Source organism: Hibiscus syriacus, unplaced genomic scaffold (assembly GCF_006381635.1).
Source record: "Hibiscus syriacus cultivar Baekdansim isolate YM2019G1 unplaced genomic scaffold, ASM638163v2 tig00110893_pilon, whole genome shotgun sequence".
Lineage (NCBI taxonomy): Eukaryota > Viridiplantae > Streptophyta > Magnoliopsida > Malvales > Malvaceae > Hibiscus > Hibiscus syriacus.
Genome location: NW_024062901.1, coordinates 385,336 through 529,514, shown reverse-complemented (window position 1 = coordinate 529,514; position 144,179 = coordinate 385,336). Strand labels below are relative to the sequence as shown.

The 144,179-nt window shown below is 33.2% G+C and overlaps 4 protein-coding genes and 2 pseudogenes across 4 annotated transcripts; 2 read left to right on the top strand and 4 right to left on the bottom strand.

Moving 5' to 3' along the window:
• Positions 1-64,577: 64,577 nt before the first annotated feature.
• LOC120145234 lies at positions 64,578-65,305 on the bottom strand. The gene is made up of 2 exons (XM_039159126.1): positions 64,985-65,305; positions 64,578-64,905 (listed from the first exon to the last, which is right to left on the bottom strand). Exons 1-2 carry the CDS (start codon positions 65,250-65,252, stop codon positions 64,646-64,648), a joined length of 528 nt encoding a protein of 175 aa, XP_039015057.1. The 5' UTR covers positions 65,253-65,305; the 3' UTR covers positions 64,578-64,645.
• A 28,301-nt stretch (positions 65,306-93,606) lies between these two features.
• Positions 93,607-94,301, top strand: LOC120145339. The gene is made up of 2 exons (XM_039159205.1): positions 93,607-93,865; positions 93,960-94,301. The coding sequence occupies exons 1-2, from the start codon at positions 93,607-93,609 to the stop codon at positions 94,217-94,219; spliced, it is 519 nt and encodes a 172-aa protein (XP_039015136.1). The 3' UTR covers positions 94,220-94,301.
• Positions 94,302-101,140: 6,839 nt separating this feature from the next.
• LOC120145740 lies at positions 101,141-103,586 on the top strand (annotated as a pseudogene).
• A 1,868-nt stretch (positions 103,587-105,454) lies between these two features.
• On the bottom strand, positions 105,455-106,018 carry LOC120145251. Its single transcript, XM_039159138.1, has one exon. It carries the CDS (start codon positions 105,923-105,925, stop codon positions 105,470-105,472), a length of 456 nt encoding a protein of 151 aa, XP_039015069.1. The 5' UTR covers positions 105,926-106,018; the 3' UTR covers positions 105,455-105,469.
• Positions 106,019-110,418: 4,400 nt separating this feature from the next.
• Positions 110,419-114,055, bottom strand: LOC120145725 (annotated as a pseudogene).
• A 930-nt stretch (positions 114,056-114,985) lies between these two features.
• On the bottom strand, positions 114,986-118,462 carry LOC120145246. The gene is made up of 6 exons (XM_039159136.1): positions 118,359-118,462; positions 117,600-117,835; positions 117,262-117,520; positions 115,743-115,922; positions 115,519-115,674; positions 114,986-115,419 (listed from the first exon to the last, which is right to left on the bottom strand). The coding sequence occupies exons 1-6, from the start codon at positions 118,386-118,388 to the stop codon at positions 115,246-115,248; spliced, it is 1,035 nt and encodes a 344-aa protein (XP_039015067.1). The 5' UTR covers positions 118,389-118,462; the 3' UTR covers positions 114,986-115,245.
• Between the last annotated feature and the right edge of the window lie 25,717 nt (positions 118,463-144,179).

Genomic DNA, 144,179 nt, shown 5'->3' with positions numbered 1-144,179 from the left:
TACTGTATTATAAAATCAACATAGGGATTAGACTTTCACAAGTCTTATTCCATTATAATATACATATAGTATGCACTCACCTTAGCTTTGCTTTGATTCGATTCTAATCCTTTGATTGTTCTGGAATAAGCTTACTTTTAGTATCTACATAATCACACATGGATTTATATCAGTATTATAACTAATATACTCTAATGGTTCATTCTTTAGACTAAGAGAAAAGTCAATTTCATCTTTTAATGAAGGTATGCATCGATGCACTACTGATGCATCGGTGCATAAAAGGTATTCGATGTATTATTATTGCTGGGATGCTTCGATGCACTCCTTATGCATCGATGCACCAATTGCATTCGATGTTTCATTATTAATGGGATGCATCGATGCACTACTTATGCATCGATGCATGAATTGCATTCGATGTTTTTATTTTAAAAGAGTGCATCGATGCACTACCAATGCATCGATACACCTTCAAACAATTTCTGGGTTTTAACCTTGATGCATCGATGCACTATGAATGTGCATCGATGCACTCTGCCCAGAATTCTCTTTTTGAACCCAAAAATTCATTCATTTTGGATTAAATCCTTCATGTTTAATCCTCTTTTTCATTCTTAACTATAGTACACATCCTTAAACCAATTTATACTCATATATTTCATCTTAAAACTTTAAATCCTATCCTTCATATGTAATTCAAGAATTACATTAATAAATCAACATGTTTGAATTCCACTTTTAACACTTCATATATCTTAACTAGATTGATGACAAGTCAAATATAACTTTCAATTCTAGTTATGAACTTTACTCCAAGATTTCATTCAAGAACCTCTAATCTTTAATCTTCTCTATCTCCTTTATATTTTGATCTTAAGATAACTTAAGCTTTCCTTAAGCTTAGTTATCATCTAATGATCAAAACCCAATCTTAAACTTAACAAATAATTAACTAAGTAGAAGACTCACCTTTGAGCTTGGAGATACGGGGGGAGAGGAAGAAGAAGGAGAAGAAGTTCTGGAGAAATATCTCCCTACATACTTATCTCTTAATAAAGAGATAAGATAATTATCTTTTAGATAAAATGACCATTTTGCCCTTTAATTCTTTTAATAATTACTAACAACTTTTAGGATTTATTTCCAGATAAATCATTGAACTAATCCATTCTTCTACTTTAATCACTAAATTCTGAAACTTTACAATTAAGTCACTAACCCATAGTTTGGGATGTTACAGGAGGGGTTTTGCTTAATCACTGGTCTACGTTTCGGATGACACGATGAAGTAGGTCGGTACACTAGTCATATCGCCCGCCCATCATGATTATTTCGGGTTTTTCCTCAGCTGGCAAAGGCGAAGCCCAGTTTACACGTCGACGATTTGAAAAGATTACTTCTTAAAGATGGTTTTACTCGGATGGATGACCTTGATGTTGTCCGAGTATGCCTTTTATTACTTTTGAATGTCGTCTTTTTAGGCAAAGAGGGCAGACAACCTATTTCTGAGGATTTAATATTATTGGTAGAGGACCTAAATGCATGGAATGTGTTTCCGTGGGGTTCATATCTATGGAAAGCTACCTGGAAAAAGTTGTCGTCTGCCTTTGAGGACCGTCGTAGTTTGAGTGGCCATGGTTCCAAATACACTTTGGTAGGCTTTATTTGGGCCTTTAAGGTAAGAATTTCTATATAATATTTCCAAAAATTATAATTAATTATTTAACAATTACTAAAATTAATGTTTGTGTATTATATTGTTTGTAGATTTGGATATTTGAGGCTTTTCCCAGCATGCGGACATATTCCATCAAAAATTCAAATGATATTCCTAGGGCTATTACCTGGAGGAGGATCCGCCTGTTGGATTGGGAAGAGTTACTACCATATACGACGATGAATGATGTAAGTTAACACAAATACTACCATATATAAACAAGTTATTATTAGTAGACATTTAACTTTGTTTGATCTTTTATATTGTTAGGAGGCAAACTATCCATTACAGAGGCTGACACCCACAGAGGCTGAGCTTGCCACTGATTGGTGGAAAGCTAGTAGGCTTTTTTTATGGGACGGATGATGAGCACCTCCCACTTCGAGAGCCATCACCTGATCGAGCCGATTCTACAGCTCGACACCGAGAGCCATCACCTGATCGAGCTGATTATACACCTCCACACCGAGAGCCATCACCTATTCCATCACATCATCGAGTCTCTTTTCCATCATCACCTCATGATATAGACGACCGACAAAGATGCCATGACATTTATCTCCCTATTCTCCACCTTCACTGGATGAGTTAAGGGAGTTACGTGATGAGGTCAATGCTTTGCGTGATGAGGTCAGTGCTTTGCGTGATGAGGTTAGTACTTTCCGTGACGAAAATGGTGCATGACGTGATGAGGTACGGTCTTTACGTGATGAGGTAGATGTTTTACGCGATGACAATGGTGCTTTACGTGGTGAGGTATCTACTTTACGTGATGAGGTAGCCGCTCTACGTGAGATTGTTTCATCGTTGCAAAATGATGTTCATACTCTACGCAATGAGGTAAGTTTGTTTAATATTATACTAAAAATGCAAATAACCTTTTTTTCGGCATTATTTATTTATTTACTGATTTATGTATTAATTTATTTTAAGTGGCCCGATAAGGTAGATGCTTTACGTCGGGTTTTTTTTTTGCACGACGGGGTTCACGCATCAAACATCGTGCACGTGCCATTACGTCTCTTTTCACCCCAATAGTTCCAAGACTCCGAAAGAAGAAGCCTGATTCACTTGTCATCGTTCAAGAGGCCCCTCCTATCGTTCAAGAAGTCCCTCCCACCGTTCAAGATCCCGATTCACATGGCATACTATGTTGATATATTGATAAACCCCCTCTCGTGCCCGGTATGATGGATCAGAGTTGGATTTCGTATCAGTTATCGGCCAGTACCATTCCTGAGCAAGAGAGGAGAACACTACCACACACAATTATGGATAATACCCTTTGGGCTAAGACCGCAGTTGATTTTTATCTACATGAGCGGAGCCATGGGTGCTACGCTGACATATGCAAAATCGATGATAATATGCATTTGTTTCTTGAGCGGTCTTGGTGGGGTGTTTTATTAGTGGTTGAAGAGAATGGCTATTTCGAATGGGGGGTAAGTCTTATATTCTTCTTATATTGCATTTTGATTATTTTTTTTAAAATTTATTAAATTCACTAATATATGTATTTTTTTATAAAACAGCATATTGATGCATGGGTGTCACGTCTTCTGATTATAAGGAAATTGAAGAAAATAAAAAAGACGATATGGACTATTATGCCTTCGTCTTTTCACGTAGCTCACTAAAAAGATCAGAGAGATGTTTCATATGTGTTGGGTAATGGAAAAGATATCCTTTATCCTGCGTGGTGGGAGGTCGATAAGGTTAGTATTTATTTTTACATATTTAAAGGTGTTCATAAATAAAATTTGATGTGCGCAATTGAATTATTATTTATGATTGCAGGTGTTTATCCCTGTTATGGAACGTCGTCATTGGCTTCTCGTCGAGCTTCAGCTCCTATCCCTGAAGACGATAGTATATAACAGCATGTTGAATTATATACCATTTTCTGATTTGAAAGATATTATTTGTAAGGGATGGAGCACTCATTTGGCTAAATACCCTGGATGCGATTGATTATTGGACTAATTCAGGAAACAAGAAGCCAAATAAGTTAAAAGTTACAATGATGTGAGACTAGACAGCACCACAATAAACGGCAGGAGCCAGAGGGGATTGTGGTCCTCTTGTATACATGTGCTTGGAACGTATGACGACAGGAGGTAAACATTTTCTACCTCCCACCGATAGAGATAGAGGTGCAGTAGGGTTGTGGTTTCGGCATTTTATGGCTAGAGAGATATATGCGAGACGTTGCCTACCAGCATCCGCGTGCTGAAAGTGTGCATAAACAACCATTTTGTATTGGTAAGTTTGAGCAAGTGTTGTTAACATATATACTTGTGGTTTGAAAATATTTAACATATATACTTGTTGGTTTGAAAATGTTTGGTTAAGTACCTAGAATTCAATAATTTGATATTTGTTGGTTTTAGATGTGTAGAAAAAAATCTCATGGCTATAATGTTTCTGCAGGTTAATCCTGAAGTGAGCTGCGTGAAATTGATGTATTTGGATGTAAGCTCCCTATTGTTAGGAGTATTTGGATGTACTGTATGGGGTTAATTGTATCAATGTGATGTCAAGTGTAAATAAGAATTATTATTTTTTGTTTAATTGATTTGTTGTTTAATTTCAATCTGCATTATGTTGAAGGCAAAAAAAACTGTTGAAGTACACTTTCGCAACAATCGCAACGTGAATTTGATTTCAACTTGAGTTTGAACAATCTGATAAGTGATAACAACTGAACAGATCATAGCAATGTTCAAACTCAAGTTAGTAATGCATGTCTAACTGAAAATGTATGCATTCACACATAAAATACACATAATACAACGTTTGCATTTAAAAATCACCTAAGTTAACAAGTCCCAAAAGGTGAAGCCGATAGTGATTGGGACTTTGATTTTGATTGCGATTTTGATTTCCTTTTGCTTGGCACCATATGAGCCTTGGATTTTGATGAGGATCCATATTTTGGTAGAGGAAAAGATGATTTTGATGGCACTGGTGATCCACAGGTCAACCATGTATGACCACTTTCCTTGCACCGACTACATGTTGATATCCTCTTCTCTTCACCCTTAGACGGTATACGATCGTGATTTTTTGGTCGGCCAGGTAGCCTGTTGTCCATGACTGGTGGCAAAACTGTTTGTAAGTCATCTAGTATGTCCCACTAAGGAGCATGTGGAATAGGGTAGACAATCTCAACATAAGTCTGTCGATATACTTCTGTAGTGTAGCAATCCATAGCGTATGAGCTTGAATCATCTTGGTTTAGATGAAGAGCAACTTTTATAACATGGCCACATGGATAACCAGATGTTTGCCATTTCATACAACTACACATCTTTGCATTTAGATCGACAAGCCCATTTAAGATATTATCCAATACTTCAAACAAAGTGTTTGAACATGGTTCAACTCTCCATGACGTTGACTTCACAACACATTTCGTTATCTTTTTTTCAGTCCATGGTGTAACACGATGTTCCAATGTTCCTGTAAATTTAAATAAATAATACTTAGTAAAATATATTAAATTAAATATGATAAGTTACGAATTTAAAGAAATAATACCTGCATGGTTTCTTTTCTTGTAGTACCACTGTTGAATAGAGGCTCGAAAAAACTCCATTAACATAGTAATGGGTAATTTTCGGGAATGACGACTTAGAGAGTTGATTGATTCTGCACTATTAGACGTCATGAAACTATATCTTGCTCCAAGTTGATGTACTCTTGATCATCTTTCAAACCTGACATATTCTAGTGTTTGAGCACATTGAGGCAAAACACGTCTTAAACAATTTATATGCTTATTAAAATCCACTTCCCGATAAGCTTTGACAGCCTTCCAATATGTCCATTTGTGATTTTTTATACCAGCAGGCCTTGATTTTAGATTTCTGTACAAATAAACACCACAATGTCCATGAAAAGCATCTGGGAAACACCTTCTAACAGCACTGTCAATTGAGTTTTCCCTATCGAATATGATTGTCAGATTGCTAATAGAACCTATGTAATCCCTAAGATGCCCCATAAACCATGTCCATGAATCAGAGGTTTTAGATTTGCCAACCCCGTAAGCTATTGGCAGTATCCCATTGTTAGCATCCATGGCTACAGCTAATAAATTTACTCCAAGGTATCGACCTTTCAAATGTGTTCCGTCAACTATAATAATTGGGCACATGCAAGTAATAAACGAACGAATCTAAAAAATAATATACACAAGAAATATAATCATTTAAATGTGAAATGCATGTAACTAACAAAAATGAGTCAACAAAATTATATTGATTTACTAACCGCAGTACCAATGGCGATAAACAGCAACTCAAAGCATCCATCTCTATCTGTTTTGATATGAGTTACCGACCCGGGATTTTTCAGCTTTAAATTTAAATTATGACAATAAGCCGACAATTGGGCAAACGATGCTTCTGGCGACCCCTCAACAATTCTAAGGCATAACATTTGGCTCTCCAAGCTTGAGAATATGAGATACTAATCTTGATCCGAGCATTCATGCCAGTCATAATTTCATGTCCCCGATATACCCTGCCATTCAAAAACATTAACTCAGCCAGAAAACCACCCAACACCTTTTTGTTTGCCTGTCTATGGTGATGAAAAAACTTTGGTTCTTGAACATGTATGTTTATCAATAAAAGTCCTAACTTGAAACATTTCACAATCTTATATCCTCTTTGCAATCATACACCACGTACAGTTTTTGTCAATCATACACTTTGTTTCGAAACGATCTTTGCTTGATTTGTTAACTTTTAGTTGATAGCCATCTTCCACACATTTCATATACAAAGCTATCTTCAAGTCTTCCTTTTTATCAAAACAATTATCTTTCTTGATACGAATAACTTTTGTGTAACAATCAACTACTATCTTTACCAACTCTTCTTCCGGTATCTGAAGTAATTCTGGTATATTTCAGTTATACTCCCGTGGCATTTTCTTCTTTTTCTTTTCTCCGAGGACTTCTTCTTCTTCTTTTTCTTCTTCAGGGTTATATGAATTACATAATGGATGTTCAACATGTTCATTCACAGTCGTAACTTCCTCCTCATTATCATCAACAACATCTTCCTCGGCAGCGGCTGTTTCATCATCAAAATTTGGGTATTTACCAATATCAAAATCATTACACGCAGGGTCTGTTTCTTCTTCTGAAACATCATCAAAATCCGAGTATTGACCAAGATCAAAGTCCGGGTATTGACCAAGATCAAATTTTGAATACTGGCTAGTACTCACAATTTTTTCTGTTAGCTCATCATCGTCTAACTGGTCAATACGAAAATAGGAATTTGGTGTTGAAAGTTGATTGGGATTTGAATTAGGGAAAGGTTGTGGGTTTTGAGATTGTTTTTGATATTGTGTTTGGTATTGGAAATGTGGTGAAACAAAATTTTCTTGGTGATGAAATTGTGGTGGAACTATTAAATTTTGAGGTTGATAACAACGTTGTACATTGTGAGCACCATAAACTGGGGTTGAAGAACTTAGTTGATTACTACCCGCTAGTGACCCTACTTCACTACTTCTAGGTTCAACAACATATAATGTAACATCATCTTGCGAAACACTAATGTAAACAATGAATCGTTCAACATCTTCATTGTCGGTTAACAAATAAACTTTACCTTTTCTCTGATAAGATAGCCTAAATCCACTTAGAGGCTCTAAATTCAATTTCTTTGTAACACATAACATTAGAGTTTCATAAGTTAACTTTTTTAATGACAGTTTTAGTTGAAAATTCATGGGTAAAGGCATATATTGTAAAACACCATGAACATTCTCCCATGACCCTCCAAAACACAAATATATCCAAACATGATCAACATTAGATGATTTCATTCTACAAATTGTAAATTAATTTACTAAACAAACGAGCTATAAACTAGATATCATCACTAACTTAGATAAAAACATACCTTTATTAAGTTGATAGTTGATAATTTGGGAGAGAAATCATTGAAAAATTATATAGAAATAAAATTATGTAAACAAATTAGAGATGGGGAAGGATTTTGTTGGATATAGGAACGGATGTCACCTGAGAGAGTGATAGATGGAGATAGAATGAGTTGCGATTTAGGGATTTAGGTTATAAGTTGCTGCTGCTGCGTAGTTTATATACCCAAAACATTTGTGTTGCGAAAATAAAAGCTGTTGCGAAATTAAAATTCATGTTGCGAATTCGAAAATCGAGTTACAAAAACAAAATTTGTGTTGCGATTTATAAAATCTTGTTGCGAAAAGGAAACTTGTGTTATGAAAAATAAATTCGCGTTGCGAATTTGAAATTCCGTGTTGCAAATTTGACTTCTGCGTTGCGATTTACAAACTCGCGTTGTGATTTACAAATTCGCGTTGCAAATTTGGAACCTGTGTTGCGTAATTGGAGTTCGAATTGCGAATTTGTTGGTCATTTTCACAAATCCAAAAAAAGTTGGTTAAAATCGTATATTATAAGGCATTTTCGGTCACTGAAGTTATTTTCTCTTTTTTTATCATGATCTTAAGACTTTTGGGTCATCAATAAGAGGTGGCAAGCGGTCATTCAGACCTGGTCAATTTGGTTTGAGTCATTTCAGGTTTAGATTATTTCAATTTGGATTCGGTTCGAATTAGGTATCGGGTCAAGTCAAAATCGGATCGGTTGATTTCGGGTCGGGTTAATATTGGATTAGTTGGCTTCAGGTCGGGTCAATATTGGATTGGTTGGCTTCGGTTCGAGTAAACCATTAGATTTTCTAGTCAATTTGGATTGGTTTCAATTCGAGTCAGTCTTTAGATTTTCGGGTTAGCCTTTAGATTTTCGGGTTAGCCTTTAGATTTTTAGGTCAATCGTTGTCACTCTATGTCATCATAACGTTTGATGCTTATCTTTATTACTTATAATTTAAGAATTGTATATGAGTATATATTGTATCATCTCAAATACAAAGTTAGAAGTTTTAGTTTTAATCAATTGACAATATACCTTTAAAATAAATTTTTTTTATGTAGATATATATTGCCACGGTTCAAATTCAGAGTTAGAAGTTATTTCATTAGATATAGAGATGATCTTTTAAATGAGAAAATATTATGTTGAACCATTAAACTATTACTAGAAGGGGTGATTAACTAGTAGTATAATAAAAAAATGAGAATAAAACACATATCATTTTACTATTTACCAATTCTAAAATTAGATAATAATACAAAAATAAATAAATAAATTATCCATTAATTTAGACTAAATTATCGAGTTAAAATCGGGTGGAAGTTCGATTCGTATAGGGTATGGGTAAACTAAATTCGGGTTGCTTTAGATTCGGGTTAATTTTGATTTGGGTTTTTCAGTTCGAGTTACTTTTGGTTCGGATTATTTTCGGTTCAAGTTGCTTTCGGTTCGGGTTATTTTTTATTTGGGTTTTTCAGTTCGAGTTACTTTCGATTCGGATTATTTTCGGTTCAGGTTGCTTTTGGTTCGGGTTGCTTTCGGTCCAACTGAAATTCGGGTCAGTTTCGGTTCGCTTTGGGTTATTTTGGGTTTTAGATCAATTTTAGGTCATCCTATTCGGGTCTATATTGGATAACCGAAATAAGGGTCAAATTTGCCAGGTCTATCAATAAGTCTTCTAAGGGTCAGTTTGATATTGTTTTTGAAAAATAACATTTAAAAGTGCTAGTTTGATATTAGTTTTAAAAAGTGAATTTTAAAGGTGTTGTAAAAAAAATTAAAAGTAAATTTTAAAGGTGTTGTAGAAAAAAAATTAAAAGTGACTTTCAAAAGTGTAATTTAAAATTAATTGTTTGTGATTACTATTAAAAAAGTGATTTTGAAAATATAAAATGTACATTTTATATATTATGTTTTAAAGTTAAAAATATAATATTTACAATTATTAATACTATGATATATAAAATATCAACTTAAACTATAATAAAAATAAAAAATATTTTAAGATAATTCATTAATAATATTTTGGTAAATTATGCAAATAGTCTCATTTGTTTTTAACTTTTAAAAATTAAGTGTGTTTGGTCTCTTACGTTATTGATCCGATCAGTTTAAGTCCTTAACCATTAACTCAAATTAATTATTTGACGAAAATATTACGTGACAATTAAAAAATTAAAATAAAATTCACATGCTTTCTTCTCCTCCTGATTGGGCACTTGAAGCTATACAATACATAATGCCAGAAAATTTCTTAACAAGAAACAAATTAAATTTATGCTGAAAATTCCAGTTTCAAGTTTAACGCAGTTACAACCCATCAAATTATCCCAACTGACCAACTCCAGTCCTGTTGTCACGTCTTGACCTTACTCACAGCCATCTTCATCAAATGATGAACATTACAACATAATCTCATTACACAATCTCCACCCCAATCTTCTTTGCCTAGAGTACCCTGAAATACTCGCCATCATATCAATCTTAGGCGCTGTCGATGACCTCTGAAAGCCACCATTTTTCCATTGGCTTCCTTACACGGACCTTCTCGATTGGTCGGCTCTATTCTTCAAATTTTCAAGATAACAACGTGGAGAACCAAAGGACATTGTTCTCCACTTGCCCAACGCCCAAATGTGTCATTTTTATCCGACCGACAACGTTGGAACCTTTCAAAACATAGTCATCCGAGAGTTCCGATGTTAGTTCTTCGAGAATTACACTAAATGATGTTGTTACCTCTGCCAGGCATCTATTGTGTTTCAGACAGCTTCAACTTTGGTTCTGATAGTACTCGAAGATAATTGCTTTACATTGGACTTTATTTATTGATATGGGGAGAATCGACAAATTTGAGGTTCATGCCTGAATGTATCTGTTACATTTTTCTTCACATGGCCATGGAACTGAACAAAATCCTAGATGATTACGATCATGAGAATACTGAACACCCATGGATTCCATCGTTATCAGGCCAAGATACATTTTGAAACTGTGTTGTGAAGCCATATAACATCGAGGTGAGGAGAAGCAAAAATGAAACTACCTCTCATGATAAATAGAGGAACTACGATGATTTCAACGTGTACTTTTGGAGCAAGAAGTATTTTCAGAATCTCAAACGCCCTCTCAATTTCTATAGTGGTTTTACAAGTGGAAGGAAAAAAGGGTTTGTCGAACATAGAACATTTTGGAATGTTTTTAGAAGCTTTGACCGATTGTGGTTGATGATGTTTCTTCTCCTCTAGGTCTGGACTCTGGATTATCTTGGCCTGGGAGGAGAAAAACCTTTGTTGCACACATTAAGCATATGACAGCTGGAGCTTAGCTGGCTTACGTTGGTTAGGCTGTTAGGGTAGTCTGTTAGTTGCTTATCAAAACAGACTATCTACTCTTCTGTATAACGTGGTATTCTACCCTTTGTTAGTATGAAAATATTCGTCAAGAAAATCCATTTCGTAGCTTTCTGCATTTCCTAACAAGCTTTGGAGTGTGGGGCTTAGAGTTTTAACATTGTTTATCGCATGGAGTGGAATGAATGAAGTTTCTCCATGTTTTACTCGAAGCAGTCATGGAGTTCAGTCGTGTTTATGTAATTTTGGCCGTAATTTTGATGATCTAGAAGAGAAAGGGTCTGTGTTTTCTTAGCTTGCGTTAAGCTAGGGACCGTTGTGTTACGGACTTAACCTAGTTGGTTCGGTTGCTAATCGTGTGGCACTCAAAAGGGACGCTTCTCAACCAAGTCAGCATTTATCTCGTATATCCGATCAAACAGAAATAAACATCACGTTTGATCTTTGTAGCCACATGGTCCTTTGACCAATAATCCGAGCCTATGGGGCATAACGGATACACACCTCAACCCCCGGACTCACTCCCCTATCTTTTCCCTTTCAGATATAATGGATATGCACCCCATATCCGACACTTAGAGGATCGATACAATCCGTATAGTATATTTTATTATGATGTTTTAAATCTTCCAAATTGACTATCTTTTGGAGACATGTGCCAAAATTTTGATAATTGATTTTATGACGTATTTGTTTTATATTACCTCTGATGTACGGTTTATTTTAACACTGGTTATTGGTATTTTGATTAACCTATTATATTTCATGTTTTATATTGACACTAGTCATGGGTCATTATAACTATGTTTTTAAAGAGGTTTTGATTTTTAAAGTGTTGAAATTATTTTTGAGAATTGTTATTGTAATCTACTAGATCTAGTCATATCGTACATACTTGGTCTAGGGGGCTACAATTCCCCCTTTGAACTATGAAAAAATGAGAATCTTAAGTTCCAACAATGGTAATGGTAAACAACGGTAAAACTGAGCAAATAATTCAAACGAATTAATTATTTGGTTTAATAGACCAATCCAAATATTATTTTGAGAAATACAATATTTATGATAGTGTAAAGTAAATTCGTCACGCATACTTAGCAAGTTTGCCCATGTATTATTTTTCAAAGGCCCCAAGTCTATGGGTCTCGTGGGCCTAATAGTTTATATTTTTATTGAAACTCTTCATGCCCACCTGGCAAGTTTCATTAAAAAATATTTTTTGTAATTTAAAGTGATATAAAATAATTATAATTATTTTTAAAAAAGTCACGGGACTCGTCATGCACACATGGCATGTTCCAATTGGATTTAAAAATGTAGTCGTTAGGTGAAGGTTAAACAAAGGGCATATTCCAATAGTCATAAACTACTAGTTCGTGAAACTCGCCATGTGGGCATGACGAGTTCCATGGCCTAGTCGTGTATGGGTGTTTGAATTAGAAGTATAAATAGGGGTTTAGGGGTTAAGAATTTAGGGGTTTTATTGTGATTTATTGAGAATAAAAATAGTTTATTGAGAAAAAATTGTGCTTTCTTTATAATTTTTCGACAAAATGTTTACCCGAGAAAAAATGCTACGTCTTGAACTAATTGCTGTAAGATTTATTTTTATAATTTTTAAAATTCCTCGATAAAATAACAAACTGCCATATAAGCAAACTGTTATTTATCTCCAACAATTAATATTGTATTTTGTCACATTTCTTCGTGATTTTTGGGTAGTGTCTGCACTGATTTCGGCTTTGATTGAACATTGGAGGACTGAAACTCATAGGTTTCACTTTTCTAGTGATGAAATGATGATTACATTGGAAGATGTGGCTTACCAACTCATTGTTTCAATAAATGATACGACGTTTATGAAACATAATAACTACAACCCAAGACATAATTTGTGAGGAATTATTTAGAAAGGTGCCACCGCCAGATTTCATATATGGATTTCAGATACGGATTGGAGAGATCATGTATGCACCCGAGCATATCTTCTCGAAGAGGTCATGTATACACCTGAGCATATCTTCTCGAACTGATCAGAGAGATATTATTATCGGATAAATATGAGAATTTCGTGCACACTTAATATCTTCTGCTAATGAAAAATTTTAGCGAGTGTTGTCAATATAGTTGGGGTTCTACGATTTTTGACATTTTTATGCCGTGAACTTTGCAAGGCTACAATCATAGAAAAGGGTCAAAGAGTGGATGTAGCGAGGTCATGTATACACCTGAGCATATCTTCTCGAACTGATCAGAGAGATTTATTATATATCGAGAATTTCGTGCACACTTAATATCTCTGCTAATGAAAAATTTTAGCGAGTGTTGTCAATATAGTTGGGGTTCTACGATTTTTGACATTTTTATGCCGTGAACTTTGCAAGGCTACAATCATAGAAAAGGGTCAAAGAGTGGATGTAGCGGGTTGTCTAGTCTTTTACAATCGTGAGCATGGTACCGCTTTCCCTTTTTTATGCAAATTACAGCAGGTCCAATTGAGTTTTCTTTCGTTGCAAGGTAATTTCTTAAATTTATATTTGAGTAAATTTATATTATTAATTAATATGTTAAGAAATTTTGAATAAATGTTGTATTATATTGTTTAGATGGCAGCATAAGATTATAAATACAAAGTTGGCGGATGCAATGAAAATTAATGTACTAATGAGGATTGATATCGTTGATAGGCATACGGTAAATATTCTAAATTTTAATATTTACTTTTTAAATTAAGAGATTTTATTTTTATTTATACTAATGTAATATATTTTTAGTTCAATTAGATTCTTGTTATGAGTTGGATATCGAACGGTGTCTACCACAATTCTTTTATGAAGGAGCGGAGACATGGTGTATCGTAACGTCTTTGCTTCATTTCACCATTGTTGAGATCCATGTCACAGATAGAGTGTTGTGAAAGTTTGGGTCCCATCAGCCCATTCCAACACAAATATTTGACATGGAATAATTACACATAATTGATATGTGTGGGAAACATAAAGAAAATTGGCCGAGGAAGTATCGTAACGATCCTTCGGGTGGTTCTGGGTCACACGCTGATGATCGTTTGACCGGTGACCTTTCGGTTCCTCTTGGTGCATTTGTGACCCTTGGATCGAAGGGTCATATCCTACAATTATTAAATTTCTCAAATTTTAATATTTATTTTTAATTTTTACTTAAGTAATTTTTTAAAGGGTAAAGTATAGTAATGGTCACTGAATATTTCTGAAGCTTGCATTTAGGTCTCCCAACTTTTAAAACTTGCAATACAATATTTATTCCGTTTGCAATATGGTCCCCAACTTAAATCACGGTTAGAAACTTAAATCACTGTTAGAAAATTAGGGTAAATTATATAAACGGTCATTGAATTTTTCAGGCACTTGAATTTAGGTCCCCAACTTTTAAAACTTGCAAAACAGTCCCTCAATAATTTTTTTCTTATTAAATTAGATGTATAAAATATAAATAATTCAATTTATATTTAAATGTATGAATCATTTATTTTTTGATATATTTTATTTTTCTGTATAACTAATATTTAAAATATGTTTATATTAATCAAAATATTCAATACGAATAAAAATATTTTATAAATGTATATTATATTTAGATGTATAAATAAAAAATATATTCATATATTAATTTATGAATCATTTATATTTTTTGAATATTTTATTTTTAATACGAAATTAAAATTATTAATTATATTAGAAATACTCAACTTAAGATTATATATATAATCGTGAATTATAAATATGAAAAATATAATTATTAAATTTAGTTTAAAAATATATAAATCTTAAATTTATTCTTTTAAAATATTGTATCAACTAATATTAAAAAATATATTAATCTATCAAACAATTTATCAATATAATATTTTTATTGTAAAAAAATATAATATTTTCCCATCATTTATTGCTTTCAAATTTTTTGCCAAAGTTCAAATCTCATTATTTTCATTTTCCATTATATTCTTTTTTTTCTTGCATTGGCCATACTATTAGTATATGTATTATTGTATATCTCTTAACATAAACGATGGTGTTAGCTTAGTGGCTCCACCTTGTATCTTTCATTTGCGTGACTCAGGTTTGAGTTTGCCCAAGACCCAAATTTACTTCTTTGTAAACTTAATTTCTTCTAATTAGGTGGTGACATGTGTCACCAATAACATATATCATGATCTGTGTTAATTCAGTCAGATCCTAGTTAAATGATTAATTTATTAAATTTTATTTAATTTAGGACCAATTGATAGCATATATAATAATAGGTGACATGTGTCACCAATGACACGTGTCTGATCATGTGCTAACACATGTCAGATCCTAATTAAATGATTAATTTATTAAATTATATTTAATTTAAGACCAAATTGATTATATAAATAATAAAGACTGAATGTATAATAATGTCAATTCCTTTTAACCGCCACTTCATCATTTGTATCAATTGATAACGACTAGTGGCTTAGTTGAAACAGTTAAATAATTATGTTGTATGATTGATAAATTTAAAAGATCGATGACAAAAGTAAAAAGGGTAAATTTGTTATATCCACATGATGAGTTTACCCATATATTATTTTTAATAGATCCAAATTTATAAAACCTAATTGTTTCATTTTTCATTTCTTTGATGATTTTTTATTTGCTACACTTTTCTTGGTAAGGGAAAGGTTTCCACAAAAGCAAATTACATAATACTAAAAAGTTTCCTTGGTGGCTTAACAATAGAAAAAAATTATCTATGGGTCTAATTATATTATGAGGATCCTACTTCTATACCCTTTTATTTAGGTTCTAAAATTTCTTGAGCTATTCAATTTAATATTTATTTAGATTTAGAGCATTACATGAATAGACGATAAAGTTGATCGATAATGACGTGTCCTTAGAATCTCCCTTGATGATCGAGTGTTAATATCAAATGCACTCTTTTTCCACAAAACTTTTATCAAAGATCAATTTATTTCTTATATTTTATAAATTTAACATTAAATAATAGCATGGACCAAACAACCTTAGTTGTTAAAGGAATTATTATTATTCTTTGAGGTTTCGGGTTCGAACACTAACAACTGAAGGATATTTAAGCGTTTATTGTCAAATGATTAAGAGTCTTTAAACTAAATACTTCTACTTATAATCACCACAGATTAATAAAAAATTAAAAAAATATTAAACTTCAATATTTTCATGGATCACAAGTATCTTGAGCAACTCAAGTTCATCACCACCCACTCCTTTACTTCCACTGACACAAATTTATGAAGCTTGTCCAGTTTAACCAATGTCATCTATAACGATAATGTCTAATTACACGATCTTATAACTTGTTTTACATTTTTCTTTGAGATATTGAGTTCAAATAGCTACTTATAGGATGTATACATTGTCAATTATTAAAATATATTCAAATTTTTAAGAAAATATATAAATATCATTTATGATATATATCTTGAGAATATTCTAGAATAATATAAAAGTATATGTCTAAAAATATCTATAAAATAATTTATATATTTGTAATATTTAATACTATGTATAAAATTATTTATAGAAGAATCTAGATATTTGTAAGGTTAAATGGCTAAGATATGGATATATTCAACAATCCAATGACAACTAAAACCTATAAATAAGAGTGAAATTTACCATTATAACTAGAGTGAAAAGAGAGAAAAGAGCGTCAAAAGTGAGTTAAAGAAAGAGAGGTTAGAGGTAGAGAAGAGAAAGAAGTGAGATTAATGCGTAATATTGTAATTTTATTTTATATTAAAAAAAGTGTTTTATTCTCTTAAGTTTCCTATTATGAGTTGGTGGAGTGTTAGTGATATATCCTAGATACTCTATAGTGGGTGTGTTGGACTCGTTAAAGTTTCCAACGATAAAGATTATGAGCATATACTAAACTATTCAAAAAGAAACTTACATATTCTCCACCTCTCTTGCACAACTAGCATAAGTAAACATTAGCTATATGTGGTCGAACGCTTTCAAACATTCGTTAGGAGTTGTTTATAAACCAATAGCTATAAAAATTAGCATAAAATTTATATTTATATTTAATTTTAATATTATAAAAATTATTTTTAAAATGATTTTAATTAATGTTGATTCATAAATCACTTCTAATAAATATTTCAAAAATACAAAATTTTTATAAAAAAAATAAAATTAATCTATTAAACTGAATTTTCTTTATATTTTTGTTTATTTTATATTTAAAAAAACAAAATCATCTATTTGAGAGAGTTGGGTAATATATAAGGGTGAGTGAACTTGAAAAATTGACGACAAAACGAGTCAGATTGAATATGTGACGACCCGTAATTGACTTTTTATAACACCATTTTGTCAAAACTTGTATATAAAATCATAGGTTTCTTCATTGATGTTGATAAAAACACTAAATCTTTTTGTGCTTGGTTGGAGACAAAAATATTTTCTTAATAGGCCATAGTTTCACTACTCTTCTGACTATGTTATGGAAATTATGGCATCGACAAAACACCTTCTACCATGGCTCACAATTGCTTCCAGTTTGGTAGTTAATTGTGTCAAGCAAAGCATTTGAAAGATTATACCCGAGATTCACATGCAACGTGTAACACCCAACCCATTCTGAATCAACGTGCCACATTACAAGGATTCCAACATAAATCGACCCTTGTACTATTATGCAAGTTCCCTTTACGAAGAAATTTAACTACTATAAGGCAAGATAGGAAATGATAATTGTATAATTAGTAAGATTTCAAATTTTCAAAACATAGCTCCATTCATCATAATATTTTACAAAGAGAAAGTGTCATCACTTATTTTATCCGAGTGGTGACATTATATAATAAATCATTTTTAATATAAGTTTTGATGTATATATTATAAAAACATTTTTAATAAATAGTTTAATGTACATATTATATGGTGGGCTTTAATATTAGTTTTTAATATTTTAGTATATGATATGATATTTTAGAATGGGATATATTATTAATTTTTAATGTTGTAGTATATGATATTAGATATTAGTATTAAAATGTTAGTTTGGTGTTACAATAAATAAATAAGTTCATAAACAATAGTCCATTTTTTAGTCCATGTTACAAAATGGATATAGTCCAATAAATAATAAAACCTATTACAAAATAAATTTGAGTCCATTACAAGTTAGATGATCATTATTTTTTAAAGTCTACTTTGTGTTAAAAATAATGAAAACCATAATCCTAAAATGCTTGTGGTCGAAACTAATGTTGGAATGGGAGGAATTTTTTTATTTTTTAAATTTTGAATGGAAACAATGATTAAATGGTGGGCCCATGCATTTATGGCATTACAAGTTTCTAGAATTTACCAAGTCGGCAATCTTTACCAATAAACATAAATTTGTGTGGACAGTTGATCAAACGTTGATCAAACTTGGATCCAAGGGTGAAGAGGGCACCACATCATTACCAAAGTATCGTCGTCGTCATTGGAGTGCCATCGACGCGTAGTCGATGCATGCTTGGCACGTGCTTGACGCGTCATTAGGATGACATCAGGCCGGATTTGGACTGGATCTAGTTAGACCCATATCCAGACCCAATTTTACATCTTGGATCTAAATCTGCTCTGGATCCACGGGGCTAGAAAATTGGAACTCAAATCCATATCCAACAGATCTCATGGATCCGAGTCCAAAACGAGTCTATTAAAAAATGACTATTTGACCTATTTTTTAACGTAATAAAATTGTCATTGACTAATTTCACATCACATTTCTAATGAAGGAAAGATTAATTTGAATACAACTAGTAGTAAAATAAAAAACGATAAAATAATATCTAAAAAAACTTCAACACAAAAAATATCTTTTGAATAACATAAACATTAAAAAATATAGATAATAAAACATTCTATTGTCTTAAGCCAAGTACCACACTTCTACCTCCTCAAAGTGTTAGTTTTCATCACTACTTAAATCATCAACATCCTAAAACATACAACCAATCAAAGAGAATTTTGTTTAATGAAAATAATATTTACGAAATTTAACTATTAATATTAAGGTTGTGTGTATGTGTGTGTATTTTAAATATTAATATTAAGGTTATGTAATATTAATATTTGTGAAATTTAAATATTAATTTAAAACTAAATGTGGGTTTTCTATGAACGAGTTCAGACCCGATATCTTAGTGTTAGGTCTAAATTCGGATCCGTATTTTAATCAGAGGATCCAGATTCGATCCGAATCTATCGGGTCCAAAATTTTAGTATCTAAACACTATAAAACAAATCTGAATCTACGAATTCAGGTAGGATCCAGGATCTATTGCCATCCATACACGTCATCATGCTTGAATGTATCTGTTATATTTTTCTTCACGTGGCCATAGAACTGAACAAAATTCTAGATGATTACAATGATGATAATATTATACACCCATGGATTCCATCGTTATCAGGCGAAGATACATTTTGAAACTGTGTTGTGTAAGGTTTTAAAATCAAGTAATCGAACAGGTTTCAGTCGAATTTTGGCAGGTCGGTAAAATCAGGTATATGATAACTCAGGTTGATTTGACATCAGATCCAGATCGGATTCAAGTCAGGTCAAATCAGTTCGAGATATTTTCAGGTTGATTTGATACTAGATCGGATTCAGGTCATGTCATTTTTAGTTCGGATTGATGTCAGTTCAGGTCAAAACAGTTTAGGTCCGAAGCAGATAAAGACCAGGTTAATTCAGGTTCGGGTGGACTTCAGTCGAATCTCGTTCAGATCGGGTCACAACATTGACAGATAAAATTCAGGTCGGATGTTTATCGGATACGTATTGAGTTCATGTCGGGTCGTTTTTATTTTTTGATTAATTATTTTGTCATTTTTCGTGATTATTGAATTGCAAATTGTAATTGTATATGTTTTCGAGTAAATTAAGAGAAAAATAAATATCCATGGATCAATTTTGTAAAAATTATAAATTTAAGGACAAAATTGAAGAAATGTAAAATTACAAATAAAATTTTAAAATATAAATTAAACAACACACATAGTTAAGTGACTAAATTGAAATAATTTAAAATGTGAGGTTTAAATAATATAAAAAGGACTAATTAACACATTAAAAAGTTATGAGCCAGATACAAAAATAAATAACACTAACAATGGGCCAAATGAAGATGCAAATATAAATTTAAGGACTAAATTGAATACATATAAAGTGAAAGACTTAAAATTGATATAATTAAAAAAAATTAAATCGAAATAAATGCAAAATATGAAGAATAATGAAAAATATAGTAAATTGTATTCATTTAAAAAATTGAAAAAATATAATATATATATATATATATAAGTTTATATAAACTATATATAAACTATATTATATTATAAACTATATAATTATTATAACTTTTATATATATATATATATATATATATATATATTATGTTTATATGAACTATATATATAAACTATATATGTAAACTATATATGTATAAACTATAAAAGTATATAGTTTATAAACTATAATTTATATTAATATATTGTATATATATATATATATATTATTTAAAGTGAGTGGTGGGAGAAAACTTTTTAAAATAAAGATTTTTTTTGTGTGAATTTTTTTTTTGGGAATTTAGATGGAAATTGGGAAATTTCGAGAATATAGAGAAATTGAGAATTTAGAGGAAAATTGAGAAATTTAGAGGGAATAGAAAAATTTGGAGGGAAATTGAGAATTGAGATTTTATTTGGAAAGATATTTTGGGTTAATTAGGCTCATGCTCCTTCAACAATCATCATTTTTTCACTTGTATTCGATTTTTGATTTCTTTCATTTTAGTCATGGTTTAATTGTATATTATATATGTATAATATAAGTATATATATAAACTTTATATAGTATATATATGTATGTATAACTAATATAAGTAATCTATGATTATATATATATTATAGAAACACTGTGCATAAAATAAATAAAGTAATAAAGTATATAGTTTATAAAAACCTTAAACCTTAAATTCTAAATCATAAACCCTAAACCTTTAATCCTTAACCTTAACCCCTAACCCCTATACTATATATATAACTTATAGTACATGTATGTATAAACCATGTATAGTATATATAAACTATATAAAGTAATAAAGTATATAGTTTTATAGAAACCCTAAACCCTAAGTCATAACCCCTAAATTGTAAACTTTAAACCCTAAACCATAAACCATAATATAAATGGACTAGCACTAGTGCATATATATTTGTAATAAAAGAGATGACTTATGTATTGGGCCTATGTAAACTAATGTAAATGGACTAGTACTATTGCAAATGGACTTATTTTTAGGTTTTATTATTACTTACTCATAACAACAAAATAAATGGGCTATTAATGTGAATTAACCTAACATGCAACTAAAATACTAATTATGCAAATGAAATTAATATGACATGTACTACTATTTATGAACCATATAATATGCAATGTGACATACTAATTATTTAACACATAATTAATCATGTTCTATATAATTTATATTTAAATAATTTTATTAAATAATTTCATATAATATGTATGTATAAACCATGTATAGTATATATAACCTATATATATATATATATAAAAACTATATAAAGTAAATTACTTATATAGTTTATAGAACACTATGCATAAACTATATAAAGTAATAAAGTATATAGTTTATAGAAACCCTAAACCATACACTCTAAACCCTAAAATTTAAACTATAAACACTAAACCCTAAACTATAAACCCTAATATATATATTACACGCATATATGCATATATGCATAATGTGTGTGTTAATGTATGTGTATCATAAATAAAAATACATCAATAAATAATGAAGTTATAATTTGATTTTATGATATGCATGCATGTATGTATGTATGATGCATGCATTACATAGACTATCGTGTAAATAAGATTAAAATTTTAATATTTTAATAGATATTTTAATTTAAAAATATTATAAAAATATATTGATGGGTGTATGATACATATGTTATATGCATATATTATATATGTATATATGTATGTATGATGCATGTATTAAAATTTTAAGCTTTTTAATTTAAATAAATTTTAAAATTTTATAAATGTGGTACATGTCAATGAACATTTTTTTAATAATCGTGACGGATCAAAATTTTTAAAAAAATAATATTCGAAATATTAGACACATTACTTTAAATAAAATATTCATTAATAAATAATATAATTATTTTTTTTTTGCATTAAGCCTCTTCAAAATTTGAAAGTAAAACCAATATTAGTTTGCTCCGAATCACCCGCCTCTAAACTCCTTCTACAACTTTGATAAACCGAATCTAGGTAGTAGTTGGCGCCAAATCACCAGCCTCTAAACTCTTCAAATCACCATCCAATATTATTTTGCGCCAATATTAGTTGCCTCCCTGGATTCAATAATGGATTGCCCGTTGGTATAAAAAAGGTAATATTGCAAATATATTTAAAGTATATATTTTATTATAAATATACCTAAGGTTATTGCTACTATTTATTGAATTAATTTTGTATAATTATATAAATTAGGTCACTAATTTTTAGTTTAATTAACCAAACTGTCATAATGTATACAATTATGCAAAATTGATTCAGTAAATAACAATAATAATCTTATGGATTATTATAAGTTCATTATTTTTAATTAATATATATATTTTTAAATTTGGCTTAATACACATTTTGTTCTTGTAGTCAACTAGAATTAACAATATTATTTTTTATTTTTAGTTTTATCAATTTATCATTCGTACCCATTAGTGTTATCTTTGATCTATGAAACATGTCATTGATTATTACTGTATCGACGTAATAATTAACTGTGATGACATGATAGTCTATGGTGTTGATGTGTTAAATGACTTTAATTGAATTTTTAAAAAAGTTTAAAGGATTTATTATGTTTAAATATTTATTTAATTTTTAAACAACAAAATAAGAAATTCTTAAAATTCTTAAATGTAACGAATACAATAAGATGAGACACATTTAAAATTTTTATTTTAAAATAAAAATTCTTATTAATATATTCACATAAAATAATAAAAAATAATAACTAAATGATCATTTAAAAACTCAAATCGGTATCATCTTAGTATAAAGTATATAATATAAAGTAATAAAGTGTTGTTTAATATAAAGTATAAAGTATATAAAGTGTTGTTTAATTTATTCAATTTTTATTTCCAATTTCATGTTTGTTTAATTTGGTAATTTATATAAGTATAAAATATATAATATAAAGTAATAAAGTGTTTGAATATAAGTATTAAAGTATATAAATATGAGTATTAAATATAAGAGAAAATAACCTCAGTGACCAAAAATGCCTTATAATATATGATTTTAACCAACTTTTTTTGGATTTGCCAAAATGACCAACTAAATCGCAATGCGATCGATAATTCGCAACGCGATCTCCGGTATCGCAAATCAGTTTCCAGATTCGCAACGCGATTCTGACTATCGCATTGCGATTACGTAAATCGCAATGCGAATTAGAAAAATCGCAATGCGAATACGTAATCGCAATGTGATTTTCCTAATTCGCATTGCGATTTACGTAATCGCATTGCGATTTTCCTAATTCGCATTGTGATTTACGTAATCGCATTGCGATTTTCCTAATTCGCATTGCGATTTACGTAACCGCATTGCGATTTACATAATCGCATTGCGATTTTACTAATTCGCATTGCGATTTACGTAATCGCATTGCGATTTTCCTAATTTGCACTTCGATTTACGTAATCGCATTGCGATTTAGTAAATCGCAACGAGATTCTGACTATCGCAATACTAAATTTCAAATTCGCAACTCGATTTCTGAATTCGCAACAGGTTTTAATTTCGCAACACAAATGTTTTGGGTATATAAATACGCAGCAGCAACAACTCAAAACCTAAATCCCTAAATCGCAACTCATTCCATCTCCATCTATCACTCTCTCCGACGACATCCGTTCCTATATCCAACGACATCCTTCCCCATCCGGCAACAGGTTTTAGTTTCGCAACTCGTTTGTTTAGTAAATTAATTTACAATAATGAAATCATCTAATGTTGATCGTGTTTGGATAGATTTGTGTTTTGGAGGGTCATGGGAGAATGTTCATGGTGTTTTACAATATATGCCTTTACCCATGAATCTTCAACTAAAACTGTCATTAAAAAAGTTAACTTATGAAACTCTAATGTTACGTGTTGCAAATAAATTGAATTTAGAGCCCCTAAGTGGATTTAGGATATCTTATCAGAAAAATGGTAAAGTTTTTGTTAACCGACAATGAAGATTGAAAGATTCATTGCTTACATTAGTGTTTCAAGTGATGATGTTACATTGTATGTTGTTGAACCTAGAAAGTGAAGTTGGGTCATAGCGGGTAGTAATCAACTAAGTTTTTCAACCCCAGTTTATATGCTCAAAATTTAATGGTTCCACCACAATTTCATCACCAAGCAAATATGTTTCACCACATTTCCAATACCAACACAATCTCAAAACCCACACCTTTCCTAATCCAAATCCCAATCAACTTTCAGCACCAAATTTCGGTTTTTGTATTGACCAGTTAGACGATGATGAGCCAACAAAAAAAATTGTGAGTACTAGTCAGTATTCGAAATTTGATCTTGGTCAATACCCGGACTTTGATCTTGGTCAATACTCGGATTTTGATGATTTTTCAGAAGAAGAAACAGACCCTGCGTATAATGATTTTGATATTGGTCAATACCCGAATTTTGATGATGAAACAGCCGTTGCCGAGGAAGATGTTGTTGATGATAATGAGGAGGAAGTTACGACTGTAAATGAACATGTTGAACATCCATTCTGTAATTCATATAACACTGAAGAAAAAAGAAGAAGAAGAAATCCCCAAAGAAAGTCCCCGAAGAAAATGCCACGGGAGTATAACTGGAATATGCCAGAATTACTTCAGATACCGGAAGAAGAGTTGGTAAAGATAGCAGTTGATTGTCATACAAAAATTATTCGTATCAAGAAAGATGATTGTTTTGATACAAAGGAAAACTTGAAGATAGCTTTGTATACGAAATGTGTGGAAGATGGCTATCAACTAAAAGTTAACAAATCAAGCAAAGATCGTTTCGAAACAAGGTGATTGATTGACAAAAACTGTATGTGGCGTATGATTGCAAAGAGGATAAAAGATTGCGAAATGTTTCAAGTTAGGACTTTTATTGATAAACATACATGTTCAAGAACCCAAGTTTTTCCTCACCATAGACAGGCAAACAAAAAGGTGTTGGGTGGTTTTCTGGCTGAGTTAATGTTTTTGAATGGTAGGGTATATCGGGGACATGAAATTATGACTGACATGAATGCTCGGTTCAAGATTAGTATCATATTCTCAAGCTTGGAGAGCCAAATGTTATGCCTTGGAATTGAGGGGGTCGCCAGAAGCATCGTTGCCCAACTGTCGGCTTATTGTCACAATTTAAAGCTGAAAAATCCTGGGTCGGTAACTCATATCAAAACAGATAGAGATGGACGCTTTGAGTTGCTGTTTATCGCCATTGGTGCTGTGGTTAGTAAATCAATATAATTTTGTTGACTCATTTTTGTTAGTTACATGCATTTCACATTTAAATGATTATATTTCTTGTGTATATGATTTTGTAGATTCGTTCGTTTATTAATTGTATGCGCCAGTTATTATAGTTGACGGAGCACATTTAAAAGGTCGATACCTTGGAGTAAACTTATTAGCAGTAGCCATGGATGCTAACAATGGGATACTACCAATAGCTTACGGGGTTGGAAAATTTGAAACATCTGATTTATGGACATGGTTTATGGGGCATCTTAGGGATTGCATAGGTCCTATTAGCAATCTGACAATCATATCCGATAGGGCAAACTCAATTGACAACACTGTTAGAAGGTGTTTCCCAGATGCTTTTCATGGACTTTGTGGTGTTTATTTGTATAGAAATCTAAAATCAAGGTCTGCTGGTATAAAAAATCACAAATGGACATACTGGAAGGCTGTAAAAGCTTATCGGGAAGTGGATTTTAATAAGCATATAAACTGTTTAAGACGTGTTTTACCTCAGTGTGCTCAAACACTAGAAGATTTCGGGTTTGAAAGATGGTCAAGAGTACATCAACTTGGAGCAAGATATGGTTTCATGACGTCTAATAGTGCAGAATAAATCAACGCTCTAAGTCGTCATTCCCAGAAATTACCCATTACTATGTTAATGGAGTTTTTTCGAGCCTCTATTCAACAGTGGTACTACAAGAAAAGAAACCATGAAAGTATTATTTCTTTAAATTCGTAACTTATCATATATTTTACTAAGTATTATTTATTTAAATTTACAGGAACATTGGAACATCGTGTTACACCATGGACAGAAAAAAAGATAACGAAACGTGTTGTGAAGTCAACGTCATAGAGAGTTGAACCATGTTCAAACACTTTGTTTGAAGTACTGGATAATAACTTAAATGGGCTTGTCGATCTAAATGCAAAGACGTATAGTTGTATGAAATGACAAACATCTGGTTATCCGTGTGGCCATGTTATAAAAGTTTCTCTTCATCTAAATCAAGATGATTCAAGCGCATACGCTATGGATTGCTACACTACAGAAGTATATCGACAGACTTATGGCGAGATTGTCTACCCTATTCCACATCCTTTTGAGTGGGACATACCAGATGACTTACAAACAGTTTTGCCACCAGCCATAGACAGAAGGCTACCTGGCCGACCAAAAAGTCACGATCGTATACCGTCTAAGGGTGAAGAGAAGAAGAGATCGACATGTAGTCGGTGCAAGGAAAGTGGTCATACAAGGTTGACATGTGGATCACCAGTGCCATCACAATCATCTTTTCCTCTACCAAAATATGGATTCTCATCAAAATCCAAAGCTTATATGGTGTCAAGCAAAAGGCAATCAAAATCGCAATCATCTTTAAAATCCCAATCACAATCGGCTTCACCTTTTGGGACTGTTAACTTAGGTGATTTTTAAATGCAAACGTTGTATTATGTGGATTTATGTGTGAACTTTTAACATTTTCAGTTAGGCATGTATTAGTAACTTGAGTTTGAAAATTGCTATGATCTGTTCAGTTGTTATCACTTATGAGGCATTCATTTGACTATCGCAACACGGAAATGACGTTCGCAATCATCTTAATGTCTATCGCAATGCGAAAATGACTATCGCAATGCGAAATGAAAATCGCAACGAGAGAATCGCAATGCGAAATGAAAATTGCAACGAGAGAATCACAATGCGAAATGAAAATCGCAATGAGGGAATCACAAAGCGAAATGAAAATCGCAACGCGAATTTAGTTTCGCGTTGCGATTTTCATTTCGCATTGCGATTCTCTCGTTGCGATTTTCATTTCGCATTGCGATAGTCATTTTTGCCTTCAACATAATGCAGATTGAAATCAAAAAAATCAACTATTACATTTCAATCAATTAAACAATCACAAATAAGAATTATGTTCACATCAATTAAACAAATCAACTTTTACAAATCATCATTTACAAATCAATTAAACAATCAAAAAATAAGCAATAATTCTTATTTCCTCATCTACTATTGAATCAACTTTTGCAGCCATACATCATTTTCACGCAGCTCACTTCTGAGATTAACCTGCAGAAACCAAACATTTGCTCAAACAACACTTTCTACACATCTAAAACCTACAAACAACAAATTATTGAATTCTAGGTACTTAACCAAACATTTTCAAACCACAAGCCTATAAACTTACCAATTATTTATGGACATTTTTATAACGCGGATGCAGGTAGGCAGCGTCTCGTATATATCGATCTAGCTATATAATGCCGAAACCACAAGCCTACTGCAGCTCTATCTCTATCGGTGGGAGGTAGATACTTTATACTTCCTGTGATCAAACGCTCCAACGCTAAGCATACGAGAGGACCACAATCCCCTCTGGGTCCTTTCGTTTATTGTGGTGCGGTGTCGTCTCTGCTAACTGTAATATTGAGCTTCTTTGGCTTCTTGTTTCCAGAACGAGTCCAATAATTTATCGCATCCAAGAATTTAGCCAAATGAGAGCTCCATCCCTTAATAATATCTCTTAAATAAGCCAATGCTATGTAATTTATCATGCTGTCATATACTATTGCCTTAAGGGATGGGAGCTGAAGCTCGACGAGAAGCCAATGTTTACGTTCCAAAACATGGATAAACACCTGCAATCATAAGTAATAATTCATTCATTTGCGCACTTATTTATGAATACCTTTAAACTCAATCTAAAATAAATACTAACCTTATCGACCTCCCACCATGCAGGATAAAGTTTAGCTTGTCCATTGCCCAACGCAAATGATTCATCTCGTTGATTCTTCAAGTGAACGGCGTTAAAAGACGTCAGCATAATTGTATATCGTGTATTTCTTTTATTTTCCTTAAATTTCCTAATTATTAGAAGACGTGACACCCACGCATCGATATGCTGTTTTACAAAAAAGACATATTAGTACTTACATAAATTTTAAAAAAATAATCAAATTGAAATATAAGAAAAATATAAGACTTACCCCTCCATCGAAATAGCCATTGTCTTCGACCCCTAATAATACGCCCCACCAAGACCGATCAAGCAACAAATAGATATCATCGTTAAGCTTGCATATGTCAGTGAAATAACCCTGGCTCCGCTCATGTAGATAAAAATCAACTGCGGTCTTAGCCCAAAGGGTGTTATCCAGAATTGTGTCCGGTAGTTGTCTCCTCTCCACTTCAGATACCGGTATGGTACTGGCCGGTAACTCATACGAGAGCCACTTGAATCCATCATGTCCGGCACGTCAGAGGGTTTCTCAAGAATCCTACATATGACGCCATGTGAATCGGGCTCTTGAATAGTGGGAGGGACCTCTTCAACGATGACAGTGGCCTCTTGAATGGTGGGAGGGGACTCTCGAGGAATGATAGGGGCCTCTTCAACGATAGGAGTGGACTCTTGAGGGATGACAGGCGAGTCGGGCTTCTTCTTGCGGTGTCTTCGCACTATTGGGGTGTACGGAGACTTAATAGCACGTACACGCCGTCTGATGCGTGAACTCTGTCGTGCAAGAAAAACCCGACGTAAAGCATCCACCTTATCGGGCCGCTAAATAATTAAATACAAATATCAGTAAATAAACAGACATGATATTTAAACAGTGAAAACAAAGACAAATATGTTTCAAACTTGCATTGAATTCACCCAAGTCATTATTATATCATAGTTCACAAAATGCATCAGATAACAAACGCAAATATGTTTCAAACTTGCAACACTGTCAACTTAGTATTTGTCTTTGTCTATTGGTTGAAGTAATGCAATTCATTCAAGTTTCAATTTGCAGAAGAAGAATGGAACTTAAAATCGCAACGTGAAAAAATACTATCGCAACGCGAAATGAAAATCGCAATGAGAGAATCGCAACGCGAAATGAAAAACGCAACGACAAAATCGCAACACGAAACCAAAAATCGCAACGCGATTATAGTTTCGCATTGCGATTTTGTCGTTACGATTTTCATTTTGCGTTGCGATTTTCGTTTCGCGTTGCGATTTTCATTCTCTCGTTGCGATTTTCATTTCAACTAAAAGACAAAACAGTGTTACTAAATTAGTTTCAAGAATAAACTATTTCTTCTTCTTCTGCAAATTGAAACTTGAATGGATTGCATTACTTCAACCAAAAGATAAAACAAAGACAAATACTAACTTCAGAGTATTAAAGAATACACAGTTTAGCAGAATTGGCAGCAAACGAACAAATTTACTTTCAACCAAAAGACAAAACAAAGACAAATACTAACTTCACAGTGTTAAAGAATACACAGTTTAGCAGAATTGGCAGCAACCGAACAAATTTACTTTCAACCAAAAGACAAAACAAAGACAAATACTAACTTCACAGTGTTAAAGAATACACAGTTTAGCAGAATTGGCAGCAACCGAATAAATTTACTTCAACCAAAAGACAAATACTAACTTCACAGTGTTAATAAAAAGTTTAACAGTATTGGCAGCAACCGAATAAATTTACTAAGCAATCTAAGTGAAATGGTTAATCTAAGTGAAATTACGAGTAAATTTATCATCAAGTTAAATATGGAAAATCTTAAACTTACCTCGTTGCGTAGAGTATGAACCACATTCTACAACGATACTACCATCTCACGTAGAGCGGCAACCTCACTACGTAAAGTAGGCACCTCCACACACCATGTACTATCGTTATCGCGTAGAGTACCGATCTCCTCACGCAAGACATTGACCTCATCACGTAACTCCCTTGACTCATCCCGTGGAGGTGGAGAACAGGGAGATAGAAGTTGTGGCATCTTTGCCGGTCGCCTATCATGAGGTGATGGTGGAGAAGAGGCTCGATGATGTGACGGGATAGGTGATGGCTCTCGTTGTAGAGGTGTATAGTCGGGTCGATCAGGTGATGGCTCTGGGTGAGGTGATGGCTCTCGAAGTGGAGGAAGTGGAGGCTGCTCATTATTCGTGCCATCAAGAAAACGCTGACTAACTTGCCACCAATCAGTGGCAAGCTCAGCCTCCGTGGGTGTCAGTCTCATTAATGGAGTGTTGGCCTCCTAAAATATAAAACTCAAACAAGTTAAACGTCTACTATTAATAACTTGTTTATATATGATAGTATTTGTGTTAACTTACATTATTTATTATCGCATATGGTATTAAGTCTTCCCAATCCAACAGACATTTCCTCTTCTAGGAAATAGTCCTAGGAATATCATTTGAGGTTTTTAATGTATATGTCCGCATGCTGGGGAAAGCCTCGAATATCCAAATCTACAAACAATATAATAACAAACATTAGTAATTGTTAAATAATTAATTATAATTTTGAAAACATTATATAGAAATTCTTACCTTAAAGGCCCAAACAAAGCCTGACAAAGTGTATTTCGACCCATCGCCCAGCAAACTTTTGCGGTCATCAAAGGCAGATGACAACTTAGTCCAGGTAGCTTTCCATATATACGAACCCCACAGAAACAGATTCCATGCATTTATGTCCTCTACCAATAATATTAGCTCCTGAGGAATAGGTTGTCTGACCTCTCTGCCTAAAAAGCCGGCATACAAAAGTAGTAGAAGGCATACTCGGACAACATCGACGTCATTCATCCGAGTAAAACCATCTTTCTTATTAAACAATTTCTTCAGGTCGTCGACGTGTAAGTTCGGCTTCTCTATTGACTCATCAGGAAAAACCCTGGATAACCATGATGGGCGGGTGATATGACGAGTGTACCGGCCTACATCATCGTGTCCGAAGCGTAGACCGGTGATTAAGCAAAACTCCTCCCGCCCAAAACACGTATACGCCGGTGGAAAATCAAACCATATCTCTTCATCACGACGTTGTATAGTCTCTGGTAGATCTCTAGTCATGGTTTGAAGAAACAGGTGTGTCAACATCGCATCTCCACCGGGATGTTGTACTTTCAGCCATGGCCCGAAGCATGTATCCTCAAACATTTTTCTTTGTGCAGGTGAAAGCTTCGACGCAATTGTTTTGGCTAGGCTGACTTTATTTCTCAAGGTCAATTGAGCCGAATAAAAGTTCTACAAAAACAATAAACATACTAAATTAGATATACCAAAAACTACACTGTGAAGATATACCAAAAACAATAATAAACATAAATAGTAGTAGTTTATTCTTCAAACTTAAATATGCAACACTGTGAATTTCGTATTTGTCTTTGTTTTTTGGTTGAAGTAATGCAATTCATTCAAGTTTCAATTTGTAGAAGAAGAATAGTTTCTGAAAATGAAAATCGCAACACGAAAATGACTATCGCAACGAGAGAATCGCAACGCGAAAATAAAATCGCGTTGCGATTTGCATTTCGCGTTGCGATTCTTGGTTGATTTAATAAGCAATCTAAGTGAAATGGTTAATATATTATTGAAATTACCAGTAAACTTATCATCAATTTCAATATGAAAAACCTAATAATAATGCAAAAATTTCAAAAAGAAAATAATTAAAAAAACTAACCCTCGTTGGTTGATTTGGTTGATTTTCCATTTCTGATTGTGAGGGTGGCTCTGAGAGATTTAGATAGACGGATTTCGCCGGAGATGGGGACGGATTTCGTCGGAGATGGGTGAGAGAGTAAGAGATGGAGATGGGACTGAGTTGTGATTTTAGGTTTTAGGTTATGAGTTGCGATTACGGGATATACTGTGGACAGTTCAGTGTTCCAATATATTAATATTCATGTTTGGAATTTAAAAATAAAATACTTGGCCAGGATACTAATGGCGCTTTGAAAATCGCATTGCGATTATGTATTATCGCGTTGCGAAAGTCAGTATCGCGTTGCGAAAGTAAGTATCTCGTTGCAATTTTTTATTATCGCATTGCGATAGTAAGTATCGTATTGCGATTTTCCCAATTCGCGTTGCGATTTACTTATTCGCATTGCGATTTTCCCAATTCGCGTTGCGATTTACTTATTCGCATTGCGATTTTCCCAATTCGCGTTGCGATTTACTTATTCGCATTGCGAATTGGGAAAATCGCAACGATACTGTAGACCATCGCAACGCGATTTTCAACTATCGCATTGCGAAAATGCAACGCGAATTTGCGATAATGGTGATCGCGTTGCGAATTAGCGATCGCATTGCGATTTTGTTGGTCATTTTGGCAAATCCGGAAAAAGTTGGTTAAAATCGTATATTATATGGGATTTTTGGTCACTGAGGTTATTTTCTCTATAAGGTATATAAGTATTAAAGTATATAATATAAAGTATTAAACTATATAATATAAGTATTAAATATAAAGTATTAAAGTATATAAATATAAGTATTAATTATAAAGTATATTAATTATCATAATTAATATATTAAATATATTTATTAATTTAATTATCATAATTAATATTTTATTATAACATTTAAAAACTAATCATATTAATTAGTATGATTTATTATAAACTCAAAATCTCACAAATTTATTAAAATCTTATATTTCATCAATGGTGATATATAAGTCAGGTAAATGTCAAGTCAGGTAAATATCATATCAGATCAATAAAAGGTCGGATCATTTACAGGTAAGGTTCATAACAGGTCAGGTTGAAAACAGGTCGGGTAATACCAGTTATTTACCAGGTCAATCTCGGGTTCGGGTTCATATCAGTCAGATGTAGGTTGGGTTCGGGTATCATATTTTCGGTTCAATTCGGGTTCAGGTCGTTATCAGTTTGGGTTCAGATCTACAATTTCCAAGTCCAACTCGGGTTCAGGTCGTTATCAGGTTGGGTTCAGATCTACAATTTCCAAGTCCAACTCGGGTTCAGGTCAACACCAGTTTTGACTTGAGTCAGTTTTGGATCGCTACAGCACAAGTCAAAAACAGTTTTGACTCGAGTCAGTTTCAGTTAGTTTTACAGGTCAGATTAGCTTTTTACACCCCTAGTGTTGTGAAGCCATATAACATCAAGGTGAGGAGAAGCCAAAATGAAACTACCTCTCATGATAAATAGAGGAACTATGATGATTTCAACAAGTACATTTGGAGCAAGAAGTATTTTCAGAATCTCAAATGCCCTCTCAATTTCAATAGTGGTTTTACAATTGAAAGGAAAAATGGGTTTATCGAACATAGAACATTTTGGAATTTTTTAGAAGCTTTTGACCGATTGTGGTTGATGATTTTTTTCTCTTCTAGGTCTGGACTCTGGATTATCTTGGTCTGGGAGGAGAAAAAACTTTGTTGCACATATGAAGCATATGACAGTTGGAGCTTAGATGGATAATGTTGGTTAGACTATTAGGGTAGTATGTTAGTTAGTTTCTTATCAAAACAGACTATCTACTCTTGTATATAAAGTGATATTTTAGTACCAAGCAAATAAGATCTAAAATTTTCTAAAGCAAAAATTATAGCAAAAAGTTTTTTTCCGTAGTTGAATATTTTTTCTGAGCCGAGTCCAAAGTTCGGGATGTATAGGTTATGACATGTGGCCCTTTCCCTATTTTTGGCCGAGAACAACTTCAATGCTAGTATTCGTTGCGTCACACATAAGTTCAAAGGGGGTAATTCCAATATGGTGGCTGAACTACTGGGGTTGTAATAAGCCTTTCCTTTAATGAATTGAAAGATGCCTTGCATTTTGAATCAAAATCAAAGTCTTGATCTTTTTTGGAGAAGATTGCATAAATGTTGTGCGGTAAAATCATGCATGACCAAGAGAATTTCCCTCATAGTCGTGGGATAAGGAAGTGAGCGTATAATATATGTTTTAGCTTTATCAACCGCAATCCTTTTTGAGGAAACAATATGACCTAAAATTAACCCTTTATTAACCATAAACTGGCATTTTTCATAGTTTAAAACAATGTTATATTCTAAGCATCTTTTAAGCACATTAATTAAATGATCAATACATTCACTAAAAGAATTACCATAAACCATGAAGTCATCTATAAATATTTCGATACCATTCTCAATATAGTCGAAAAATATACTCAGCGTGCATCTTTGGAAGGTGGCTGATGCGTTACAAAGGCCAAAAGGCATTTATCTATATACAAATTTATTGAAGGGACAAGTAAAAGTCTTTTTTTCTTGATCTTCTAGCGCTACTGGTATTTGGAAAAAACATGAAAAACCATCAAGGCAATAGTAATGAGGTTTCTCAACTAATCTTTTAATCATTTGGTCTATAAAGGGAAGAGGAAAATGATTTTTTCGAGTAAGAGAGTTCAACTTCCTGCAATCAATGCAGACTCGTCATCCATTTTGAACTCTTGTTTGCACTAATTCTCCTTCTTGATTTTAGACCACTCTGACTCCCGTTTTCTTGGGAACCACATGAATCAGACTTACCCAATTACTATCCAATATCGGATAGATTACGCCAGCATTTAAAAGTTTCTAAATTTACTTCTTTACTACTTCCATCATTGATGGATTTAATCGGTGTTTTCCTTCTCGTGATGTCTTTTCTCCTTCTTCAATTTTGATCTTGTGCATGCAAGTCGAGGAACTTAATCCTTTAATGTCGACAATGGTCCATCCTATAGCTTCTTTGTGCGAACGCAACACCGTTACCAAAGCTTCCTCATCTCCTTCGGATAATTTATTTGAGATGATCACTGCTAAGGTTCCATTTTTGCCTAAAAAGGCATACTTCAAGTGTTCCGGTAACTACTTTAATTCTACCTCAGGTACCTGCAAAACAGAAAACAAAATTTTAGTTTTAGAGGAAGGTAAAAATAAATCAGAATTGATTGAATAAATATTTTCAAACTTCCTTTTTTCCTCTTTGTGGCAGTTCAAGATCCTTGGAAGAAAAATTAGATTCAATATATTCATCAATTAAAGGATCTAGAATATCAACATAATTAATTCTTTTAACTCGATCCGAGTATTTCATTACTTTGTAAACATCAAATTGAACAATCTTACCATCAAATTCCATTGTCAGTATATTACTTCTAACATCGATCTTTGTATGTGCCGTGCTTAGGAAGGGTCAGCCTAAGAGTATTTTCGAATAAGTATCCGACCTATTATGTTCCATGTCAATGACATAACATTAATTGAAGCTCATAAGACATTTTTGCGTTTGTTGTTGAGGATGAGGTATTGATTGATAAGTTAACCTTTGATTCGACAAATAGTTGAAATTTGGTTGGTCTCGCCATCCCAAATTATAAGTATTGTTATCTGGGTTGTATGGTCTTTATGGAGGACCTGAAAAGTTTCTTACGGCATTGATTTCTGCATTGCCTCATTCATGTATCATCGGGCAGCAATCCGTCGGATGGTCCAACTTCGTGCATATCTTATATGCTCTTGTTACCCCATATTTTCCTGTAACAAGTGAATTAACTACTTCAGTTAATTTATATAATTTATTTTCAATGGAAAAGATATTTATCTCATGAACCCATCGGCTGGGTTCAATTGAAAACTATTGAGAGTTGGCAACCATGGTTGAAATCAACTATCTCACTGTTGTTGGGGTCGTGTTGACTAATTCGCCTTCGCTAGCGGCATCTACCATTTTCATTTCTATAGGTAAAAGACCTTCATAAAAGTATTGAAGTAACGTTAACTCACTTAATACATGTTGCGGACAGCTTGCGCAAAGCTTTTTAAATCGTTCCCAATAGTCATAAAAACTTTCTTCAGTCTTTTTCTTAATGGAGAGAATGTCTATTCGTAACTCGCTTGCTTTAGCCATTGGGAAGAACCTGTCAATAAAATTTTGACTCATGTCAACCCATGAATTAACTGAATTTGGACGTAAATAAAATAACCAATCTTTAGCCAAGCCAGCTAAAGAGAAAAATAAAGGTCTCAATTTAATTTGATCTTCGGTAACTCCCTATGGTTTCATGCTAGTGCAAACCATGTGGAATTTCAATAAGTTTTTGTGCGGATTTCATTGGGAATGTCATGGAAAGTGGGAAGAAGATGAATAAGTCTCGACTTTAATTGAAATGGAGTCCCACCATTAGGAAAAGTGATGCATAATGGCGTCTGAGTGATAGGAGTTGTGGCTAGCTCTCGGATTGTTTGTTCTTCTTTTGATTCGGGTTTTGATCTTCGTTATATGCATCTATTTCAGAGTTTATCTTTGGATTTGACTCCGTCTCTGAACTATGCTCTTCTTGTCTTTTTTTTTCTCGAAGCATTTGTGCGTAAATTCTTCGTGCTCGTGCTTCAATCTTTGGGTCAAGATCTACTGATTCTCTTAGGTTTCTTCTGTTCATAAATAAGAAACAAAGAAAAATAAATCAGTAGTTTTCGTTAGTCCCTAGCAACGATGCTAATTTGACACACGTCGTTTTTGCGTCAAAATAATTCCTTAATCCTAAAAGAAATATAAAAAAATATAGCAAGTGGAAAGTAAGGGTTGATCCCACAAAGACTATACAGTTTTTGATTTAATTGTCTTTTTGTTTTTTTAACAGTAGAGTTTGGATAGAGATGAAATTCAATAGTAAAAAAATAAAATAAAATAAAGATGAGGTAAGAATAAGATAAATAGGGGGATTTTGAAAGATTGTTTGAAAGTAAGATAAAGACAAATAATAAAATAATAATAATAAATAGAATAAAATAATAATTTGAGTTTAAAAAGAAGACTTATTGTAAAAAGTAGCCTCATGCTTTCAACTTTGACTCAGTTTTCTCGGATCATCGAAATAGATCTTTACTTCAGGATTTACGCCGATTACTTGTTTACAAGGACAAATCCTTGTGACTATGCTTTGCATACTGAATACCCAGGTGCAATCTTTAATATCGATTTATGAATTGATCTAAGCAACAACAATGTTGTAGATCTAAAAACGTTGAGTTTCAAAAAGCTGCCGACTCAGATTATGTTATTTCAACAATAATTGGTTCCGATCTCAGTTTCCTCTTAGCAAACAATTTTGCTAAGTGTGTTCCAAGGAAGTCGAATATGCTTCAATAAGTCGATCCTTCCTCCCACGTTAACCATAACAACATCCAGACCGACATCCACTTTTTGGTTTTGAAAATTGTTTTGATTTGAAAATAAGCCCAAAAAACAGAGAGAGATATCTGAAGCGATTTAAGTGCCTTACAATTCTCACGTTTGGAATTAAGCCCAAAAAACGTGTGGCTGATCCATTCGTTCTTCTAGAAGCGCTGACTGGACTTCTAGAAGGTTCTGACATTTATCACCATGTCAAATGTGTCATTTTAGTGTAATTTTCATAATCTAGTGTCATGCACAGAAAATGAATCAAATCAAACAAATAAGCCATAAAAACCAATAATTAATGAACAATTTAAAAGAAAATATTAATCAAATAAAACACTTTCACCATAATCAAAAAGAAAATTATTGAAGAGAGAGCACACCCAAGACCCTCTACGATAACCTCCCTCTTGTTCGCTAGAGTTAGCAATATCGTTAAAATCCCCACCAAGAACCCAGGGAATGTTTGAATCCATGTCCAACGCTCTAATTTGATTCCAAGGGATTGTCTCAGGAAAGGCGGGTTAATATACGGCTAATATACGGCAGTACCGGATACATTAAAATGTATTTAATAAATTCGGTTTAGCGGTACCTATTATGTTGACAACTAATAATGTTTTAGGTAGAAAATATGAAAAACTATTAAAAAATTTGGTAACCGGTAAACTTTGGTTATCGGTAAGTATCTATCCTTTTTATAAAAGTGTCCATTCTTTTAACATATCAAGTAAATTTGACCGGTTTTGTCATAATGAATCTGGTTTTGTCATATTTTTACCTGTTATATTGTAAAGTATCTATCCTTTTTATAAAAGTGTCCATACTTATTTCACTGTGAAAATATATTTATTATTATCTTTGGTTAATATTGTTAAATTTAAATTCTAAATAATATTTTATAAAATATCAAATAATCAAATAATTTTGTGTGTAAATGAAATTATTAAATTAATATTGTAGGTGGAAAACATGAAACACTATTAAAAAATTGAAACATAAATTACATAACTTTAAAAAAAGTATATATCATTTTTATAAAAGTGTCCATACTTATTTCACTGTGGAAAACATATTTATTATTATCTTTGGTTAATATTGTTAAATTTAAATTCTAAATAATATTTTATAAAATATCAATAATCAAATAATTTTTTGTGTAAATGAAATTATTAAATTAATATTGTAGGTGGAAAACATGAAACACTATTAAAAAAATTGAAACATAAATTACATAACTTTAAAAAGTATATATCATTTTATAAAAGTGTCCATACTTATTTCACTGTGGAAAACATATTTATTATTATCTTTGGTTAATATTGTTAAATTTAAATTCTAAATAATATTTTATAAAATATCAAATAATCAAATAATTTTTTGTGTAAATGAAATTATTAAATTAATATTGTAGGTGGAAAACATGAAACACTATTAAAAAAAATTGAAACATAAATTACATAACTTTAAAAAAAGTATATATCATTTTTATAAAAGTGTCCATACGTATAAAAGTAGGTCTAAGTCATGAAGAAATATTAAAACGATATACCAGGTAAAAATATGATAAAACCGGTAACAAAATGATAAAACCGGTAAAACGTTACCGGATATATTGAAAGTGTCGATACTTTATATAAGGATCGACACTTTGTGAATTTAAAAGAGAAACAATTTTAGCGCTTATAATGTGTCGATACTTTAAAAAAATATATCGATCCACAACGATATAACAGGTAAAAATATGATAAAACCGGTATCAAAATGATAAAACCGGTAAAATGATACCGGATATATTGAAAGTGTCGATACTTTCGTAAGTACGTGTAATAAATTATCGACACTTTCAAAGAAATAGGTAATTATCCTTTCGAAAGTATCGACACCTGACATAAAAGTATCGACACTTTTGTATTTGTATCGATTAAATATAAATAACATATCCGATCAAAATATAAGCTAAATCTCCTCTAAAAATAGATAGAACGGACGAGTTTTTGAAAGCGAAGCGTAATTGTTGCTGCATTTCAGAAGGCGTTTCTAAAGCGAAGTTTGTTTGTTTGTTGTTGCAGTCTAATCGAAAAGTATGTTGTCGAAACCCTAATTTTTTATTATTACAGTAATCGCGATAGGGTTTTTATGTGTTGTTTGGGGTTTTGGAGTAAAGAAGCATTTGGGAACGATTGCAGGTAGAAAGTGATATTCAAGGAAAAATATAAATGTCGATACTTTTATTAAATATTATAGGTAGAAAATGATATTATAGGTTGTATAAATGTGCCGACACATTTTGGTGTGGCCATTCAAATTCTTTTGAAGAAAACCGTTTTACCACAAGAGTAGTTGTCTATATTTGTATATTGAATAAAGTGTATGTAACAAAATAATTTGATTTGCGTAAACTGATATACGAAGGAAAAATGGAGTCAATGGGTTGGAAAATTGTTGGTGGAGCAGATGACTTTGAAATTGAGGCCGAGACTCGAAAGCAACCCAAGGGTGGATATATGTACTTCTAGTAAGTATCAATGTCTTTTTGTTATTATTGTTGAAATGGTAATTGGATTAAAGTATCGATAAACTTTAAATTGATTACAAATTTTAAATGTTGACAGTATGGCCGAATGCAAAAGGATGAAGGAAGATGGCACACAGAGCGGTTCGGTATGTAAAATGAAATTGACATTGAGTAGTATTTAGTGTTAATGTATTGATTAAGAAACGTTTATGTTTTATATTAGGTGACAAAAGACGTGAGGTCCAAATGGAATTCAATGAGTGATGCTGAAAAGGAACCTTACATCACACAGTCAAGGAATGATAGTAAAGAATACAAAGAACGGAGGAAAGCACATGAAAATAAGGTATTCATTAAACTTGTAAATACGTTGATACAAAATATATAAGAACTATAAAATTATATATTTTTAAAAAATGTAGGAAGTGTCGACAAGATGAAGCATTAAAAGGGTGAATTTATTAATTAAACACCTTAAGGAGAAGGGTCAGTTGAATGTGCTGGGAGAAATAGGTTTTGGATCGTTGGTAGGAGTAAGGGATCGACCTATTCGGAGGGAATTGTGTCGATCCTTGATGGCGTAATTTGATGTCAGGCAATGTGTTGCTAAATATGGTGATTTTTCATTTCCTCTCGGGATCCCATGTGCTGCAGCCGTATTGGGGGTAGAAAATGAAGGCAAAAGTGTTGTAGAAGTCTGTCAGAGTAAGGACTGGAAAGCACTTGCCTCCAAATATGGTTTGAAGCATAAGGTGACATATGCTGAAATTGAAGAGGAAATAAAAAGTGGATCTTACGTTGGGGATGAGCTGAAGGCCAGAGTTCTATTATACCTTGTCGGTATATTTCTTTGTCCAACGGGTAATACGTCAACGAACAAAGAACATATGAAGCTCATTTGTGATGAAGGCTTGAAGGGTGAATTCAATTGGGCTGAATATATCCATTCGAGATTGATTGAATCAATAATCAACTTTAAAAAGGGCAGCCAGAGATACCTCAAAGGGTGCATAGCAATCTTAGAGGTAAATGAGTTGAAGAACTTTTTTTGTGTTTTTATATAAAAATATAAATTTTATTATAAATGCAGGTTGCACTGTTCGATTTTTTGGTCGGGCTGTGAGGCAGTGCCGGCTTATGAAAGAACCGGAGTGGCACGCATCCGTGCATGGGGGAAGGAAGAGGTGGTTAGAGTGATGGTGAAGTTGAAGTTGGATAGAGCGAAGAAGCAAGAAAGGGTAATAAATGTAATTAAATAATATTAAGAATATAATCAATGTATTAATATTGTAATTTAATTTTGAAGGTTATTGGCAAGGATGTAGAGGAGGCAGTGGAGGAAGAGGAGAATAAATGAGGGATGGTTGTATTGGGGGATGACGGTGGTGGGACGACGGTGAGGGAAAACGTAGTAACTTCGACATTTTGATGTCTGAATTGGCTTATATCAAAAAAATCCAATTTGAAATCATGCAAAGACAATCAAGAGTCAAAGAGAAACTTGAGAGAGTCGAAGATACACTTGAAAGGCATAAGGGGGTAGTGGAAGGAAAAATAGATGGAGTGGTGAAAGAAGTAGAGGTGTTGAGGGGTGAAGTGGTGAAAGAAGTTGGGGTGTTAAGGGGTGATATTAAGATGGTGATGGGTGAAAAATTTGAGGGAGTGGTTAAGGAGGTTGTGGAATTGAGGAGTGAACTTACGGGGGTGAAGGGGGTGGTTGATAAATACTTGGATGAAGGAGATCAATTGAAGGGTGAAATAAACGAGATGAAGAGCTATGTAGAAAAAAATACGATGAACTGAAAAAATATGAAGAAGAAAAGAGGGAGGAGGAAGAAGAAGAGATGGAAGAAGTGAGGAGGAAGGAAGTCAATGTTATTTATACACCGGAGAGTGTTATAGCAGCAGATTTGGATTCGGAATGTCCTGTACCCCAGAAGAAGAAGCAGAAGGTAAGTTGAATAAAAGAAAACTTAATTTGATTTTTATTATGTTGTTGTGACAAAAATTTGTATGCAAAATTGTAGGTTGAAAAAGCGGATATTCCAAGCGGAATTGATGACATCGAAGCTGCAATTTGTGATTATTTATGGAATAGCGAGTTAGAATCGGAGTAAGTGAAATATATTGTTTTGTGAGTGATATTTAAATATTTCATGACAACATATTAATCCTAATGATTCATACAGATATTCTGTAATCTCAATGGGAAATCAATTCGCTACTGTATACGACGTTGCAACGTTGAAGCCTACGGAATGGGTTGGCGGTGTGGTAAGTAGAAAGTAGAAAATGTTAAAACTTATTGAATATGTTCTGATTGTGTAATTAATTTTGTTAGGTTATCGATTTGCTCGCCTGGACCATATGCTACGATTCTCAAAAGTCACTCCGGAGGATTGGCTACCTTCCATACCTCTTAGCGGTGAGTTAAATTAATAAATATTGAAAAGTAGTGTTATAGACGGTAAATTAATAATGTTTTTGCGTAATTACAGCAACAGCCGTTGGATGCCAACAACAAAGAAAGTGTTGAGAGTATTTCTACCTTATGGGGTGTCATATTGGATAACTATGTGAAATTCACCGACTGTGAGAAGGTAAGACACCATACCAATTGCAAATGATGTTTTCGGATATAGAATGTTGAATTTTGTCAAATTGGGTGTGAAATTTGTTGCAGATCATGATCACAATAAACTACCATAATTCACATTGGTATCTGTTGGTGTTGGATATGGTAGATCGTGTTGTAACAATATATGATAGTATGTTTACAACTGAAGCAGCTAAACAGAGAGTGAAGGATGCTAAGAGATTGGTATGTATGTATGTATGAAAGGACATTATGTAAATTATAATGCATAATTTTTTTGGTGCATAACTTCTTCTATTTTAATGCAGATTAAAATATTAGATTCTTATAATAAGAAACGCATTTGGGTTGAATCCTGTGGATCTCTAGGAAAGTATCCCTTGAAAAATTTCAAATTTGTGGAGCATAAGAAGAATAAGCAATTGAATGGGTATGAGATGTTATCACAAATAGAAAGCTTAATTTATGCAGTATTCATCATAATTGACATGTGTGGTTTTCAAATTTTGTAACAGACATGATTGCGGCATGTATGTGATGATGTGGATGGAATCGATCGGTTCTACAGGGGCAACTAGTGATTTTGTAAGTGGATAGAAAAATTCGTTTGTGGTAAAATTGTTAAAAGTCGTAGATTGAATGCTGTAGTTGACAATACTTAACATTCTGACAATTTTAATATAGGTTGTTGGAGACTGGGATCGATCGCGAATATTAAATGATCTCGTAAGCCACAATCAAAATGAACGAAGACAGGAGATAACAAAAGCTGCAATATTACATAAGAATAACAAAAGGATGCAATGATGTAAATGTAGGGTTAATTTTGTATAAGATTTATAATTTTGTATACGATTTATATTTTTGTATGTGAATATAATTATGAATGAGATGAGAAAAGTTAGCAGTATGTTATTATACATGTTTCTTATACACATTAAGGGTCATGTTGATACTTTGAAGTAAAAGGCAAATTTACAATATGGCCAACAGGGTGCAACCATAAAGTGTCGATCCATATATAAAAAGTGTCAATCCCAAAAACATCGAAAACCAAAAGTATAATGTAATATGTAATTTTTCAATCTAGCCGGTACAAGTTTACCGGTTTTATGAGAGAATATGTCTAAATAATGTATCGACACTAATTTAGTTTGTGTCGATATTTTTGTTCCAGAATGAATGGAAAACAGGGTGCACCCATAAAGTGTCGATCCATATATAAAAAGTGTCGATCCCAAAATCATCGAACCCAAAAGTATAATGTAATATGTAATTTTTCAATCTAACCAGTACAAGTTTACCGGTTTTATGAGAGAATATGTCTAAATAATGTGTCGACACTAATTTAGTTTGTGTCGATATTTTTGTTCCAGAATGAATGGAAAACAGGGTGCACCCATAAAGTGTCGATCCATATATAAAAAGTGTCGATCCCAAAAACATCGAAAACCAAAAGTATAATGTAATATGTAATTTTTCAATCTAACCGGTACAAGTTTACCGGTTTTATGAGAGAATATATCTAAATAATGTGTCGACACTAATTTAGTTTGTGTCGATATTTTGTTCCAGAATGAATGGAAAACAGGGTGCAACCATAAAGTGTCGATCCATATATAAAAAGTGTCGATCCCAAAATCATCGAACCCAAAAGTATAATGTAATATGTAATTTTTCAATCTAACCGGTACAAGTTTACCGGTTTATGGGAGAATATGTCTAAATAATGTGTCGACACTAATTTAGTTTGTGTCGATATTTTTGTTCCAGAATGAATGGAAAACAGGGTGCAACCATAAAGTGTCGATCCATATATAAAAAGTGTCGATCCCAAAATCATCGAACCCAAAAGTATAATGTAATATGTAATTTTTCAATCTAACCGGTACAAGTTTACCGGTTTTATGAGAGAATATGTCTAAATAATGTGTCGACACTAATTTAGTTTGTGTCGATATTTTTGTTCCAGAATGAATGGAAAACAGGGTGCAACCATAAAGTGTCGATCCATATATAAAAAGTGTCGATCCCAAAATCATCGAACCCAAAAGTATAATGTAATATGTAATTTTTCAATCTAACCGGTACAAGTTTACCGGTTTTATGAGAGAATATGTCTAAATAATGTGTCGACACTAATTTAGTTTGTGTCGATATTTTTGCTCCAGAATGAATGGAAAACAGGGTGCAACCATAAAGTGTCGATTCATATATAAAAAGTGTCGATCCCAAAATCATCGAACCCAAAAGTATAATGTAATATGTAATTTTTCAATCTAACTGGTACAAGTATACCGGTTTTATGAGAGAATATGTCTAAATAATGTGTTGACACGTTTTAGTTTGTGTCGATACTAATTTAAATATCAAGTGTTTTTCCACCGTTTACTATATATAGTACTCTTAATCGAGAAACCCTAAACATAAAGGTAAGCAGGCAGAAGATAACTCTTCCTCTTTCTTCTACCGTTATCATAAGTGACGATCAGATATTCAGGTAAATTTATCGATATTTTATGGGTTTGATTGATTTCTATATTGGAGTTTTTTTCCTGAATGTGTTTGTGTTCCATTGTAATAGCATCCAACCAAAATGGCTCCAAAACGTCAACGTCAGAAGCGAGGTCTTTCTCAAAGCTCTTCTCAACCCAGTTCTTCTCAACCACCTCCTTCTGTAACAAACGATTCTTCTGAGGAAATCAGGTCCTTCGAAACTCTGAACTTTAGATCCGACATGGAGAAACAAAGATGGCAGACGAGTTTTAAAGTAAGGAAGATTCGTCCCGAACGTGTCATTGACCTGGGTTTCTTGTTTGATGATAAATATGCATTTAGTTTTAAATCCACATTTACATCTTGGGGTTGGCTTGAATTCCTTGGTGTAGAACCAAGATATTATCCCAACCTAGTTAGAGTCTTCTACAACAATGCTTCCTTACAGCACGAGCCTAATAAGACTAATATAATAGGAATTAATACACATGTCATGGGGAAGGATATATATATCTCCAGAAACTATTGCGGAGGGTTTAGGTGTAGCGAATACAGGGGATTCAGATGAAAATGGTGTAGATTGGTCTACAATTAAACGGGTTACTAGAAATAGCCCAATTCACCTCGATGTAGAGTCGAGAGTGTTTCACAAAATGCTCACATGGTATATCCGGCCTAGTGGGGGAAAACATTCAACGCTTCGAGACAGCGATTATTGGTGGATAGCAAAGTATAAATCCAAAACGGCTCCAAACATTGCAAAACTCATATTTAATACAATTGTATATATGGTCACAAAGGGAGCAACAATTTCAACTACACTACCATATGGATGTGTCATCACCCATCTGTTGAAGAAGAAGGAAGTTGATTTTTCGCATGACGCCCCTGTTCGATTAACCCGCAAGATTGACATGGTATTTATTAAAAAAGCGGGATATGATTTTGTTGAAAAACTCGGTTGGAAGCGTGTCAATGAGGTCGGATTAGATCAAGAGAGGGAGGAAATGGACCCCGTTGGCCATGAAGAAGAGCAACCAAGTGGAGACGCAATGATGGAAGAAGCTCCAGTTGCAGAGGATGTCACAATTAAGACCGTGATGGAATACATGGTCAATTTTCAGGAGCATATTGATTCCCTTGTGACTGGAATGCGATCCGATATTTCATCATTGCAACGTGAAGTCTCCATGTTGCGTAACGAATTACGTCAACGACATCAAACGAGTTAGGTAATTCATTATCTATGTTTCTTAACATTTACACGTTCTGAACTTTATTTTATTTTCTTTTAACAGATGTGGACAACCAAGCGGTCGCAGAAGATGAAGCTGACGATTAAGATGACGATGAAGATGACGATGATGATGACGATGAAGCCGGCGATGAAGATGATGACGATGATGATCATGATGATGAAGATGATGATCCAAACAAGTATATCGTGTCTGCAACGCCGCCTTCAAGAAAACTTTTAATTTTTGATCTCAATGATGTCCTTGCCTACATCCCAAGACTGCCGGCAGGTTTTAATTCTATTCTTTTGTATCCATTATTTTAACATATAAGCGTAGAACTTTAATCTCATTTTCTTCATGTTGTAGATGTTGTCCTCAGAAGAGGATTATTTGAATTTATGCAATTTTGTGTCGACAATTTTGTTGTTGCCCTTTGGTCTTCAAAGATGAGGTTAGAACATGTTTGAAGCAATTGAATTACTGCAGTCAAAATCGTTAATATACATTTGAATGTTAACATTCAAACTTGATTACAATCTCAGGCATAACGTCGACCGTGTACTTGAGAAACTACCTGTATTTTCCGAGCATTTTCTATTCATGTGGGTAAGATGAATGTCATTACAGTTTGCTGACTTTTCGTTGTCTATGATTCTTACATATTTATGTTCGACTGTTTGTGAATAGGATCAAAAAAAATACAAAACATACTATTCTGTTACCTACTGTAAAGATCTCAATGATGTTTGGAACGCGTGTCCAGATTTTAACGAGCTAAATACACTTTTGGTCGATGATTCAGCGGAAAAAATGATTTATAATCCGGTAAGTTGCATTTATGCAATATGTTTTTCCAGTTGAACAGGTGTTCAGACATTGATTATTTTAACAACTTATGTGTTTATATAGAAATACAATTACATATGTCCACATACCTTTGACGCTGCTTCCCATTCGAACGACAAAGCTCTAGGTATGACACAAATTTATTCATGCTTATGCGAATTTAATTTATTGTTAGTAAAATTGCACCTCATTAGTTTGATAATTGAAATTATTTATGTATGTCCTCAGAAAAAGGCGGAAACATACGAGAGTATTTGGAAAATTTGTTGAAGGCCTCTAATGTTCCGGACTTCGTTAGAAACAACCCTTTTTCATCGGATTAATTTTGTTTGTCGGTACATTATTTGAACATTCTTGTGTATTTATATTTTGGTGTGATTATATTGTGTGTATATTTTCATTAATTATTCCATATTTGCTTCTATGTGTACATATACATTTGAGTGTCTATACTTTTTTAATATATTGTAAAGTATCTATCCTTTTTATAAAAGTGTCTATACTTTTTCCACTGTGGAAAACATTAATTTAAGGTTATCTTTTGAGTGAGTTTTAATATATTAATTTAGTAATTATAGGCGTCTAATGATTTATTTTTTATGTTACGATATATATTATTATTAAATTAAAAATTCTTAATATTATTTTATAAATATCAAAACAATCAACTAATTTTTTGTGCAAATGAAATTAAATTAATATTGTAGGTGGAAAACATGAAACATACTTAAAAAAAATTGAAACATAAATTACATATCTTTAAAAAAAGTATCGATCCTTTTTATAAAAAGTATGGACACTTTCAACATGTTATAATAAAATAGGTAAATTTGCAATGCTATCGGTATAAATATACCGATTTTATGCGCGAATAGGTCTACAACCTATATCGACACTTTTTAATCTTGTGTCGGTAATTTATGTCCATATTGGAAGAAAAATGTGTCGATACGATTTAAAAAAGTATCGACATTTACACATCGGAACCCAGATTTATAATGTAATAGATAATTTTGTAATATAACCGGTATAAATATACCGGTTTTATGAGCGAATAGGTCTACAACCTATATCGACACTTTATAATATTGTGTCGGTACTTTATGTCCAGATTGGAAGAAAAATGTGTCGATACCATTTAAAAAAGTGTCGGTAATTTTAAGTAACGCGGTTTTTGTTCCTTCATTCAAAATATTATATGTACATACAATAGGAGTCATGTTGATACTTACGATATTATATGGAGATCGTTGTCATTCCATTCCATCTTCGAAAAATCAGTTGATGTAGGCTGTGTGCTTGTACTCAAACTGAGCTTGACTTGAGGACATGTTAGTTTGTTATGCCCCTCACCGTTGCAGTACCCACATCGCCTAATTTTCTTCTCGACCTTGTTCTTCGGCACTTCTTTTCGCTTGCGTTGTTTTCGTTGAGGGTCAAGAACATTGTTTACTACAATGCTCTGGTTGACTGATTCAAACCAAACGAGTTTTCTAATTCTTCTATTAGTTTTTTCATCTCATCTCTTGCGGTTTTGAAAGACTCGTCTGTCTTTGATGCATTGTAGCATAACCTACTTGACGTTGAACGTAGAGCAACGAACCTTGCCATTTGCATCACTTCTGGAGACACATTCAAATCAACATAGCTGGGTGCAGAAGCCTTCGCATCATTAGTCCACCTACTTTGAATCAAAGTCCCGGGCAAATATGTGTAGTCCAATTGCTTCAAAATGTGAAGTTGATGGCGACACGGAAGTCCAACGGTCTCGAATTTTTTGCAGGAGCAAATTAGAGTTTTCGTACGAGAATCAAAACTAATTTCCTATTTTTTTCTGCGTACTTTGACAAAATATAATGTTGACATTCATCTGATAAGGACTTAATCTCTGCCTCAATCCGGTACAATGTCTCCCGTATAAGTTCATCTTGGAACACACGAAAAGATTCGCGGGTAAAAATCGCAGCGGCATGGCTTTCAAGGTCGACCAGTTTTGTGATCTGGAAGGGCTTCGTATGGGAACTTAAGTAATCCGCTTTCAACTCGTTCATACGCATTCTACTAATTCCATCTTCAATTGCACGAACAACATCTAAATATGTCTTCTTGTGTTTCAGTGCAATAGCTAGTGAAGCATTCATAGACTCGCACCTTTGTATTGAGCGAATATTGGCAAAGAAATGACCGGTTAGATATGCTTGTGCCCATAAGTGTCGTGTATTTCCCTTCTCAATCACCCATGGATGCTTTTGGACGTTGAATTCTGAAACAATCGAACGCCATTGAATATCAAATTCCTTGGTTGTCCACCAGGAAGCCATGCATTTTGAGAATGCTGCTGTAAACTTTGGGTCACCAATGTTAGCTTGTGCATTGCGAGAAAGATGCCAAGAACATAATCTGTGCTTAGCATAAGGGATAACAGATTTGATAGCCCTCTGCATTGCCCTATCCCCATCGGTTACAACGGAAATAGGTGATTTATTCATCATGGCTTCTAAAAAATTCTGTAGCACCCACTCGAAAGATTGAGACGTCTCGTCAGCGATTATGGCAGTGGCAAACACAATTGTGTTATGGTGATGATTGACACCAACAATAGGCATAATTGGTCGACCATACAAATTATCTTTGTACGTTGTGTCGAATGCAATTACATCACCGAAGAATGTGTAATCCGATCTCGATGTAGAATCCGACCAAATAAGATTATACAATGCCCCCGATTCGTCTACCAAGTATGTCATAAAAAACACGGGATCATCATGTTTCTTATAATCAAAGTAGGCAATAAGCGCATTCACATCCCCATCGACGATTTCCTTTGCTTTACCTCTTTGAAGTGCATTGTAGAGGTCTTTATGTGTAAATCCAACATTATGATAGCCCCCTGCCTGCTGCGTTAAATAGTTCATTACTTGTGACGTGCCAACACCGACCTCTTTCAATGTTGTTGCCTCATCGATATCAGCCTTACTTACAGCTCTATTAGAACGCATAAATGGTGTCATAGCAGATGTACACAATGCATGATTATGTTTCTGATCAGACTTACTTATAACCCACTGATCGTTTGTATTTGTTGCTGTAACTACGACTCTAGCCTTACATCATGTTCTTGTGACTGGCGTATGAGCACGTTGACGATCAACAGTATTGACTTTTGATACTCGAAACCCTTCTTTGGAACAACAAAATTCTTGTGTCTTCACATTCCCTTCCACGTCAAGCCGTGTTGTTCCCTTACGTGCACTAAACCCATGTTCCCGTGCGAATCCCTTGTAAAAGTGCCAAGCTTGATCACGTGAACAGAAGAGCTGACCAACCAATCTGTCAGATTCATCAACATTATGTACTTCATGGCATTCCTCGGTTGGCTTAACATTGTCTACATCAGTATTATCCATGGCAAAAATTTTGTTGTGCAAGTTCAGTGCTCCAGGAGTTGATGGAGATGTAAGCAAAGGTTCATTTTGAACATGTTTCAGTCGTGTTGCTTTCAATAGGATGTGGCATTGGTAGTGGTAGTTAAAGGGTGGGTACAACATTAAATTCGCAGTACATATTTAGGTATGTACAATAACTTCAAGTATATATTATCATTAAATTTAGGTATGTACAATAACTACATATTTAGGTATGTTTGTTAACTACATATTTAGGTATATACATCTTTTGAGTGAGTTTTAAGATATTAATTTAGTAATTATAGGCGTCTAATGATTTATTTTTTATGTTACGGTATATATTATTATTAAATTAAAACAATAAACATATATATTACATATTTATTATTATCTTTGGTTAATGTTGTTAAATTTAAATTATAAATATTATTTTATAAAATATCAAAACAATCAAATAAATTTTTGTGTAAATGAAATTATTAAATTAATATTGTAGGTGGAAAACATGAAACACTGTTAAAAAAATTGAAACATAAATTACATAACTTTTAAAAAAAGTATCGATCCTTTTTATAAAAAGTATGGACACTTTCAATATAATAGGTAAACATATGATGTAATAGGTAGCGCTTATATAATGTAATAGGTATCGTTTATATAATGTAATAGGTAGTGGTTATATTGTAAAGTATCTATCCTTTTTATAAAAGTGTCCATACTTTTTTCACTGTGGAAAAAATTAATTTAAGGTTATCTTTTGAGTGAGTTTTAAGATATTAATTTAGTAATTATAGGCATCTAATGATTTATTTTTTACGTTACGATATATATTATTATTAAATTACAAATTCTAAATATTATTTTATAAAATATCAAAACAATCAAATAATTTTTTGTGCAAATAAAATTATTAAATCAAATTACTTTATTCCAACCATGTGACAAGTGTGACAACTCCATCAACTCACAACTCAGCTTTGAACTCAATCAATATTGTCTTTTAGCTTGATGGTTCATAAAGCATGTTACTTGAACAGTATGAATCAATTATGCAATTTTCATGTTCAATTTAACACTGCATTTCAAATTCATTTCATATGTAATTGGAGTTTGAATTTCAATATATATTTCGGCTCCACTATAAATATTAGCCCAAGCCAATATGCATGTTATCATTGATTATTCCTAATTTCCATTGTTTTTTTTCCAATGTTTAAACGCGAGGGAAATCCCGACCATTGTATTTTTTGGTCAACTTTAAAGCGTCAGAAACGTTTCGGGCGTATGATCTGGGTGGTAAACAAATAGCAACTAAAATCATAAGTCCGAAATGCTTCTGAGTACCACCCAAATCATAAGTCCGAAATACTTCCGATGCTCATCAAAATCCAAAGCTCATATGGTGCCAAGCAAAAGGAAATCAAAATTCAAATCTCATATGATGCCAAGCAAAAGGAAATCAAAATCTACAACTTGAGTTTGAACATTGATATGATATGTTCAGTTGTTATCATGTTGGGATTTTCTCGTTTTTGATTGCTTGGATAGTTGTTCTCTTGCTTCTTCAAGTGTCCTTAGCTTGTAATTTATAGCTTGGAATGTGTTTGATGTTGTATATATTATTATTAAATTAAAAACAATAAACATATATATTACATATTTATTATTATCTTTGGTTAATGTTGTTAAATTAAAAATTCTAAATAATATTTTATAAAATATCAAATAATCAAATAATTTTTTGTGCAAATGAAATTATTAAATTAATATTGTAGGTGGAAAACATGAAACACTATTAAAAAAAATTGAAACATAAATTACATAACTTTAAAGAAGTATCGATCCTTTTTATAAAAAGTATGGACACTTTCAATATAATAGGTAAAAAATGATGTAATAGGTAGCGCTTATAATGTAATAGGTATCGTTTATATAATGTAATAGGTAGTGGTTTATTGTAAAGTGTCTATCCTTTTTATAAAAGTGTCCATACTTTTTCACTGTGGAAAACATTAATTTAAGGTTATCTTTTGAGTGAGTTTTAAGATATTAATTTAGTAATTATAGGCGTCTAATGATTTATTTTTTACGTTACGATATATTATTATTAAATTAAAAATTCTAAATAATATTTTATAAAATATCAAATAATCAAATAATTTTTTGTGCAAATGAAATTATTAAATTAATATTGTAGGTGGAAAACATGAAACACTATTAAAAAAAATTGAAACATAAATTACATAACTTTAAAAGAAGTATCGATCCTTTTTATAAAAAGTATGGACACTTTCAATATAATAGGTAAAGAAATGATGTAATAGGTAGCGCTTATATAATGTAATAGGTATCGTTTATATAATGTAATAGGTAGTGGTTATATTGTAAAGTGTCTATCCTTTTTATAAAAGTGTCCATACTTTTTTCACTGTGGAAAACATTAATTTAAGGTTATCTTTTGAGTGAGTTTTAAGATATTAATTTAGTAATTATAGGCGTCTAATGATTTATTTTTTACGTTACGATATATATTATTATTAAATTAAAAATTCTAAATAATATTTTATAAAATATCAAATAATCAAATAATTTTTTGTGCAAATGAAATTATTAAATTAATATTGTAGGTGAAAAACATGAAACACTATTAAAAAAATTGAAACATAAATTACATAACTTTAAAAGAAGTATCGATCCTTTTTATAAAAAGTATGGACACTTTCAATATAATAGGTAAAAATATGATGTAATAGGTAGCGCTTATATAATGTAATAGGTATCGTTTATATAATGTAATAGGTAGTGGTTATATTGTAAAGTGTCTATCCTTTTTATAAAAATGTCCATACTTTTTTCACTGTGGAAAATATTAATTTAAGGTTATCTTTTGAGTGAGTTTTAAGATATTAATTTAGTAATTATAGGCGTCTAATGATTTATTTTTTACGTTACGATATATATTATTATTAAATTAAAAATTCTAAATAATATTTTAGAAAATATCAAATAATCAAATAATTTTTTGTGCAAATGAAATTATTAAATTAATATTGTAGGTGGAAAACATGAAACACTATTAAAAAAATTGAAACATAAATTACATAACTTTAAAAGAAGTATCGATCATTTTTATAAAAAGTATGGACACTTTCAATATAATAGGTAAAAATATGATGTAATAGGTAGCGCTTATATAATGTAATAGGTATCGTTTATATAATGTAATAGGTAGTGGTTATATTGTAAAGTGTCTATCCTTTTTATAAAAGTGTCCATACTTTTTTCACTGTGGAAAACATTAATTTAAGGTTATCTTTTGAGTGAGTTTTAAGATATTAATTTAGTAATTATAGGCGTCTAATGATTTATTTTTTACGTTATGATATATATTATTATTAAATTAAAAATTCTAAATAATATTTTATAAAATATCAAAAAATCAAATAATATTTTGTGCAAATTAAATTATTAAATTAATATTGTAGGTGGAAAACATGAAACACTATTAAAAAAATTGAAACATAAATTACATAACTTTAAAAGAAGTATCGATCCTTTTTATAAAAAGTATGGACACTTTCAATATAATAGGTAAAATATGATGTAATAGGTAGCGCTTATATAATGTAATAGGTATCGTTTATATAATGTAATAGGTAGTGGTTATATTGTAAAGTGTCTATCCTTTTTATAAAAGTGTCCATACTTTTTTCACTGTGGAAAACATTAATTTAAGGTTATCTTTTGAGTGAGTTTTAAGATATTAATTTAGTAATTATAGACGTCTAATGATTTATTTTTTACGTTACGATATATTATTATTAAATTAAAAATTCTAAATATATTTTATAAATATCAATAATCAAATAATTTTTTGTGCAAATGAATTATTAAATTAATATTGTAGGTGGAAAACATGAAACACTATTAAAAAAATTGAAACATAAATTACATAACTTTAAAAGAAGTATCGATCCTTTTTATAAAAAGTATGGACACTTTCAATATAATAGGTAAAAATATGATGTAATAGGTAGCGCTTATATAATGTAATAGGTAGCATAACCTACTTGACGTTGAACGTAGAGCAACGAACCTTGCCATTTGCATCACTTCTGGAGACACATTCAAATCAACATAGCTGGGTGCAGAAGCCTTCGCATCATTAGTCCACCTACTTTGAATCAAAGTCCCGGGCAAATATGTGTAGTCCAATTGCTTCAAAATGTGAAGTTGATGGCGACACGGAAGTCCAACGGTCTCGAATTTTTTGCAGGAGCAAATTAGAGTTTTCGTACGAGAATCAAAACTAATTTCCTATTTTTTTCTGCGTACTTTGACAAAATATAATGTTGACATTCATCTGATAAGGACTTAATCTCTGCCTCAATCCGGTACAATGTCTCCCGTATAAGTTCATCTTGGAACACACGAAAAGATTCGCGGGTAAAAATCGCAGCGGCATGGCTTTCAAGGTCGACCAGTTTTGTGATCTGGAAGGGCTTCGTATGGGAACTTAAGTAATCCGCTTTCAACTCGTTCATACGCATTCTACTAATTCCATCTTCAATTGCACGAACAACATCTAAATATGTCTTCTTGTGTTTCAGTGCAATAGCTAGTGAAGCATTCATAGACTCGCACCTTTGTATTGAGCGAATATTGGCAAAGAAATGACCGGTTAGATATGCTTGTGCCCATAAGTGTCGTGTATTTCCCTTCTCAATCACCCATGGATGCTTTTGGACGTTGAATTCTGAAACAATCGAACGCCATTGAATATCAAATTCCTTGGTTGTCCACCAGGAAGCCATGCATTTTGAGAATGCTGCTGTAAACTTTGGGTCACCAATGTTAGCTTGTGCATTGCGAGAAAGATGCCAAGAACATAATCTGTGCTTAGCATAAGGGATAACAGATTTGATAGCCCTCTGCATTGCCCTATCCCCATCGGTTACAACGGAAATAGGTGATTTATTCATCATGGCTTCTAAAAAATTCTGTAGCACCCACTCGAAAGATTGAGACGTCTCGTCAGCGATTATGGCAGTGGCAAACACAATTGTGTTATGGTGATGATTGACACCAACAATAGGCATAATTGGTCGACCATACAAATTATCTTTGTACGTTGTGTCGAATGCAATTACATCACCGAAGAATGTGTAATCCGATCTCGATGTAGAATCCGACCAAATAAGATTATACAATGCCCCCGATTCGTCTACCAAGTATGTCATAAAAAACACGGGATCATCATGTTTCTTATAATCAAAGTAGGCAATAAGCGCATTCACATCCCCATCGACGATTTCCTTTGCTTTACCTCTTTGAAGTGCATTGTAGAGGTCTTTATGTGTAAATCCAACATTATGATAGCCCCCTGCCTGCTGCGTTAAATAGTTCATTACTTGTGACGTGCCAACACCGACCTCTTTCAATGTTGTTGCCTCATCGATATCAGCCTTACTTACAGCTCTATTAGAACGCATAAATGGTGTCATAGCAGATGTACACAATGCATGATTATGTTTCTGATCAGACTTACTTATAACCCACTGATCGTTTGTATTTGTTGCTGTAACTACGACTCTAGCCTTACATCATGTTCTTGTGACTGGCGTATGAGCACGTTGACGATCAACAGTATTGACTTTTGATACTCGAAACCCTTCTTTGGAACAACAAAATTCTTGTGTCTTCACATTCCCTTCCACGTCAAGCCGTGTTGTTCCCTTACGTGCACTAAACCCATGTTCCCGTGCGAATCCCTTGTAAAAGTGCCAAGCTTGATCACGTGAACAGAAGAGCTGACCAACCAATCTGTCAGATTCATCAACATTATGTACTTCATGGCATTCCTCGGTTGGCTTAACATTGTCTACATCAGTATTATCCATGGCAAAAATTTTGTTGTGCAAGTTCAGTGCTCCAGGAGTTGATGGAGATGTAAGCAAAGGTTCATTTTGAACATGTTTCAGTCGTGTTGCTTTCAATAGGATGTGGCATTGGTAGTGGTAGTTAAAGGGTGGGTACAACATTAAATTCGCAGTACATATTTAGGTATGTACAATAACTTCAAGTATATATTATCATTAAATTTAGGTATGTACAATAACTACATATTTAGGTATGTTTGTTAACTACATATTTAGGTATATACATCTTTTGAGTGAGTTTTAAGATATTAATTTAGTAATTATAGGCGTCTAATGATTTATTTTTTATGTTACGGTATATATTATTATTAAATTAAAAACAATAAACATATATATTACATATTTTTATTATCTTTGGTTAATGTTGTTAAATTTAAATTATAAATATTATTTTATAAAATATCAAAACAATCAAATAAATTTTTGTGTAAATGAAATTATTAAATTAATATTGTAGGTGGAAAACATGAAACACTGTTAAAAAAATTGAAACATAAATTACATAACTTTTAAAAAAAGTATCGATCCTTTTTATAAAAAGTATGGACACTTTCAATATAATAGGTAAACATATGATGTAATAGGTAGCGCTTATATAATGTAATAGGTATCGTTTATATGTAATAGGTAGTGGTTATATTGTAAAGTATCTCCTTTTTATAAAAGTGTCCATACTTTTTTCACTGTGGAAAAAATTAATTTAAGGTTATCTTTTGAGTGAGTTTTAAGATATTAATTTAGTAATTATAGGCATCTAATGATTTTTTTTTACGTTACGATATATTTATTAAATTACAAATTCTAAATATTATTTTATAAAATATCAAAACAATCAAATAATTTTTGTGCAAATAAAATTATTAAATCAAATTACTTTATTCCAACCATGTGACAAGTGTGACACTCCATCAACTCACAACTCAGCTTTGAACTCAATCAATATTGTCTTTTAGCTTGATGGTTCATAAAGCATGTTACTTGAACAGTATGAATCAATTATGCAATTTTCATGTTCAATTTAACACTGCATTTCAAATTCATTTCATATGTAATTGGAGTTTGAATTTCAATATATATTTCGGCTCCACTATAAATATTAGCCCAAGCCAATATGCATGTTATCATTGATTATTCCTAATTTCCATTGTTTTTTTTTCCAATGTTTAAACGCGAGGGAAATCCCGACCATTGTATTTTTTGGTCAACTTTAAAGCGTCAGAAACGTTTCGGGCGTATGATCTGGGTGGTAAACAAATAGCAACTAAAATCATAAGTCCGAAATGCTTCTGAGTACCACCCAAATCATAAGTCCGAAATACTTCCGATGCTCATCAAAATCCAAAGCTCATATGGTGCCAAGCAAAAGGAAATCAAAATTCAAATCTCATATGATGCCAAGCAAAAGGAAATCAAAATCTACAACTTGAGTTTGAACATTGATATGATATGTTCAGTTGTTATCATGTTGGGATTTTCTCGTTTTGATTGCTTGGATAGTTGTTCTCTTGCTTCTTCAAGTGTCCTTAGCTTGTAATTTATAGCTTGGAATGTGTTTGATGTTGTATATATTATTATTAAATTAAAAACAATAAACATATATATTACATATTTATTATTATCTTTGGTTAATGTTGTTAAATTAAAAATTCTAAATAATATTTTATAAAATATCAAATAATCAAATAATTTTTTGTGCAAATGAAATTATTAAATTAATATTGTAGGTGGAAAACATGAAACACTATTAAAAAAAATTGAAACATAAATTACATAACTTTAAAAGAAGTATCGATCCTTTTTATAAAAAGTATGGACACTTTCAATAATAGGTAAAAAAATGATGTAATAGGTAGCGCTTATATAATGTAATAGGTATCGTTTATATAATGTAATAGGTAGTGGTATATTGTAAAGTGTCTATCCTTTTTATAAAAGTGTCCATACTTTTTCACTGTGGAAAACATTAATTTAAGGTTATCTTTTGAGTGAGTTTTAAGATATTAATTTAGTAATTATAGGCGTCTAATGATTTATTTTTACGTTACGATATATATTATTATTAAATTAAAAATTCTAAATAATATTTTATAAAATATCAAATAATCAAATAATTTTTTGTGCAAATGAAATTATTAAATTAATATTGTAGGTGGAAAACATGAAACACTATTAAAAAAAATTGAAACATAATTACATAACTTTAAAAGAGTATCGATCCTTTTATAAAAAGTATGGACACTTTCAATATAATAGGTAAGAAATGATGTAATAGGTAGCGCTTATATAATGTAATAGGTATCGTTTATATAATGTAATAGGTAGTGGTATATTGTAAAGTGTCTATCCTTTTTATAAAAGTGTCCATACTTTTTCACTGTGGAAAACATTAATTTAAGGTTATCTTTTGAGTGAGTTTTAAGATATTAATTTAGTAATTATAGACGTCTAATGATTTATTTTTTACGTTACGATATATATTATTATTAAATTAAAAATTCTAAAATATTTTATAAAATATCAAATAATCAAATAATTTTTTGTGCAAATGAAATTATTAAATTAATATTGTAGGTGGAAAACATGAAACACTATTAAAAAAAATTGAAACATAAATTACATAACTTTAAAAGAAGTATCGATCATTTTTATAAAAAGTATGGACACTTTCAATATAATAGGTAAAAATATGATGTAATAGGTAGCGCTTATATAATGTAATAGGTATCGTTTATATAATGTAATAGGTAGTGGTTATATTGTAAAGTGTCTATCCTTTTTATAAAAGTGTCCATACTTTTTTCACTGTGGAAAACATTAATTTAAGGTTATCTTTTGAGTGAGTTTTAAGATATTAATTTAGTAATTATAGGCGTCTAATGATTTATTTTTTACGTTATGATATATATTATTATTAAATTAAAAATTCTAAATAATATTTTATAAAATATCAAAAAATCAAATAATATTTTGTGCAAATTAAATTATTAAATTAATATTGTAGGTGGAAAACATGAAACACTATTAAAAAAAATTGAAACATAAATTACATAACTTTAAAAGAAGTATCGATCCTTTTTATAAAAAGTATGGACACTTTCAATATAATAGGTAAAAATATGATGTAATAGGTAGCGCTTATATAATGTAATAGGTATCGTTTATATAATGTAATAGGTAGTGGTTATATTGTAAAGTGTCTATCCTTTTTATAAAAGTGTCCATACTTTTTTCACTGTGGAAAACATTAATTTAAGGTTATCTTTTGAGTGAGTTTTAAGATATTAATTTAGTAATTATAGGCGTCTAATGATTTTTTTTTACGTTACGATATATATATTATTAAATTAAAAATTCTAAATAATATTTTATAAATATCAAAAAAATAATTTTTGTGCAAATGAAATTATTAATTAATATTGTAGGTGGAAAACATGAAACACTATTAAAAAAATTGAAACATAAATTACATACTTTAAAAGAATATCGATCCTTTTTATAAAAGTATGGACACTTTCAATATAATAGGTAAAAATATGATGTAATAGGTAGCGCTTATATAATGTAATTGGTATCGTTTATATAATGTAATAGGTAGTGGTTATATTGTAAAGTGTCTATCCTTTTTATAAAAGTGTCAATACTTTTTCACTGTGGAAAACATTAATTTAAGGTTATCTTTTGAGTGAGTTTTAAGATATTAATTTAATAATTATAGGCGTCTAATGATTTATTTTTACGTTACGATATTATTATTAATTAAAATTCTAAATAATATTTTATAAAATATCAATAATAAAATAATTTTTGTGCAAATGAATTATTAAATTAATATTGTAGGTGAAAAACATGAAACACTATTAAAAAAAATTGAAACATAAATTACATAACTTTAAAAGAAGTATCGATCCTTTTTATAAAAAGTATGGACACTTTCAATATAATATAATGTAATAGGTAAATTTGCAATATTATCGGTATAAATATACCGGTTTACTTATAAAATAGGTAAATATAAGCGCTACCTATTACATTATATAGCGCTACCTAGTATGTTATTGTACTTTATAATATTTCCGGTTAAATAATATAACATAACCGGTATAAATTTTAACCGGTCAATTATTTAACTGGTCACGCCGTATATTAGCCGTTTTTTAGGCGCCGCATCGCAGAACTACCCTGATTCCAAACACGACTTGTTTATAACAATTAGGATTGGCATGCGCAAATGTTATAAAGAATCCAGCATTATTCACTTTATCAACACAGTATCCATGGATGAATTGATTCGACGCTACAATGATATCCATACAAACCATCTCATTCCATAGCATCCAAATGCCACCCGAAAATCCATTCACCTACACTCTAATTGAGGAGTTAAAGCCTGCTTTTCGAATGAAACTATCGGCTTGATCCTCACTCACCCTTGGTTCTATAATAGCAACTATATATGGTTTTTGATTCTTCAAAACCAATTTGAAATATCGATTAAAAAACAAGGCCCAACACACCCTGTGTATTCCAAAATATTATTCTAAACCATATAAATAAATGAGAAAAAAAAAGAAAAATAAAAAGCAAACCAAAATCAGCATCCACAATCTGCCTCCTGCTCACTTTCGAAATATGAATTCTCTCCAATGCACCTTATCTTCTGCTGTTTGTTGAGCACTATCCTCTCTTCTGCTGGCGCTTGAACCTACTTTGGTCAGCTTATTAGACAACTTATTCACCCAATCTGCAAGTAAAGGTTTAATTGGCTGTAATCCTTCTCGCAAAGTGCTCTTACCCCTTTTTTTAACGCCCCTTTTAACTTCTTAACAGTACGTTGATTATTTCTGCTTGTCCCCAACAGATTTTGGCCATTTGTATCTCTAATAATATTTTATTATTTCTCATATGCAATTACTACTGTCGTATGCTTCCCCCCATTCCTAATTGGTCGGACTTGGATTGCGTCTTCATTTGTTTCCACCACTGCCACCTCCATATTCTCATTGTTTCGGACGTGCCGCTCTTATTGAGTTACTCTCTACTTATCCTTGGTTCGTTTGACCCACACTAACCAATTCCACAACTTCCTTTTGTTTTTTCCTTACTATAATCGGGCTTATGCACCTTTTCGCTATGTTAATCCCCATTTTCCTTCATTCCTTTTGTTGTTCCTCTATACCCCCTTGTTCTGAGAAATATTTTGTTGGGAAATATTCTCCTATTCTACACTAGCTAGCGTCTCAAACCGATAACCTCTACCAACGCCTTGATCCTCAATAGTCTCTACTTATCCTTGGTTCGTTTGACCCACACTAACCAATTCCACAACTTCCTTTTGTTTTTTCCTTACTATAATCGGGTTGGGAACCTTATTTTCTTTGCTTCCATCACCAGCTATGGCTTATTGCAACCTTTTCGCTATGTTAATCCCCATTTTCCTTCATTCCTTTTGTTGTTCCTCTATACCCCCTTGTTCTGAGAAATATTTTGTTGGGAAATATTCTCCTATTCTACACTAGCTAGCGTCTCAAACCGATAACCTCTACCAACGCCTTGATCCTCAATAGTGCTTGAAACAGTATAGTTCTTTCCAGCAATAGTTTGATACTTCCGTCTTGCCACTTGCATCCATGGTCCATAAGGCTCCTCCGAGGTGATGGACTCATTAGCAATTTTTGTGAAAGTAGTACTAGCCAGATCACTTCCATCATTGCAAAACTCTTTCGTATGACCATACTTACCATATTGATAACATATAGTCGATAGTCCTTCGTACTCCACAACTTGATACCTTCCATCAATCCTAATTCCAGGAATTAAAGGCCTTTCCAGGTTGACAACAATACCAAGTCTCGCAAAGCGACCATGATTCCCTTCCGTGGTATTTCACAATCTTTCCCAGAGCGCCTGCTATCGCCCTAAATAGAGTCTTCGTGTAATACCTGTAGGGCAATACATGTAACCTAACCCATACCAAAATCGAGTTCAAATGATCATCAAACGTATCAAAGTTCCTCGGCCACAGTTGAACAGTGAGATAGCTACCGTAAACTATCCAGGAATCTCCAGACAACACATTGAGATAGTCATTTTCTACAGCAAATCGAACGATGAAATACTTATTATCCAGATCCAGTAATTGCATCTCATCCGCGGGTCTTTATAGAATTTTGCTACGGTTCATTAATGTGTTATAACCAATCTTCTTCCCCAGCAAGCGTACTATGACCAACTTGGATAGTATTTCATCAATTGAATAGTGAACCCTCTCCGAAAAACATAAACCCGGTATGGTTCCTTCCATTCCAATTTTAACATCTCCCTCACATAAATCAACATCCAAATCGGCACTGAAGTTATCTCTTTGTCGATTTTCTATGCTCCCAACCACCATATCCCGAAAGGATGGCTTAACAACGCTTTCAACATTATTTACTACATCCCTCGACTCATGATTTTCCTTTGTCTGCAACACTATTTGTTGCCCATTTATCTCCATTCCATTCTCGACCTGATCCGAGACACGAAATGCGCTTGCATCATTCCTGGGTTTTTTCCCTACTGGTAAATCAACAACTGGGATCCCATGTCCCGACCTTTCCATACTCGCGATCGACACATCCTGAACCAATTTATCTGGCGGCCAGCCAGTTGGGTCAACTGCGGAGATGGCGGAAGGGTTTCCAATATTTTCGTGGTTCGTTACTTCTTCCCTGACATTTTGTTTTCTTATCTTTAGATTTTAATTAAAATAAAATATTTATTTTATTATTTTCCATAATCTCTTTTGGATAAATTATAACAATGATCACCTAACTATTGCTCATTTTTATTTTGACCATTATTTTTAAAATTTTGAAAATCAGGTCACTAAACTATATAAATGCATTAAATCAAGCCGCTTACCGTTAACAATTAAAGGAAGTGTTGACGTGACAGTTAATAAAATTTATATAATTACATATTTAGTCCTTATTACTTACACAATCTATCAAATTGGTCATAATTTTAAATTAACTCAATAAAAAGAATGTAGTCATATTTTGTATAATCTAACCAAAAAAGATTATGGAAAATAATATAATAAATATTTTATTTTAATTAATTTATAATTATACATTGACTTTAGAATTTTAAATTTTTATAAATTAAATTAATGGTTCTCATCGTTACTTGTTGAACGTTGTAGAATATATATATATATATATATATAATTGATCCTCTCAAAACTTAATACGAAGATTAACTGATGAACAACTAAAGGTACCTAATTTTAGTTTTTAGCTCATTCACGTGAAGCTTAATTCTTAAGTAGTTTTACAGTGATTTTGCATTTTTATTGTCTTAGGTTGTATTTTAGTGTTTTTATGTTTTTTATATATTTTTATTTTTCTTGGCTTAATGAGCTTTTTTAAGGATATTTTCAAGTGTAGGATCGAGCTAGCAGCTAATTCGAGAGGTCCAAGATGGAAGAAAGCATGTTGGTGCAGTACGTTGCGATGGTTATGAAACCATTTTTGCTGCTAGATTGTTCGAGGACTAATTTGATCAACAATTTTAATTTTAGGGGTAATTTGATTATTGATTAAAAAAGTTTATTAGCCAATTAGAACAAGCTTATTAAGTTTAGAGTTCATTTTGATTAAAAAAATAAGGGGCAGTTTAACCCAACTTAAAAAGTTCATGTACCATTTTATATTTTAAACCTTTACAAATGAAATGAGCAAAGCAATATTATTTGTTTTCTCTGAACAAACTAAAAAGGTTAATTTATTCATGAATATAGTTTTAAACTGGACGTGAATGCAACTGCAACATGTCTTTCATCTTATTTTCTTTCATTACAACACAAAATAAACCAATTCCAGTAGTTCGTCAAATCATATTAAGAAACAGTCACACATTAATGTCGTCAGCAAGAGTGAAATAAAACAATAGTATCTGTTACATCGGATGTCCATCTTCATCTGTGATAATCTCCAAGAGTTTAGTAATGCCAACGGAAGAGTGGCACCACCATGAACTTCATGCCGCCGGCCTTACAATGGATGCCGTTATGTTCACCGCAAGCAAAGTAAAAGCTGCTCCACTTGTCGAGCACGAACTCGAAGCCGTCGCCGTCGCCTTGGGTTGCGTTCGCGATCATCTTTGCTCTCTTCAAGTTGCAATTCAAGTAGCTCCACCGGTCGGGGAATAAGTAAACGCTGTGAGGGAACGTGTTGTTGCTCGGTGGATCGTACTTGAACACTGCAAAAAACCAAATTCCAAGTGTCATTTCACTGATTTCAACAAATATAAATAACTGAGCTTCCCATTTTTAACTGACCTAGAGTGTCATTGAAGTAGAAGGGTGCATTTTGGAACGCCCAGTGGGAGTAGTTGAAGCCGAAGTGCCAGTTCTGTGGTCCACCAACGATGATCTTTTGGGGACCTTGAGTTTCATTCAAGGGATGCTGGGTGGTGGAGTTCCAGCGCCAGCCCCAGCCGGTGTAGTTTGATTTAGGGGAGCCCCAGTCCTTATTGGCATGGCTCACTCCCAACATGCAAGCAGCTGCCAGGAGTAGCATGAGTCGATATGTAAATGTGAAACCCATTTTTCAGTCAAATTTTGAAGACTTGGTATAGGGCTCAACTAGGAAGATTGTAGGTGAAGTTGATGGTTGTTGGCATTGGCATGTTATGGGGTTTATATAGTGGGGATAATAAGGTAGAAAAATGGTGGGAATCTGCCAAATTGAGCCTTTTTTCCGCTTTTGGTAGGCGAGGAAATTGGAAGGAAGAATGATAAAACATATGTTTTCGTTTTGTCCGAGTCGTTGACGCTTCTTCAATTGGTCATCTCCAACTCCACATACATACAAAATATATTATTTTTATATGATTGGGTCTTTTGGCACTAGACGTTGATATTACTAAATAAGTCCTTCTCTACTTTTAATATATTCAAAATAAACTCTTAATGTTTAAGTTATTGAGCCATTGTAGTTGATTAGTACACATATTGTTAGAATATTAGAATGTTAATAAAATTAGTTAGTATTTGTTATTTTGCTATTAGATAGATACACTTTGGTTAGTTTGTTAACGAGGCTTAATGGGCTATATAAGCCTCTTATTACAATGGCCAAGGTGCATATATTGTAATTCATTTTTTACACTTAATAAAAAAATCTAATATCATTTATTTGTCATCACCGTGAGCTTGTGTTTCTCTTCTCCATTCACTGTTTCCGTTCAGCGGTGCTCGGTCACTGTACCAGAGCATCAACATTTTAACACAACTGACCGACATTTTATGATGTTGTTTGATGATTTCATTCAGTACTCAGGAATTGGAGCGTGTATTGTTGGATTAAAACCCATAATTATGAGTATATATTTATAATCTATATTATTATCATAAAATATGAATAAATTAAATGATTAATTATGTTATAAAGTCATAAGTATTAGAAGTATCATGGAAATAAACTTGTAGATATTATTAAAGTTGTAGTTATAATTAGAGGAGAGGTAATGTTATAAATACATAAAATAATTGATTCAATCATTTATATAAAAGGATTATGGTCCCTAAAAAATAGATATCTCGTGTTTTCTCTTATCTCATCAGAGAGTTTATACTCAAATGAATTTTATATTCTTAGAATATCACAATTAGGTACGCTTCCACAAATAATTGATGCGTGGATTTAATCCACATTAAACAATTGAATTTCCCTAGTAATAGTAACCTATGGTTTTGTTGGTTGATTTTATGTGATTGAAGTGTTATTTTTTATTCGTCAATTTAGACATTCAGTCAGCATATGAAAGTTATATTATTATTATTTCTTAACCCACCATTGAGTTTAGGTGTTCATACGCATGTTTTAGATTGTGATATTTTTCAATAATCGCACATATATATTGATTAAAGTATATTTTATATTTAATTCAGTTTGATTAAAATTTTAATCATTGGTTATTAAGAAAATTATTTAGGAATAAATAAATTCATATTTTGACTATGTCTGACATTTTAATGAATTCGTTGAAACAAAATGTTGCCAAAGTGATATCTTTTGCGTAGATTAATTTATTTGAAATATCAAAAGTATTATGTGTTATTGTAATTCATATGTTTATTAATTGATTTAAAGAAAAGTTAATATTTGATCGGATTTCAAGCGCCATATGTGGTAATAAATATGTGAAAATTATAAGGAATTTTTATGTGAGCACTGTGGAGATCCATTGATCGGAGATAGAAGGGGCAGTGATTAAACCTAATTAATGAAATAGAAACAGAAAAAAGGCGAACGAGTGTGAACGAGAGAAAAAGGGTTATCTGATATTATTAATTCACACACTTTACAAGAAATCCTACAAGGCATTTATAATGAGCGTGAATAACAAACTCTAACCCAACAACTCTAAACAGTTATAATAGAAATACAACAACCCACATATCCTATTATTCTTCTGGTCACTTTCCATGAAGAATTTCTTCCCAGGAGAAAACTCCAAGCCTTTTCCTCATAACTGGAAACGAAGCAGGGGTAACAGGTTTGGTAAGCATATCAGCTACATGTTCTGAAGAGGGCATAAAATTCACAAATAATTTACCTGCAAGCACCTTATCTCTAACAAACTGAAAATCTATTTCAACATGCTTTATAAGATTGCACGCATCAATTTGTTTGAAAAACAAACCATGATCCAAGGTCCCGCTCAAGTAACGAAGAATTCTCTTAACAGTCTTTCAGTGACTCTCATAGGGATCATTCATATACTGACTTACTTTATTTATAGTATAAGCAATGTAAAGCCTGGTAAGACGCATATGCTGTAAGCCTCCAATGATGCTTCTATACAGGTGAATATCAGTAAACCTCTGATCATCCTTAGACTTTACTTTCATTGTCATTGTCATGGGTGTAGGAGTGGGTCTTGTGGATTGCATGTCCACCTTACTAAGAAGTTATGTAACATACTTTTTCTGCTTAAGATGCAGCCATTGAGAACACTGTTACACCTCCATACCAAGGAACATATCATGCTCACCTAAATCCTTAAAGGAGAATTCAAAATTTATCGGTTGCACAAATCGATCAATTTCAACATATTCACTCATAGTGATGATTATATCATCCACATAAACCATGATAAGTAGCTTTGTGTTTACAGTATTCTTTATAAACAAAGAAAACTCACACGTAAAGCAACAATGTCTAATTTAGCCACCAAAAAACCTTTCAAGGTATCAAACCAAGCTCGAGGAGCCTGCTTAAGACCATATAAGGCCTTCTTAATCTTACACACCATTCATTCTCCAGAAGACTCAATCTGCTTAAAACCTGGGGACTAACTCATGAAATCTCTTCAGTTAATTCCCCATTTAAAAAGGCATTGTTGATGTCGATCTGTCGAATGACCCATTTATGTATGACAGCAGCTGCAAGAATATTCTAATTGTGGCAACTCTAACCACTCGACTAAACGTCTCTTTGAAATACGTACCCACCTTTTGAGAATACCCTTTATCAACCAACCATGCCTTCAATCTATCAACAGTCCCATCAGGCCTTTTATTTTGCTTTAAAAAGCCACTTGCACCCTATTGGCTTCTGGTCATTAGGGAGAGGTTGTAAGGCCCAAGTGCCATTTTGAAGAAGAGCATTATACTCCTCATACACAACAGTCTTCCAAGAGGGGTACTGTAAAGCCTCAAAGACATTTACAGGTTCATCATATTTAAATTCAGTGTTATACACCTTAGGATTAAAAAATACCAGATTTGCCTCTGGTAACCATATGATAAGCATTAGAAACCACATGAGAATGTGAAATGGAGGTGGGTGCTAGTAGAGATGAAGATGGAAGACATGGAGATGATGAAGTATATTGTAATGGAACGGGGGTGGGTGCTGATAGAGATAGAGATGAAAGACGTAGAGATGATGAAGTATGTTGTAATGGAATAGAGGTGGGTGCGTGCTGGTAGATATAGAGATGGAAGACTTGAAGATGATGGAGTATGTTGTAATGGAACGGAGGTGGTTGCTGGTAGAGATGGAGATTGAAGACGTAGAGATTATAAAGTATGTTGTAATGGAACGAATGTGGGTATTGGCAGAGATGGAGATGGAAAACATGGAGATGATGAAGTATGTTGTAATGGAACACTGGTGGGTGCGGATAGAGATGGAGATGGAGATGGAAATTGTGAAGATGATAAAGATGAAACAGGGGATGGAATAGAATGTTCACCTCGTATAGAAGAAGAACAGATGTAGGCAAGGATTAAGATGAATATTACAATTCTGTAAAGTTTGAAGTAAAACAGTTTGACTAGGATGTCCCATCCATTTATACCACAAGTCTGAAGAACCATGCTTAACAAAGTATGCAAAAGAGAAGTAGGAACAATAGAACAATTAACAACACCACTAGAATTATTAGAACTAAAGCCTTGGGAAGATTGAAAACGAACAGATTTATTCTGAGGTAGAACAAGCTTGTATAAGCCACCAACCTAACGACCTTCAAGTAGAACTTTTCTCGACTCAAGGTCCTTCACTTGACAATAGAAAGGAAAAATCTCAAAAGAAATATTATTGTCCTGAGTAAATTTGGAAACAGACAATAAGTTCTTGGTAATTTGAGGAACATAAGCTTATGTTTAAGCTGAAAATATTAGAATTAAGAAATAAATTTACTTGACCATTACATCTTATAAGAAACATTTTACCATTTCCAGCCTGTACATTTCCGCAGACAGGTGTTGTAGAATCAGTCTACAGATTGTTAAACTCATTAGTAATGTGATGGGTGGCACTTGAATCTGGATAGCAGGCATTTTCATCTAACACAACAAGTGTTTCTACAAAAGCTTGAGGAGAGGGTTGAGCATTCCCAGAAGTAAGAGAGGTGTATTGTGGTTGAGAACACATAGGCATAAAAGACACACTAGAAGGAGAACCAGCAGAAGAACTAGACAAAAAGGGTTAAAAGATGGAGCAACCATATGAGGATTAGAAACCAACTGAGTAAAGCCTGAGGAAGTTGGCAGAACAGAAGAATAATAAAAATGGGTGGGTTGTGGCAGAGAAGGAGAATTGTAGTTGCTGACATTAGCCTGTGAAGAATCTTGACTTTTGCTAGTAGTACCCTGATTAGTTCTAGAAAATTCATTTTTGTACCTTGTATCAAATATATAGTAATACCTCTCAACGAGATGAACCAATATACCACTTAATTGACATTGAGGTCTTGAAGTGTTATTCATACTATTCATCTACCTCTATTGTTACTACCATAATCTCTATTTATGAAGTTATTATCAACAGTAACAGGAGTAAACTCAACATTAAACATAATATTATTGTTTGGACTTACAGATTGTTTAACAGAAAGATGAGCTGAAGCAGTAACATGATTATTGAACTCGGACTGTCTAGCCTCAGCATGAAGAAGAACAATCCTAATGGTTCTCATATCAGTAGGAGTAGTACCAGCAGTAATAATAGTTACAAAAACCTCATATTCAGGAGGAAGACCATTCATAATTGCAGTGATGTGTTCATGTTCAAAAATAAGCTCACCACAGCTAGCTAAATTATCACAGACAGTCTTAATAGATATTAAGTAATCTTTCATAGACAACTCACCTTTCCTATGTGTCGAAACGATTTTTTTCTTAAAGGTGAAAAAGTGAGATTTTGAAAACCACATTAATTCTTAATTATCATCTTTTTAATTTAAAAACAAATACGATTTAAAAGACCTCTCGTTTCGAAAAATTTTGGATTTCCTTTATGATCGAAAAAATACGGTTCGAAGTGTCGCCACCAATATTTGATTAGGATGTGATTGGGCACCCAAAAACATTTTTGTTATTTTAAATAAAAATTAATTTTAATTAAAACAACAAGTTAAAGTCTGCGTTACCAAAATCGAGTTCGGGAGTCGGTTACGTATGGGGAAGGATTAGCACCCCCACAACGCCCTAAATCGGTACCTAGTCGATTAATTAACGTCTTTGCAATGAACCTTAGAAATTCGAACTTAATTTGACTTTTGATCCCATAAAACAAAGATGTAAATTTAATAATATTCAAAAGCGCCCAAATAAATTAAATTAAAATTACCAAGTCATTTTAGAAAGATAAAGAATGTTCGACGATTATTTACAAATATCGAGACCAGATCTTAAAAGCTATAACAACCTTTTCTCGATAAATTTAAATAGCCAAATATTTCTTTTTCTTCCATTCCCAAATTTTAAAGTGATGGATCAATTTTTAGGCGTCACTAATGGGATACACTTTTATTTTAAAATCATTAAAAACGGACCTCAAATGCGTTATGACAACCCACTTAAAATAATTTTAAATTAAAAGTGTATTACCCTTAATCCAATTATGTAATATGTCGAGTTATGCAAATGAGATTACCATGTGAATCATGCAAAAAATAGTGTATTGTGATTTAATACGCATTAGAATAGTAAATATAATTTAAAGACAAGAACACATTATATATGAACTACCCTTAAAATAAATTAAAAAAAATTATATAAAGCGTACATATATATATAATATTATGCACATCTCATGAGTTAGAAGACATGGAATTTAAATCATGCATTACATATATGGTTATTTCCATAATAAAGGCCATAATACCAATATATATATATATATGTATTAAACACATATTAAACATTAGATCACCAAATACACCAATTATAGCATATTCCACCCATAACTTAAGGAAACCAATAAATGTATCACACCGGCATGTATTATATAGGGGAAAAGAAGGGGAAAAAATGAGAAATAGCATGTCTAAAATGAAATAACAGTAAAATACAGTAGATCAATTCAAAATCAATAAGTGACGAAATTGAAATAAAATAAAGATAGCATGTTAAATTCAAATAATATAAAAAGAATTGAGCTAGTGATCGAAATGCAGGCGCATGAAAATTAAGAAACATATTAAAAATATATAAGACTCGATTCGAGGACTAAAACGTAACATTACTAAAACTGACGGATCTCACACACTATTACGGCACTCACAAAACATGGCTTGACTAAGCCACCAATACACTGCCGTTTTAATACATAAACATATACAATATTCTGGGTATCAAATTTGAACCCTAGCCCCATTTCCTTTAGCTTTCCTCCTCGCAGTCGCTCACCATTTCACTCTCATGCGGCGCTGCTCACTCCAAAAGGTTTCATGGCCGACGCTTGGCCACCAATCTCCGATGGCCTATTCACTCCAAATCGATACCTACGTCTGATATTATTAAACCGAGACCTTCGAGACCCCCTCGCACCATCTTCCCTTTAAAACTCACACGACGTTACCTACTCTCTACTCTGACAAAAACCGACGATAATTCTTCCGACGAATAAGGTAACCCGATTATAACTCTCTCTATTTTACTTTCATTTTCTGGTTCGTTATTTAATTTTAGACTTATTTGTTTTCATAAAACTAACATCAGTCTCTATCTCCATCAATTGGACCCCGAACGAATAGGATGGAGCCACCAAGACTAAAGGGTAAACAATCTTTCTCTACTCTTTCATTTTGTTTGGTTCGAGCATGCTGATAATAATAATGTAAAATTGGCACTAAAATAAGGGAATGGTTGAATACCTCTTGAAGAATAGTCACTTATGTCCTGTATATCGAAGTAGAAGCCCCTGTTTACTTTCCAAGATCACTTCTATTGCTTTTCGGAAAAAACGTCGAATCCCTTTGTTACATCGTTCGATTTTTGACTAGGGAAAAAGAAAATCTTTACACTCACTGTTTTCGTTTTTGCTCTTATTGTGTAAAAAAATGAAAATGGTCCCTGTTCCTCTTAATGGTTGATGGTTGATATCTCTCTCCTCGTTTTTTCATGTTTTTTTTTCTATTTCTTCTCTGTTCTCTCCAATTGTTCTCTTGTGGTCCCCCTCCCCCAGTATATCTTTACAAACTGCTAAAAACCAATGTTAACTTCTCTCTTTTTTCTATGCATGCAACTGCTATCCATTGGGCTTGAGACGAGTCTTCAGCTGGTTTAGACTCATTTGGGCTCGATTTGGGCTTGTTGTAAAGCCTGCAAGAAATAAAAACATAAGCAATATTAATAATAATACTAATAATAATTATAATTTTAATTGTTATAATAATAACAATAATAGTTATAATATAATATTAATAATTATAATATAATATTTATAACCCGGACAAAAACAGGTGTCTACAGCTGCCCCTCTTTGCCTATACTTGTGTTAACAAGAATAAGGCAAAGATAAAAAAAAACAGTGCGTTTTTGTCCAGTTCCATCTTTGTGCTTTAAAACCTGATGAGGGATATGCTCCCTCTTCTTTGAATAATCTTCGACCAGTGGGTTCGCTCCCTCTTGCTTCAGGGAGTAGAACTCGAACAATCTTCTGGCTACGGGTTTCCTCCCTCTTACTTCAGGGAGAAAAACTCGAATAATCTTCTGCCTACGGGTTCGCTTCACTATTCTTCCATGAAGGCTCAACTTCAAAGGTCAAACAACAACTAGATATGATAATCTTTTTTGACTCGGCTGCCATTTGAACCTCTCTCTTCCTGGGACTTTGAATTGGTTAATGACTCCTCGTGCGCATTTCCTTTTAATCAATTGATCCGCTTCTTTGTACTTGAGAACCTTCACTTTCCTCCCACTTCTAATGATATGATGTTTGCTCTAACACTCTTCCGAGAAGGCTTAAAATGGCCCGAATGACTTATCATCTTGCTCGAAAGACTTACAAAGGACCCGAAGGATTTCATCATCATGCTCGAAAGATTTACTGATGGATTTGCTTCACTACTCTTCGGTGAAGGCTTATAAATTACTCGAAGGATTTAATCATCATGCTCGAAAGACTTACTGATGGCCCAAAAAGGACTTCATCATCATGCTCGAAAGACTTACTGATGGCCCGAAGGACTTCATCATCATGCTCGAAAGACTTATTGATGGCCTGAAGGACTTCATCATCATGCTCGAAAGACTTACTGATGACACTTACTGATGGGTTTGCTTCACTACTCTTCCGTGAAGGCTTACAAATTATCCTAAGGATTTAATCATCATGCTCGAAAGACTTACTGATGGCTCTAAAGATTTAAGCATCATGCTCAAAAGACTTATTGATGTCCCGAATGACTTACTGAGTGTGAAATTTTGGAAAAAAATCCTTTTTAGTTTTCAAAGGTTTCATTTTCTTAAAACATCACTTTCTTATTTTTCAAACTCATGTGAAAACATCCTACCCGAAGGTCTTATGGATGGCCCGAAGGACTTATCATCTTGCTCTAAAGGCTTACAAATGACCCGAAGGATTTTTTAATCATCATGCTCGAAAGATTTACTGATGGCCCGTAGGACTTAAATTGTTTACTGGGTAAGAAACCTTACTTATTTTTCAAAATCTCAAATTTCATATTTTATTGAGAAATCCTTCTCATTTCACTTCATAAAAATGACTTAATGGTCGGTCCACGTGCCCCGCTTCAAAGCAATGCTTCCTCTGTGGATTGACCCCTGCGTTCTCCAGGTTCTACCTAACTAAACATGATTCCCTGTATTTGATGTTTAACTTCTACATTTCAATTGTCGGGATTTTAACATCCTGCATCTTCTCTTTTCGTTGGAAGATCTGTCAAAATCATGTGTTTATGCATGAAACATGAATGCAATTAAATGTATCAATGTAATGCATTTTTTTATGCAAATGATGTTCTTATTAAAGAATAAATGTCGATTAATCTTCATTTGATTTCAAAGTGGCGAACTTAGTCTTCTTCTACTTGATCATTCCTCTCTGGGGTTTGCTTTAGATATCCGTATAACAACTCATAATTTCCAACTTGCATTTTTGAAGAGCCTTTTGATCTTCTTCTATCTTCTTGTTGTCTTTGTTTTCTATATTCATTTCGGAGAAATTGCTTTCTCTCTCAACTTCTTGCTATGATCAGAAATACCACTGTGTTGCCCCATTTCCGTCATTGGCTCAATTACGCTTTCTAAGTTGTTCTTTTTGGACTCTTCCATTGATTAATGCTCGGTTGGTTTGCTTTAGAAGGTAAGCTCTGCTCAAATTCACGGTCTTCCCCTGACACTTCAAGTTGTGAGACTCATTCTCAATATCTTTTTGGTCTGAATCTTGTCATCCCAACATGATCTGGGTTTCTGGTCATGCCCCAAAGTGGGTACTCATGGATTTCTTCGTGCCCAACATATCCTAACTTGAATGTTCTCATTCTCGTGTCATTACACAGTGGTGTTGTCAAGTAGTTTGAAGGCGTCTCTTCACATTGTCATAAACACTTAAGAAGTGGCCAATTTTCCTGACAAAATGTCTTGCATTTTATACAAACTGTAATATGTGCCCCTTCTGAATAATGAGATCATCTTCTTCTTGATGGGTAATTGACAACGTCACAAGGAAACGTTATAAGTTTTATTCTTCATTCATTATGTTCTCTTGGACCATTTACTTCAAGATTGTGGAATGCTTCATGTTCTGACATTGCTTATTCATTTTCTCCAATAGAGGCATAACGAGTCTCACAAGCTTCTAGGACCTTTCAAACTTGAAAATGTTATGTTTGAAAATGTTTTTCCCTTTTCTCTTATTATAGGGATCAAAGAATGAAAGAATTTTTATAAAATATTACCCCTTAATTCAGGCTCACAATCGAATCAAATTATAACCATGAGTTCATAGAATATCAAAAGAATCAATAGCTCTTTAATGTTTTCAGGGTTATAACTCTTTGACAAGTGTCGCAATTGATAGGTTGGCTTCAGGTTGGCTTCCTATTTTTTAAGGTTTCGGCCAACAAACTTACATTTCTTTCTCAGTCCTTGTGAACATCACAACATGCCCCTCCTTCTGGCTTGGTATTTTAATCGGATACAGACAAAATGATGCAACTAGCATAATCAATTACTAGACTTTCTAGAACACTTCTATTTCAGTTCTCTGAAATCTTCTATTTGTTTAAGCTTCGTAGGTTCCTCTAACAAAGGCAGTGCAGAAATATCGGTCTAAAAATGAAATTCCTGAGTGCTCGTGTGAAATTGACTATAACAGGTGTTCCTTAACTCCCTTAGTCAATCTTTACCAAAACTCCTTATTCATAAAATTGATTTAATTTGCCATTATCTGGCTAGCTGAAATCAGCTTTATTGTAATTTACCTTTATTGGGCTAGCTGAAGAGTTCATCTGATCACAAAATCTTTGACTTGACAATCACAGTGGAGCATAAACCAAATTACCAAGTACCCGATCAGGGTCATGGTTTGAATATAATCTATTCATAAAGCAAGGGCTTTCGAGTTTCCTCTATAACCAATTGCTTTAGCGAAATAGCTCAGCTTTATTGTATACATATAATATAATCACTTTTATCAAGCTAGTTGAATTCTATCCATAAAGTCGGGGCGTTTAACCAATTGCTCTAGAGGGACAAATCAAGCTTTATTATATACATATAATATTATAATCTGGGTATACGGATCCAATTTCTTAAGCTTGTCAAAAAAAACCTGTCATAGTCTAGGTATTATTGAAAGTCAGAAAATATCATCGTTAGAGTTCAATTTCCAAGCAACTGACCTAAACTAGATTCACTTACTCGACTATTCCATCTGTAAAGATCATAATCATCAATGAACGTCATCAACAAAAGTGTGATCTAGTCAGTTTTGTAACATCATACATAAAATATTCCCCATGTTGTCCGCTCCTATACATACCTGAATACCAAGCCTCTTGTTCATTCCCTTATAATAGGAGAAGGCTATATCGATCCTTGCAATAGAAGGGTGTGGTGTTCGATTGTATCTTCTGGTTTTAATTTAGTTGATATTAAAAAAATTTCAAGTTACAAATTCGATTCAATGCTTACCATCCTTAAAGTAAAATGAATTTATTTAAACATCATTACAAAAAACTGATGAGAAAGTAAAAAAAAACATGTTCAAACAAGATGTTGCAAATGAAATAAAGCTCCATGATGAATGAAATAATCTCTTCCTAATTAGGATACCCATTACCCATCTAATGTCGTGGTACTTAACTCAAACGGATGTTACATATTGTTCTTTGATTCCCCACTCAAGCTCGTCATCCACTATTCCACCAATTCCTCTGTTAATGTCCCATTTGCCACAAGCATCTATATCTCCTTTAACAACGGCAAACAGTTTCCCGTAGAATGTCCCAATGCCCCCAAGTGGAAATCACAGTCACTATCTTGATCATAACTATGAGCAAAAGGGTCTGGTTGCACTTTCACTGGCCTCGGTGTGAGTATTGACCTTCAATCAAATGGGGATACAGATCTGTGATAGGAGTTGGAACACTTTCAAAGCATTTTTGACTTGGACTTCTTTGGACGTCTCGAGTAACCCGCTGCCCCTTTTCTTTTACGGTTGTGAGAGCTTTGGATGTAACATTCATTCACCTCATCAACTTGTTCCTTTTGATCGGTTGGGGTTTTAGAAGTGCCTTTCAAGTTTTCTTTGCTGATTGCATCCTCAATTAACTCCCCAGCTGTCATAAGATCTTTGAAGTTATTCATCGACTTTCCAGCATTAACTCAAAGAAAGGAGCTTGAAGAGAATCGTGAAACATATATGATATTTCTTCTTCTAGCAAAGGAGGCTGAACTTGTGCTGCCACTTCTCTCTATCTTAGGGCATATTCTTTAAAGCTCTTAGTAGCTTTCATTCTTATCCTTTGTAGGTCATGACGTTTTGGGGCTAAGCCTTTAACATATTGATATTGTCCCAAAAAAGCATCAGCTAGGTTGACCCATGTCTTGATCTGTTCTTTGTTCAAACGATTATACCATACTATAGCTGGCCTAACAAGACTATCATGGAAGTAATGAATCAACAGATTGTCATTATTTAGGTACCCTTCCATCTTTCTACAAAACATCTTTAGATGAATTAGGTGACAACTAGTGCCATCATATTTTTCAAAATTAGGCACCCTCAATTCATGTGGGATGACCAAATCAGGGACCAAACTGAGTTCTCTAGCTTCTAACTCCTTGTGAGGGGCATTAACAACCTTTATATCTTTAATGGCTTCATTCAACCACCTGAATTTGTCTTCAAATTACTCAAAATTGACGAGGCTCATCCCTAAGTCTGAGTTAGATGCTTTAGGGCAAATTATCACTCTTGATGTACCAGTCTGATGAGATTGATTTCCTTTATCCTCCATTTTCTCTTTACCAGCAGCCTGTGGTACCAGTACCTTGATCATTTGATTCGATATGCCTTACAAAGAACCCGATGCTTGATTCCTCATATCTTGTTGTGACTCGACTAACTGTTCTTGTAGCTGATCTTATAATTTCTCATTAGATTGTTCCATTACTTCTATTTGTTTGTTCATGACGATGAGGAATAATATGAATGGATGATCTTGTGATTACTGTCACATAACCTTCTATAAATTATTTCTGTGTTTTTATAATTAATGCATGTAAAATGCTTAAATAAATACATGTAATGCAAATGCCAAATGCAAATACAAAATGTGTCATTACAGAGTGACCATCTTAAAACAACTTTCATTGAACACAAAGGTCTCGATACATCAAACAAAATTTATATATAACGAACAGCTTTCAATCCAAATTTTTCTATCTCCTTCAAAAACCAATTTAATTTCCACTCATGCTCGGGGGTCGAGTTGTCAATCTGCTTCAATTCTCTTGCAAATCCAGCTAAATCAACCCATTTCTGAGCAATATTGCTTGCTTGGGTCATAGTTTCTTTCATGACGTTGTCTCTTTTCTCTATCTTGAGGGTTGATTCTCGTAGTTGTAAACACTGCTGTTGAATCTTCCTTGTAAGAAAGTCATTGTGGTTATGAAGCTCTTGTATAAGATCACTACAATCATCCACAATCTTCATCAACTTCTTATTCTTAGCTCTAACGGCTTCTAGCTCAGCGTCATTCTCTTGCTTGTGGCATTGATATGACATTTCCATATTGGCAATGGACCTATTCAACATCTGATTTTCGGCCTGATATCTTCCCAAATTATCAACAGCTATATTGCGTCTTTTTTATGCAATTTGTAAATCATGAGAAAACTTCTCGGCTTGTCCTTCTTGCACCTTACAATTCTTTCTCAATTGTTCAATGTCATTTTTAAGTTTAGTGACCCCTATTATCCACTCTTCTGGGACATTTCCTATACCAGCAAATTTAAAAGCTTTGACTGATCCATCTCTCTACTCAATTTAGCATTTTCACTCCTTAAATGGTGAATCAGAGTTTCATATTTTGACAAACAATTTTCTTCCTGGATGTCCTCACTGATACCCTTACCTTTGATCACTTTTGGCTCAAACTCAATAGGATAATCCATTTTCAAACTGTGTTGTCCTTTCAATTCAAACTCCAATACTCCATGATCTAGAAGAAGTTGGACTCGACGTTTGAAGGTAGAACAATTCTCAATAGAATGTCCTTGAATTCCAGCATGATATTCACAACGAATGTTGCAGTCATACCAACTTGGATATGGAGGTCGCAAAGGTTTCACATAATGCGGTGCCACTTCTTGGGCTTCTAACAGTTCATTATACAACTCCTTATATGATATTGGGATGTAATCACAACGAAAGCCACCTCTCAACTTGGGTTGAACTAGAGTTTCCAGTTTTATTTCCCCTGTTGTTTGGAGTAAACTATCAAACACCAACGAGTTCTGACTGCATGTCTTCTTTTCATCCTTCTCAACTTCTACAGTTGTCAGTATTTCCTTGGCATTTCCAAACAACTTGTTGATACGGACAATGATTGTGCGTGATTTCTCATTTTGGCTAGAATCAGCAGGTTCTAAAGTAGTCCCTTGCGTATTTGACACCTCAAGATTGTTTTCATTGAGCTCTTTCTTTTCTTTGGTAAAAGTCTATTTTCCTTTGGACAAAATATCTATTCTATACATCATCTTGGACATTTGCTCTTTTATCTCTCTTATCTCCTTGTGCTCTTCGTCAGACATATGATCTTTATGTGCGTAACTCTCCACTATTTTCAAAGCTTTATCAGGATGCCATTTATTGACTGTGTTATAGTCTATTTGATCACGAAACCCCTTGTTCGTCATGAAAACCTTTTACTATGATGACCACTCACAAATCAACACCTTTTGATTATGTCATGATCATGCAATGCGGACAAAGAGAAAAAACAACATAGAAACAAGTTAGTACAAATGAGATGACAAAATGACAAAAAGCAACAATAACAAAATAAATAAATTAATGCTAATAAGAATGCAGATGCAAATGCACAAGGTGTTAATTCCAAAAGTGACCACCATAGAACAACCTTCATTTAGACAACAAGAATTCAATACACCATGTAGTCAAAATATATAAATGTGATTCTTCATTCCTTCATTTCCTTGAGTCGTACTCTTCATGGAATCTAATATTGCACCCAAAGTTGTCGGCGTACTTTATCACCTTTGATGACGCCAGATGTCCTTAAATTGAATCTTGAGGTCTCCATTTTTACTTTCAATATGAAGTGATCTTCATGTCTTTGTGAAGGGTCTTCTTGTCCTTGGTATAACTGTATTTATCTTTTGAGGGAATATCTTGGCCTTCACTCCTTTAAAGGAAGTCTTCAATCAACTTCAGATTTCTTCATTCATCGGCTATCCTTCTTAATGGATCATTTGAACATCTTTGAATCTCCTGATTTTGACTACATGGTTAAGAATTTCTTGTCTCATTATGACCAACCTTCTTATTAGTCAATCACTTGCGAATTAACACCTTTGGATGACATGAAGATGCGAATGCAATAAAATCAAAATAAAATACATCTTGAATCTCCTGTTTGACATGGTAAGAATTCTTGTCTCATTATGACCAACCTTCTATAGTCAATCACTGCGAATTAACACTTGGATGACATGAAGATGCGAATGCAATAAAAAAAAAATAGACATAGACAAAAATGGGTTAGTACACATAATCAGCAACAAAATAATAAATATCATAATCATTAAATAAAACCTACCCTTACATGCTGGCTACCCAATCATGCTTAGTAGATCCTACCCAATATGATATCTACCCCATGCTTATTCACAAAAATCCTAACCGCATGATCTAATTCGCATGCTTGTTCGAGAAAAAAACCTAACCGTGATTTCTAGTTCACATGCATTTATTCGAAAAGTGAAAATAAATGACTCAAAAAGCTTTTCCTTGTGTACCCTCCTCACGGGACTCTTAAGGTTCGGGTTAGGCTCAACCTAAATTCAGGCTCTATGTTCATTATATGCTGGGTTTGGTTCTAAAGTAATAGGTTCTCGAATTGTCCTTGTAGTTGCCCCTTTGGGTTGCCAAACCCTTAATCCTGGCCCATCACAGGCTTTAAGGGATCGAGTCCAATTTCGAGGGAACACACCTCCTTATGTCCATGCGGAGGTGATTACCATCACGAGGACCATAAGGCGTGAGCTCCAGGAGCGATCCACTATCCCATGCGGAGGTGAAATCCACACGAGGGCATAGTCTCTCACTCCTACTTAATTAGGACGGAGCGGGGTTTTAGCTCATGTCATGAAAATGCAACTGTGCAGTGTGTGAGGAAAAGCGAAAAGAAAAAAAACACATAATAAAGACACTCAAAATTCCCTAAATTCACACAATTAATCTGAAACCATTAGTAAACAAATCAGTATAACTATTTATTAGTAAATTAAATTAAACATCAAAATGCAACCAAAAATTCATTTAAAACCAAACAAGGGATCATAAACCAAATTAGAACGAATTTATAACATTCAATTGCAAATACACTTAATTAATCGACTATCGGCCTGACTCTCTAAAAAAAAGTCCACAGCAGAGTCACCAAGCTCTCGAAACGATTTTTTTCTTAAAGGTGAAAAAGTAAGATTTTGAAAACCACATTAATTCTTAATTATCCTCTTTTTAATTTAAAAATAAATACGATTCAAAAGACCTCTCGTTTCAAAAAAATTTAGATTTCCTTTACGATCGAAAAAATACGGTTCGAAGAGTCGCCACCAATTTTTGATTAGGGTGTGATTGGGCACCCAAAAACATTTTTGTTATTTTAAATAAAAATTAATTTTAATTAAAACAACAAGTTAAAGACTGCGTTACCAAAATCGAGTTTGGGAGTCGGTTACGTATGGGGAAGGATTAGCACCCCCACAATGCCCTAAATCGGTACCTAGTCGATTAATTAACGTCTTTGCAATGAACCTTAGAAATTCAAACTTAATTTGACTTTTGATCCCATAAAACAAATATGTGAATTTAATAATATTCAAAAGCACCCAAATAAATTAAATTAAAATTACCAAGTCGTTTTAGAAAGATAAAGAATGTTAGATTATTTACAAATATAGAGACCAGATCTTAAAAGCTATAACAACCTTTTCTCGATAAATTTAAATAGCCGAACATTTCTTTTTCTTCCATTCCCAAATTTTAAAGTGATTGATCAATTTTTAGGCGTCACTAATGGGATACACTTTTATTTTAAAATCATTAAAAACGGACCTCAAATGCGTTATGATAACCCACTTAAAACAATTTTAAATTAAAAGTGCAGTACCTTTAATCCAATTATGTAATATGTCGAGTTATGCAAATGAGGTTACCATGCGAATCGTGCAAAAAATAGTGTATTGTGATTTAATACGCATTAGAATAGTAAATATAATTTAAAGACAAGAACACATTATATATGAACTACCCTTAAAATAAATTAAAAAAAATTATATAATGCGTACATATATATATAATATTATGCACATCTCATGAGTTAGAAGACATGGAATTTAAATCATGCATTACATATATGGTTATTTCCATAATAAAGGCCATAATACCAATATATATGTATTAAACACATATTAAACATTAGATCACCAAATACACCAATTATAGCATATTCCACCCATAACTTAAGGAAACCAATAAATGTATCACACGGGCATGTATTATACAGGGGAAAAGAAGGGGAAAAATGAGAAATAGCATGTCTAAAATGAAATAACAGTAAAATACAATAGATCAATTCAAAATCAATAAGTGACGAAATTGAAATAAAATAAAGATATCATGTGAAATTCAAATAATAGAAAAGAATTGAGCTAGTGATCGAAATGCAGTCGCATGAAAATTAAGAAACATATTAAAAATATATAAGACTCGATTCGATGACTAAAACGTAACATTACTAAAACTGACGGATCTCACACACTATTATGGCACTCATAAAACATGGCATAGAAGGTAATTTTTTTCATCAAGAGTGACATTAATTTTCTTAGTAGAAAATAACCTAGTAGGAACAGTAGTATTACAAAACTCATATTGACTCTGATTAAAGGCAGTGTTCATCACAACAATCAGATATGAGAAACCAAAAGAAAATAAATGAACAGATCAGAGCATAAACAAACAGGCTCCAGAACACAAACACAAAACCATTGCAATCAAGGTACAAGAGTAAAACAAACGAGCATATCAGAATAGTAGACTGTTACCAAACAAATAACTAAGGAAAGAAATAAGGAAAGTGAAACGATGAAACCAGAACTCCATCCCGCCAAATAAAACTTGATCTTGAGAGGAATTGTAGAAGAGAACGCAAACCAGATCTAAATAAAATAAAACTTTAGCTCGCCATAGGAGAACTCAAACTCGTGAGACAATCTAAAGTAGAAACCACAAGAAAAAATTGGAGAAGCCAACCTTCCACCAATTAATCATTGGAATGACATGAATTGACCGGAAACAGGCTCTAATACCATGTAGAGATACGGTGATTGGAGATAGAAAGAGCAATGATTAAACATAATTAATGAAATAGAAACAGAAAAAATGGGAATAAGAGTGAACGAGAGAAAAGATGTCATATGATATTATTAATTCACACACCTTAAAAGAAAGCCTATAAGGCATTTATATTGGGCTTGAAGAACAAACTCTCCCAACAACTCTAAACAGTTATAACAGAAATACAACAACCCACATATCCTATTAAACATTACATTAGTCCAAAGATTAGTATTTTGTTTGATATAGTTTATTGTTAATGTTTGATTACTACAACAAGAGTAACATTTTTTTGTTAGTATTACTTTCCAAAGACTTGGAAAAGGCTAATATCAATTTTATTCTCATATGAGATAATAAATATTAGGCTTGTTGCTTATTTCATTCAGCTAGTTCTTATATTGTCACAGTTTCTGCTAATATCAATTTTATTCTCATGTTTAATGAGATAAATTTCAAGGAATTAAAAAGGCACTTATAGTGATTAATTGTATGGACATAAACATTGCATTATAGGAAGAGCAACCTGCACCTATCACTACGGAAAGTAAACCTAATGCAAAAAGGGATTTTGAGAGGTGGGATCGCTTAAATTGTATGAGTTTGATGATCATGAAACACAACACTCCGAAAGCCTTTAGGGTCATAGAATCTGAAGAGATTACTGAGGCTAAGATTTACCTTGACGAAATTGAGAAACGTTTTGCTATAAACGATAAGGTTAAGATGACATCACTTCTGACTTATTTAATGTCTATTAAGTATAAGGGTTAAGGAAATGTGAGGGAATACACTATGGGAATGTTCCGTATTGTTTCAAAACTTAAGGCACTTAAGATCGAACTTTCTGAAGATCTACTCATTCTTATGGTTTTGGCATCGTTTTCTATGTAGTTTAATAAATTTAAAATCAGTTAAAATTGCCAAAAGGAGAAATTGACTCTAAATGAATTCATATCTCATTGTGTGCAAGAGAAGAAATATTGAAGCAAGACAAAACTGAAAATGCTCACTTGAATTGTGCCTCTAAAGATAAGGGAAAGAAAAAAAATCAAAATGAAGTTGTTAAGGGTCCAGCTAAAAAAGAAACAAAAATAGGACAAAGAAAGTTGTTTCTTTTGTAATAAGTCTGGACATGTGAATAAATATTGTAACAAATATCATGTTTGTCGTGCAAATACTTACTTTAGTCTATTCTGAAGTTAATTTAACTTCAATACCTAAATACATTTGGTGCATAGATTCTGGTGCTACTACTCACATAAGTGTTTTCTATACAAGGTTGCCTGAAAAACCAAAATCCAAATGATGGTGAAAGATATATTTTTGTGGGCGATGGAAAATCGGTAGAGATGGAAGCAACTGTAAATTTTAAGTTGCTATTAGGAACTGGTTATTATTTGCATTTAAAAGACAATTTTGATGTATCGTCTTTATTAGATAAATCTGGATATTATTGTTCATGTGGAAACAATCAATTTACTTTGTCTTTAAATTCAAATATTATTGGAACTGGTTATTTGAATGCGTATGAAAACCTTTATTTACTAGATACAATTACATCTTATAATGAAACCTTGCACGTGGAATCATTTGGTATTAAACAAAAATAAAATAAGGAAAATTCAGCATCATTATGGCATAAGAGCCTAGGTCACATCTTAAAAAGGAGAATTGAGTGCTTAGTGTCTAATGATATTTTGGGGTCCCTTGATTTTACAGACTTTAATGTATGTGTTAAATGTATCAAGGGAAAACAAACCAAAACTAACTAATTAGGTGCCAACAAATCCACAAACGTCTTATAATTAATTCATACAAAAATTTGTGGGTCATTCCCTGCGACATCCTAGAATTGTCAAACATACTCCATAACATTCATAGACGACTACTCACGTTATGAGTACCTATACCTCATTCATGAGAAATCTCAGTCTTTAGACGTGTTCAAATTTTATAAAGCTGAAGTTAATAATCAACACAACAACAAGAAGTTAAGAAAGTTGGATCTTGTCGTAGTTGTGTGTACTACAATAGATATTATGGCTCAGGTGACAACGTCCAGGACTATTTACTAAATTCCTAGAGGAATATGGTATTGTCCCACAATACATCATGTCAGGATCTCCTAATATGAATAGTGTAGTTGTGATACATAACATGATTCTTAAGGATAAGATAAGGAGTATGATTGTTTATTCTACCTTACCTGAGTCTCCTTGGGAGAAGCATTAAAGACATCAGTTTACATTCTAAATAGATTACTCACTAAAATAGTTGTAAAAAAACCTTATGAGCTTTGGACAAGTTTAAAGTACTTTCATATTTGGGGACGTCCAGTTGAGCAAGACCTTATAGGCCATATGAAGATAAATTGGACTCCAAAAATGTGAGCATGTACTTTATTAGCTATTTTGAGCGATCTAAGGGCTATAAACTTTATGATCCCACAATTAAGAAAAAGTTTTAGATGGGAAATGCAACATTTTTTTAGGATGTTGAGTTTAAAGGGAGAAATAAGGTTAAAGATATAACTTTTGATGTGGAATTTAATTTTAATTTAGTTCTTATAATCACTTTTAATGATATTCAAGTTTCTATACATATTAATCAAGAAGTGAATCCATAAATTCAAAATGGTCATGTTGAATAACTCTCTATTCAAGATCAGGTAATTGTTCCAGAAGAGCAAACACAACAACCTGAATAATAAGTGCCATTAAGAAGATCCACGAGACAAAGAAGAAATGTTATTCCAGATAATTACATTATATTTCTTCAAGAAAATGAGGATGATAATGAAATGATGGAAGATAATCCAATCAAGTTTCACCAGGCCATGAAAAGTATTAACTCTCAAAAGTGAATTGATGCTATGCAAGAAGAGTATAATTACATGCAAGAAAATAAAGTTTGGGAACTTGTCTCATTACTTGAAGGTGAAAAACCAATTGGATGAAAATGGATATTTAAAACCAAGAGGGATATAAATGGTAATGTGAAGAGGTATAAGTAACGTCTTGTAGCTAAAAGATATACTCAAAAGGAAGACATTGACTTTAAAGAGACTTTCTTTCCAATTTCATCGAAATACTCTTTTAGGCAAATCATTACGCTTGTTGCTCATTTTGATCTCGAGTTACACTAGATGGATGTTAAGATTGTGTTTCTAAATGGAAACATTGAAGAAATAATTTATATGGTGCAACCGAAAAACATCGAGTCAGGAGATCCAAAGAATATAGTTTGTAAATTAACTAAATCCATATATGGACTTACGTCAATGGTACCACAAGTTTCATCAAGTAGTTATCTCATTCGATTTTGATATGAATAAGGTTGATGATTATGTATATCATAAGTTTAATGAGAGTAAGCATATATTTTTGGTTCTATATGTCGATGACATTTTACCTGCCACAAATAATATAGGTTTGTTTCATGAAACCATGAGATTTTTGTCTAAGCATTTCATTTCAAATGAAAGATCTTGATGATGCTTATTTTGTCATAGGAATCTAGATACATCAAGATTGATCTCAAGGTATTCTTGGATTGTTACAAAAGAATTACATCGATAAAGTACTTAAAATATTTGCCATGCAAAATAATAAACCATCTGACACCCGTCACTAAATGAGACAAATTCAGTCTTGCTCAATGTCCAAAAATGACCTTGAAATTCAAGAAATGCAAAATATTCCTTATACATCAGCTGTTGGTTATCTAATGTTTGCTTAAGTATGTACGCATCTGATATTGTGTACATTGTTAAGATATTAGGCAGATACTCAAGCAGAGTATATAGTTACATGCTAGTTAGATGAGCTATATTTACTAGTATTCTGATTCTGATTTTGTTAGATGTCAAGAGAGTTGAAAATCCACTTCATCATATATTTACATGCTAGTTAGGTGAGCTATATCCTGGAAAAGTGTCAAATAAACACTTGTAGCTTCTTTCACTATGGAAGTAGAGTTTGTAGCATTCTATGAGGCATCAAACCATGGAATATGACTGCGAAACTTTGTCACTGGGCTACATATTTTGGAGAATGTTGAAAGACAGCTTAAACTATTTTGTGAAAATAAGTCAGCATTTCTATATTCCAACAAATTCAGTCTTGCTCAATGTCCAAAAAATGACCTTGAAATTCAAGAAATGCAAAATATTCCCTATACATCAGCTGTTGGGAGTCTAATGTATGCTTAAGTATGTACGCATCCAATATTGTGTACATTGATAAGATATTAGGCATATTTACATGCTAGTTAGTTGAGTTATATTTACTAGTATTCTGATTCTGATTTTGGTTGATGTCAAGATAGTTGAAAATTCACTTCATGTTATATTTACATGCTAGTTAGATGAGCTATATATCCTGGAAAAGTGTCAAACAAACACTTGTAGCTTCTACTACTATGGAAGCAGAGTTTGTAGCATGGTATGAGGCATCAAAACATAGAATATGGTTGCGAAACTTTTTCACTGGGATATATATTTTGGAGAATGTTGAAAGACCACTAAACTATTTTGAGATAATAAGTCAGCAGTTTTATATTCCAACAAATATAGGAGCTAGTCTAAGTCAAAGCATATTGACATAAAGTTTCTAGTTGTGAAAGAGAGTGCAAAATAGACATATCCATTGAACACATTGGAACAAACTCCATGATATCGGATCCGCTCACAAAATGCTTAGCATGTAAAGTCTTTCATGGGCACACTGCTCATATGGATGTTATATCAATTGATGATATCATTGTTTGAGTGAGAGTTTTGTTTGCTTATGTTTCTTTAGACATTTATTTATTTGGTTATTTTCTTATTAGAAATAAGTATTTAGTTTATTCACTCTCTTTTATTATTTAAAGACTGGCCTCACTTATGTTTAAAAAGGACAAGTTGGAAATAAACATGTGTAGTTCACATTGCATGTAATTTCCATGCTATGCTCCATGATTGATCTATGTCATTTGATTGTGTTTGTATATGTGACCATTGGTGGGTCTAGTCATGATAGAAATGACAAAGGCCGCTTTGATCCTATATGGATCTAGTTGATGGACGAGATTGTTCTAGAATACCTATTTCATTATAATAAATTTTGAGCTCATAAGGTTATACATTTACCAGGAAACATATGTTGCCCAAGTGGGAAATTGTTGGATTAAAATCCATTACTATGGGAACATATTTATAATGTATATTGTTATCATAAAATCCTATATCGAAAGGCATTCTTCAAGATCTCAACCTTTTAGGTAATCTTCAACAATGGATTTAGGCATGCTTCCGCAAATCTAGAATTTATTCTATTCTTGATGGTTTGACATGATTAGATCCTGGTTAATTTTTCATATTTATTTATGGTTTGGTTCTAACATGTATAATTTAGGCTAAATAGCTACTTATACCTTGACCGATGGAGCTACTTGAATTACAACTTAAAGTTACCGAAGATGATCGCAAATGCAACCCAGGGAGGTGGTGATGGCTTCGAGTTTCTGCTCAACAAGTGGAGGCTCTACTGCTTTGCTTGCGGAGAACGTAATGGTCGACGGCGGGAGGTTCATGGTGGTGCCACTCTTTCACTGGCATTACTAAACTCTTGGATGTTATCACAAATTAATGAAGATGGAGTTCCAACGTAATTTTATTCCACTTTGTTTACAAATGAATGGGTGTTGCTTAATGTTGTTGAGAAGTCACTACTTTTGGTTCATTTTACGTTGCAAAGATAAGAAATAAGATGACAAATATCTGGCAATTGCATTCATGTCTTGGTGAAAACTAATTTTGAGTCAACTTTAGAGCGTTTTCCCAAATTATGGATAAACCAATAAGTAAATGTGATCAGATTCGTTGAATAAAATATGAAACTTGATCAGATGAGAATTAGCCTTAATTGTCATAAAAGGGAATTTTTTGTTAAGGATAAAAGATGAAGGATTAAATATACAAATTACCCATTATTGAAAAATGTGCTGAAAATCCATTAAATTACTCGTATTTGGGCTTATACGAGAGGGACAAAAAGTTGAAAGTGTGTTATCACCCCTCCTCCCTTCTCCCTAGAGTTTAAACCACTAAAATAGTAATCCTTGACAGTCAAATCAATCACACTGATAAAAGATTAGAATCATTATCTACACTCCATGAACCTTTAAGAAAAACACACCATCTTTTTCAAAGGATGGTATGAAGTTACTTGAAGGCTTTACAGGATTTAAGCTTTAAGAAGCTTATTTAGATCATTTTCATGGTGTTTACAGATTCTAAATCCATAGCTTAATTTTCTTCCTCCATCTTTAATTTGATGTGTAAATTCATTATATGATTGTTTGATTGGTAAAAATGGTGGGAGAGCTTTCAAATGCTTGAGGAAGAAGGTAGTAGTTGGTGAAAGTTAAGTAAGAAGATTTTTTTTGGTAATTTTTAATAAAATAGTACACTTTAAACTCTGAAATATTTTCTTGAATTTTAAAAATCGAATGCTTTACATATTACTATATTGCTTGTTGAATGTTTTGAGTCCTAAATATTATTTAATGATTTTGGTTATGATTTGCCATATGAATTTATATCTTTTAAAATTTCGATTTTAAAAAGGTATCATCGATATCGTTCATACAATATCAAAATTTCGTTAGGCAATATTGACATTGAATGGTTTAAAGGATTTTAATATATCCTTTTCGTATCGGTGCCATCAACATTTTTAATTTTAGGGGTGAATTTGACTAAAAATCTTTATAGGTCAATTTGACTAAACATGTTAAGTTCATAGATTTCTTTGGCCTAAAAAAATTAAGGGGCAATTTAACTCAACTTACAAAGTTTATGTAAATAAATCGAATTTGAACGAATAAAGCTATGTCTGTGTTTTTTTTTTTTGAAAGCATTCGTGTCCGTTTAAATTTTCAGTATCATATTAATATTCATTTATTTTTTTTTTAAGATATTTGTATTTATTCATGTAATATTCGCGTATATGCTCATGAAACGTCCGCAAACATGTTCATTTGACGTTTGATTAATATTAAGGAACCAACCCTCTCTTTTTATCCTTTTATTTGCAAGCCAAAGAAAATGGATGAAATTATGCCACTAGTCCTTAATTTTCTTAGGCTTCACAATTTGAACTCCAAAGTTCACCTTATCAAATTTAGTCTGTAGCTTTACCAATATTTATAATGTACATAAATAAAAGGAAAATGAGAATCGAGTAAATGAACTTATATAAGTGAGCTGATAAACGAGTCAATAAAAGGGTTTGTTCGTGAATATAAATGGACCGAACACATATTTGTTCGTGTTCGTTTGTTTACTAAATGAATATAACTTTTTAATTCATACTTGTTTGTTTAACTTAATAAATGAATATAAACGAACGTTATACGAATGGTTCACGAATAGTTCATCGAATGTTCTGTTCGTTTACACCCTTATATACCATTTTATATTTTACACCTTAAAAAATGGAATGAGAAAAGCAATATTATTTTTTTCTCTGGAACAAACTTAAAAAGGTTAATTTATTCATGAATGTAGTTTTAAACGGGACGTGAATGCAACTGCAACATGTCTTTCATCTTATTTGCTTTCATTACAACACAAAATAAATCAATTCTAGTAGTTCGTCAAATCATATTAAGAAACAGTCACACATTAATGTCGTCAGCAAGAGTGAAATAAAACACTAGTATCTATTACATCGAATGTCCATCTTCATCTGTGATAATCTCCAAGAGTTTAGTAAAGCCAACGGAAGAGTGGCACCACCATGAACTTCATGCCGCCGGCCTTACAATGGATGCCGTTATGTTCACCGCAAGCAAAGTAAAAGGGGCTCCACTTGTGGAGCACGAACTCGAAGCCGTCGCCACCTCCTTGGGTTGCGTTCGCGATCATCTTTCCTCTCTTCAAGTTGCAATTCAAGTAGCTCCACCGGTCGGGGAATAAGTAAACGCTGTGTGAGGGAACGTGTTGTTGCCCGGTGGATCGTACTTGAACACTGCAAAAAACCAAATTCCAAGTGTCATTTCACTGATTTCAACAAATATAAATAACTGAGCTTCCCATTTTTAACTGACCTAGAGTGTCATTGAAGTAGAAGGGTGCATTTTGGAACGCCCAGTGGGAGTAGTTGAAGCCGAAGTGCCAGTTCTGTGGGCCACCAACGATGATCTTTTGGGGACCTTGAGTTTCATTCAAGGGATGCTGGTTGGTGGAGTTCCAGCGCCAGCCCCAGCTGGTGTAGTTTGATTTAGGGGAGCCCCAGTCCTTATTGGCATGGCTCACTCCCAACATGTAAGCTGCTGCCACGAGTAGCATGAGTCAATATGCAAATGTGAAACCCATTTTCACAGTCAAATTTTGAAGACTTGGTATAGGGCTCTACTAGAAAGATTGTAGGTGAAGTTGTTGGTTTTTGGCATTGGTTGGTTATGGGGCTTATATAGTGGGGGAAGAAGGTAGAAAAATGGTGGGAATGTGCCAAATTGAGCCTTTTTTTCGTTTTTGGTAGTCGAGGAAATTGGAAAGAAGTATGATGACGCAACGAATGTTTTCTTTTCACGACTTCACGTTTTGTCCGAGCCGTTGACGCTTTTACAATTGGTCACCTCTGTTGACGAAAACGGGTAAAGAACACGAGAATTTTACGAGGTTCGGCAATGTGCTTACGTCCTCGGTGCTTAGGCGGCGCTAGAATTTTATTCAATGATATTTTAGGTCTAGGTTACATCTCTATTTATAATAGAAAACCCTGGTACATAATTACAAAATCAACCCTGTACCGTACCGCGGGGGCTGCGCCCCCGCACCCCCAACCCACATAATTTGTAACCCCACAACGAGACTTTCTTTGTAAGGACAGTTAATGTTCGCTTTGCTCGCTCCATCTCCTATCCTCTTTACTGGTATATTTATGAGCCATACCTAACAAATCTCCACCTTGGCGAATATCCTGCCCCTTGGAAACTTCAATGTGGGTTGGGTTACCTTGCTTCTTTAACAACTCGAAACATTCAACAAGTCCAAGCAATGCTTGAACTTGTCTGTCGTAACTGGCTTGGTGAACATATCAGCGACATTCTCATCAGTATGTACCTTCTGAAACAAAACCTCTCTAGATGCAACCAACTCTCTGATCTTTGTGGAACCTTACATCAATATGTTTAGTTCTAGCACGATACACCTGATTCTTAGCCAAGTGAATAGCACTTTGATTATCACAAAGCAACTGAACTCCACTTTGTTGAACTTAACGTACTTTCTAAGCCATCCAGTTTTATCGTTGATTCTTAGTAGTATAGAATGGTCATAATTTAGTACGAGTTAAAAAAAATAATTATTAACAATATATATACATCTTATAGATGTAAGTATTTAAAGATAAATTCTTAGTGATAGCCATATTTATTTTTATCATATATTATTCAATTAGTTCAGAATAATAAACATTTAAACGCATTTTAAATTTATACCATTATAATTATATACTACAAATTACATGAACTGATCTAATAGCCAATGTACTCCCTTTAAATAAGTATTCTTTCCGATTTGTCCTGTTGGCGTGAGATTGACGTATGGATGCATCCTTTGACAATTCACAATCTGTTTCACATCAACAGACAGACTTGTAGTGTAGAAGAGACACAATCTAGGAACCTAAAAACCATAACTTCACTTTTTTATTATTTTATACTAACAAATTGTGTTCATCCATTCTTGGCGGGTTAATCAAGACATCTTCAAACAGTCTCCACCAACCCATTTTAGCCAACGCCAACTCGTTTTTTCGGCTCACCGGCCATGAGATTCGTATAATCTCTCACCAATAACTAATGGAACAAAGAAAAAAAATGAAAGGAACGTGTAATGGTTGACGGATGTTGAGTTGGGTAAAACATGAATGGGTCAACTAAATAGGCAAATTAATACCAAGGTTTCCATCTCTATATAAACATGTCCACTTGTCAAGTCAACTCCAGAAAACATTCAATCTTAAAATCTTTTTTCCATCAGTTTCAATACATGGATTTTACTTTTACACGTTGTGCAAGAGTCGTTCTAGTGATAATGGTACGTAGCTTGTGGGGAATGAGCATGGGTAACAAGGACTGGGGCTCTGGGTTCAGCCACACTGGGTGGGGCTGGGGTCCTTATCATCCCCCTAACCAAACCCAAGGACCCAACAACATCAACGTTGGTGGGTCAGACAATTGGCATTTCGGCTTCAACTACACCGCATGGGCATTCCAAAATGGACCGTTCTACTTCAATGATACTCTAGGTGAGTTCATTAAACATGGATTTCTTTCCATCTCTTCCAAAAGAAGTGCTATGAATTTAGCTTCATTTACTTGTTATTGAAACGTGCTCTGCAGTTTTCAAATATGACCCACCAAGCAACACCTCGTTTCCTCTCAGCGTTTATTTGCTACCAAACCTATGGAGTTTCCTAACTTGTGATCTTAGAAAAGCGAAGATGATTGCAAATACGACCCAAGGCGGCGGCGACGGCTTCCGTTTTAAGCTGAATAAGTGGCGGCCTTATTACTTTGCCTGCGGTGAACGTAATGGTTTCCACTGCAAGGTTGGACGTATGAAATTTATGGTTCTGCCATTTTTCCGATGGCGCCATTGATGCATGCAGACTGAGACTAGCGAATATAAGAATCGTTGTTGTTCTATAAAAGGGTTTTAGTGAATAAGATTGTTATAGGAAAGTTTTGCTTAATACAGGTTGGGTTGTGTTCTTAATTCCAAGGAATGATTTTCTTTTGATTTTGCGTTGTGTAATGTGATTTGGTGATCAGTCTCACTATTTAAAACTAAAAATTAATATTGGAATATTTTGTAATTTAATTTTAAAAATATTTGTTTGTTATTAAATAATTGTTTAGATGAATTGTTATTAAGATAATCATTGCATGCAGGTCAACTCTTACAATGAGTTCTTCTAACAATGAAAATTTAAATGTATAACTGAGTGTTGTATCATCCTACTAGTGAAATGATAAATATATTGTAAACAAAGTCAGCAAAGAAAAAAATTATTATTGGTAAATATACTATCAAAAGGGAATGTTTAAATGATGACACATATTTATCCTATGTAACTATCAATCGCAAAGGTTATCACCACATCGTGCCAAAGTGTTTTTGATTAAATCATCAATTTCATTCATGTGGGGATTGATGGAAAAATTGTGAATTCAATTTGAATATTAGTAAGATAATTACTATTTTAATAAGTGAATTTAAAAAGGTATTTGTTATTTTTTTTAATTTTGAATATTAAAAGATAATTATATACTTTTGTATATTTCAAATTAAAATAACATATGTTTAAGTTTGAATAGTAAAAGGAGTTTACCTTTTGACCATTGCAAATTAAATATATTATTTAATTTGAATATTAGTAGGATAATTACTCTTTGAATTTGTCAACTTAAAAATGAATTTGTTATCTTTTTAACTTTGAATATTAAAGATAATTATATACTTTTGTATATTTCAAATTAAAATAATGCATATTTAAGTTTGAATGGTAAAAGGAGTTTTATCTTTTGAATATTTCAAATTAAAAGATATTGTTATATATTTAATGTTGAATATGAAAAGATATTTGGTTGGATTAAATCTTTCTTGAAAATCCCCTATAAATAGTGAGGAAACCTATTAGGTTTTTCACATCTTAACAAATCTCACAACTCAAATTTTCAAGAACTTCTCTTATCTTGAAAAAAAAATTCTCTTCCTTAGTTTTTCCGGTGATAGTCGAAGGCAAGTATCGTTCGTGATTTGTGCAGATGTGATACTGTAGCTTATCATTAATTGTTGTATCATGGGAGACATACGACCAATGAACTCGAGCACCAAAGGAGTGACCAAAAATCTGTCTTAAGGAAATTGTGTTGTGACAGACTTCAACTGATTTCGATCGATAGATCAAAATAAAAGGAGTATTTTATTTTCATTTATTTTTATCTTATTTTCTAAGAAGTTTAACCTTTTTGGTTTATTTTCTCATGATTGATTTCGTCTCAAATTGTTATTTCGGATAACAATCTCAAGATAAGTGTAAACTCGTTCTATCTTTTATCCCTTCTGTTGAGTTAATCGATCAATGAATCGACTAAGAGGGGGTGAATTGGCAATAAAAATTTTGGTCAAAGCTTTTGCAGAAAATTGAAAAAGATTGCACAGCGATTTAGAGTGATTTGACTTCTCAACCAAGTCTACGTCCACTACCTTAGCTATCCACACTAAGGATTTTCCACAAATTCACTAATTTGTCTTTCTTTTGAGGACAAAGAGTAACCTTACAACTCCCTTAAGAATTATACCCCAAATTCTTGAGAACATTCTCTCCCAAAGAGAAAATTACAAATTTCGCAAACTTACAGAAAACCTCATAAGGCAAGATGTTTGCACAATTCTAGAACAAAGAAAGAACACTCAATAATGAATACAATTGAGCACAAATGGTGTTCTTGAAAGAAAAATGAATATTGAATAAAAATGAAAATGCTCAAACGATAAGTTCAGGGCTTTCTTTTTTATTCTCTCTCAATTCTTGTTTCTTATCATTGATCAATGACTCCTCAGCTTGTTTAAATACACCTTGGAACAATTCTAAGCGTTGGGGATCATTGGTGAAGTCAATAGAGCCGTTGTTGTATGTTTTCCACTTAAAAAATTGTTAGGAGCATAGGTGTATCGATACACTATCAAGTGTATCGGTACACTCAGTGTAAAATTCAAATATTTCGACCGTTGGTTGACCTAGTGTATCGGTACACTTGGGGTGTATCGATACACTAATTACATTCGATGTTTTCCTAAGCGAGGGGTGTATCGGTACATCAGAAAGTGTATCGATACACAAAATGCATTCAATGTTGGGGGTGATTCGATACATAAAAGAGTGTATCAGTAGACAAAATGCATTCAATGTTGTGGGTGTATCGAGACATCAAAGAGTGTATCGATACCTCCCTTTGTAAAAATCATTTTTGGCTCTATTAAGGTTCGAAATATTTTGTAAAAATTGTTTCAAAAATATTTTTAAGACCCATACACAATTTTACACTTAAGTAAGGATTAAAATTGACATTTGAAAACTTGGAGTAATATTTTTTATATTCAAATAATTTACTCAAATATATGATTTTAAAATCGAATAAAATCTTAAAATTCAATTGTACTTGTTTGTTATATCGAAACATCAAAATGTTTTCAACACCTTCATTCCCTTTAATTTTATAATGATATTTATGTTATTATCATTATTATTTTTCTATAACATTCTCGGATTAATGCGTAATTTTTCTAACAATCATAAGACAAATTTTATTTTCTTATTTTTTCGAGATTATATAAAATTCGTGAGTTTAATCCTTATTGTGTATAAGGGAAGTGCCAAAAATTCGACAAACCAAATTTTAGGCGAAAATCAAGAGGATTTTACGTCAAAGATAAGTTTCCTTCAATTTTTTGAATTTATGATTTCAAATTCTTTGAGCAATATTTTTAAAGATGATTTTAAGGTGAGATATGACTCCATTAATTTCTGTTTAGGGATTCAAATAATTGGATTCCAATATCTTTGCAAGATCTCTATTGTTGCACACTTTGTGGTGCACACCTCGAATCTTGATGGTTTTTGTTTTGATTAACAATGGTGAAGTTAATAAAGATGGTCAAGAATTCAAGTTTTGGTTGACAATGATAAAGTCAACCTGGTAGGTGAAATTTGAATATTTCCCTTTAATTCGATATGATTCAGAACTATTTCTTCTACCTTTCTTTAAATATGAAACGATTCAGATATCGTGGGAAAATGAGATAGCAAATAAATTTGTTTCGGGATTTATCATGCCGTCTTAACGGGTTTGCTAAAATTTGAAAGTGGACAAATATGTATAACAAAAATTGTCGTGCACGTAATTGTGGTTACTGATTTTGTTTCAGAATTTTGATTATGTCTGATAACAAAATCGGAAATAAACAAGAATTAATTTTCTGTTTATTGGAATCTTTGATTTCTAGTTTGAAATCAATTGGGATTTTAATTCTGTCATGTAATAGAATTATTTGATTTCTATAGAAATCGTTGGAAAGTAACAATCGTGTTACTGATTTGTTTCATAATTTTAGTTCATGATAAAATTTTGTTGATAGAATAAATCAAAATTTATTTTTGATTTATTTTTGGAATTATTATTAATTCTAGTTTCGTGTGTTAAACAAAATTGTGATCGTCGGTGATCGTGAGCCACAGTGAAAAACTTGTAATATTCTATGAATAGAATTTCAAGATGTGATAACATATGGATATCATTTTATTTGGTCATGGTGAATTTGACCACATGACCAAATGTGAGATGATCCTTCTATTATTAGAAATGATGAGGTAAACGTTGTTACTTGTTACCGAATCTTGGAGGTATTATGACTTTCTATGTTGGAAATACATCTTGAATATATTATCGGATACACAATATAAGGTATACAATTGAACCATAGAACGAAATGGAAGATGTTGTTACTAATGAATTATTAGTGACCAAGTTCTTAAACTTCGTAATAATGACACAGGCGAGGAAGAATGAATACTTTATTAACTCCATTGATGATAGCAAAAGTATTACTATTTGTATTTGCTAAAAGAGAAAAACGATGTTATAGAAAAAAATTATTTTCTATAAACATGAAGTTAAAAACCAACTTAATAAATAGATCAATATGGTATGAAGTGTGCACAACATGATATTAGTCATGAAGTGACATCACTATATTCCCCTAAATAAATAGAGTAGCAAAGCGAAAGAATTGAATAATAAGTGCAATGCTAAGAAGTTATGAGTTGTCACAGAACTTGTGGGGGAGAGAGAAGTTTTCTGTCAACTAATTACCTTCTAAATAAGGTCCACATGAAATGAAAAATGAGAAAACACCACATGAGTTATGAAAAGATTGAAAACTTGTGTCATACAAACACTTGAAAATGTAGGGATGTCTTGAGAAAGTAATTGTCATATTACCAAAATAAATGAAAATAAATCCTAAATGATGGATTGTATTTTCTTTGACTGTCATACTATCTTAGAAGGATAGATCGATGGTAGTTGGAATTTGATATTTAAAATATCAACGGCACAAGTGAATATGTTTCACGTTAGAAAGAAAAAGTGTCATGGAAATCCTTAAGAAAATGGTTATAACCAGATTCATAGTGAAATCTAAGTTTGAAGCTCTAGATAAGTCTAGAGAATAAGCTGAATAGCTTCGGAATTTCTTGAATGGCTAAAACATGTGCCCACATAATGCTTTTATTGCGACTAGAAAGTATAATGGTAAGTCGAAACATATGCATCATCGATATAATACCAAAGACAATTGATCTCAAATTGAGTTATCTATGTCGATTTTGTAAGATCAAAGGATAACATTGTGGATTTCCTAACCAAGGGGTTAAACCGAGATCAAGTTGAGAAAACATCAAAAGAAATGTGACTAAATCCCAGGAAATTTAAAGGCATTATGTGAAGGAAAATCCTACCTTGTTAACTGGAGATCCCAAGATCTAGGTTCAAAGGGACAACCTAATTGCATAACCCATGTACGATCTCTGTGGGAGTTTCTTATCCCAAGACCATTCTTATGATGTAAACAATGATCAAAGTGGTATAGATTAATCAAAAAGCTTTTAATGATCGTTGTGTACTGTAGTGAGCCGAGCAACATAAGTCGTCTATGTGAGAGTGAAGTGGGGTCGCTTCAAGAAGACTATTGGGCATCGTTCTTTCAAACTCTTGCAGAATCAGGCGGATGTCAATGGCTTTAAAGACATACCCATGATAACTAAATTCTTGTCAGATGGGTAATTGTGTGAAGTATGTCATCGTTTACATAAACGACAATACAATTCAAGGATATCGCTTCTACTGTTTAACCAGTAAAGTAAATATATTGTCACAAGGGAAGGTTCAAATGAGGACACCTATCTATCCTACGCAACTATCAATCGTAGAGGGTATCACCATATCGTGCCAAAATGTTTTTGATTAAATCATCAATTTTATTCCTATGGGGGATTGTTGGAAAAAGGATGAATTTAATTGATGGATTTAATATTTATATTAAATTCATAGTCCTTTTGAATATTGCGAATTAAAAGATATTTTTTAATTTGAATATTAGTAGGATAATTATTCTTTTAATAAGTTAATTTAAAAAGGTATTTTTAATCTTTTTGATTTTGAATATTAAAAGATAATTATATGTTTTTGTATATTTCAAATTAAAATAATATTTGTTTAAATTTGAATAGTAAAAGAAGTTTACCTTTTGACCATTGCAAATTAAATATATTATTTAATTTAAATATTAGTAGGATAATTACTCTTTGAATATGTCAACTTAAAAAGGTAATTGTTACCTTTTTAACTTTTTATATTAAAGATAATTATATATTTTTGTATTTTTCAAATTAAAATAAGACATATTTAAGTTTGAATGGTAAAATGAGTTTTATATTTTGAATATTTCAAATTAAAAGATATCGTTATTTATTTAATGTTGAATATTAAAAGATATTTGATTGAACTAAATCTCTCTTGAAAATCCCCATTAATAGTGAGTAAACTTGTTAGGTTTTTCACATTTTAACAAATCTTACAACTCATTTTTTCAAGAACTTCTCTTATCTTGCAAAATTTTCTCTTCCTTAGTTTTTCCGATGATAGTCGAAGGCAATGATCATTTGTGATCTGTGCAGATGTGCTACTGTAGCTAATCATTAGTTGTTGTATCCTGGGAGACAGACGACCAATGAACTCGAGCACCAAAGACGTGGCAGAAAATCTGTCTTAAGGAAACTGTGTAGCGATAGGCCTCATCTGATTCCGATCAATGGATCAAAATAAAAGGATTATTTTATTTCCATTTATTTTTATCTTATCTTCTAAGAAGTTTATCCTTTTTGGTTTATTTTCTCAGGATTGATTTCGTCTCAAATTGTTATTTCAGATAACAATCTCAAGATAAGAGTAAACTCATTCTATCTCTTATCCCTTCATTCCCTTTAGTTTTATAATGAAATTTATTTTATTATCATTATTATTTTTTTATAACATTCTCGGATTAATGCACAATTTTTCTAATATGAATTTGATAATCTATTGCTACCTTCCAACTAATAAAATCCAGATTATCTGATGTATTAAGCTTGCCACATCCGATTTGGACGTGCTTTTTGGTCTAAACTCTGGATTAATTTATATATTAAGCTTACCACATGACTTGAATATTTCATTGCTACAAATAGTTGTAGTTAGATTGCACACTATTGTATGTATTTGATACATGATTCGGCCGTCATTTTCATGTGATCAATTGACCTTGAAGTGTTGCTTCGAACCTTTTACAATGCAGAGAGAAGTATGGTATTTGATACAATGTTTTGATTTATACCTAATATACAATTATTAGTGATTGAAGTTGCTTTTCTCCTTGGTGTGTCTTTATGTGTTTTTCTTATGACTATGTATGTTGTCAGATGACAACGGCTATTGCAGCTGAGGATGTACGAAGGGAGGTGAAGATTTTGCGAGCCTTGACAGGACATAACAATCTAGTGAAATTCTTTGATGCATTTGAAGATCATGATAATGTCTATATAGCAATGGAGTAAGCTTGAAGCTTAAACTTTCATTCATAATATCTTATTTTAATTAATATTTTGAGTATCGTAATTGAAATTACAGGTTTTGTGAAGGAGGTGAGCTTCTGGATAGAATTCTTGCAAGGTGATTATTCTTGTAATAGATAGCTTAAATTTTGAGAATTTGTTTATTGTACTTTGAACTTATAGGTCCATTATGCTTGTAGGGGCGGAAAGTACTCGGAAGATGATGCAAAGACTGTAATGGTACAGATTCTAAATTTTGTTTCCTTTTGTCATCTTCAGGGCGTGGTGCATCGAGATCTTAAGCCAGCGGTGGAGCAAATTCTCTTTTTCCCCCTACTGAATAGTTTAATATAAACACAAAGCATAGATAGATATGTAACTGGATTTATGTTTGACGATTTCCTAAACTGAATTGAAAGGCTTTGAGGGAATGTCTTGAATTGGGAAAGTGTATGCTATTGTCGGCTTAAAGTCGTTAGGACGTTTCTCGTGCCGTATCATCATGATTGATTACTGAGTCTGTTAACAACTTGTGATCTTTTGTGTTTTTTTACTGTTGAAGGATCTAAACTTAGTATTTTTTTTTTCTGGACCAGAACTTTCTGTATACTTCTGAGGAGAACTCTATGCTTAAGGCTATAGACTTAGGATTATCGGATTTTGTCAGACCAGGTTTTTACTCTTCTTGCTCCGCTTCCTCTTGCTCAACTTTGGGGATTCTTTTAAATCTCTAGTGCTTATGGTTTTTTCAGATGAAAGACTTAATGACATTGTGGGAAGTGCATACTACGTGGCCTCTGAAGTTCTTCATAGATCTTATGGTACAGAAGCTGATGTTTGGAGCATAGGTGTGATAGCATATATTCTTTTATGTGGTAGCCGTCCATTTTGGGCTAGGACTGAGTCTGGAATTTTTCGAGCGGTCCTAAAAGCTGACCAGAACTTTATCGAAGAACCTTGGCCTTCCTTGTCATCAGAAGCTAAAGACGTTGTTAAGAGCCTTTTGAATAAGGACCCCAGGAAAAGAAAGACAGCAGCTGAGGCCCTATGTGCATGCTTGATTTTAACTCATAATATAAGGTTGCGACATCCTTCGGCTAGAGTAACAGCCTTGGTCTTTTGTTCACAGGTCATCCTTGGATCCAGAATCACAATGATGCTAAGGTTCCTCTTGATATTTTAGTTTTTAGGCTTATGAAGGCATATATGCGATCCTCAACTTTGCGGAAGGCTGCCTTAAAGACGGATATGCTAATGGGGTGAAATTCTCTTCTTGTACTTTACCTGTGCCTCTGTGTAGTACCTGGTCTCTAGACCACTATGCTCACACCATTCAACTTTGATTTTCCTTTGCTGAATTTTACTTAGCTCTCTCGGTAATTTGCAACGGAAACTAGATAATGCGTCATTTTTTTTATTAATCCCTTCCTGCAGGCATCGTCTAAGACACTGACTGCTGATGAACACTTTTACATGAGAGTGCAATTTGCATTATTTGAGCCCAACAATGGTAACATAACCTTGGAGAATGTTAAGACGGTGCGTCTCCTTCCATCATCGTGGATATATTATTAAATATGGACTTGTTTGTATTATTAAATTTTCTTGCAAACAGGCCCTGATGAAAACTGCAACAGATGCAATGAAGGATTCTCACATTCCGGATTTTCTTTTCTCGGTATGGACACAGTTCTTCTTTCGTTTAGGTAGTCATTTCTTGATTATATGGTCATCAAGAAGTAGCTCGTTAAAGTACGCGTCTTTTAATTTCCATTGCACGACAGCTTAATGCACTTCAATACAGAAGAATGGGTTTTGAGGAATTTTGTGCAGCTGCATTAAGAGTTCATCAGCTCGAGGCGCTTGATCGTTGGGAACAACATGCCCGATGTGCATACGAGCTTTTTGAGAAAGATGGAAACGGGGCTATCGTAATTGAGGAGATCGCTTCTATAAGTTTGGAATTCTTTTAGATACTAAATAATTTCTGATCCGTTGTTTGTAATCAAAATGCCGATTCCGTACTTGAAAACTATTCAGGAACTTGGTCTTGGACCCTCTATTCCAGTTCATGTTGTTCTTAATGACTGGATAAGACATATGTATGGAAAGCTAAGTTTCCTCGGTTTCGTCAAATCGTTGCGTGGTCCATCCAGTCGAGCCCCTGCAAAGGCACAATGATGTGTTGTAAGAGAATCGATGACTCTAGGCACTAACAATGGCATGTTGGTTGAATATCGAATACAATTGAACAAGATGTAGAATTGATGCAGTGTAAAACCGGATATTTGTCTCTCTTCTTAGATTGGGAGACTTAGGGCCTCAGATTATGAGGCTTCAGTTTTATGCTGATTCTTGGACAAGATATGGGACAAATTGAAAGTCAACAAAGATATCAGTACATGTAAATATGTGTGTGTAGTTGAGCTTTGCCTGAATGAGTAAAATTATATTTGTCTTGTTTGAATGTTTATTTATATTTAATTATTATTAATATATTTATCTATCGACAGCATGCTTACATGTTTGAATTCGAGTCTTTTAAAACTTAAATTTTCCTTTAAGATTTTTAAAACTTGAAATGATATTTCAAACTCAAAGCGTGGAAACATGGCATTGGCATAGCGTTTACCCAAGTGGCCATTACTTTGGTCGTCCTTGTTTAGCTACTACTCCACTCACTCATACTGTTTTTTTCTTTTTGAATTAATCATTGGTATCCGATTTATTTATCGACAAATTCAGATCGGGTATTACAGAGGCGAGGGGTGACCCTCCCAACCCAGTTTACTTTATTCGCAAACGCTATGATTTGAACTCCTAACTTTACTTAAGAGATCTAGTTTATCATCCCACTAGACCAACTGGTTGACCTTGTTTGAATCCAACATTTACCTATTTACTTTTAAAGCTACATTCACATTAGGTTGTGCAAATGGGTTGCCAATGCCCATAATAGTACTTCATCCTGCCCCATGGAATTAATGTCTTGTTTCTCTTCGCTTTCTTCGAATTTGCTTCCACTTTGAATAAAGTACACAAATAGTCTCAACTATTAAAAGTTATAAAATAGTCTCTCGATTAAAGGATGTTGTTTTGTTGAGTCTTTCACTGTTAAAGATTATAAAATGATCACTCTACTATTCATTATATTGTAAACTGTTGTTTGAGGTATGATAGTCGTTTAAGATTTTGAAATCAAATTTTACTGTTTGAGATATGATAGTCGTTTGAGATTCTGCGATTAAATTTTATCAAATCTCATACATCATATTAACATTCAACTTTGATTATTGTTAACTTTTTAACGAAAAAAAAAGATAAATTCAAAACATATTGAATAATCGGGTGAATTTTATAACTTCTAATAGTCGGTGACATTGAAATGACCATGTAACGATTTCAATTGCCCTGCTTCAACCTACAACAATTCATTAGATTATATGGTTTGTTAATTAATTAATTTACTAAACCTTTTAGCACAAAAAGTAGGTGATCGGTTGGAAATTTGAAGGCATGACCGTCCCTTTATGGGGGTTGAAACAAAGCACAACTTTAGGCTTTATAAACATCATTATTCCTCAACGTAATGATTATATCATACAACTATTAGCTGAAGCCTTTATATTTTGATCCATAGCCCTATCCATTTATTTTTAAGGTGAATACCTTAAAAAAAAAATAAGATGAAAAAATGTTATTAGTTGGATCTATAAATAATGTAGTGATCCGGATCGATCTAATAATTATTCCTCACAGACGCAATACCCCTAGAAACCTCGTGCATTCCAGGGTTGAACCCCAAACATCCGAGAAGACGCTGCTTGTATGGTAAATAGTCTTCCTCCTCATCTCCTCTGACAGGGCCCGATTCGCCGTGTAATGCAACTCATGAGCCGAAACTCGCCTCGAACTCAACCCGACACTCTCCGCAGACCGGAAGCTTAAATTGACAAGATCATCGACTTCTTTCCTAAACAAAACAGCATATTTTCTGAAAGAATCATTACTCGTTGCCCTCCCTTCCGACGCACTCCTGAACAACAAAAGATCTTTCAACTTCCATTTTCTGTTACCTTTTGAGAACGAAATAGCCGACAGGATTTTGGGATTGCTTGTGTCTTGCTCGAATGTGGTGGTGTCGCTGGATACTCTGAAAGGAGAGAGTGATCTACTCTTCTTATGAACATAGTTGTACTAGTTGGAGGTTGAAGATGATAATGATGAAGAACGAGCGGAGGATTGATTACGAGACTTCTCGATGGATGTTTCGAATGGATCGACGTCTTTCTTTCGAAAAGCTCTCGGTTTCGGAGAAGAAACAATGGTCGAGAACCCAGGCGGCGGTTTCAATAGCCGAATCTTTCCACCATCGAAGAGCTTCTCAGCTGGCAAAGAAGTTCTCTCAAACTGTCCACTAAACTCGAACTCGAAATCGAAATCTTCACCATTATCGTCATTGTTGGTCTCATATTTCTTGTCGAATCTTCCATGAAAGTCTTTTCTTTTAGGGACCGCTGCAAACGAAGAAGCGCGAGTGGGACTGGTGGGAGCACTGAAGAAGAAGCTTTGAGGACTGAAAGGAGCAGTCATGTATGGAGACGAGTATGTGTTGTCCAAGTTAAATTCCACTGCCGGCACCACCACTTCCATGGCTTCGTGAAGGGTACCAAGATTGAGGATTAAAAGCCAAGATGACGGTAGAAATGAAGGATTTTGTAGGAAGAAATTATAGAGGAAAGTGAAAGGAAGGATAGGGTGTAAAATTTTATTTTTTTTTAATCATGTATATATTTCTAAATATTAAATATAAAAATAACATTATCTCTATTATTTATCGAGATGGCAGAAAAAGGTTATATACATATTAACTTTTTATCCTTTAAATATAATTTTTAAATATATAATATTTAGCTTTTTTAAATGATGTTCTCCCTTAATATTTATGTAGATTTAATTTTATTCTTTAAATGTAATTTTTAGGTCTTGGGTCTAGAATTAACATTCAACAGTCAAACCCCCCAGAACAAGCAAGTTGAAATTCAATGGCTTTTTTTTTTGGCCCATTACCGACATTAAAAATAAATTTTAAGGTTTTAGGGCACTTTGGTTATTAATTAGAGATCTACGGTATTTATTATAGTGCAGGGAAAATTTGTCACCTCGAGCTGACGAGTTCCATGAGATATTAATTATTTATTACGGGCATATTATTTTATTTTATTTTTGGAACTCGTCACCTCTAGGTGACAAGTTGTTTTAAAATATTATTAATTTTTTCGGTAATATACTTAAAACTAAAACTGAAAAAAAAACATTGGAACTCGTCACCTCGAGGTGACAAGTTCTATTATATTATAGCCGTTGAAACTTGTCATGTTAACGTGATGAGTTACAACGATCATTTTGAGAATATTTCATCTATAAAGGAGTTGGATTAGTTGATAGAGTTATATGTGAACCAAATCATGCAGTTGTGGAAAGAATATTTTAGGATATTTTCGGAAGATCATTTTGCTTCTAATTACTCTGATAATGATGATTCAGATACAATGGAGTGGGTGAAAGAGTCAATAAAGTCGATTCTTGATTAATATAATGAGATGAAAACGAAAGAGGAGAAGAAAAAGAACGAAGACTTAAAAAAAGGACGTTACAAATTACTTAGAAGAGGAAAAGTTTTTATTTTGTTGAAAAAATGTTTTAACTATATGATTATTGATATTGATAAATTATCCAAAACGTGTACAACAGACAACATCTAAAACAATACAAATACGAAGGTTTATCGGCCCTGTCAATATTTTAGAAGATGTGGACATTTCTTCATGTTGTGGCATTTACCTCTGAAGTGGCCACAAAGCTTTAGTAAACCGTGCTCTCATTGCAGATCATCCATATCAATATGAATTCAACTAGATTCAGGATGACCCTTTAACTTCCTTCGTAATGTGGATTGGACAACCATTCCTCATAAATAGTTAGTGGCCAATATGCAGCGCTTGGGAGATATTTAAATTCACAACTATATATGTTGCACATAGTATGCAAGCTATAACAATCATCAACATATGAGTATGGGTCAACATTGACATACATACATGCAGCAACCACATGAGCATATGGGTATCTGAAGGCTTGAAATTGACCATAGTCACACCATTTTCTATTCAAATTACCAGTGTGGGTGGTAGAATTCCCACTTATTATGGTCGAACAAGTGATTGGGCAATGTAATCAGAATCGAGTCTGACGAAATTACGAAGATACATTGATGTATGTGTTTAATTTTTGTTCATTGCTTTCTCCAGATCTGGAGCTCAAGTTTTGCCTTCGTTGATCATTGCCTCCAATTGGGCAAATTTGTTTGCCCATAGGTTACCCAATCTGAAATAATTCTCCCGAACAATACTTGTCACAGGAAGATGTCTAGTCCCTTTAAGTATTGAATTGATACATTCGGCAAGACTAGTTATTATATGACTGTAACGTCGACCCTGATCGTCATATGTATGTGACCATCTTTTTTTAGGTATTTCAGCTGCAAAGTTATAAACCTCTTGTCCATATTTACTAAGATTTTCCAACCTTGCTCAAAAGTTAGGTTGAAGTAAAATATATCCTGAAAAAAGTTAGAATTAAGTATAATAATAAATGAATAACATAAAAGAAGGAAAAAAATAATAAGTTACCCATATTGATAATCTCTTTTTTGATCTTCTTATTCTTAAACCTAGTCATAGAATTTTACGTAATATGATGGATGTAATACGCCGACAATGCATGGGGAGGTGACTACCTACTTTCCGGTCTATCAATCGTGGCCAACAACCTAGGTGAATAATCAGATATCATACAAACCCTATCTTGAGTGACAACATGAGAGCATAAGTTTGATAGAAGGAAATCTCATGTTTCTTCTTACTCATTTTTAACAATGAAAATGGCAATGGGGACAATGTTTCTATCACCATCTTGTGCAACAATTATCATCAGGATATGTTTGTATACGTTGTACAAAAAAGTATCATCCACTTGAACCATTTGTTTGCAGTAACAAAAACCTTCAACGGATGACTTGAAAACCCAGAACAAGCCTCCGTAAACTCTCTTCACTGGAATAACATGTCCATCAAACGTGGTCGCATGATAAGTATAAGAGCGAACAATGGTTCCTGGGATGAAGAATTTTATTGCGTGCAACAGATGTGGAAGCTCGTTGTACGACTGATCCCAATCATCGTACAAAAGTGTCATAGCTTTCTTTTTCACCATCCACGCCTTGTAGTAAGATATAATATAACCAAATGTATTCTGAATTGATGTCATTGTCTTTGAAACTGAGATCCTTGCCATAAAATTTCAACTCATTTCTGAAAATTTTCAGTGCTAATATATCACTTCATATCAGGTACAATCTGCATTTCAACATCTATCTAATATAATACACCATGCCATAAAATTTTTAGTTCACAAACTTTTTCCCTATAAATGTGTCTGGTGAAACCTATTTTATCGGTCTAGAACAACCTCAACTTTTCAATTCTAAATCTTGAGTTTTTTGCGACCATGGAAAATATTCGTGCAATTATTTTTTTATGATTGCAAATCTTTAACCATGTGTTTCAAAAGAATATTCAACTAGACAAGTTGAAGTTCAATATTCAAAAAAAAGGGTTCAACTAGGAAACAAAAAAAGAATATCATTGTTATATTATAAAATTCCACTATCATGCACGAGGTTTCATCTAAGTGATGATATTGACCTTGCTGGTATGATTGAGACATACTTCAACTCTTCTTTGTCTAATGTCGATTTGTTTGTAGAGTTTGATGATCTTGACCTTGCTCGTACGGTTGAGGACGATGCTTCCACCTCGAACATCCCAACAACTCAAACAAATGACAAAGCAACAAACATAGATGATGGAGACCCAGAAGCAAGATTCCAATTTGTGTGTGAACGATAAGAAGAAAAAGCATGGAAAATTGAAGAACTTAATATTACTTTTGACGAGTCTATTGATTATGAAGAGTAGAACATCATAATGAATGCAACAGATGTCTATGAATTTATGATTTGATTTACTGTTTAGTGTGTGTGTAAGGTTTGTCCTATTTATGTCCTTAAGGTAATGTATTAATTGTGTTGTAATATTACTTCTTAATGTGTATTTCTCATGGTTCGTTATTTTTTCTCCATATATCAACATTACGACTTTCTTATTTAAATATAATATTAAACATAAAAACAACCAAGACAAAAACTTTGACATAAAAAAATTAATAATATTTTAGAGAAACTCGTCACCTTGACGAGTTCCCTTACACTACATTGTAGTAAATGTCGTAGATCCCTAATTAAAAATCAATGTTCCCTAAATCTCTAAATTTTATTTTTATCGGTTGTAATGGGCAAAATTGCCAAATTCAAGTCATTAATAAGGTTGTACTAGGGCTGGGCATCTTTCAAGTTCAATCCATCTCAACCTCCCACAATATTTTCTTGAAATTTTTTACATGAGCAAGAAACCTTACCAAATCGAATTTGGATTGTTTCTTCTATAGAAAAATTTCATATATGTATCCATCTTAAAATTTTATTTTTGGATCTGTCATTGAGATTAACAATATTTTGAAACTATAAATAAAGATAGATAATATATGTCATGTCAAGTTTTTTTTAGTATCAAAAACTGTTAAACAAATTCAAAATAAACCTCCAAACTACACATACATAAACATCAAATTTGTGAGATTACATGTATAACCTTTGATTTCAATTCATTCTTTTAGAAAATCACAAACACCATATGATTTTCTCTCTTTTTACAAAATCACTAACATCATAACATTTTATATTTACCAATTATATTCTTCAATATATATAAAGAAATTAGATTATTTATTCTTTTAAATGCATATAACTGAATCAAAGTTTTGTGTGATTTATATTTAAATTCATGTATAATTTTAAATTTTATAGTTAATTCTTTGTATTAATAAAAGCAGCTTTAGGATAATTAACGGGAAAGTACCAAGACTACGACTCGCAAAAATACAATCATATGATTTGCTCAAAAACATGTAAATAAAATTAATGAATAAGCTCTCCTTTCATTGTTTATGAATTTTAACAAACAAAATAACACAAAGGAAACACGCTGACACTCAAAACACAAAATTTAAAGTTGTAAATGACAAATTAATACAGTTTTAAAACTAACTCCACTGTTAAAAAAACAAAATTCTTCAACCTGAAGATCCTAAAGCAGCAAGCAAAACCCCATCCTACAAAAAATAAACTTAAAAAACTTCACCTGAAAGTTCATACTACATAGCCACTGGTGGTAATTCTCATACATTCTTTGATCGACCTGTTAAGTCCCCCATCAAGATGCACCAGGAATAGCAGTTGCAGCATGTGCTTGGATCCTGATTTGACGGCATAGCATATCCGTAACCATAACCACCATACCCTTGCCCTTGGTAATATCCTCCATTCCACTGGTTACCGGAATCACCTCTCCACTGTCAAAAACCGGTGTTGAGAAGTAACACAAATGATAGCAGACGGGTGAGCATCTCCATCTTCAGGAGACTATAACTACTCAAGCTATGATATAATATTATGTAGCCTCGGGCATATTAATGAGGAATTAGCCAAGCGATTCTATTTTTTCCTACAATATAAAGTTTGTTTTATTTCTTTTCACCGGTGATAGATGCTCGGCATTTTGCAAAGAGCAAGGCAGCAACAAATAGGCCATAAGACAGTTGCCTAGTAAGAATATCTAGATTAGCGTATATTTACCCTGTTTGTTTCCTACATTGCGACCCCAAGAAAGACGAACAGTCTGCTTGCCTATGGTTGTCCCATTCAAACTCTGGATTGCTTCCTCGGCATTCTTCCTGCAAAGTATACACATTAAATTAATATAGGCACCATGAGTAGATACCAAATTAATAATGAACCAACATGCCACGATACGGATTGTAAGAAACCTAGCACTCTGCATCACTCAAGTCAAGTCAAAAATGTGCACAGATACTTTGACGATATTATCACTAATGTATCTCTAAATACAAATCTTTAATGATAGTTACCACACTTAAACAAATGGTAAATTACAATGTGGGGAAGTTAAGTACATATAGAGAGGCACCTGTTCACAAATTGCACAAACCCACATCCTTTTCCAGGTGGTATTTTGACAGAGATGATCTCACCAAACTGTGAAAAGGGTTGTTTCAGATCATCATCAGTAACATCAGAGTCAAGTCCTCCAACGAATATCTGCAAGAAACATAATTTCATAATCAGTGGTACATATAGGGGAGAAGATAGCAACGGAGGAGGAAGGGAGGACTCACAGTAGCATTATTTGAATCATTGTCGTATTGAGAACCTTGTGCTACAGCAACATTTGATGCATGTCCACCAGACAATACCAAAGATAACAAACATAAAAATGAAAATATAATGATTCAATTAAAACTCAAATTAAGCTTTAAGATACAGACAGAATACATTCAACATGATGATAGAAGGATTAAGGAAAATTCAGGGATCTCCATGCTAAAGGAAGGACAAAATCATATACGAATCTTAAGTCAGAACCCATTAATCACCAATTTTACTAGTGAATATATCAGGATGTTGCACCAAGGTTGAAGAGAGGAAGATTTAATCCAAAGGCCACCCAAGCATATTAATCACCCTTGTGGCAGAAATCATACCTTGTGAAGAATACTGTTGCTGATATCCAGAAGCTTTCTTGGGAGTAGGAACACCGATTCTCATAGGTCTACTTAAGCAATATTCACCATTCATTTCAGTCATAGCCCTTGACCTTTCATTTTCATCACCGAACCTAACAAAACCGTAACCTTTTGAACGACCTGTATTTGAATCAATAACAACTTTTGCTCCTTTGACAGATTGAAATCTACTAGAAAAGATTTCATGCAATATTGTATCAGTTACATCTGCAGCCAAATCCCCTACAAAAATCGATAGGCCTGAACCCGTTTCAGGCCGCCTTTCACTCACACTGAATGAAGCCCAATTGAGGCGAAAAGGCTGCTCCGTATTTGGCATTAAAGAGCCATTATAGCTTTGCAAGGCCTTTTCTGCTGCTTCTCGTGTGTGAAACTCCACGAATCCATATCCTTCAGATTGACCAGTTTGCTTATTGCGTATAATCTTGACAGAAGAAACCTGGATTTTGAAAGGCCAAATGTCAGAAACAAGGCACTTTTACTTACAGGAGCCTGTCTTATGGATAAGATAGACATCAACATAAGATACACAATGAGCAGCTAATCTTCAAAAGAAATAAAACCAATACAATCTTTTGTAGATTTCAAGATTCAAAAGAACAGTAAAATATACAAAATCTTGTTATCGTCATCTCAATGCTTCTTTTCTGAAACTTATTTAAGTAATATTAATACAAGCAAAGAAATGAAGAAAGCTTTCTACAAGATCACAGTACAAGAGCTATTCTCATAATAAATAGTTCCAATATGAGTTGAGCACTTCCTTCAAATGCTGTCCCTAACTTTTCCACGTAATCATCTCCTTGACCTTTGAATCAAAATCAAGAGGATTCTATTTCCAGTGTTTATGAAAGAGTTATCTACATCAAAATGGCTGTCCCTTGTTCCCATATGTAATGGGGTAAGGGGAGGTAAGATAGTAGGCTGCCCACAACACTAGGTTGAGAGCAGCTTCCATAGGAGACCTCCAAATTATGAAATGCCCTCCACAGGACTCGATCCCACGACCTCAAGGTTAAGAAACCTTGTGCTCTACCAACTGAGCTGGGCAAAATCGATTGCCATATGGTCAACCTCCAACCCCGCCCCAACCCTCTTTCCAAATTAACACCCAAACTAGCATAAACAAAGATAAGACCAACTTATATTTTCTTATATCTTGTGTATGAATGAAACAACAAATTGTCTACAATTCACTTTAATAATCAATTATGGCGCATTGTTCTCTATCCTAACAATGATAAGACCAACTTAATTATAGGAAACAAGCTCTTAACTACAACCCATTTCATAAATCATCTTTGATCAATCAAACAACCATCACTTTCTCTAATCTAGCATAAACCTTGAACCTTAAGTGCACTAAAACCCCAGGAAACAAGAGTAACAAAAGGATTCCATAAACCACCAAAGAGATCTAAAAGTAAATTCACATATAACAAAAAATCCATCCATAATTTCATGATATATATTACTGTTATCGTTCTTAGCTTTACCTCTCCGGTTTGAGAAAAGCAGCCATGTAGATAAGTCTCGTCCATCCAATCAGCAAGGTCACCAACCCAGATCGTTTTAACCTCATCCAAGTTAGACCCTTGTTGTTGCTGCTTCTGCGAGTAGCTTTGCTGATGGTACGGGCGCTTACCTTGCTGCTGCTGCTGCTGATATTGTTGGTACTGGAAATGAGGATTGTTGTAAGCCATATAATGGTGAGGGTACATCATCATCTGCTGCTGCATCATTACCATCGCAGCCGCCGTCGGGTACTGCATGGGGCCCATCCACTGGGCCGCCGCCCACTGCGACCGTTGTTGTTGCGGCGGCGGCGTCTGCTGCTGCTGCTGCTGTTGTTGTTCTTGTTTTGAGTTCAGATCAGTACCGCTGGTTGACTGCATCTTGATGTATAGATAGATAAGACGACCTGATCTAATACTTTGGACCTTCTCTCTCTTTTCACCGTTAAGAGGCGAACGAACGAGAGAAAAGAATAACAAGAGGAAGAAAGAGGGAAAACAGTTGTCTGAAGAAACGTAAGTTTATAAATGGAGGCGGTGGATCTGAGCCTATAGGGTGAGTGAGGGCCTCGGTTACCACTTGCAAATTGCAATTATAAAATTGATATTTTCATATTTATAAACTTCACCATTTTTAATAAAGTAATGAATTTCAAGGTTTAATAAAGTCAACTTCGGAGTAATTGATTTTTTTTAGTTTCATAATTAAATCTAATATCACGAGTTAATCAAATATAAATTTTATTGAAAAATATGAAATTATTTATATTCTAAATTATAAATGGCATTATTTTTTGTTTTCATAGACTTTTACATAATCTTTAGACAAACAACTTAAAGTTATATATTTAAAAATCTAATAAAATTCGTATACAGTTTTACCACTCCACTAAACATCATTATTGAGAAAGTTTTACAAAATAAATTTTTATTCATAATAATTTTTTTTTCAAACAAAATATAACGTATACAGTTTTTAACCCTCAATTTGACATATTTCTTGGGTCTAACTCTGTTATCAGTCTGCAGAAGTTAAAATGGAGGAAGTAAAACCTTTAAGCGCGGTTGAGTACATGATTTGAGGCCGTAATTAAGACGGCATGTGGGGGAATAAAGGAGAGACTTGGTGGGTCAAAAAGGAGGGCTCCAACTCTACTGTATCTCTCTGTCCTAAAAGAAAGTGGCTGCAATTCTATGACTTGTCAGCGCGTTCATTACGTGTTTAACCATCTTAGATGCATAATAGTAGTATGATAAAGTATGGGTTTTGATCATGAATATCAAAATCCAATAAATATGGTTTTCTTCAACAATCATCCCTATTATCTGCTACTGCAAAATAGGGGAGGAATTCACACCAGTTTCAATTACTGATGTTCTAATAGATAGGCATTATCAACATATGCAGTGCAAGAAGAAGAAGAAAAAGGCAATTTTCTCCTTTCATTGTAGACAAAAGAAATGAACATACAGCAGAGTTGATGTGTTGAGAGCGTTAAAGAATGAATAGAATAGTTAGTGTAAAGCTGAAACAAGTTTCTAAGATAAGCACTCTATAGCCAAAATCCCAACAGGGTGACTTGCTGGGTTCCCCCCTGTTGGCTCCCTGCATTTGGAGATCAAAACCGAAAACAAAAAAAATGGTCCATAATAAAATGTACATCATGGCAATGCTTTTTACCTCCTGTAATCTCCATATAGGTAACTTTCATACTGCGTCCTGTTGAGTGCTTTTTCTACATCGTTCCAATTCTGAATGTGATTCGATAATGATCCTTTGTGTATCTTTACCTGACGACTCCTTAACTCCCTCTTTGGAACCTTTAGGAATTCTTGAACTTCATCTAACTTCTGAGAAACAGCACAACAGCAAATGACTCTTATGAACCCGCGATTAGATAGAAGATTCAGTAAGAAACGATCAACTTTTTCTAGCATTTATTTTCTTACGGTGCGATTCTTTACTACATCCTCATAGTAAAGTATGATATGTCGGGTGTTTTTGAAGTACTCCAAAGCCTTTTCAGTTGTCTCTTCGACCTGCCTTATATTTGGAATGAGCAATGTTGCACTGATTACAGGTTTGTAGCTAGCAAGTATCTCAGCCTGAAATCATTAATGTAAGAGTTGAAAATTGAAACTTTTAGGTAAGAGAGGGGGGGGGGGAGGAAAACCTCATGAGGCGAATGAACATGAGATTTGTGGGTTCCATTCAGTAGCTTAGCATCCCGATCATAAGAATTTGCTAGTATTGAAATCAACCTCCGCAAAAGATTCCTTCGAAAGAGAAAAATAGCTGAAACACCACGAGTATTAAAGTATTCCACTATTTCTTTATGGTGCTGCATCAGTCCCTGCAGTAAAGGATTATCGTCATGAAAATATCAGAGACAAGTTTAATCACGTTTATATTGCAAATTCAACACTAACAGCAATGTCTATTCACAATATACCACCTTTATATTGATTTGAACATTAAAAAAACACTGTTTTCATTAACAAATATTTTCATCAGAGCCATTGTTCTCAAATCATGAAGAAGATGCTATCTTAAAGGCTCAAAAAAGAAATATGAGTTTACTACAAACATTGAATACATTTTCTGAAGTCCTCAAAAAATCGAATAAGGGGAAATCTCCAATTGATACACATTTTCTCAACTCCCAAACAAAGGTTTCAACCGTCTTAGTCCCTCATATATTAGCCCCTCGTAATTGCAGAACCTGCCATCTTTTCTCCTGTTTTCCTTTTATGATTTTGCTACTCTCCACCGCATTCATTCATGGTTACAAAAATGTATAGCTGTTCTCTTGTTCTCCATCAATGTAATGGTTTACCCATAATTGCGCTTTCCATTAGAAAATGAATAAAACCAGAAAGTACGGGGCACTTAATTATCATTCCCTAAATATTCTCAGACGTGAAACATCATATGATATCTGACAGTCATACCCAACTTTGTGCAAAAAGAACTGGAACATGCTGTCCAAATAAAAGGAGTGCCAAGATGCAAACAAGTCTACAGTTAGTGGAAGTTACAGAAAGCCATTGGCTGAGTTAAGAATACATGATTGGTGGTATTTGAGAATAATAACAAAATGAATAGGATGAACAGTTTTTTTTGTTGGTAAAACAAGCTAGGAATTAGGATAGTCGTACTTTTGGGGAGCAACAGGGGCTGTGTTTCTAATTGCAGGGGAAATACATCCGAATGCTAAGAGAATTACATGAAACTAGAGCTGGAAAAGAAAATTCTGGATAAAATTGAATAAGAAAAAAGAATATGAAACACGGAAAGAGATGATCAATTCAAGACAATGCTCTAGAAACCAATGAATTCAAAAGTTGCAGTCACCAAAAGACTATAATACTATAAGAACAAGTGTAACTATAGATATAACGGATGTTTTGGGTGTCTTCTGCTTCATGCTCAATAAACTGATAACTGATTGTAGAGTTTGCTTTAACCCACTATAATAGCCATTCCTAATATGGATCTGACTAGTATAAATACGGCTTTGTATAGCTGATACAGTAAACCACTTCTTAGTTCTAAAGGTTACTCAATTCCTGTTCACAGACTCGGGTAAAGAATGTAAAGGCATTTCAATAAGGCCGCAGATTTCTGCTATAAAAATGTTAGCAAATTGCAACTAAACTTTAGAAGCTATATTTCAGCTATGAGCAGCTCACCTGATTGAGCATCCATTTCAAGCCAACTGCAGCTGTGCACTCATTTTTCGAGGCACTGCTCAACCAGTCCAAGTTATAAACTTTGTCCAAAGTCTCAAAAATTGTTGACACATTACTTCTCCTAACTTTGACAGAGAATATCTCCCCATTCGAGCTTATGTTAGTATGATTGTTCAATAACGTTTCAAACCATCCACTCCCAGATCTCTGCATCGACATAATGGCAAAATACCAGACAGGATTGCATGCACACTCAGCCCTAATCACACACAAGAAAGCCCACAATTAAGTCATAAAACTAAAAACCAAACTCAGGAGCAATAAAATCAGTTTCATACCTGCTGAAAGTTTTGGGGTTCGGATAATGCACATAAGGAATTTCCCATGGCTCAATATTTGGTTCCGGACACGGCTTTTGGATTACTCCAATGTTCAAGAACTCATTCGTGCTGCTGGTGCTTATTTGCTTCAAACAAATCGAGCATATATACAGACCACAAACCATTACAAACAACAATACAACCATCCTCAACACCAATGGGGACTTCTTTGGAAACTTTAGGACGAAAGAATCCTGAAATTTAATGAATTGCCCGGATATTAAAAACAAAGAAATCAGGCCATTTTCTCACTAATAATCAATTCAAATGAAGCTATTGGAAAGATGTGGTATGGGTATTGCTGTAACCCTAAACCCTGATCTAAATCTAGCTAGAAAAACTCAGCTGTGTGCTGAATAAGCAATCACTTTTATTAGTTTAATCTACAATTTGACATGAATTAATTGATTAATCACGTATAACGTGTAAAAATGCATCAACATCGAAACTACAATAATAGAACACATCTTTCTAGAAAATGAAATCTGGGTGTTGCTTGTATCTCAACGGAGTGATAAAAAGGAAACAAACCCCCCTAAAAACAAGCGTGTTTTGTAAAGGTTTTACGTTTTACATCAAACCAAATAAAGCATATTTCACACGACACTCTAACATATATAGAAAATACAAATTAATAAAACAATCTTCAATCTCACTCTATATGACGACAATGAAACCAGCTAAACATGCCCAAATGGGGAAATAAAAGATAATGACCTTGCTGAAAAAACCCAGATCGTCGGCCATGGTTTTAAAGCTCAAAAAGCAAAGCAATCAAAAGGCATTAGCAACTATTTTTTCTTTGGGGTTTTCTCCCTTTTTCTCCTTTTCAACTCACGTAGAGCTATCTCTTCTTCTTCTTCTTTTTAATTAAATGCCAATTGTTTTATTAATAAAATGAACAGATAGGAAGAGGAGGAGGTTAGTTCTCGTGAAGAACAAAATGACTAGGCTCTCTTTTTTTTCCTAAAGGCCGTTGCCGTTGATGGAGCACACGCCCGTTCCTCTGGGTTTTCGCTTTTTTTTTCCTTTAATTAAAATGTATTTATATTGAAAAAAAATTATCTTCGTGCTTGCCTGCATTTGCGTCGGGATAAAAGAGAATTTGGTGATTTTTGGATGATGATGATGATGATGATGATGATGATGATGATGATGATGATGATGATGATGATGATGATGTGAGAAAAATGTTTACATGTAATGCTTTTGATTATCAAATGTCCCCACATGATTTTTCGCTTTCCTTTTCCTTTACGCTTTTTATTATTTCGTCTTTTTAACTATTAAAAAAATTTATTATTAACAGGATTATAAAATTTAACTTTTTAAAAAAATTTAAATTTTAAATTTTTAAATAGAATAAAAGATAAATTTAATGAAACAGAATGATTATTATATATTTCAAAAAAGATAAATTAGGTACGTATATTTAATGTTCTTACAAGATAAAATAAGTCGAATAATATTAGAGTTTGGATTTTCTATTAGTTTCAAGTGATTACAATGTAGTATTTGTTAAAGATTTTTATTAATCATTGACAATACATATATATTGCGAACGTAATTATTCGAATTCAACACTTTAAAGAAAAATAACACTTATTTTAGTCATTGAGACCCCTCAATGAGTTCGGAATTTGTGTTTTAAAGTATCTTTTCGATGTTTAAATTCACATATTAAAAATTATTTTAGTTTTGTTTGATTTCAAAAAATAGAATTTTGATCATTTGTATTATCATTTTATAACAATTTGATGATTAAATTATTAAATAATGTAATATATTATAAGCTCATAAAACATATCAAACAACATATTATATTTATTTGTATGGTTCGTAAAATATATATTTATTTAAGAATAAGAAAAAAATATATTACATTTTTTCTTTATAAAGTTTTATTTTAGAAATATTTGATTAAATAATTACTGCTGGCATAATTTCGTATCTATTTAAACGGAAATGTTGCACACACAAGTTTGTAAGTAATCTAGCATGTATTATCTTAAAATTAAAGGTTTGGAGCCCAAAATGAACCTTGAAGTTGATGAGTTTGATCAAATTGGATCTTGAATTTTGGGGGTAAAATTAGCCCTAAACTTTTCATGTTTGGTCAAATTAACCACTGAAATTTTGTTAGTAACTTATAGGGTAAGGGGCAATTTTGAACTCCAAAAGATTCAAAGGCCAATTCGATCAAACTTGACAAGATCATGGGTGATCTATCTCCCAAAAAAAAAGTTTAGGGTCTAATTTGACCAAACTTCATAAGTTTAGGGGACAATTTAACTCAAAATAAAGTTCAAGCACCAATTTAACCAAACATAAAATGTATTTTATCCCTCAAATTTTTTATTCATCTCTTTTAATCCTCGAAACAGTTTTTTAGAAATAAGAAAAATGATAAGCTATTTTTTGTTAATATCGGTGTCAGTTATATGTTCTTTCAAGTAAAAATAATATTTGTATTTAAAAAAATATAAAATATTTCAAAATATTTATAAATAAATCATTATAAAGTATATTTTAAAAAGTGAAAAAAAATTATTAAAAATAGTTAATATTGATAAGGTCTAAATATTTTTTTAGAGATCAAAGACTAAAAATATTATTATGCCTAAATTTAATGAGCTAAAAAATTAGATAAGTTGGCAAAATTGGTCCATTATCGTAGGCGGACATTTTATTTAGCCCAAAACAACACAATGTACTTTATTTAGGAAACTACGTCATTTTTTACAACGTTGGGGAAACTTGTCATACCCACTTAACAAGTTCCCTTGAAAAATATATTTTAATGGAGCCAACGTGAGGTCTAATATTTTATTATATTTTTTGAAATTCGACATGTGGGTGTGATGAGTTTCATTAAAAAAATATTTTTAAAAATTTAGAGATTTTATTTTTTTCATAATAATTATTTAAAAAAAGAAACCATGGAACTCGTCATATCACTGTGACTAGTTCCATTTGATTTAAGAAAAAAACTAGTTGCTAGAAACATACATAAGAAAATTGACATGTGAGAGTAACGAGTTCCAACAGTCATATTAATAATTATTACTAAATACAAACTACTAAATTTTACATTCAAAGCACTAACTTATACATTACATTACATTAGAGACATTAACTCCTACATCACATTAAAAACATTAACTCCTACATTATATTACAATACAGTAGAAGCATTAAGTTGTTAACTCTACATCTTAATCTCCATAGTCAGTTGACTCGTCAAATGTTAAGTTCTTCAGTCCTCCATTATTTCTATTGTTTTCTTCTATATATAAATAGTTCAAGTTCTTGAAGTTTAACTTCTATATTGTCAGATGCGTCTAGAGATTTTGTTTTTGATGTGGAAGTAGTTGCAACTTACTTATGATACTCAACAAATAAGTCAATATTACTCACTAAATTGTTAATTTATGTGTTAATCATTGTTCGAACTGTAGCATCATTGTTCAGATGACCCATTGATGAATGTTGTGGAATCAAAGAGGTTGGAAACCTAAACTATAGTAAAAAAAAAGTTTTGAATCTTCATTAGCTCTCACCTTGTTTGAAATTTTCTTCATCAATTTGAAAAGTCGAATGTCTCCCTCGAAAAAGATGGTGAAAGATTTCTACTCATAATAAATTGTAGTTGAAATTGTCATCATGGAAATCTTCGAAATAAGAACTTGAACAATGAAATTGTGTCTCTCATATAGGCATGACTATATAGCACTAAAAAGTCATCCACTACAGCAAAACTAGTTTTTAGCCTTATAACGTTATTTTTAAGTGCCGTTAAAATCTTTTCTATCACTAGAAAAAGCATCGCCAAAAAACGTTGTTAAAGCAAACACCACAACAGTTAGTGGCGTTTGTGAACCAAAAACGTCACAAAGGTCAAGATCTATAGCGGTATTTTGATAACAAATGTAGCAAAAGGTCAAGATCTATAGTGGCATTTTGAAACCAAACACTACTAATCACCTTATATGTGCATTTTTTTCTCAAACGTCGCTATATGATATGATATATAGTGCGTTTGTGGTCAAAATGCCACAAATTTATACGTCATTAGTGGCATTTCCTTCACAAAACGTCGCAAAAGAGTGTGGTTATAGTGGCGCTTGTAAAATGTCGCTATGATTAATTGATTTTGCATATATTATTTTTATATTCTATATTATCTAAATTTAATATCATGTAGCATTATCTAATTTATAGCAAACTTAAAATTTAATTACGACACAAATTATGCATAAAAATACTTAACAATAAAATAAATTAAAGTTTATAAACATTAAAATTAAATATAATGTAGTTTAACATTGTTCCCTAGAATAAATAAAAAAATCTTCAAACTGGCAATTTTGAATATTAATCTACAACTTCAATTGATTAATACTCTATTTGACTTCAAGTATTCAATTGACGAATGTAAATTAGCAACCTGCAGAAGAAAATGTGCTAATTAGTTCCAGAATATGTGCAGCAAAATCAAATAATACTTTACAGCAATAATACTTTACAGCAATAATACTTTACATGTTCAATCAATCATTGTAATTTAAAAAGCCTTAATTGAGCATAACTGAAATCCTCAATTACACTCTTTAGTTCTTAAAAAAATTGATGCAAATACACACTTAATTATAGTGTCTCAAAGGTTTAGATTTTGCAACTATGAGGAATATGGATGCCTTCTTATCTATTGCTATTTGAATGGTCAAGCTATAAAAGTACACTGCCTCAAAAGTTAAGATTTTGTTAAAGATGCAAGATGCCTACAGAATAAATGTCAATTGTTATTCTTATAAATCGAACTTTGTCCAAATATAACGGTCTTAAGAAGATAAGGTATGAACTCACCTTGGTCTACGGTTACGGTTTCTCTTCATCGGACAGTGACCTCGACTGGTAGGGTATAGAATCAGCAAAAAACTCCTCCACAGAAACAAGTCAGATTAATTGGTGAATGGTAAAAGAAAATATTGATGCAAGTTGCCTAATCATTTCTATTACTATAACTCACAAAGACTATGCGGAGATCTTAACTACACGTGGCGATAAATTTGAGTGTATGAAAGCTCTGGTAAAATTATATTTATGTTAGTTAAAGTTATGTATTTGAATTAGGGTCCAAGGGTCGTATCTCTGTACCCATGTCTGAATATGTGTTAAAGACAAGTACTAAAAGAAAAATTAAGAGTTGAAAAGCATCATACGGTTGAAGTATCATTCTGTTAATAGATATAACAATGTCTAACTTTACATCAACATCCTGTATGCATAAATGTAAATAGCATTGTATGACCTCATTACCTATATCCTCTTGCTCTGAAGAATCAAGCAACATTTCTGAATCAGAGGGAAGTAATAGAGAACACGGGTAGTTCCCTGGGGCTCCTAAATCTGTAAAAAAAAAAATTGTTACCCGTACTTTATCCTTACCAAAGAATATTTGCATCTGAATAACTATACCCAATGTATAAAAAAAATTAAAATCACGATGTTGTGAGCGAAAGCACCACGAGAAAAACTCTTCCAGATTAAATACTATAAATTAAGTTTCGACAGATAAAAATACAAACAATGTTCACAATGCCTCATTAGAAACCTACTTTCTTTGGTATTTGGTGCTGCTATCAGTAAAATATATGTTGCCTTCATCATCAATGTCAAGCTCAATGGTAAACTGAGGGACACCACATCTGCCTTTATTCACTACAACAAAATTGTTCTCCAGTGGCGTTTTGGGAGTAAACGCCACTAATTTTAAACATATAGCGGCGTTTACATACCAAACGCCACAAAATGGTAACTTTAGCGACATTTTTATAAAAAAAATACCGCGATAGAGTAGTACTTTAGTAGCGCCGCAATAGGTTCATCCATAGTGGCGTTTTTCAACAAACGCCGCAACAGAGTAGCACTTTAGTGGCGTTTTTATACAAACGCAGCGATAGACTCATACTTTAGTGGCGTTTTTCTAAAAATGCCGCTATAGATATGACCTGTTATAGCGTTTTTCCCAAAAAATGCTGCTATAGACTGCGACCTTTTGTGACGTTTGTCCAAAAACGCCGCTATAGGTATCAACCTTTTGCGGTTTTTGTTCAAAAAATGCCGCTATATATATCGATCTTTTGCGGCGTTTGTTCCAAAAACGTCGCGATATATCTTGACCTATTGCGGCGTCTTTCCCATCGTCACAAGTGCTTTTAGCGGCGCTTAAAAATAGCGCTATATGACTAAAAACGCCACTAAAACTCTGTTTTGCTGTAGTGATTACAAGTGTAGCTAATCTGCCTTCCGAACCAATTTTTATCAACCCAAAATATGCATCAACAAAGTGCAAATCATCGATTTTCTTAACGAATCATAGTCCCAAGTCGGTCGCACATATGCTCATTTGGCATGTAACTCAATGGTGATGGTAGGGATAAAATCAGGTAATTCTTCAAGTTTCAGTTGAATCCTGTCAGGTCAGGTACAATCGGGTATAGGTCGTGTCAGGTCAATTTGATGGTTCGAATCGGATCAGGTCGAGTCCAAGTCAAATTAGTTCGGGTCATTTTTAGACTGATTTGACATCAGATTCAGTTCAGGTTCAGGTCGGGTTAATTTCAATTTGATCGATGTCAGTTCAGGTAAAAATTATTCAGGTCCGAAGAAGTTAAACACCAGGTTAATTCATGTTCGGATGGACTTTAGTCAGATCTAGTTCAGATCGAGTCACATCATTGATATATAAAATTTAGGTCGGGTCATTTTTTATATTTGGATTAATTATTTTTTGTCTTTCATGAGCGTTGAATTGCAATTTATAATTGTATATGATTTAGAGTAAATTACTAAAAATATAAATAAGTATGAGTTAATTTTGATAAAAATAGAAAAATCAGTGAGGCGGTGGCCGTCTCCACCAATTTCGATTTTGCTGCTTCTCGCTCTTTTATGACCGTTTCTCTTTAGATTTCAAAAGCCCAACTCAGTGACTTTGAATCCTTTTATGCTCTTTGAACAAGGGATTGATCGGCCCTGCCATGGTGTTTTTTGGGATTAGGTTTCGTTAGCTTTCATCCCCAATCTTGCTACTCGTCTGTTTGGGTGTTCTCTTCGAGTTTGGTGAGTTCCTTTCTTTCTCTACCAGTTGTGTTTTCTCCTGTCTCTATTTGATTGATGTCTCATGCTTGAGATCTGGTATGCCTATGAAATTAGTTTCATAGTTTTGTATAACTATGTGGGTTTCTAGTCGGTTTTCTGGAGTCAGGTTGTGATGGAAAAAACTGCGTGTAAGTTATTTACGTAAATGCCATAGTGTTCCAGTCATTTGCTCGTTGGGATAATACAGGATGAGTGAGAGTATTTTAGGTCTTCCATCAGATTCTACTTAGGTGTTCGTGGCTAATCTACCAATCTCCATTTTTGGACAGGTTTTTGGCAGATTGAGGGTCGTGATGGTGAGGTTTTGTGTGTGTACTTTCTATAGAAGAGTCGTCGAAAAGGCTCTAGGTTTGGATTCGTAATTGATTTTGATTCTGAAAGTGTTGTTCTCAAGGTTTAGCGTTTCCAGATTTGGTTGTTTAGGTGCGTAAATGTCTGGGGTGAGGAGGGTTTAGGCTTTGGTCTCGATGTTGTTTTGTGGTTTTTAAGAGGAGCTGAAGTAGATTATTTCTTAGTCTTTAGTGTAGGTTGTTTTCATTGTTTGTATGATTTTCTGTGGCTCAAGTTTTTTCGGTTGCCAAGCTATTTTCTGGTGGAGCTCTTCATTTTCTCCGTTTACTGTTTGGCTGGTGGTGGTGTCCAATGGCCTGTGCTTTGGTGGGTGGGTTCAGTCTTGTGCTTTGGTGATCTGCCGCATTCGAGTGCTGTTGCTAGGAGGAGGCGAAATGAGCTCTCCTTGATGGCTTGATTGCTGAAGGTGGATCGTGGTCTCCCGTTGCAGCAGTAGCAGGTGTAGATTCTCGTTTTGATGAATTTCGGGCCCATCCAAATGTGTCCCAGACAGTGCATAATGAGGATGGTGTGCGCGACTTTATTTATCAGAGGAGTGGATATTATAATGCTTTGGAGGAAAGTAGTGGGGCAATCGTGGGAGCTGAGACGCATGATGTGTTGTGTGCACATATTGATGGGCTTTCAAATTACGTCATTGAGGATAGCATGGGGCGTTTGGATACTGATTCCCAGACAATGCGTGTTGGGGATCAAGTGCATGTTTTATTGTGTCAGATGAATGGCTTATATAATTCTTTGGAGTCACTTAGTGGGGCGCAAGTGGAATCTGTGGGGGAGTTGTGCGCAGCATTGAAAGGTAAGGTGCATGATGAGCACTTTGGGTCTGCTACGGGCTTTTGAACACAGACTTTGAGGATAGTAGTGGTTCTTCAAACGTGTTAAAGGTAGTTAGTGCGGTGCAAGTGGGATCTGAGTTGGGAACGTGCAATTTACCGACGGTAATGAGCATGTGCAAGATGTGCGGTAACCAATGAAGCAGCGAAGGCACTTGCTGTTGAAGATGCTTTGTGGTGCTTAATAGTGTTGCTTGATCCAGCATAGGGTGGTCCATTTCGGGTATTGTTTCTGTATTGAGAATAAAGAAAATGTTGGATCTTGTCTGGTCAATTGGTGTTAGTTTGTTTCGGTACTTTTGTGTTGGTGCTGGCTATTTCAGAACCGAGAGTCTTTGATATGCTTATGCTTTTCTGTCTTATATCTCGGAGGTTGTAGCCTGGTTTTGTTCCTTGTTTTGGACGTGTGTAGTTCCTTTGTGTATTTCTTACAGGGGGTAGTAGGTAACTTCATTAATGTAGTCTGTTTCGGGCTGTTCTAGTGGTGTAGTTCCCGGTTGTTGTTCTTGTTGTTGTAGGGTTCATGTTGGACTTTCATTCCATCCCAAGGTTCACTCTTTTTCCTCTACTTAGGATTAGAGAGGTTTTTTAATGAGATCATTGGGGTGGTGTACTTTGTGAATTCTAATACAAAGTACCCATTTTTCAAAAAATATTGATAAAAATAAAATTTTAAGGACTAAATTGAATAAATATGAAATTACAAATAAAATTTTAAATAAATTAAACAACGCACATTGCTAAGGGATCAAATCGAAATAATTTTAAAATGTGATGTTGAAATTAATATAAAAATCAAATATAATTTTAAGAACTAAATTGAACAAATATGAAATTACGAAAAAAAAATTAAATAAATTAAACAACACACATTGTTGATGGACCAAATCAAAATAATTTTAAAATATGAGTTTGAAATTAATATAAAAATGACTGAATTATACCAAATTAAAAATTTATGGGCCCATTAAAAAATATAAATAAGTAATAAGTATGCGTTGAACCATGTTTATAGTATTTTGATATAACAAATTAAGATAAAATGTTTTTGGACTTGAATTGAGTTTGTTCAAAGTTTTCAATAATAATTCAAATTCCATTAAAATAGAATTTGAGCACAAAATGTTTTTTCTGGGTACGTAGTATCGATACTGTTCTTACAATATCGATATTGAATGAACAGTATTGATATTGTTCATGTGGTGCCGATACCAAAGGTAAGAGAAGTATCGATACTCTCAAGGTAGTATCGATACTACTAGTCTTTTCCAAATAGCTCAAATTTCATAATGCAAAATAGGTACAATTACTCTCTATCCTGGGCAGTTTTATTTTATAGAAAAATTATCCCCAACGGCTCCAAATCATCCTCAATGACTAGAAACGGTCACAAACACATTCCAACCTATAAAAATAAGTTGAGAACACTTGAAGAAGGGTTGAGAACACTTGAAGAAGGGTTGAGAACACCTATCCAAGCAATAAAACACAAAAGAAGAGCTTTTTACTCCTTTTTTTCTTTCTCTTGTAAATATTAGTGTTTAGTGAGCTTAATTTTGTAAACATCTACCTTGCAAGGGTTTTCTTGTTTACATCTTTATTTCTTTTTATAAAAATTTAGTGATTCTAGCTAAGCCTTTTAAAAGTTAGAGAGTTTGTAAAGGTTATCTTTTTATCTTGTAAAAAGAAAGAACAAATTAGTGAATTTGTTAGAAAATCCTTAGTGAGGAGCTAAGGTAGTGGATGCAGACTTGGTTGAGAAGTCGAACCACTATAAATCCTTGTGTCAATTGTCTAACTTTTTAATATCCTTACTCCCTAAACTCAAAATCCACTTCAACCCCTCTTGGCTACTCTTCGGTTGATCAATTGAGTGTCACTGTATATCCCAACAATTGGTATTAGAGCTTGACTCATTAGAAGGTCTAACAACCTTGAGATGATCCAAGAAGAAGCTCTATCAATTCTCGATGCAGTCGAGAAGATGGCTTTCACCTCTGGCTTGTTCCACATGGAAGACTCCCAACCGATCGACAAGTCTTCATACTTCAATGGAGCCAACTACGATCATTGGAAGAAACTAATGAAGTTATTCATCCAATCCAATGATCTTGATGCATGGGAGATGATCGAGAACGACTACTATTCTCCAAAGAAGAAGACGAAGGAGTGGAGTGCCCAATAACGGAAGAAAGCTCAATAAAATGCCAAGGCCATGCACATGTTGTTTTGTGCATTTGGTCCCGATATCTATAAAAGCGTTTCTTCTTGTTCAAATGCCAATGAGCTTTGGAATAAGCTCGAAGAACTTCATGGTGACAAGAAAAAAGAACCACCAAAGGTAGTGTGCTTAATGGCTCTTGAAGAGCCCGATGTATCTTCTAACTCTAGTGAATTTAATTCATATTCTTTTAATGAGTTACAAGATGCATACGATGAATTATTTTTGGAGTTTGAGACCATGAACTCCAAATACAAGAAAACGATTTCAAAATTTAAAGTTGAAAACGATTTTCTTTTGAAAGCAAAATTGGATTTTGAAAAATGAAATGAAATTTTGAAAATGATTTAGAGCTTTTAAAAGTGAAAATTGAAAATTTTTAGAAAGAAGTTTTGATTTAAAAGTTAAGCTTGAATGCTTAACAAAAGAAAACAAAACCATTTTAAATAATTCATCTAGTTCCATAATGACAAAATGCTCACATTGTCATTATCATGGTCATTTGGAACATACTTGTCCTATAAAGAAAGGAAAATATTTTAAAATTAAACAAGTATGGGTTCCAAAAGGAACAAGGGGCATTGAAACTAATGTTCATGGATCCAAAGCAATTTGGATACCAAAATCCAAATAAATGTATCTTGTAGGTGTGAGAGTAATGCTGATGAAAGTGAAGATACTCAAATGTTCTAGCCACACTTGAAAAGAAATGGGTAACCTATAATCTTAATGTTCTTGTTTTGATTAATTGGTTGCCTATTTGTTGTAAGCATACATGATTTTTTATTTTAAATAATTTTTATTTTTTTCATCTCATGTATGTTGAAAAGTGTATTATGATGGACATTTTAAAGTTTTAATGACTTTTCATAATTTTAGTTCATCATAATAAATTTTAGTCAAAATTGGTTTTAATGTTTTGTTTTTACAAATTTTAATTTTTGACCTTAATTTAAATGTTTATCATGTAATTTATTGCAAATGATATCTCTCTAACAATTGATATCAGTTTTCAAATGCATAACATTTTTTGATAGCTTTATGCACCTGCACTTAAATTCAACAATTGGTATTGCATAAATTATTTTAGACTTGGATATATTGAATTTCTTGTGCTATTAACATGTTTGTTCATCTTTGTTGAAATTCATTTTTTTTAAGTGTCAAGCTTTTAAAGTCAAATTTTTGTTTGGAATGCTTTTATTGAGGGGAGCTTTGATTTTTTCAAATGATTTTAAGCTAAAATTTACCACTTACTCTCCATTGTTATTTTTTAACTTTAAAGTTGATTTATTTTTTATATAACAAAAGGGGGATAAGTATGAGTTTGAAAATTTTAATTTCAAGAATGAAAAAGGGGGAGCTTTAATATTTTCCAAATATTGCTCTTTATCATTAAATATTTTATTAAGTAGGAGTTTTGTCAAAACAATTTTCAAATGTTTTGATATATTAAAAAATGAGATATTGTTGAACCATGTTTATAATATTTTGATATAACAAATTAATGCAAAATGTTTTTGGACTTGAATTGAATTTGTTCAAAGTTTTCAAAAATAATTCAAAGTCCATTAAATAGAATTTGAGCACAAAATGTTTTTCTGGGTACGTAGTATCGATACTGTTCCTGTGGTACCGATACCAAATGTAAGAGAAGTATCGATACTCTCAAGGTAGTACCTATACTACCAGTTGTTTTTCATATAGCTCAAATTCTAGAATGTAAAATAGGTACCGATACTCCAAAGGGTACTGATACTCCTTGTCTCGGGCAGTTTTATTTTGCAGAAAAATTATTCCCAACGACTCCAAATCATCACAACAACTAGAAATGACCACAAACACATTTCAACCTATAAAAACAAGTTGAAGACAATTGAAGAAGGGTTGAGAACACCTATCCAGGCAATCAAACGCAAGAGAATAGATTTTTACTCATATTTTCCTTTCTCTTGTAAATATTAGTGTTTAGTGAGCTTAATTTTGTAAACACCTACCTTGTAAGGGTTTTCTTGTTTACATATTTGTTACTTTTTGTAAAAAAAAGATGTGGCTCTAGCTAATCATTTTAAAAGCTAGGGAGTTTATAAAAGGCTATCTCTTTATCCTGTAAAAAGAAAGATCAAATTAGTGATATTTGTTAGAAAATTCTTAGTGAGGAGCTAAGGTAGTGGATGTAGACATGGTTGAGAAGCTGAACCACTATAAATCTTTGTGTCAATTGTTTATCTTTTTAATCTCCTTACTCCCTAAAATCAAAATCCACTTCAACCCCTCTTGACCACTCTTCGGTTGATTAATTGAGTTTCACCATATATCCCAACAATATGGGTCAATTTTAGATGCAAATATAATTTTAAGGACTAAATTGAACAAATATGAAATTATAAATAAATATTTAAATAAATTAAACAATATAGAGGGATCAAATCGAAATAATTGTAAAATATGAAGAAAATTTGTAAAATAGACTAAATTGCATTCATTTAAAATTTGAGGAAAAATTAAAACAATTATAATATATTAATATATATATATAAACTATATAATAATATAATATATATATAAAATATATAGTTTATATTACTATATATGTTATATATAAACTATATAATTTGTAAACTATATGTATTATAAACTAGGCATAATGTAACAAAATAACCCTAACGTTTCACAGTGATGTCAAACTTGCCCGTATTATTTTTTTTGAAACATTTAAGCCCTTAAAGTTTCATTTTGGGTCAAAAAACACCCTCATTTGATGAAAATCGTTAGTAAACTAACTGTCAACACCTGATACTGACGAAACATGTACCCGTGGAGGGAGAAGCTGACGTTGTTGTCGATGTCATTGTGTTTGATGGCGTGACACTTGTAACACCCCCAACCTATACCCGACCCAGATACGAATCCGAGGTGTCACATTCATTAATATAAAGTTAACCATTTACATCAATATTGTAATATCCCAAACTTGGGGTTAGTAACTAAATTATAAAGTTTCATAATTTGGTGACTAAAGTAGAAGAATTGAATAGTTCAATGATTTATCTAGAAATATTTCCTGAAATTTGCTAGTAATTATTAAAGGAATTAAAGGGAAAATGGTCATTTGACAAGGAAGATTTTAATTTCTCTTTATAAGATAAGGGAACCACGTGGGAAGGAAAGATTTCTCCAGAACTTCTTCTTCCTCTCCTCTCGTATCTCCAAGCTCAAAGGTGAGTTTCTTTGTTTGTGGATTAATTATTGATTTTAAGGTTGGATTATGATCATTAGATGATAATTAAGCTTAAAGAAAGCTTAAATCATCTTAAAAGCAAAGGATGGTGGAGTTAGGAGAGATTAAAGATTAAGAGTTTTCAAATGAAATCTTGGAATAGAGTTCATTACTCAAATTGGAAATAAATTTGACTTGTCATCACTTAATTAAGAGATATGAAGTGATAGAATTGAATTAAGAACATATTAAAAAATTGGTATGATTATTGATTTCCATAGGGAGAAAGGAATTTTGAGATTTGAAGGGGTGATAAAGGAGTAGAAATGAGTTTAAAGTATGTATATGAGAGTTAAGAATATGGTATAGGATGTAATACGAAGTGTTTAAGTAGAATTGGAGTGATTTTTGGGCTTAAAAATGAATTCTGGGCTATGTGCATCGATGCACATTCAATGTGTACCGATGCATCAAGGGTATTTCCAGAAAATTGTTCAGTGTGTATCGATGCACAGGAAGTGCATCGATACACCCATTAAAAATGGAAACATCGAATGCAATTAGTGTATTGATGCATAAGGAGTGCATCGATGTACCCCCTTAAAATGAAAACATCAAAGGTGATTGGTGTACCGATGCATGGGTAGTGCATCGATGCACATGTTAAGGGATGCATCGATGGCATGGTATAATGTATCGATGCACTTCAATAGGAAATGAAATAAATCTTTCTTTCAGTCTAAGAAATTATAGATTATAGTATATCAATGGAATACTGATAGTATAAATATATGATTGTGTCGACATCGATCGAAAGCAAAGTTCGGATAGGTCTGCAGAGTAAGATACGCAAAGAAAACAAGAGCTTAAGAGTGTTCATTGAGACCAGGTGAGTACATGATAGTAAGTGTACGTTATGTTAAGGAATTAAGACTTGTGATGAGTCAAATTCTGATATTATATGATATAAGTACTAAAGTATAAACATGTAGTGATATGGTGTTAGATGTATGGTATATGAGTAAATGCACATGTTTAATTGTTGAATGCATTTTTATGTGTGAACTATGTAAATGCATGTATTATGATAATAGGTCATGTGATCATGAGATATATGATAAAATATATATGAAAATATTATGACTCATATGTGCTTCTATTAGAATGCTATATGATATGTTATATATATGAAATGAATGACATGAATACATGTGTTGTATAATAATGATCTATGAGATATTGATAATAAGACATAAGATTACATGCATATGTAATATAAGTTAAAAGATAAGAAATAATATGTTATATGCATATGAGAAAAAGGTATATGTGATGTGACCATGTGTGAAAAGGATGAATAATGTGAATTTCATGGAAAATGCTACGTGAAAATAAACTACGTGACTATGTGATCATAGGAAATGTGATAAAGATCTATGTGAAAGAACTATGTGATATGAATATGTGAATGTGTAATGAGGTAAAAGATAATGCCGATGTCATGTGTTATGAGAGCTATAGGTATAGTTGGCATGTCAAGAGTCGAGGGTCTACGCGGTTCTTCGGGACATAGTGGTTCTTCGGGACATAGTGGTCCTTCGGGACATAGTGGTCCTTCGGGACATAATGGTCCTTCGGGACACAGTGGTCCTACGGGACAAATTCTACGTGCCCAATGTGGAATTTATACGAGCTGTGGTGACAGTATTGTGCACAACCTCTATGTACTCACATACCTTAAGTTCTCAATAGTGTGCATGGGCTTTAAAAAGAAATATAATTTGATATAATGATATATGTGTTTTTCGTGAAAAGGTATGTGATATGTGATATGTATAAGTAATAAGTTAGGATCATATGATAGTAATGGTAACAAGTGCATATGTGTAATGGTGATACGAGATGTTATATGGTTATGCATGATATGATCATAGTACTTACTCATGTATTGTTGTGTGTTGAAGTTATATTATATGTTTATGTTCAATATATACTCATATAATGGAATGGAATTAATGACAAGGAAATAAGTAAGGATAAACATGTTAGTGATGAGTTTAATAGGTGTATAAGTATAATGTGTATTACATAAGATGTTTCATGCAATTGTTAGTTTACCTTATATATTTACATGTCTCACTAAGTCTATGAGTTAGCGTGTAAGTGTCTTACACATAGGTGTGGATCAATCAGAAGATCAAGCTTGGGATCCGTAAAGCAACATATCTCCACGCAAAGTTCAGATCAGAAATATTTTTATAAAGTAAGTCGTGTCATATAATTTAGTATGTTGGCATGTAACTAAGTCACTAAATATGTACGCTCTGATGGAGTCTGTTAAGGTTTTTGACATGTTTATGTAAAAGAATTTCTTATAGAATAGAAGTTTAAATTTTCTATGGTTTCTTTTATAAAAGTATATGATTTGACTAGTCAATGTGACACCTCAGACTCGTATTCGGGTCGGGTACGGGTTGGGGGTGTTACAAATATGTTCAAAACATTACCAAAATTGATCAGAGCATACATACTTAACGACTTTGTTTACATGTCAACATGTTTATTACATAAAAAGACATACTTTACAAAGTATTTCTGATCTGATCTTCGAGTGGAGATATGTTGTTCTGTTGGTCCTAAGCTTGATCCTCTTGTTTATCAGCACTTACGTGTAAAACACTTACACGCTAAATCATAGACTTAGTAAGGCATAAAAATATAATAATGCATTTCCTATAAATATGAACATGCAATCTAATTATTCAAATACAATCATACTTATCATATCATAATTTAGTCATGACACATATGATACAATATAAGCAATAATAATATGATAACATATACTCATGTAAATACTTTTGATATCTTTCATAGGCCCATGTACATTAATGAGAACTTAAGGTATGTGAGTACATTGAGGTTGTGCACATATATTGTCACCACATCTCGTATAAGGGTCCACTGAGTGGCATGTGAAATATGTCCAGAAGGACCTGTGTATATGTCCTGAAAGACCTATGTAACCCTCGACTCTTGGCATGTCAACTATACCTATAACTCTCATATCACATAACATGGGCATTATCATTATATTTCATATAATTCATATAACCATAATTTCACCACATATTCATGTACTCATATCATTTTTCTTATAATCACATATTTCTTCTCCTCTATCACATGTACATATGATCATCAATCTCATATCATATAACATATGTTCACATGAATCATATAACATGTATCAAATCATATAAACATATATAACCCATGCATGTGTTTATAATGATCATAATATATGCATGTTCATAACTATTAGACCATGAAAACTAATATAGGAAATAGACTTATCACAAGTCTTATTTCCATTGCACTACACCTATAGTATGCACTCATCTTAGCCTCACTTGATCCCTATTACTTCAATTACTTAACTTCTCTTTCTCGATCGATATTAACCTTTTGATCATTCCGAAACTTGCTTGTGCTCAATATCTATACAATCGTACATATATACATATCAACATTCCAAATATCATTATTCTATCCTTAATTTCTTAGACCAAAAGAAAGACTAAATTTCATTTTTCTACTTGAAGTAGTATTGGTACCCTCTATAGGGTATCGATACTTCCCTAGCTGTGGTATCGATACCCATGGTATCGATATTACCTTCCAAGTATCGATACCCCATGAATGTCTTTGACAAATTCAGGCTTATGGTATCAATATTGTTCAACCAGTATCAATACCCCTATACTAATTATCCCATTTTTTCTCTTGAAGTATTGGTACTAGATAAAGCAGTGTCGATACTCATAGCCCATATTTCACTTTTTAAGCCCAAAAATATACCTAAATCAGCTCAATTCCTTCATGTTTCATTTCCTTTTATACTCTTAACTTAAGTACCCATACTCAAACCAATTTCTATTCATTTAACATCTCTTTATCTTCAAAATCTCATCTTATATCTTGAATTTAAAAATCCTACCAAATTTCCAACATGTTCTAATTTACATTCTAACACTTCGTACTTCTTAATTCAACTAATGACAAGTCAAATTTAGTTTCAAATTCTGCTTATCATCTCTTTTCCAATATTTCATTTAGAAACTCCTTATCTTTAATCCCTCATAATTCCTTTATCTTATAGTTTTAAGATAACTTAAGCTTTCCTTAAGCTTAAGTACCATCCAATGATCATAAACCAAACTTAAAATTCAACAACTAATCAACTCATAATGAAACTCGTATTTGCTATAATAGCTCACGGAAGAAGAAGAAGAAGAAGAGAGTTTTCTGGAGAAATCTTAATTTTCCCTTTTTACTTATCTCCACGTGTATTTTTCTCCTCCATATCTCATTTTAATTCATTTCCAGACCAAATAACCATTTTGCCCTTTCTATCCATCTTTCTTTACAATTCAATCCTACATAGAATTTTTATATAAGTCCCTAAATTATTCAATTTATCTACTTTAATCACTAAATTATGAAGTTTCACAATTTAGTCACTAACCCGGTATTAACGATGTACAACACTGCCATGTCAAATTTTTTATAAAATAAAAATTTTGAAATTTATTATTAATATTTATATTTAATTATTTATTACCAATCAGAGAGAGACACGTGTCACTCTCTTATTGGTGCTTGTTAAATTGAACTATTAAAAACTTTCATTTTCAGTAATGACTCTCACTTCTTCTTTTTCCCCAGCTATCAACACCGCCATTACCACTCGGCTAAAATCTCATCTCCAATCTCAAAAAGAACCCACCACTCTTTCTCCTTCCCTTTTAACCTCATCATCAAAACCCCTTTTTTCATCAGTAACTTCCAATATAAATATCAACGCTTTCTCGGCCAAAATCCCATGTCCCTCAAACGGAGGACTAAGGTTTATTCTTTTCTGGGTTTTTCACACAAGAGAGAGATGTGAAGGGAAAATCTCATCTCCAATCTCAAAAAGAACCCACCACTCTTTCTCCTTCCCTTTTAACCTCATCATCAAAACCCCTTTTTTCATCAGTAACTTCCAATATAAATATCAACGCTTTCTCGGCCAAAATCCCATGTCCCTCAAACGGAGGACTAAGGTTTATTCTTTTCTGGGTTTTTCACACAAGAGAGAGATGTGAAGGGCCTCAAAGATGAGCTTTTTTGATGCCATAGCTCCTCTCGATTGTGGTGCCGAGGCTACCCTAGAGGACCGAGAGCGTGTGGATCAGGTTAATTATTATAGACCCTTCGTTGTTTTCTCCATGAAAATCAAGTGATCTTGTTCGTTTGTTCTTGCTTGTTCATCAATGGGGTTTCTGTTTTGCATCAAGTTACACTCAAACTCGAGGCAGTTAATGAGGTAAATGAGCCTTTTGAATCCAACTTGTTGAATGGAAAATGGGAGTTTTTGTACACAACATCCAAGTCAATTATGCAAACAAAGGTCTTATCTTGATCTTCAATATGCCATTTCTCTTCACCTTTTTTTTTTTGGAAAAAAATCCATTTTTGATCATCAAAATATGTGTGGTGTTGTACAACAGAGGCCAAAGTTCTTTGAGACCCAATAGAAAGATCTACTGATGATGAGTCGGTGAATCACTATTTATGTAGGAAATGTGCATCTCAACCTATCGTCGTCCCCATTATTGCTGAGATCAATCTCTACAAGTTTGATCCATGGCATCTTCCAGGTACCATTTTCTCTTTTCTTTTGTGGTTTTACAGGCTTTAGCATATGGGATTCGATTCATATTTTCTCGGATTCCATTGATTGATTTCAATATAAGAGCACTTATTTCATTTTTTTTTTGTTTGTGATTTGGGATAAATGCATTAGCGTTTTGGGCGATTTATTAATTCTGATTACTGTTTGATTTATGGATTTTTCCAAATTGAAATTGGATTGATTTGAGGCACTGGTTAATTGATTTTGGTTTCTATTTGGTTTATAGATATGGTGTTGTACGGTGTAAAATTCGCTCCTAAGTTCAACTTTGAAAGATAAGATTGTATTTGAATTATTTTTATTCAAAGAATGTCAATTTTTTTAGTCATGGTTATCATTGGCGTTACATGAAATGGGTGCGAAATAATGTACTAGGACCAGCAGTGAAGAGTAAATCTGGTAGTGGGCTGCGAAACATAGAATGTTGCTTATTAATGAACGTGGGAATTTCTTCCCATTTCCACGTTTTTGTTTTCCCAATTTTAATGCATTTATTCGTTTCCTATTTTACAAACAAATTATGTAGAGGAAACGTATTGATTGCTATGAAGACAGCACTTGAGTTCATTCTAAAAGGAGCTTAAGAAAAAACATAAATTCGTGGAAAAAGACAGTCCGATAAATACTTTAAAACAAAATGAAAATGGCAACAAGTGGTATGAAATTTCAGTAATCCATTGATGCAAGGCAGCTTTGTGTATCCTTTTGAGTGACAATGGGGCGTTTCAAAATTGCTTTCAATAATTTAGATCATCTAGTCACGATGGTTCAAGTCACTTCATTGTATCCAAATAACCCCATAAAACCAAATCTTCTTTGATTTTGATTTTGATTCTCCTTGCAAAATCAAATCCAATTTTTAGTTCGTTTTCAATAAAATCATTATCAATATCTCATGTTAGTTTTTGGTGACACTTAACTCGTTCTTCTTCTTCTTCTTAGAAGAACCACCTATCTTCTTTAACTCTCTCTCTACAATTTAACCAGAAACTATGTGTTCTACAGAGACTGCTGTCGCGGTCGTCTTTCGGTTGGGTCCGGAATTGGGCTTCGACTTGAATGAATTGGGTTAGAGTCGCCACCGACCATTTTAAAACAAATTTAGGTGAGTCGGACACCATCTTACCTGATCTGCGTTGTACCCGAAATGTGTCGGGTTCGGGAGTCGGTTACGGTCAAGGAAAGATTAGCACCATTGAACCGCCCTTTCGGTACCAATTAATTTATCGGTTGTCTTTAATTGCGAAAATTGAAATTGAAATTTAAAAACCCGATTCAAATTATTTACCTTCGGTTGAAATTACTACCGAAGAAAAAATAAACAAAATAGTAGATGAAAAAATAAAATATTGAATGCTAAAAATGAATAATAAATAATAAATAATAATATTAAAATAAATAAATAAATAAATAATGTATTATCATTTCCTAATTCCTATTTATTATGACAAATGAACATGAGAAACACCAACATGTGAAATAAACACAACAAATATAGAACTCATCCATTTCAAAACAGTCAGCGTTGGTATTTTATAAAGCAGAAAAAAACAACAATTCGTCTATTGCATATCATGTGGTTATCCAGCTCATTGTTAAAAGGCATTTAATAACCATCTAGTTATAAAATTCCGCAAACAAACACGTTCCAAAACAATAAAAGCAATTAAAAAAAACCTTTCGAACTGCAAATAGAAATTAAAGCCTGTGTATTCAGCTCAACTACAAATCCATAGCGCTTCTTCTTGCTTGCTTTTGCACCACTGGTGTAACACCGGACTTGGATTTAAATGTCTTGGGATCGTGTGAAGCAGCAACACACTGGGTGCTTTGTGTTTCAGACTCTGGAATGTGGTCCCATGTTTTTCTCTGTGTCCTTTCCTCTTGATGCTTGAGTCTATTTATAGTCTAAAGAAACATATTTTTAGCTCAGATTTAGAGTCCTACTTGGACTCAAATGCTTCGGTTTTAGTGTTTTAATAGGACTCGAATACGTTGGGTTTAGTGTTTCAATAGGACTCAAATACGTTGATTTATTTTCTGGATCTCATTAAATCAGGATTGTTGAGTGTGGGGCCTACAAAAATAAAAAAAATATTAATAATAACAATAATAATAAATAAATAAATATAATATAATAAAATGTTTTTATAGACCCGGACAAAAATAGGTGTCTATAGTTGCCCCTCTTTACACATTTTTATGTTAACAAGAATAGGGCAAAGATGAAAAAGACAACCAGATTTTGTCCGGTTCTCTTTGAGTTCAGACTTGATAGTGTTTGTTGTGACACTAAGTCGATACATTGGACACGATATCCTTCTTCGTGAAGTTGAAATCGTGGGTAACTCCTTCGTTGTGAAGTTGAGCCTTGAATTGGATATCATTCGTTGTGAAGTTAAAATCCAATATTCAAGATGAATGTTACTGTTCCGAGGCCAATATCATTCGCCATGAAGTTGAAATTGACTCTGAAACTAGAAAGTTTATTCACAGACACTCATTCTTTGAGTTGGATATCCTTCGTCGTGAAGTTAAAATCCAAATCTGGAGATGGATGCTGCTTGTGTGCATGATTCCCTTCGTCGTGAAGTTGAAATCGTTGATGGCCCCTCCGTCGTGAAGTTGAGCCTTGAATTGGATATCCTTCGTCGTAAAGTTCAAATCCAAGTAAGTTGTATTGTTTCGAGTCCAATATCCTCCACCGTGAAGTTGAAATTGGCTCTGAAATTGGGAAGCCCCTTCGTTGTGAAGTTAAGCCTCAAATGGCACGATATCCTCCGTCGTGGAGTTGAAATCGTGGATGTGTGGGTACGATATCCTCTGTCGTGGAGTTGAAATCGTGGATGGCCCATTCGTCGTGAATTTGAGCCTTGACTTGAATATCCTTCATCGTGAAGTTGAAATCTAAGTAAGTTGTATTGTTTTGAATCCAATATCCTCCGCCGTGAAGTTGAAATTGGCTCTGAAACTGGGAAGCCCCTTCGTCATGAAGTTGAGCCTCAAATGACACGATATCCTCCATCGTGGAGTTGGAATCATGGATGTGTGGGTATGATATCCTCCGTTGTGGAGTTGAAATCGTGGATGGCCCATTCATCGTGAAGTTGAGCCTTGACTTGAATATCCTTCATCGTGAAGTTGAAATCCAAGTAAGTTGTATTGTTTCGAGTCCAATATCCTCCGCCGTGAAGTTAAAATTGGCTCTGAAACTGGGAAGCCCCTTCGTCGTGAAGTTAAGCCTCAAATGGCATGATATCCTCCGTCATGGAGTTGAAATTATGGATGTGTGGGTACGATATCCTCCGTTGTGGAGTTGAAATCGTGGATGGCCCCTTCGTCGTGAAGTTGAGCCTTGACTTGAATATCCTTCGTCGTGAAGTTGAAATCCAAGTATGTATTGTTTCAAGTTCAATATCCTTCACTGTGAAGTTGAAATTGGCTCTGAATAAAATTGGGAAGTTGTTTGCTGACAGTCAGCCGCCCCTTCGCTGTGAAGTTGAGCTTGTGTTGTCTCGAGTCCAATATCCTTCGCTGTGAAGTTGAAATTGACTCTGAATGAAACTGAAAAGTTGTTTGTTTGACAGTCAGTCGCCCCTTCGTTGTGAAGTTGAGCTTGTGTTGTCTCGAGTCCAATATCCTTAGCTGTGAAGTTGGAATTGACTCTGAAGGAAACTGAGAAGTTATTTGTTGACAGTCAATCGCCCCTTCGCTGTGAAGTTGAGCTTGTGTTGTCTCGAGTCCAATATCATTCGTTGTGAAGTTGAAATTGACTCTGAATGAAACTGAAAAGTTGTTTGTTGACAGTCGCCCCTTCGCTGTGAAGTTAAGCAACCACCATCAATTTCCGAATACGCTTTTGAATCGAGTATCTTTCATCTTGAAGTTAAAATTTGACTCTAAAAGCTGTAAAAAAATTATGTGTGCTAAACATGATAAATGTGATGCTCTTAAGTATGTCTAAGATGCATGCAACATGAATGAGTTATGGTTTATCTCTTGGAATGGAGTCTCGTGTTTTGTTTGTCAATCTAGTCCATGGAATCGATTGTGCCCCATTCTTTTTTCAAGCTTTGGCTTTACAGACCTTTCATATCTGAGATTGTTCTGTTTAAAAATGTTTTTCTCCTTTTTCTTGTTTTAGGAGGGAAAATGATAAAAATATTGTAAAATATTGTTCGCAATTGAATCAAATTATAAACATGAGTTCAAAGTATATCAAAGGAATCAATAACTCTTTTAATACTTTTAGAGTTACAGCTCTTTGACAAATGTTCAAATGGATGACTTAACTTTAGGTTGGCCTCCTTTTTAAGGTTTCGGTCATAAGATGTCATTTTTTGAAATATCGCAACATGTTTTTTTGTTTGGCATTTTAATTGGGTGCGGAAAAAATGACGCAACTAACATGATCAATTACTAGACCTTTTATTTCGGTACTCTGAAATCTTCCATTTGTTCAAGCTTAGTAGACTCCTCTAACAAAGGAAGTGCAAAAATATCAGTCTAAAAATGAAATTCTTGAGTGCTCGTGTGAAATTGACTATAACAGGTGTTCCTTAACTCCCTTAGTCCATCATTACCAAAAAATTTCTTGCTTTGATTTAATTTGTCGTTATCTGGCTAGCTGAATCCATAAAGCTGGGGCGCTTAACCAATTGCTTTAGAGGGACAACTTAACATTACAATCAATTTTATCAAGTTAATTGAAGGGTTCATCTCATCACAAAGTCTTTAGCCGGACAATAGTAGTGGAGCAAACACCGAATTTCCAAGTGTTCGAGCAATGTCATGGTTTGAACGTAATCTACTCATAAGACCAGGGATTTCAAGTTTCCTCTATAACCAATTGCCTTAGCGGAATAGCTCAGTTTTTACGGATTTAATTTCTTAAGATTGTCAAGAAGAACCTATTATAGTCTAAGTGTTGTTGAAAGTCAAAAATTTCATCTTTAGAGTTCAATTTTCAAGAAACTGACCTAAACTAGATTCACTTACTCGACTATTCCATATGTAAAGATAATGATCATCATTGAACATCTTAAATAAAAAGCATAGTAATGTCATATGCAAAAGGATGCCCCATGTTGTCCGCACCTTATGAAAGGAAAAGGTTATATTGGTTAATTGCAAGAGCAGGGTACGGTGTTTGAGTGTATATTCTGGGTAAGGTAAAAAGTCCTTGTTTTAAATCATGTTACTTTGTCAGAGATCTGTAACTTTGAACCATTTACAGAGTTTCTTAATTCAGTTGATATTCAAAGAATTGTAAGTTTGCAAATGTGATTCATTGCTCGTCATCATTAAAGTAACATAAATTTATTCAAATGTTCTTACAAAAACTTGAGAAAAAATGAAAAAACAAACTCAAACAGAATGCCTCAAATGATGAAATGATCTTCTTCACTTGGATGCCCCGAGTTGTTGAAGTCGATCCAATTATTTTCTGTACGATTCTCTTAAATGTGGAGTAGTTCTCAATAGTGCGCCCAGGGACACCGCTATGATATTCGCAATGAGCGTTCTCATCATACTACCTGGGGTACGGGGGCTTCATCGATTTCTCTGGATATAGTGACACCACATGTGCGTCAAACAACTGTTGGTAAAGCTCCTTATATGTCATAGGATCGAAATGTTCTCATTTTTATGAGACATGTTAATGTAATAAAAAAAGAGAAAAATAATGTGAAATATGCAGGAATGCATGATGCATGCAATGTTCGAGGTATTGATCCAAAAACGTGTATGTTATTAGAAATAATCCTTATTGGGGGCAAAAGTGTTTTATCTTTTAAGAGACAAAAATATCCTGACAGCTTCTGACATGTTGACTAGTCTTCTGCATTCTTCTATCACCGGTTGAATAACTTGTCGAACCGCTCTATCTTCTCTGTATAAACCGTGCAAATATTGAGTTGTTTTTTGTACTGGCCCAAGAAGTCTCGAATGACTGCATCTCTGGCATTTATCTTTTGTTGAATCTGTTTTCAACGAATACATCATTGGAGCCCTCAATTGATAGGAACTATGTGAAGTTCATTTGTTTGTTTCTTGAATTCGTCAGCAATGATCTTCAATTTCCGCTATCATTTTGCCATTGTTGTCTTTGAAGGGACTCCCAAGATCAGTAACCTTCAACTTGCCCCTGCAACCTTTGCCAGTCAGTTCTTCAGAGATAGACTTTCATTGTGCTTGATGTAGACCCGGTTCATTATGAGTCCTCTATAATGCAGTAGAGGGATATACTCTTCAATTGTGGGCACCACTTCTTATGGATTGAATGTGACACATAGTCGCCCTATAGACTGCCCTCTGCATTTTCATCTCTTGTATTACAACCCCTTTGTCCATTAATGCAAATTATATTTTTAACAAACACGTTTTAGTGGATCAACACCCATTTTAAATGTTGTGCATGATAAAAAAATAGAATTAAAAAAAAAGAAAATGAAAGGAAAAAGGAAAAAACATTAGTGAGATAAGGATAATAAAAGAAATAATGAAAATAACAAGTCCTACCCCACATAATATCTACCCCACATGCTTATTATTCTTACCCATACATGATCTCTATCCCGCATGCTAATTTCAAACAAATCATAACCGCATATTTGTCTAGTTCGCATGCTTTGAACAGAAAGTAAAGGGAAATAATTCAAGCATCCTAGGTTTTGAAATGAGGTTTTGGGGTGGGCTCTAATTCTCCACGGTCTCCTGATTTTGGTTCTAAAAACGGTACCCGAGTTCTCCTTGCTGGTGCCCCCCTTGGGCTTGTCAGACCCTTAGTTCTAAGCCTATTACAAGCTTGTGTGGACTAAGTTAAACTCGAGAGGACACATTCTCTTATGTCTGTGCGGTGAATAAATTCACACGAAGAAATAAGGTATATAAATCACGAAGGCTACTTGCTAGGCCTGTAAGGTGAATAAATTCACACGAATGCGTCACTTTCACCCCCACTTAAATAGAGTTTGGAGCTCGGGTATAGAGCCTTAGATGGAAA

Coding starts and splice junctions, on each gene's coding strand:
- LOC120145234 (XM_039159126.1), bottom strand. CDS start 65,252: ATGGGTTTCACATTTACATATCGACTCATGCTACTCCTGGCAGCTGCT. Junction 64,906..64,984: donor CTACTTCAATGACACTCTAG/GTCAGTTAAAAA, acceptor GGTTTTTTGCAG/TGTTCAAGTACGATCCACCG.
- LOC120145339 (XM_039159205.1), top strand. CDS start 93,607: ATGGATTTTACTTTTACACGTTGTGCAAGAGTCGTTCTAGTGATAATG. Junction 93,866..93,959: donor CTACTTCAATGATACTCTAG/GTGAGTTCATTA, acceptor CGTGCTCTGCAG/TTTTCAAATATGACCCACCA.
- LOC120145251 (XM_039159138.1), bottom strand. CDS start 105,925: ATGGAAGTGGTGGTGCCGGCAGTGGAATTTAACTTGGACAACACATAC.
- LOC120145246 (XM_039159136.1), bottom strand. CDS start 118,388: ATGGCCGACGATCTGGGTTTTTTCAGCAAG. Junction 117,836..118,358: donor ATCTGGGTTTTTTCAGCAAG/GTCATTATCTTT, acceptor ATTAAATTTCAG/GATTCTTTCGTCCTAAAGTT. Junction 115,923..117,261: donor TGAAATGGATGCTCAATCAG/GTGAGCTGCTCA, acceptor CCTTTACTGCAG/GGACTGATGCAGCACCATAA.